The 137,394-nt window shown below is 54.7% G+C and overlaps 9 protein-coding genes across 11 annotated transcripts in view; 5 read left to right on the top strand and 4 right to left on the bottom strand.

The window, feature by feature from the left end:
• The first annotated feature begins 362 nt into the window (after positions 1-362).
• On the top strand, positions 363-2,116 carry EGR4 (early growth response 4). Its single transcript, XM_065634793.1, has 2 exons — positions 363-501; positions 789-2,116. Exons 1-2 carry the CDS (start codon positions 363-365, stop codon positions 2,114-2,116), a joined length of 1,467 nt encoding a protein of 488 aa, XP_065490865.1.
• Positions 2,117-7,715: 5,599 nt separating this feature from the next.
• FBXO41 (F-box protein 41) lies at positions 7,716-21,704 on the top strand. The gene is made up of 12 exons (XM_065634763.1): positions 7,716-8,437; positions 11,705-11,915; positions 12,231-12,310; positions 12,928-13,238; positions 13,907-14,148; positions 14,969-15,084; positions 15,683-15,835; positions 17,769-17,864; positions 18,835-18,953; positions 19,161-19,319; positions 20,487-20,602; positions 21,642-21,704. Exons 1-12 carry the CDS (start codon positions 7,716-7,718, stop codon positions 21,702-21,704), a joined length of 2,388 nt encoding a protein of 795 aa, XP_065490835.1.
• Positions 21,705-27,085: 5,381 nt separating this feature from the next.
• CCT7 (chaperonin containing TCP1 subunit 7) lies at positions 27,086-41,079 on the bottom strand. The gene is made up of 12 exons (XM_065634299.1): positions 40,969-41,079; positions 39,119-39,272; positions 37,594-37,700; positions 37,032-37,157; positions 36,360-36,412; positions 35,209-35,380; positions 32,967-33,131; positions 31,252-31,440; positions 30,507-30,604; positions 29,705-29,837; positions 28,506-28,712; positions 27,086-27,677 (listed from the first exon to the last, which is right to left on the bottom strand). Exons 1-12 carry the CDS (start codon positions 40,972-40,974, stop codon positions 27,453-27,455), a joined length of 1,635 nt encoding a protein of 544 aa, XP_065490371.1. The 5' UTR covers positions 40,975-41,079; the 3' UTR covers positions 27,086-27,452.
• Positions 41,080-41,491: 412 nt separating this feature from the next.
• Positions 41,492-45,010, top strand: PRADC1 (protease associated domain containing 1). The gene is made up of 5 exons (XM_065634300.1): positions 41,492-41,561; positions 42,544-42,644; positions 43,089-43,198; positions 43,581-43,748; positions 44,494-45,010. Exons 1-5 carry the CDS (start codon positions 41,507-41,509, stop codon positions 44,612-44,614), a joined length of 555 nt encoding a protein of 184 aa, XP_065490372.1. The 5' UTR covers positions 41,492-41,506; the 3' UTR covers positions 44,615-45,010.
• A 285-nt stretch (positions 45,011-45,295) lies between these two features.
• Positions 45,296-54,485, bottom strand: SMYD5 (SMYD family member 5). Its single transcript, XM_065633876.1, has 13 exons — positions 54,265-54,485; positions 53,968-54,076; positions 52,687-52,826; positions 51,827-51,948; positions 51,072-51,141; positions 50,555-50,659; positions 49,761-49,823; positions 49,489-49,559; positions 49,084-49,190; positions 48,382-48,438; positions 47,495-47,589; positions 47,178-47,248; positions 45,296-46,597 (listed from the first exon to the last, which is right to left on the bottom strand). Exons 1-13 carry the CDS (start codon positions 54,343-54,345, stop codon positions 46,459-46,461), a joined length of 1,230 nt encoding a protein of 409 aa, XP_065489948.1. The 5' UTR covers positions 54,346-54,485; the 3' UTR covers positions 45,296-46,458.
• Positions 54,486-57,687: 3,202 nt separating this feature from the next.
• LOC135988696 (homeobox protein not2-like) lies at positions 57,688-59,090 on the bottom strand. Its single transcript, XM_065634842.1, has 2 exons — positions 58,959-59,090; positions 57,688-57,846 (listed from the first exon to the last, which is right to left on the bottom strand). The coding sequence occupies exons 1-2, from the start codon at positions 59,088-59,090 to the stop codon at positions 57,688-57,690; spliced, it is 291 nt and encodes a 96-aa protein (XP_065490914.1).
• A 14,258-nt stretch (positions 59,091-73,348) lies between these two features.
• On the bottom strand, positions 73,349-75,783 carry LOC135988732 (T-cell leukemia homeobox protein 3-like). Its single transcript, XM_065634898.1, has 3 exons — positions 75,579-75,783; positions 74,087-74,271; positions 73,349-73,576 (listed from the first exon to the last, which is right to left on the bottom strand). Exons 1-3 carry the CDS (start codon positions 75,781-75,783, stop codon positions 73,349-73,351), a joined length of 618 nt encoding a protein of 205 aa, XP_065490970.1.
• A 14,078-nt stretch (positions 75,784-89,861) lies between these two features.
• RAB11FIP5 (RAB11 family interacting protein 5) lies at positions 89,862-132,616 on the top strand. Of its 3 annotated transcripts, none has more exons than XM_065634128.1 (6): positions 89,862-90,329; positions 107,057-107,496; positions 108,757-109,471; positions 117,671-120,151; positions 125,576-125,765; positions 128,471-132,616. In XM_065634128.1, the coding sequence occupies exons 1-6, from the start codon at positions 89,962-89,964 to the stop codon at positions 128,678-128,680; spliced, it is 4,404 nt and encodes a 1,467-aa protein (XP_065490200.1). In that variant the 5' UTR covers positions 89,862-89,961; the 3' UTR covers positions 128,681-132,616. The 3 variants fall into 3 exon arrangements, with proteins under 3 accessions (XP_065490200.1, XP_065490201.1, XP_065490202.1); XM_065634129.1 differs by having other exon boundaries at positions 117,671-119,491; positions 128,471-132,615; XM_065634130.1 differs by lacking the exon at positions 117,671-120,151 and having other exon boundaries at positions 128,471-132,611.
• A 3,350-nt stretch (positions 132,617-135,966) lies between these two features.
• SFXN5 (sideroflexin 5) overlaps positions 135,967-137,394 on the top strand; it is a 98,435-nt gene continuing 97,007 nt past the window's right edge. Inside the window, 2 exon segments of the mRNA XM_065633851.1 lie at positions 135,967-136,117; positions 136,120-136,220. Coding sequence (XP_065489923.1) covers positions 135,967-136,117; positions 136,120-136,220 — 252 coding nt within the window.

Here is a 137,394-nt window from a genome sequence, read left to right on the forward strand (position 1 = left end):
ACCTACCCCGAGCGTCCCCCGAATCAGTCCCGACACCCCGGAGCATCCCCTGAATCAGCCCAAGCACCCCGGAGCATCCCCGATTCTACCCGGAGCATCCCCGGTTCTACCCGGAGCATCCCCGGTTCTCCCGGAGCATCCCCGGTTCTACCCGGAGCATCCCCGGCTCTACCCGGAGCATCCCCGGTTCTCCCGGAGCATCCCCGGTTCTACCCGGAGCATCCCCGGGCTCTACCTGGAGCATCCCCGGTTCTGCCCGGAGCATCCCCGGTTCGCCCTGAGCATCCCCCGGCTCTCCCCGGAGCACCCCCCGGCTCACCCCAGCCCGAACCCCCCCAGCTCCGGCCGTGTCTCCAGGGAAGATGCTCAACGTTCTGGATTTCTCCTGCCCGGACCCGTTTTACTCCAAGTACGAGGAGATCTGCGAGATGAAAACCGGAGACCTGCAGGGTTTGGGGCAACCTGAGCAGCAACTTTTGGCAGAGGCTGATTTTCTCGGAGGTAAGGGCAGGGGGGGAGCTGGGTGCGGGTGAGGGACCCCCCTCCAGGCGAGAATCGGGCATCTCCCCCTTTTCTCCCCCCAGCCCCTAGCTGTGGGTTCAAGGTGGATTCAGGTCTTGGGGGTCCCGGTGGGGATGGGGGGGTGAAGCCCAGGGCTCCCTGTTTGGTCCCGGACACGGGGACCTCGCAGTGACGCAACATCAGCCTCCCGCTGTTTCTCCATCTCCCGCCCCCCCCATCCCCGCATCCCTCCATCCCTCTAACCGCCGTCCCCTCTGCGTCCCCAGGTGAGCTGCTGGGCACCCCGATAAACGGCGGGGTGGTGGATTACCCCCTCCTGGGCAGCCAGCCCTCCCCTTCATTCAGCTACACCGGCAGCTTCTTCATCAAGGCGGTACCAGAGCATCCCCAGGACCAGGAATCCCTCTTCAACCTGATGTCTGGAATCCTGGGCATCTCCCCCTTCTCCTCCTCCGAAGGCCACCAAAGGCACCTGGATGCTCTTTACCCCTGTCCCGAGGGGGCTCAGAGCCAGCTGGACCTTTACACCGCCTGCCAACCTGAAATGAACGGATCCACCCAAAATCTCTTCCCGGAGCAGGGCTACGGCAGCTTCCCCACGCCGGAGGATGCTCAACCCCTCCAGGTACAACCCACCTTAGGAAACACCTCGCAGTGCTTCTTCCAACCCAAGCTCCTGGACACCAAACAGGACATCAAGCTGCCCTCCGATTCCCCGCCTTTGGACAAATTTAAAGCCTCCTGCGCCCACTGGGAGCCGGTCACCCAGCATCAGGCCTACTTGCCCACGGGCTACCATTCCCCTGAAGCTTTCCCGGCTGGGGAAAGCAGCCAGGGGATGTTCAACCCGCTGGGTTCCAAGATGGAGAACGTCTTGTCCGTCAGCTGCCAGTCGGAGCTCGGCAGCCTGGCAGAAGATGCCGCCTGCTTCGGCACCCATCTGGGCTTCGGCTGCGAGCCAGAAAACTTCCCGGCCCGCGGGGACTTCGCCGACACCAAGATCCACAACCTGCCTCCGCCGCTAATGCCGGAGTTCGACACCTCCTTGGCCCAACCCGAAGTCCTGCCAGGTCTGATGAGCTCTGCCGAGCTCCTCCATCCTCACTCATCACCTTCTGTCCCCACCACGGACTTTTTGAGCCACCCCACTTCCTCCTCCATCCCTTCCCTGCTGCCCACCAACCCTCCAGCTTTGGCCGAGCCCAAGAAGAAGACCCGCCGGACCAAGTGCTCTTCCAAATGCTTCTGCCCGAAACCCCACGAGAAAGCTTTTGCCTGCCCGGTGGAAAACTGCATCCGGAGCTTCGCTCGCTCGGATGAGCTCAACCGGCACCTCCGCATCCACACGGGACACAAACCCTTCCAGTGCCGCATCTGCCTGAGGAACTTCAGCCGCAGCGACCACCTCACCACCCACATCCGCACCCACACCGGCGAGAAGCCCTTCTCCTGCGACACCTGTGGCCGCCGCTTCGCCAGGAGCGACGAGAAGAAGCGACACAGCAAAGTCCACCTGAAGCAAAAAGCCCGGACGGAGGAGAAACTCAAAGGTTTGGGTTTCTTCTCGGTGGGTCTCTCCTTCGGGACACTATGAAAGCCCAGCCTGAGCACCAGGAGATGGTGTTTTCCCAAGGTTCCCCCCGAGCATCTCACGGGAGAGCCGGGGTGGGAATGTCCTCCTGGGGTGGCCCTGGAGAAGGCAACGGCAGATCGGGCCGTGCCGGGGAGGAGAAGGGCACGTGGGGAGGCAGAGACGATGCGGCGGCGCTGGACCGCTGGCTGCGGAGCTGGGATGTGGCAGCTCCAGCCATCTCCAAACCGCAGGGACCGAGCCATTTTTATAGCTCCTGTGCCACGGAGAGGAAAAAAACCCACATGTACAGAAAGCAATCGCCACCAAAATGGGCTTTTATACACCCAAACCCATGGACATTCTGTGTTTGTAGCGACCTGACTGGGATTTCCCCGGCCAGCACTTTACATGGAGCTCCTGACCAGTTGTTTACTGGTCGGCCCCGGTCGGGGGCTGCGGCTGCACCGACCCTTTCTCCCGAAGGAGGGAGATGCTGCCGGGCTCCAGCAATCGGTGCGTAACGCTCCCTTTGGAAAGGTGATGTCATTATTATTATTATTATTATTATTATTATTTTCTTGTTTGTAAAAAGAATATATCAGGAATATTATAGAATTGTCTCTATTTTTCTAATTAAAAATTTGAGCTAATCAAAGACGTCGCTGGGGTTGCTCTTTGCTTTTCAATCCTGTACAGCAGCTGACGCCGGTGGTATTTCCGTTGTGATTTTGACTCCTATGGGGGAAAAATGTGCTTAAATAATTAGCAGGGAGAGAAGAATCAATCAGTGCGGCGGGGGGGTTGGTGACCCCCATCCCGAGCATCCCCAAATCCCCTCTCAAGCATCCCCCAATCCCCAGGGTGGGCAGCACATCCTGGGAGAAGGGTCTTGTCCTGGGACAAAGCTCCTCGCTGGTGGGTCCCCCCCTGAAAAAGGGGGGATGTGGCTTTAGGTTTGTGACTTTAGGTTTGTTCCGATGGAGCTGAGCCCTGGAGGGATCTGCCCTACTTGGATCTCAGGAGGAGATTTTTGCAGCCTGGAAGGCGCTGCTGGTAGCAGAACCTCCCTCCTCTGGCAGTTAAAAATTGGCCAAAAAACAGATATACCCAAAAATCTCGTCCTTCTAACAGGAGATGCTTGCTCAGATGGGGCACGCCGGTCTTTGGTTTTAATTTATCAGGATGAAAAGGTGTGAGGGGTGGCATGTCCCTGGCTTGGGGCTTGGTGATCGTCATCAGTGCTCAGGCATTTTGGGGTTTATTTGCCTCATCTTGCAGATGGGGAAACTGAGGTAGGGAAGGGGCACTGATCATGGCTGCAAATCTGCTCTCTCCGGCAGATTTTTGTCCCCTCCACCAGCCTTGGAGAGGGGGGAACTGTCCCCCAACTGTGTTACGGAGGAAGAAGGTCACCTTCCCCAGGTCCCCTCATTGTCCCCCCAGCCCTTTGTTGACATGTGGGCTGGAGCATCCTGGGGCTAAACCCCAGTTATACCATCATCTTGGCAAAATCCACGTGGGATGGCATGGGACGGGACAGGATGGGGTGGGATGGGATGGGAGAAGGAATCCAGATGGAAACCTGGCTGATGGTTCAAATCCTAAATGTCCCCTTGGAACTGTCCCTAAGAGCTCGCAACACCCCTGATAGCACCCAAGGGTGATTGTGCCCCTCGAGTGGGCACCCATCAGCCCAAATCCCACATGTGCCAGAGCCTGACCCTGAGCCAGGACCACTCCGTGGGATGCAGGTGACCCCCAGCACCAGGAAAAACCCTTTTCTCTTGGGGGACACCCCAGATGTGGTTAATAAGGACGTTAGCACCCAGTTTTCCTCAGGAAGCAGCATCTTTTGGGCACCTCTCAGCGGGACGTCACCTCTCGCTGGGCAGTATCAGCCCAGCTTTCCCCCATGCATGATGCATGAGGTTTTTATTAATACCCCTCCCGAAGTGCATCTATTATTGATGCTGAGCCTGGAAGCTCTGCAAAGGCACCCGGGCTCGAGCCTTCGGCCTCAGCTGCTGACGGAGGGTGGGAGGGAGGAGGGCACCCACCACCCAGCTGCTTCTGGGGTGGGATGGGACTGAGCCCCCCAAAACCTGGGCTGGGGACAACCATTCGCACCCCAAGCCAGCAGCATCCTGGTCCCAACGCTGTCGTCTTCCCCCACATCCACATCAGAGACAAGAAAACACACCGGTGCTGGATCCCTTTGGTGCTGGGACCAAGGTGAGGTGCTTGGGGACTGGACCAGGATCAAGACAGGGGATTAAGCCAGGGTGATCAGGAACCAGACCAGGACCAAGTTGGAGACCAATCCAGGGTGCTTGAGGACTGGATCAAGACCAAGACAGGGATTAAGCCCGAGTGCTTGGGGACTCAATCAGGACCAAGCCAGGGACCAAGCTGGGATGCTCAGAGACTGGATCAGGACCAAGCTGTGGACCAAGACAGGGAATTCTAGGATTCGATCAGGACCAAGCAAGGGATTAAGCTGGGGTCAGGGACGAGACAGAGATTAAGCCAAGGTCCGAGATGGGGTACTTGGGGACCAGCTGGGGACCAAGCCAGGGTGCTTGGGGAGTGGATCAGGACCAAATCAGGAATTAAGCCCACGTGATCAGAGACTGGATCAGGACCAAGCTGGGGATCAAGCCAGGGTGCTTGAGGACTGGATCAGGACCAAACCAGTGACCAAGATGGGGTGCTCAGGGACTGCATCAAGACCAAGCCAGGGATTAAGACAGGGTGCTCAGGGGCTCAATCAGGACCAAGCCAGGGTCCTTGCTACTCCGGGTCCCTGCACCCTACACTGGCTGCCCCCTCCAAGGGGATGCTCTGGGGTGATCGCAGCTGGGCCCAAACCAGGGTCAGGGGCTTCGCTGGGGGGCTCCAAGGGTGGGGTTGGGGGGCAGAGGATGCTGCATGGCAGCAAAGCCCGGCAAGAGCCCGCTGCCATGTTCGTGGGGAGACAGGCAGAGGGAGCTGTGAGGGAGGAAAGCGGCAGAGAAACAGTCAGGGATCCGGCTGCAAAGGAGGAGGAGGCAGCTGCCAGCGCTCACCCTCCCTCCATCCATCCCTCCATCCCTCCTTCCCTGCATCCCTCACCGCTGCCTTTACCAAGCACAGCCCCCCAGGGACCCGCCGTCCCCAGGACGCTCAGCAGCCTTCACCCTCCCACCAACCCACCAGGGCCTTCAGCCTCAGCCCCCCTCCTTCCTCCTCCTCCTCCTCCTCCTCCTCCCGCAGCCACCACCCTCCATCCCTCCATCCCCAGGGCCTGGCTGCCATGGAGGTGCTGCCTGCGGGGAGCCGGCTCCTTCCCGCTGCTCCTGCCCGCATCCCTCCTGCCCAGCATCCCTCCTTCCCCACAACGCCCTGATCACCCGCCTCCTTTGTGCACCGGAGCGGGGTGTACGTGCTCCATCCCCCGCCGGAGCCCCCCGCTTTCGTTCCGCTCGGTGGGGACGGTGACAGTGAGGACGCAGGAGAGATGCTGCCCTGGCCGGAGGAGCCGAGCGCGGGAGGTCGGCAGCGAGAAGCAGGTACGGGGCGAAGCGGGATGATGTGCTGGGTGGCGGTGGCTTGTCCTCAAGATGCTGCTCACCCAGGGCCACGGGGGAGCAAGGGGGGGACACAGCGGGGACAAAGCCATTGCCAGGAGATGAGGAGGGATCCACTGTTCCTTGACGAAAATGCTCAGGGCAGGGGGGGCTGGATGTACCCTGGCTTTTCATACCCACCTCCTGCACCTCATCCCCAGCCCATCGTGGTGCCCCCCACCCATCGCAGCCTCAACCGGGGATGATGGGGACCAGCGGGTACCGGCAGCATCCCACTCCCCACAGCATCTGCCACCCCTCTTCTCCATCCCCCCTCCATCCTTCTTCAGCGGAGCTGCCTGCTGGCAATTTTTTTTATTTGGGGATGGCAGGGGGAAGGAAAAATACGAAACAAAGCAAAGAAAGGCTCCATGATGAATGGCAGGTGAAGCAGCGTGGGGATGGGTTTCACCCGCTGCTGCAATCTCCCGGCAGCCGGGAGCGTTTCCCGGCTCCGGATGCCTGTGGGTTTTATCAGCCGTAGTAATGACTCCACTAATAATTCCCTTAAATCCCGGTCATGTTAAGGAGGGAGGAGAGGTTTTGTGGTCAGGGTAGGACCTGGTGGACAGGGATGGGGTGGCATGCATGTTCGGACACCCCCCCCGGGCCAGATCCCGCTGCGGTTTATGGTTGGGAAATACAGAGCGAGGTGGATTGGGTACCCCGGGAGACGCAGGCAGGGATCCAGGCCTGCGATATCGGTGACAGCGATGCTGTGGCCCCGTCGCTACGGTGGAAAAGCGCTTTCTCATCCCATCGGCAGGAACCAAAGTTGCCGGTGGTGCTTTGTGTTCGCCGGGTTTCACCCAGGCAGGGTTAACGTGCGAGGGTGTATTTTGTAACAAGCCCAAAACCCACAGAGGCAGCTCCAGAAATCCTCCCAGCATGTCTTATTTTTATTTTTTTTCTGCATAGATTTCTTGTCTTTACTGATTTTTCCCTAAAAAGTGGTTTCCCAGACCTCATGGCCCGGTTTTGCCCTCCAAGTGGGGTGCTGAGCCGTGGGGGTACAAGCACATGGAGGGTTTGGTGGTGGTTTGGTACTCACCAAGGCTGGTGGTGATGGCATGCAGGGGTCTGGGAGGGATTTTTGGGGTGGTGGAAAGAGCCCTTTGTGAGATATTGAAGAGGGATGAGTGAGAGATGCTCCCGCCCATGGGTGCTATTGGTGCTTTGGGGTGAAAGCACCACAAAAATGCACCCTCATGGGTGCTGGTGCCTCCCACAGTGGAGGAGACCACGGTGACTTCCCAAGCTGGATTTTTGCTGCTTTATCCCATTTCACAAGGGTGGAGGTTTTTTCCCCACCCCAATATCTTGGGAGGATTTTGCGAGTGGGGATTGTGTACATTTCCAAGGGTTGTGGATCTTCCCGAGGGTTGCACACCTTTCCAAGGGTTGTGGATCTTCACAAATGGGGAGGTTCCCAAGGACTGTGCCCATTCCCAAGGGTCATGGATCTTCCCAAGGGTCATGGATCTTCCCAAAAGCTGTGGGTCTTCCCAAGCGTTGTGCATCTCCCCAAGGGGTGGTGGACCTTCCCAATGGTTACGGATCTTTCCAAAGGTTGCACACCTTCCCAAGGTTTGTGCGCATTTCCAAGGGTTGTGGATCTTCCCAAGGGTTGTGCACATTCCCAAGGGTTTTGCACCTTCTCGAGCACTGTGCACCCTCCCAAGGGTTGTGCATGAGTGGGAGAAACATGGGAGGGTGGGATGGAGGCAGAGAGGGGACAAAGAAGGACCAAGCTGGTCCTTTTGGGGACCCGCTGTCCCTGTATCACTAACCCCGCTATATCTTCCAGCGCCTGGCACCAGCCGATGCTGACACACCCCACAGAACTGCTGAACGCCCCACTTCCACCCCAGGTCTCTCCCCCCGCCATGCCCCAGCAGAGCCGCGGTCCCACCGCCCGGGGCTCCCCAACCCACCCCAGGTGCCACCGCTCCATCCGTCCCGCGCCATGAGCGGGGCCGTGCGGTTCCCCTGCGCCGGGGACGCGTAGCTGAGGGATGGCCTCGCTGGACCTGCCCTACCGGTGTCCGCGCTGCGGGGAGCACAAGCGTTTCCGCAGCCTCTCCTCGCTGCGGGCACACCTGGAGTACAACCACACCTATGAGACCCTCTACGTCCTCTCCAAGACCAACAGCATCTGCGATGCTGCCGTCTTCCCCTTGGCCGCCGACGGGACCTTGCTGACGCCGGCTGCCCGTCGGGACTACTTTGAGAGCACATCCTTCCAAGGCAAGGACCAACGCTTCTCCTGCGACCTCGTCCCCGCCGAGGAGCTGGAGCCGGCCCCGTCCTCCTCCCCCTCGCCCCGTTATGTCCACGAGATCGAGATCCCGCTGACGGAGATCTTCACCCGGGGCAAAGCCGTGACGCCGGCCCCGGCGCCGCCGGCCACGATGGACGCTGCCTACGAGGAAGGTTTGGCCCGCCTGAAGATCCGTGCCTTCGAGAAGCTGGAGGTGGACAAGCGGCTGGAGAAGCTGACGGAGGAGGTGGAGCAGAAGATTGCTTCGCAGGTGGGCCGGCTGCAGATGGAGCTGGACCGCAAGAGCTCGGAGCTGGAGAAGGCCAAGCAGGAGAGTCTGCGGCTCAGCCGGGAGAAGCAGGAGCTGGAGGACCGGGCATCCGAACTGTCCCGCCAAGTGGATGTCAGTGTGGAGATGCTGGCCTCCCTCAAGCAGGACCTGGTGCAGAAGGAGCAGGAGCTCACCCGCAAGCAACAGTGAGTCCTTTGCCCCTTCTCCTGGCTGCAGGGTGGGGGGAATTTGGTCCCTGGTGGTGGACCCCAAAGGTCCAACACCATCACCAAACCCTCAGACTAAGTGCTATGGCAATGCCCATTAGTGTCATCGCTCATCAGGTTTTGCATCTTCTCCCAGTGTCCATGTAGACCTGAGCCTCTCGATGTCTGTGACCAAGATGGGTCACGTCATGCCAGACATTGTCCCAAAGCCACCAGTGTGCCCAGGATGTAGCCAAGCTGGGGGTGCACATGGCCATCCCGCTGTCCTGCCAAAGAACGTGGTGGTGGCCATGTTGCTGCAGCCCATCTCTAGTACCAAAGGGTGTCCCCGCAAAACCAGGGCTAGGTCATCCCGTCTGGCTCCGCAGCTGAATCATCCAGCCCTATAGAACCTGAGCAATCCCATCAACCTGTCCTGTGGTCATAAATATGAGAGGAACCACCTTGGCCATGCCCAGTTCAGGGTTTTTCTCCAAGAAGGAGGGTGGGATAGCCCAAGCAGTATGACCTCTGTTTACTGGTGGGACCATGGCATTGTCATCCTCACTTTCATCCCATGTTCCCTGCTTAATACTCTCTTCCCACCCCAGCGCCACTCCTGAGTTTCCCTCCAGTCAAGTGTTGGGTCATTTTGCCCATCAGTGTTGCTCAAGCAAACTAGACCTTGTTCCTCAGGAGTTTCTTAGCAAAGCTGGAGGCCACCATGGGGTCTAGCAGGTTACTGAGGGACAGTCATGACTGTGCTGTGCTGGGAGTGTTGGTGGGATTCCTCGAGGACTTGTCTTGATCCCCACCACCATCAGCATGTTCGTTAATGACTTTGACTCTAAAATAATGATCACGGCTCAGAAACAAGTTTCACAGGTTTTGCTGGTGGTGGAGATGGTCCTGGGTTGAGGAGTGGGATGATGCTGGAGCCAGATGAGAACAACACCTCTTGGTTTGGATGCGTGTGTGTGAAACAGGCAACAGGGAGGGTTGGGGAACGACCATCAGCTGCCTTGGGGGTGTTGTCCAGGGACATACTGGGGGTGAGTGGTGGCAGCACGAGGGCCACCAGAGTGGACAAGCCTGGAGCAGGGCCTGGAGACATGTAAGACAGGGCAGACAGAGGGTGACCAATGGGTCAAACGCATCTTGTTCCGTCTGTGGTGGACCCTGGACACCATTACCACCTAAGAACCTGGTTTTATGCCCCAAAACTACTTCCTGGACCTCCTTTCCTTAGACAAACCCTCCTGCCCCTATCAGTGCCCTCCAGCCAGAGTGACAAAATCCCACGCCAGGTTGCAGAGAGAGCGTGGGAAAAACTGATGAAAAAACCTTTTTTTTCCCCTGGATGTGGGGAAATCATCAGAAACCATTTTCATTGGCAAAACCAGTTTCAGGTTTCCCCAAGAACCAAACATTTCCCAGGACATTTCCCAGCTGTGAAACACCCCAAGGCCAGCGTCCCCATGGGAGGATTTTTGCTCCTGAGGTTCGTTTCCTTTGCCGGGGGATATTTTTCCACACAGTCCATGGGATCAAGAGAGATGCAGTTGATAACCATCAGCATCACCTTACACCCACTGCGTCAGCACTCATTTGCCTTCCAGATCTCTTGGGGCCCCTCTGGGAACTTTCCCAGATTGTCACTGGGTAGCTCCCAGGCTCACCCTGCACATGGCAAGTTGGGGGGCAGTTAATTGGTAATTAGATGGCAATTAATAAGTGGCAATGGGAATGATGTTGCTAAGGGCTGCCCTCTCCTTTTCCTTCATGCTCCTGTGCAGTTGGGTGTGCATGGCTGGGTGTGCAACTGCCTGAAAGGAGGTTGTAGCATGGAGGGTGTTAGTCTCTTTTCCCAAGCAGCAAGTGATAGGACCAGAGGAAACGGCCTCGAGTTGCGCCAGGGGAGGCTGAGGTTGGATCTGGGGACCAATTTCTTCCCCAAACGGCTGTGGGGCATTGGAACAGGCTGCCCAGGGCAGTGCTGGAGTCACCATCCCTGGAGGGGTTGGACAGACGGAGATGAGGTTCTCAGGGACATGGGGCAGTGCCAGGGGTGGGGGAACGGTCGGACTCGATGATCTTGAGGGTCTCTTCCATCCAAAATGATTCTGATATTCTATGATTCTGTGGTCAGGTGTGCACGGTTGGTTGTGTGCGGCCAGGTGTGCACAGTCAGGTGTGCACAAGACAGACATGCAGCACTCTGTTTGTGCATCTTCAGGGGCTCATGGACACTGAATGAAGGTGTGAGACTGGTTGTGCACGTGTGTCTGTGTGTGCACCATTGACTGTGCAGGTGTGGTCGGTGCTGAGTGTGTCGGGGTGCACGTCTGCATTTGTGTTTTCACAGTGCTTGTGCGCTTGAGGGCAGCTCTGTGCGTGTGTTGGGTGCACGATGTCTGTGCACGCGTCTGTGCCCGCCCGGGTGTACACCTGTTGCCTTCAGAGGGCAGATGCATTTGCAGAGGCGATGGCCTCTGTGTTTTAATTTTTGTGTTTTGGTTTTTTTTATGTTTTGTGCGATGGCCACACGTGTTTTTGGGGTGTGTGTGACGGCTGTGTGTGTCTGGGTGTACATGCCCATGTTTTTGGGAGGCGGATGCGGTTGGTGGGTGTGTGTGCGCCTGGGAACACGTGTGTGAGACAGGACGGGGACACTCGGGTCACCGAGCCACCAGCGTATTCCATGCCAGTGCTGGCTGCATCTTGGGGATGACATCTCAGCACCTCAGCAGGGTGATCCGTGCCCATCCGCAGGCTCCAAGCTCCCCACTGCTTGCTAATTAATGTGTTAATGAGGGAGCTGGGGCCCTGCAACCACCGGGGTTAACGAGGTATAAGGCTGAGCAAGGGTTTAATGCCTTCAAGGCTTAAAATCTTTAAGTCTGACCTGAACAAGGTGGGTTATCACTGCCATCCTCCTTCATCAACCCATGGCACCATCATCATCCTCCTCCCTCTGCTCCATCATGCTCAGCGTCCTGGCTCCAGACCTGGGAGTGATGTACATCCCAGCGAAGGTGCTGAGGATGTTATGTCCCCCAAAAATAAGGTGACCACAACCACCCTGCATACCTGGAGCATCCCTTGGTCCCTGCTCTGCCCTAAACCATGCCCAGACCCAAACCAGGCTGATGATGGAATGGTCCAGGTCCTTGAGCATCCTTGACCCCCCACCCCAGATCGCAGACAGGTGCTTAACAGGGATGGGTAGGGATGGATTGAGGTGTCACCCATGGTCCCTCCATGCAGGGAGGTGCTGCAGATCGACCAGTTCCTGAAGGAGACAGCCGCCCGTGAGGCCAACGCCAAGGTTCGCCTCCAGCACTTCATCGAGGAGCTGCTGGACCGGGCGGACCGGGCCGAGAAGCAGCTCCAGATCATCAGCAGCAGCTGCGGCACCACCCCAAACGGCAGCTTGGGACGCTGTGGCACGCCAGGGGCCAAGGCCTCCGGCCGACTGGTACCTCCACGGGCACAGGCACGGGCAACCCAGCGTTTTCGGGCACACACCCATGTGGCTTTGCTGGTGGCTGCAAAGGTTGAGCGGGGAGGTGTGGGGACCCCCATCTCGCTCCCGTGGGGACGTGGGTAATGCCAGGTGGGGAGATCCCGAAGTTGCTTCTCAGTGGGTCTGTATTCCCGCATTCCACTGGGGTATGGCCTCACCCCAAAACGCAGCTGGTGCTGGGTGGGTTATCGGGGTCGTCTCCCTTGACTGCACCAGCCACATTTTGAGTTTCACCACATTGGTTCCTCTTGTACCGTCTCCCTGCAGAGAGATCGGCACCTGGGGCCAGGGGTGGCCGTGCATGGTCCTTATGGCGTGTCCAACCAGCGTTCCTCATCCAGCACGGGGTGAGTCGCCCCATCAGTTCAGTTTTGGGTCCCTCACAACAAGAAAGGCCGTGAGGTGCTGGAGTGAGTTGAGAGAAGGGAACGGAGCTGGTGAGGGGCTGGAGCACAAGGGTGATGGGAGCGGCTGAGGGAGCTGGGGGTTCAGCTGGAGAACAGGAGCTGAGGGGAGACCTTCTGATCTCTGACCTGCCTGAAAGGAGCTTGGAGCCAGGGGGGTCGGGCTCTGCTCCCCAGGAACAAGCGCCAGGACCAGAGGAAACGGCCTCAAGTTGCACCAGGGGACGTTGAGGTTGGATCTGGGGAACAATTTCTTCCCCAAAGGGCTGTGGGGCATTGGAACAGGCTGCCCAGGGCAGTGCTGGAGTCACCATCCCTGGAGGGGCTGGACAGACGGAGATGAGGTTCTCAGGGACGTGGAGTAGTGTCAGCGGTGGGGGAACGGTTGGACTCAATGATCTTGAGGGTCTTTTCCAACCAAATGATTCTATGATTCTATCCGTGCTGTCAGTTTGGGATTTTAACGGGATGCTCATTTTGGCGGGTGAGGGGCTGATGGGACGGGGATGCACCGCTGCACACCCTGGTGCGCGCTGAGGTTGAGCATCCCCATCCCCCAGAGCCTCGAGCCGGGCAAAAGCCGTGTCGCAGAGCTCGGGCTGCTACGACAGCGACAGCGCGGAGCCGTGTCCCACCGATGACACCGCAGATGGACATCCCTACCCGGCGCGGGACGGCGGCCGGGGCTCGGGGCTGCGCCGACAAGCCATCCAAAACTGGCACCGCCGGCCCTACCGCAACAGCACCGAGGGCGAGGAGGGCGACGTCTCCGACGTGGGGTCCCGCACCACTGAGTCGGAGGCCGAGGGCTGGGAGCCGGAGGGACCCGGATCCGCCGCATCCCGACCTGGTGGCAGCTGCCGGCTGACGGGTGAGACCACAACGGGATCTTCTGGTGGGGTGAGAGGATGAGGAGGATGGAAGGTGGGGGATGGAGATGGCTCCTTGGCTCTGTAAGGAGCATCCCTTCCCCATCATCCTCCCCAGCTGCTGGTGGTGACTCATTGTGAGGCCCCATCTGGAGTACTGTGTCCGGTTCTGGGCTCCTCAGTTTAAGAAGGACAAGGAATTACTGGAGAGAGTCCAGTGGTGGGCTAAAAAGGTGCTGAAGGGTCTGGAGCATCTTTCTGATGAGGAAAGACTGAGACACCTGGGGCTGTTTGGCCTGGAGAAGAGAAGCTGAGAGGGGATCTCATCAACGTTTATAAGTATCTCCAGGGTGGGTGTCAAGAGGACGGACCAGACTCTGTTCAGTGGTGCCCAACGACAGGATGGGGGGCAACGGGCACAGACTGAAGCACGGGAGGTTCCATCTGAATATGAGGAGAATTTTGTTTCCATTGAGGTGCCAGAGCCTGGACCAGGCTGCCCAGAGCGGGTGTGGAGTCTCCTTCTCTGGAGACATTCAAACGCACCTGGACACAACCCTGTGTGATCTGCTCTGGTGACCCTGCGTTTGCAGGGGTTGGGCTGGATGATCTCCAGAGGTCCTTTCAACCCCAACCAGTCTGTTTTTCTGTGTGATTCTGTGTCCCACAGCCAGGACCGAGGGGCCAGGGGGCAAGGTGGGCCGGCTGGAGAGGGGCAGCCCAGGCCACTCCAGCGAGGTGATCAGCCCCGAGATCCTCAAGATGCGAGCGGCTCTTTTCTGCATCTTCACCTACCTGGACACCAAGACACTGCTTCGGGCGGCTGAGGTGTGCAAGGACTGGAAGTTTGTGGCCCGGCACCCAGCCGTGTGGACCCGGGTGCTGCTGGAGAATGCCAGGGTGTCCTCCAAGGTACCGGGGATGGGGATGGAATTGCCCGGGGTGAGATCTTTCTTCCAGAAAAATGAAGCCATGCAAGCATCTCGCTTGTGTTGATTGTCAGCCAATATGGTCGTGGGAACATAGGTGCACGCAGATGTGTGTTTGCACCAGCGGCTGAATGTGTTGCACGCTTATGTTATTCAGGCTAAGAGAGTTGGGGTGTTCAGCATGGAGAAGAGAAGATTCCAGGGAGACCTTATTATGGCCTTTCCAAACTTGAAAGGGGCTGATAAGAAAGATGGGGACAGACTTTTCAGTAGGGCCTGTTGTGATAGAACAAGGGGTGATGGTTTTAAACTAAAGGAGAGAAGATTCAGGCTGGATGTGAGGAAGAAATTGTTGTCCCTGGGGGTGGTGAGAGCCTGGCCCAGGTTGGCCAGAGAGGTGGTGGCTGAACCATCCCTGGAGACATCCCAGGCCAGGCTGGACGGGGCTCTGAGCAACCTGAGCTGGTGCAGATGTCCCTGCTCATGGCAGGGGGGGCACTGGCTGAACTTTGAAGGTCCCTTCCAACCCAAACTATTCTATTCTGTTCTATTCTATTCACACGTGCATGCCTGTGGGCATGAGTTCACGTGTGCGCTTGTTTTCACTTGCTTTTGTGGTGACACCCATGATTTTGTTGCATATGCTCTTGTGTGACCCTGCATGTGCATTTTCACGTATTTATGGCATGTGTGCATGCAGAAATGCCTCTGTGTGTGTGTGTGTGCCCAAGACAGCCAAGGATGGGTGGCATGGGGCACGCTGAGAACTTCCTCCTTGATGACAGCCACGTCTGTTCCCCCAGTTCCTGGCCATGCTGTCTCAGTGGTGCACCCAGATGCACTCCCTCACCCTCCAAAATCTTAAGCCACGCCAGCGCGGGAAGAAGGAGAGCAAGGAGGACTACATGAAGAGCACACGGTGAGTCCCCGCATCCTGGGCACCCTCCTCCCACAGCCAGAGCTGCTGGTCATCAGGGGTGGTGATGCTCCATGAGCCCCTATGTCCTATTTCCACTGATGGACATTCAATGCACACCAGCTCCTGCTGTCAGTTTTGGGCATCCTGAAGCCACAGATCCCCATGGGACATCCCCATGGGAGACCTTGCTCTCTGCAACTGCCTGAAAGGAGGTTGGAGTCATGGAGGGGTCAGTCTCTTCTCCCCGGAACAAGCACCAGGACGAGAGGAAATGGCCTCAAGTTGCGCCAGGGGAGGTTGAGGTTGGATCTGGGGAACAATTTCTTCCCCAAAGGGCTGTGGGGCATTGGAACAGGCTGCCCAGGGCAGTGCTGGAGTCACCATCCCTGGAGGGGCTGGACAGACGGACATGAGGTTCTCAGGACATGGGGCAGTGCCAGGGGTGGGGAACGGTTGGACTCGATGATCTTGTGCGTCTTTTCCAACCAAAACAATTCTATGATTCTATGACATGTCACCCTCCTGGGATGGCCCTGGGGTGGCCATGGGGTGCGTGGGATTGGGTCCCCATGCCTGACCCTGCTTCTGTCCTTGGCAGGGGCTGCCTGGAAGCTGGGCTGGAGTCCTTGCTGAAGGCGACAGGCAGCAACCTGCTCATCCTCCGCATCTCGCACTGCCCCAATGTGCTGACAGACCGGTCACTCTGGCTGGCCAGCTGCTACTGCCGGGCCCTGCAGGCTGTCACCTACCGGTAAGGTTGGCCACCAGCATCCCCCCTCTTGCCCACAGGGGACCGTGTGGTTCCCTGGCTGGGAAAAGGCTCGGAAGGTCCATGGGATGTGCTGGGACTCCTCTGATGCCCATCGCCATTCCCTGTTGGAATGTAGCCCATCTGGCCAGAAGTGAAGGACCCACCTTCCCATGTCCCCAGCCCAGCGGCAGCCCCAGTGTCCCCAGTGCAAGCTGTCCTTGCAACTCTCATCATCTTCTGGTGTGTTCCCATGCAGATGTTTCCCTTCCAGCTCCATTCCCACCATCCTGTCACCAATCTCACCCCAGCTGAAGGTGTGACCAGGGTCTTGGTAATGAGATGCTGCTTTATGTTAGAGAAGGGTGAAGATGAGGTGCACCAACACCAGGGCCCAGTGAGGTCCCACCTGACTGTCACCCCCTGATGAAGGCTCCTAATGGGGAGCGAAGACCTCGTGGTCCTTCTGTCCTGGGAGAGAGGAATGGCTCTGATTGCTAAGACCCAACTTGGAGACCTTGCCCAACAGCAAGGACACAAGACCCATAATGGTGCAAGTCCTGGAGGAAGTCACAGGTCTTGGAGAAGATCACCGACTGCTCCTCAGCCTTGGTTATCTCCTGAGGAGTCTCTGCCTCTCGTGGAGACAGGATTTAGCTTTCCTAAATTCTCAAGGAGGATGATCCTTGCTCCGCTGTGCCCTGCACACAACCACTTCAGCCTCTGCATCCATTTCACCTGCAGCCCACGGGTGTCCTCATCCAGCCCAGGATGGAGAACCCTTCAGGTGGGAAAGCACACCCAGCCAGCTCCTCCATGTCAGACCAAGCCGGGTTTAACCCAAAGACTCCTCCATCGGCCCTTCCAAGGGCATTAGAGCAACCCCAAGAGCTCCTGGCACGTTGGTAACCTGTGACTCTGACTCATGCTCTAATCAACCCGCCACACCCTCAAGGGGCTCTTGGCAGGCGTCTTCAGTGGAGATGTGTGAAATGCTCAGGATAACACCCATAGTTTATTTTTAGGCTTGCCTGAAGTTTCGAAGTAGGTCATTTAGAGTTAAGAATTGCAGCCTCAGTCTTCGAGAGGAAGCCTGGTGCACTGAAGCAGCCATGGGCCTCCATCTGGGCTGGTGGCATCAGAACGACGCTCTCTGACATCTCTCCTCCATTGACTCAGTGCAGGGAACCAACGGCATCAGCAGAAGCTCCCCGTGGCCAGTGGCACAGAAGTTGGGTGACAGGCAGCGTGGCTGCGCCCAGTCAGGGCCATAAACCTACGTCTCCACTATGTCCCTGCATGAATCCAGCAGCATCCCATGAGGTCTGTTGTGATACCTCCAAAAAGACCCAGCAAACCTCTGCAGTGACATTTGGCCAACAGCTACCTACAGATGTGGTAGCACAACCACGGAGCTGGTACAGAGGCCATGGAGCAGCCAGTTCCCTTGGCTGGAGGTTACCACCCATCAGCTGAACCATCTTTATCACCTCCTGGCACCTTCCCCATCCAGGCTGGGCAGATGACAAGTGAAACCAACCCAATGGGATCTTCAGAGACGTTGTATTTGCTCTGCAAGGGTACCTCTCCTGGCAGTCTCAGTTCAATCACTTGCCACCTTTGCATCTGGAAGACTTCTTGCCTTCACCTTCAACCTCACCTTCACACACTAACCTCACCTTCAGCCTTACCTTAAACCTCACCTTCTTCCATTTTTCTTGACGTTGCACATCTGTAGGCACAATTCCAGACAGAAATACCTTCAGCCTTCCTGCATGGGTTGGTGGTGGGACTATCCGGTTTGTGGGTTACAAATAATGACCAGTTTTGTACCTCCAAGGGCAGAGACATGTAGCAGCATGGAGGCTGCAGACACAGCCCCCAAGGTGGCACCACTGCCAGTGGAGGCCACCATGTGTCCCCTGTGTTGTTCCAGGAGCTCTACGGACCCCGTGGGTCATGAAGTCATCTGGGCCCTTGGAGCAGGTTGCAGGGACATCATCTCTCTCCAGGTCGCACCTCTGCATCCGTGGTAAGAGTCATGCTAGGAGGAGACCAGGCTGAGTGAGGGGCACCACCAGGCTGGAAAGAAATTTGGTACCAGATCCCAATTTGCTTGGGGAGGTGGTCCTTGTAGGATGAGCAGCAATTCTGGAGGCCAGTTTGGGGAACCAGAAGCACAGCCCCATCCCTCCCTGTGAAGGCTGGGAGCTGTTTGGTGTAGGCAACTCCCTGCTGAGCTGGGAAGGTTTCCTGGGAGGTTGCTGACACCAGAGATGAAAGAGGAGCTGTGACGGGTCTGGTAGATGATGCTGAACATCAAACGCTTGTCTGAGCTCCTCGATATTCATACAACAGCAGCCCTGAAGGGCCTAGATGTTTTTAAAAAGGTGTTGAGTCACTGCACAGGGAGACGATTGCAGTTGGTCTTGCTTTGGAAAAGCATTTTGGGGGTGTGAAGATGCTGGTGGTTCCTCACCCCACAGCATCTGGGTGCTCAGGAGCCCATGGCTCACAGAGAAGGTCACTCAGCTCCTCTGGTCCATGCCATGGTGCTGCCTCCTGGGCATTTCTTCTTGTCATGGGAGGTTTGTTGTGAAGTCATGTCCCCCATCAACCTGGATTGAGGTGTACAGAGGGATGTTTCCAAGCAGAAGTTGGATGTCAAGTCCCTGGTGGCTTGTTTCTTCTCTGGGGGAAACGCCACATGGCATTTTGGCTTCTCCACTACTGATTTGATCACTGGAAACGACAGAGTTCAGGGACTGGTTCAGATCTCCAGAGGAGAGTGCATGGACCTGCCCTGTCCTGGTTGCAACACAGCCATGGGTGGCTGATCAGATGGAGACACCTGCTCTGGAGACATATCCTTCCAATGTGGTGACCCCCGTGTTGGTGGGGTGGGAGAGGTCCCATCCTCAATACCGCTTGTGAGAACACTCATGGTGAGGGCTGACCTTTTCTACCAGCCTTCCCCAGCTCTTTCTTCTTCATCTCCCCAGCCAGCAGCCTACACGTTTCAGCAACCGCTGCCTTCAGATGATCGGCCGGTGCTGGCCCCACCTGCGGGCGCTGGGCATCGGAGGGGCCGGCTGCGGTGTCCAGGGACTGGCGTCCTTAGGTAAGCAGCTCTCCTCCGATGGGACAAGGAGAGGGGGCCTTGCTCAACGCAGGGTATCTCCTCTGGGAGATGGCCCATGGGGATTGCAGTGGAGAAGACCACCCCAAGGACCACCCTGTCGCTCCTTGCTGCCACCCATCCCTCCGACTACCCTGTTCCCGTTGGATGTCCTGCGGAGCACTGACGGTGGATGCTCTGTCCTTCCAGCCCGAAACTGCATGAGGCTTCAGGTCCTGGAGCTGGACCACGTGGCAGAGATCAACCAGGAGGTTGCAGCAGAGGTGTGTCGAGAAGGGTTGAAGGGACTGGAGATGCTGGTGCTGACCTCCACGCCAGTCACCCCCAAAGCCTTGCTGCACTTCAACAGTGAGTAGCAATGCCAGGGGGGTACATAGCATCATCCATTGACCAAAAGGCCACCAGATATCCAGATCCATGAACCAGACTGCCTTCCAGCCCCACTGCCAACACTGGAAGGTGCTGGGAGCTCCGTGGTAGAAGGTTTCTAAGACCTCGAGGTGCTGGAGCGAGTTGAGAGAAGGGAACGGAGCTGGTGAGGGGCTGGAGCACAAGTGTGATGGGAGCGGCTGAGGGAGCTGGGGGTTCAGCTGGAGAACAGGAGCTGAGGGGAGACCTTCTGATCTCTGACCTGCCTGAAAGGAGCTTGGAGCCAGGGGGGGTCGGGCTCTGCTCCCCAGGAACAAGCGCCAGGACCAGAGGAAACGGCCTCAAGTTGCGCCAGGGGAGGTTGAGGTTGGATGTGGGGAACAATTTCTTCCCCAAAGGGCTGTGGGGCACTGGAACAGGCTGCCCAGGGCAGTGCTGGAGTCACCATCCCTGGAGGGGTTGGACAGACGGGGATGAGGTTCTCAGGGATGTGGGGCAGTGCCAGGGTTGGGTTAACAGTTGGACTCGATGATCTTGAGGGTCTTTTCCAACCAAATGATTCTATGATTACCAGAGAGGATCCAAAAGCTCCCTGCCAAGGATGGGTTAAGAAGACCTGATTTTGCCTTGGGCCATAGGGAGGATGGAGACACTCCCTCCATGCTCCCCTTAGTGTGATGGAGGCCTCAGTATCTGTGGCACACATGAGGTTCACCGTGGTGTGTCTGAGGTTGGAGTCACACCATTTCCTGAAGCCGTTTGCCAAGACAGGAGCTTCAGGAGGGAAAGAGACCTGCAGTTGGTGGGAGGTCCTGTGTGAGGTGCTGTTCCTGGTGGTCAAGGCACATGTGACTGTGGTTGGATTTGCTGGGAACCCACCTATCTGGGTAGAAGAGTAAGAGTTTTCCAAGTGAGAGGTAGGACTGCCGAACTGGGATTGGACAACTGGGAACTATCTCACAGACCACTGTCCTCCCTACAGCAGTCTTGTTCACCAAGACCAGGTCACCTCTATGTTCAGGGTGAGGTATCCCCAAGTGCATAAGGCTTTGAGGAGCACTGGGTGGGTTTTAGGGTCCATCCTGGCTATGGGAAGGCTGTCTTCACATCAAGTGTGGCAAGGCCAGGTGGTATCTCTGCCCCCAGGTGTGTGCCGGAACCTGAAGTCCATCGTCGTGCAGGTGGGCATTGTGGACTACTTCAAGGAGCCCCACAGCCCTGAAGCCAAGAAGATGTTTGAAGAAATGGTGAACAAACTCCAGGTAAAGGATGCCATTCCCAGCTCACGTGTGTCACCAGTCTTGTGTCCCCGTGGGGTCTGAGGACAAATTCTTTCCCATTGCTGATGTTCCTCAGTAGAGAACGTTTTAGGTCACATGGGTGACCTGAAGGCTCAGTCTCCTTCAGACACACATGCCCCAAAGGCTGAAACAAGATCTAACACGCTGTGATTCCTTCCTATGGCTTTATCGAGGACTTCTTGTCTGTGGGCTTTCCCCAGGGACAGAAAAGGGGCTGTTGCATCCCCCATAGGGCAACTTGCCAAACTCTGTGAAGTAATTTAAAATCCACACATGAAATAGGGTTATCAATAATTTTATTTATGCTGAGTTCAAGCCCTTGCTTGGCTTGTGATGCTCAACAGGGCTTGGGCTATCCTTGATCTGGTCAGGGTCTCCAGGGGGGAGGTGTTTCTCCAAGGGGAAAAATAGGTGTTTCTATTTCACTTCATCCTCCAGTTGACTTCATCCCACAGCAGGCTGGGCTCCCATGGGGACATAAGTCAAAACTCCCATGAGATGCAAAGCAGGACTTGGGGATGGAGGCCCACCAGTGGGCTCATGTGGTTCCTGCTCCACCACCAAGCCCTGGCATGGGAAAACCAGTGGGGAGCGAGACAGACCCACATCCACCCCAAGCTGGGGGTCACCTTCAGGGAAGAACCATTTTGGAAGGACTTTCCTTGCGTGGGTGCACACCTCCATGTTGTGAAAATCCCACATGTCCCATGTGTTGATGTCTTCTGCCCCAAACTACTACCTGTCCTCTGGAAATGGTGGGTTTAGCTAGACAGAACCCAAATCCAGATCTAGCTTCAAGGGCATGGAATTAAAAGGCATTGAGCCAGTCCTGCGAGGAGGTCAAATCCCCATGGGATGAGGTGGTGGGGATGGGACCAGGGTGGACCTCTTCCCATGGTGGGCATTCGAGATGTCCTGTCCTCTCCTCTCTCTTGCCCAACCTATGGAGCAGCAAGACTGCCAGGTCCTGTACCAACCACACTCTCTGCTCCTCTTCCAGGCCCTGAGGAAGAGACCCGGCTTCTCCAAGATTTTACACATCAAAGTGGAAGGAAGCTGTTAGACCTTCAGGGAACCACAAAGCACATTCCCTCCTCTGCCCGGCGGAGCCAGAGGTCCCCACGAAACCAAACCCACCATCCGCCGCTCATCCTCTGCTGGACCTGGAGCACGGAGACGCTGGCCCATGCACAAAAAAACCCCACCCAACAAACTCTTGCAGGCCTTAGTGACTGGCAGCCGGCGCTTGTCCCCAGGGCCAGCTTGTGGGCGAGAAGGTGCTACTTAAGGAAATTTTTCAGCTGCCCAAAGAGGCAGAGCTACGCTCTTTCCTGGGAGGGAAGGTGGCTTCAGACCTCCCCATGGCTGCTCCTTGCCAAGGATCCTTGTTTGGGGAATGTCTTTTTCTTCAAAAATCTCTTTCTGGAGGGTTTTTCGGCTGTTTGATGGTGTTAGAGATGAGGGTGGCTCAGCCCATCTCTGTGGGCTCTTTGTAGAACGCTGGGCTCAGCATCGCTGCGTCACGGCTGGACCATCCTCATCCTCTCCATGAGCTGGTGAAGGTGGGGTGGGAAGGGGCCGTTCCTCCAGAAGAAATGAGGCCCCACGTTCCTGCAGGGTTTCTGCTCGTTTTCATTCCATTTGTTGAACAGATGGGCACCCAAACCTGGGTAAACACCGCCCAGAAACCAGCAGCCACCACGGCACAAGGTGTCCAAGCTGCATCTCGGGAGCTGTAGGAGCCAGAGGACACCAGGAGGGGTGGTTGCTCTTCCAGAGGTTTCCAGCCTCACCTCCTTTCCACCCAAACCTTCCTGCCAAGGCAATAAACCACCTCCAAAATCCTCATCCACCAGGAAACACGGGTCATGCTTCTGTCCCCACCGAAATCCACCACCCGCTCTGGAGCGAGTTGTCCCATGTGGAGAGAGGGACTGGTATGGGACGCCCACATTTGCCATCTCATCACCTTCCCGAGCAGCCTGAAGGAGAAACCCTGGCCAAATTGTCCTAAAATCCAAAGCTGCTGGTGAAAGCACCAACCCAACTGTCCTGGTAGATCCCTTATCTATGGCCACGGCTTTTTTTTTTTTTTAGTTCTGCTTTTTTCTTCTGGCCGTCTTCTGTCTTCAAGGACATCACCACCCCCAAAATATCTTTTTTTTTTTTTTTTTTCCCCAAAGGAAAAGGCTTTTGAAAAGCATCCAGCAGGGTCAGGTGTGTCCATCCTCCACCATGGGGAGGAGGTGCAGGAGGTGTGACAGCAGGAGGGACACCCGTCACAGCACTGCCAGCAGCAGGGACCCCCTGCCACCCTGCACCCCAACCAGCCACGCTTGGACCTGAGATGCTGAGCTGCGAGGAGCTGACTGGGAAAAGCAGATTTTGGAGGTTTGTCCTGTTCTTTGGACCATCGTTGGAGATTCTGGGGTCTGTTGGCCAGCTTGGCTGCAAGGAGACAACCCTTCCCAGGGCATCTCCCCTTCCTCCAGCCCCACCGGCGTGATGGGCTGTCATGGTGCATCCCCCTGGTCTGCAGACCTGGTACCACCTTCCTCATCCACATCACGAGAGCTGCAGACCTCAGCCAGGAACCTCAACAGAAAACAAAATCTGTTCCAAATCACTGAAACTGGTGGTGGGCTGGAGGCAGCTCCTGGGTCTCCAACCCCAGAAAGCACCTCAGGAGACCATTTCATCCACCCCTCAACCTCTCTACACTGTCTTCTCCAAAACAGGGTAGGGTTTTTTGGCCATAACCCTCCGTTTGAAGCACCTCCATTCCCCCACTGACCGCAGCTTTCCAGGAGAAGGCTGTTCCTTGTATGCACAAAATGTGGGAGCCCCAAAAAAACATCTGCGAGAAACTACGGCGTCCCACCATGTCCCCATGGGCAGCACTGGATGAGCTCCCTGGCATCAGAGATCAGCTCCACCGCGGATTTACCTCCGTGCCGGGGAGGCTGGGACATTTAATCCAGGGGCAAGAGGAGCAAGGGATGCCCCGACCAGCAAAAAACACCACCCAGCAAAGCTGAAACCTCCCCCAGGGACCACCTGGCCACCATCCCACGAGTGTGGTCCCAGTGGAGATGTCACCATTCAAAACAGCGCAGAGACTTGTGAAATTCCCTTAAAGAAAAAAAAAAAAAGTATTTATTTCTATAAAGAAGAAAAAAAGATTTTAAAGGAAAATTATATACTCAGCATGTTTATACACTCTATGCTTAAAGACTATTGTGCTGGAGAGTTGTGTCCGAAGACTGAAGGTGGCTGCTCCAGGTTTGCTGCGTGTCCGTGCCCAGATCCTCGCTTGGATCCCTCTGGGTCATGGGAGAGGCAAGGACAGGGTGATGGGAAGCAGGGGAGATGTTGAGGACTCTTGAAGAAACCTCCAGTGCCCACCAGTGAGGCTGGAGGGGCAGCCGATGCCATTGGTGGCCATGTCTGCTGGTAGCCATCCATGGCCAAGTCTGCTGGTGGCCACCAATGGCCGTGTCTGCTGGTGGCCACGGCGGCGTGGAGCGTGGGTGGGTATCCCCATTCCCCCGTTACCACAAGGGTTTTGTATGTCATGGCAGGACGACCTCGCCTGAATTTGTTCCTTTGATACGTCACTGAGACCAGACCAAACACCCCACCTCCCCTTGGGCCATTCCCAAAAAGTCCAACTTCTGACTTAGCAAAGCCACGTTTTTACAAAAATCCTGCGGTGACACAAGACCTTGAGCAGGTTCAAGGATTAGGAGATGGAAAGTGGGGGTTTTTTCCCCATTTTTCCCAGGCTTGGATGAGTCCCTTCCTCCTCCTCCTTGCCTGGGGATGAAGGTGGCCAGCACGGTGACACAGGCTTGGTGGTAATGAGAGCCCCGTATCTCCCTGGCCCCCCTGGTGGCTCCTAATTGCCCAAGTTGTTAATGGCAACGAGCTCATTAACGGCTCCGTATTTCCTCCTTAGAAATGTCATATTGACGGTTTCCCTGCTGCTCTCCCTCCCTCACAAACCCCCATCTCGACGGGATGCTCGGGCAATGCTGCCCGTGGCTGTAGGATTCACCGCGTCAGTCGTGGAGTTTCAACCCCATTTCTTCTTGAAATGGCAGAGATGCACAGAAACACCAAATCCTCTGAGAAAGCCTTGAAATCACGCAGTGAACTGAGGCGCTGGTGGGGAAGGGATCGCCGCAGTGAGAGCTCAACCCCATACGAGACCCTAGGGAAGCTCCAAGAGGGACTTTGCGATGACAATCGCCAACAAAAGCCAGGGCACAAGGACCCCACCCGGGGCGAGCATCAGCGATGAGCAGATTTCATAGAATCATGGAATCATTTTGGTTGGAAAAGCCCCTCAAGATGATCAAATCCAACCGTTCCCCCAGCCCTGGCACTGCCCCATGTCCTGAGAACCTCATCTCCGTCTGTCCAACCCCTCCAGGGATGGTGACTCCAGCACTGCCCTGGGCAGCCTGTTCCAGTGCTCGAGGTCACGGTGATGACCAGGTCTGGCAGGGGTTGGACGGACGGTGCTGCCAGTTCCTGCCAGACCTGGTTCCCACAGGACCAGTTTTGGGGGGATTTAGTCTTTTTTCAGGTGATTTTGCCCAAAGTTTCCCCATGGCCAACGCTCATGGCGTTCCCCTTCGCTTGAGTTTGGGTGCCGGTCAGGGATCTCAAGAGGAACATCACCAGCAAAGCCACCTCAGGGGCCAAATTTATCCCAAATTCGTGTTTTTCTGTCTCCTTGCATGTTGGATTTTGCTCGTGTGAGGTCCACAGGAAAAGCAGGGAACCCCCCAGGTTGGCTCCATCCAAGGAGGTTTTTAAATCTCTTTATCAAGAAAAAAAAGGCAAGAAAATAAATCCCACCTCGCCATGTGGCACAGTCCCAGCTGCCGTGGCTGGGGCCTGGGTGGCTTGTTTGGATCCTCCAAAAGACTCCGAATTTGGTTAAAATAGAACAAAAACTCCCATTAAAAGGGTTGGTAAAGGGTCTTAAAGCGGTTGAACAATGCTTTGTCTCGGCTCTTACAGGAGCCCACCCCAGGAGTTGGCGCATCGCTTCAGCCTCTCGTTTTGGGTTGAAAACCTGCAGGTTCAGGTGGAGCGAAAGTATTTAGGAATCGGTGCCAAAAAAAAAAATAAAATAAACAGGGAACAGGGAGATTTTAGCAACTGGAGACGGTTTATTGAGACCAAAACGTCGCAGGGTGTTGTGAGGTGAGCGATGCTCTGATGCTCAGCCTTCCCTGTCAGTGCGAGATAAAACAACCCCCGAAGGAAAAGCTGAAAGTGCCCAAAAGCAGGAAAAATGGGATTTTTTGATCCAGCCTCGGGTGAGGCAAACGGGGCCGGGGACAAGTGGGTGCAATGGTGCGGGGGGTGGGACAGCTTTGGGGAAGCGAGCGCGGCACCGCACATTTGCTGAGAGATAATCAGAGGACGCACTCCCCCCGGGGAGAGGAAAAAAAAATATATATAAATATATATCTACAGGAATTGCAATCGTTTCCCTAAATCCCTTCTTGGCAGTGTTTGCTCTGGCAGAAGCTCAGCCCCGGTGAGCGATTCCCCTGTCCAGTGACCCCCCTCCCCAAAGGCAGCGCCTTCGCCTCCTAAGTTATTTTTTTAAAATCTATATAAATTTAGGTCTATTTTAGTCTGTTTTTTGCAGCAATGTGCCAGTGTCTGGAGAACCAAACATCCCTTTTCCCCATGATCCCTTGATGCTGAACCGGGTCCTCGACGCTAAATCTGCCAGATGCTGCTCTGGAGGGGGGAGCAGCAGATTTTGGGGTGCAGCCCAAATTTGGGGGGGGTCAAAGGAGGCTCCAAGTGGTTTTGGGGGCTGGGGAGAGGGGGAGGTGGCAGCTGCTGCCCCTCGGCCGCGGGAAAACCATGTTTTTAGCACTTTGGTTGGTACTATCACCTGTAGACGCACTTTGATGTTGTTGCTTTGAAATTTTGCCGAGTGTAAACAATGTGTATTTAAAGAATTACCAAAAAAAAAAAAAAAAAAGAAGAAAGAAAAAAAAAAAAAAAAGGTGTGTAAAGAGATATTTTATGATTCGGTGTTGAATAAAGACTCTTGAGATTGAGGTGGGGTTTTCGCTCTCCCAGGGGTCACGTTGAATCCAAGCCAGTGGTGCCCAGCACCGAACCAGTTCACACTTTGTGAACAGAATTAATGCATTTTGTGGTGTCACCAACTTCCCTAATTAAACAAGATCTCCAAGGGTTGAGAGTGAATTTCTTCCGCCCTTCTCCATTTCAACCCACCAGACCCTCGTCCTATGTTCCCCAAGGGGATCTTCCCGCCAAACCCCACGATTCATCCCTGAGGCACCAGCAGTCCCAAAACTCCCTCCCCAGGAAAAGACACTTTAAAGGTTTAACTTTAACCACAAGCTACCACCCAGCAGAAAACAGAAAATCTCAGTTTGCCACTGAAACACCATCATCGTTTTATTGTGTTTGGAGCCTGGGTTCAAAAACCCTCAGCATGGAAAAAAAAAAATAATAAAAAGTATTAATACAAGCAAACCCCCTGCACTACCTGCCAGCGTGGAAGAGGGCTTTGCTAAGCCTGGCTTCCATGTGGAGGACAAGCAGAGCCTAAGGGGATCAGTGCTGTGTAGGACGTGTCGGGGCAGCGCAGCTCACAGGAGGTCACCGCTGCCAAGACCAAGATTTGACTCTGATTAAACAAAGCCTCAAAATGACCATCTGGTGAACGGCCTGTTAATTAAGCGAGAAATCAATTATTTTTTTTTTCTTCACTTTAGAGAGCGCCAACCGCCGTCGCGCCGGGGTCTCAGTGGTTGTGGGGTCGGCCCCGGCCGCGGCCCCGCGCGCTGGGCACAGCGTCCACGGTGGAACGGGGGTTTTTGATGGTTTCGTCCACGGAGACGATGAGGCAGGCGGCCTCGGAGGCGGCCGTCAGCGCATTGATGCGCACGATGGCCGGTTCCCACACGCAGGCCTCGAAGTTGTCAGCGATGTCCTCGTTGTTGACGTCCACGCCGTACCACATCCCGCCCTGGGGGGAGACAATGGGGAGAAGGTGTCAGTTTTGGGCTGGTCAGGACTTGGGGGCCAGCAAACACAAGTGAATGTTCGGGGAAAGGCAGAGACTGGGCCTTGCTTTGTGATGGAAGAATAAAACCACCAAAAAACCTTTTTTTGTCAGCAAATGGTGTCAGCAAAGCTTCAGAAAATAGGTGATGCTTGACAAGGAAGCTGCAGATTTACAGGACTGATTCCCACCCACCACTGTCTCACTCTCTCACCCACAGCCCCAGTTTTTGTAGCTCATTTTGGGGTGTCCCCCTGACCCCTGAGTCATCAGCAGGATGAAATTGGGGGGAGTGACCCCACAAAGCAGCAGCTGCTTCTGAGGGAATCCAAGGAGCAACCTCTGCCTGAATTACCACTGTGTGCGCACACACGTGCCGCAAGATCCAAAATTATCACAATCAGGACCTTCAGACTCCAGCTCCTCTGGAAAACGCACAGCTCAGCCAACTTCTACGCTCTGATGACTTTAATGTTTAATATAGAAGCCTCTCTCCTGACAAATGATGTGTTTTTCAAAAGCAAATCAAAACTCCCAGCTCTAGAAATCACCCAACAGCTGCGATCAAAGGGAAAATGGATCATTTCCTTTTATAGAAATGTGCGCCAAGCCCACGCTTGATCCGAAAACAAAACACGGTGTTTAATCAAAGAGGGTACACAAGCCTAACACGGACTTAATTGAATTACACCAGATCCATCAAGCGCAAAAAAAAAGGAAAAAAACATAAATAAAGCAATCGCAGGCTGCGGGTTCTCCCCAAGGGCCCAGGGTTACAAAGGTGGGACCCACCTGCGCATGTTTGGCACGGAGCTTGTTGAGGATGTTGGTGGCGTCAAAGCCAGCGTTGTCGCAGAGCTGGCGGGGAATGATCTCCAGGGCTTTGGCGTAAGCCCCGATCAGCAGCTGCTGTTTGCCTGGAATGGTCCTGGAATAGTCCCGCAGGTATTTGGAAAGTTCCATCTCAATGGCGCCACCTCCGGCAACGACCGAGTCGTTCTGGAAGAGAAGGGGAAATGTTTTTGTTCCTGGAAGAGCAGGAAAAGCTCCGTGTTATGTCGGGGTGATGAGGAAACGCCAGGCCCAGGGGAATTTAGAGCCCCGACTGCTTCAGAAACTGGCCAAGAACCTCGAGTGGCAGCTACCAGCAGCTCCTTCCAGCCACACACAAGATAATGGGAGGTTTGGGGACACCAGGGGACACACAGCAGATCACAGCCCCCTTATGTTGCACATGCTTCTCTCCCTTTTGTAGGGCACTCAAAATTTAAGATATTTGCAGTAGCACTTCGCAGCCAAGTTCTGCTATTTTTTTCCCTCTCCCTATTCGTTTCAGCGGGGAGATCGGGATGTTCTTTCTAAAAGCAAAAGAGTTCCAAAAATCTTGCTGTGATTCTTCCCATCCTCTCAGGGCACTCAGCCTCAAAACTGTTTTTATCCAGAAAGCACCACATTAACATGTGAAGCACAAGGATTTGTTGCCCCTGAGGGTGGTGAGAGCCTGGCCCAGGTTGGCCAGAGAGGTGGTGGATGAACCATCCCTGGAGACATCCCAGGCCAGGCTGGACGGGGCTCTGAGCAACCTGAGCTGGTGCAGATGTCCCTGCTCATGGCAGGGGAGGCACCGAGTGAGATCTGAAGGCCCCTTCAGCCCAAACCATTGTACAATGTTACGATTCTAAGATTGCGTTCCCTCCAGGATGGGGGTGTTTACAGAACACACCACAACCCAGCAAGCCCAAGTTACAGCTGTACCACGGAGAATGCAAAAAAAACCCTAAAAAGCAGTTGGCAACGCTGCAGCAAAATGCTGCTTCGGCCAAGGAACAGCACTCGAGCGAATTGATCAGACACTGCCTATCTGTACGCTCCTGGTCTCTGCACAGAGACCTCAGCCAAACGCTGGTGTGTGAAAAGGTTTCTAGAAGGAGCTCCAGCTGTGCCAGGTTCGATCGCCAACCCCACAGGGAGGTATCTCGGCCGGTCCTCACCTTGATCGCTCTCCTGACAATCATGATGGCATCGTGCAGGGAGCGTTCCGTCTCCTCCATGAACTGCTCTGCACCCCCTCGCAGGATTATCGTGCAAGTCTTTGCCTTCGGGCAGCCCGTGAAGAAGTTATACCTGCCAAGGGCACAACAAGGGTTCAGGTGATGGAAAAGCAGCGTTACTGCTCAACAGGCTTTGCACCAATACAACAGTACGGGAACAGAGAAATTCTTTACAAGCTGGATGCCTGAGTGAAGCCGTTTCACCCTACCCTCAGATCTTGAGCTAAGAAGGAGCCGAGCCAGGCAATATACAAATGAAATTCAAGTTGAGCCAGGAAAATCCACTCTCTTCCCACTGCCAGGGCTTTGCGCTAAACCAGTGCTTTTCACCAGGCAGGGACGCAGATGTTAGCAGGGAGCCCCAGAGAGGATTGCTCCTCTAGTGACGTGAAAAAAAGGCATTATAGCCCCCAGCTTCATGTGCACTGATAGTAAAGCAGCAGATGAGTGCCACCATCAACCCTGAAATGCGTTGCTTTCAGTTACAAATGAAAGCAAAACACCACGCCTTCTACATGGCGCTGGGGAACAAATATATATATTTTAAGAGAACTAAGGTCTAGATGAAAGCTTACTCGTGTTCCCTGCCCTCTCAACCTCATTAAAAGCAACAATAATCCAACCTTGTTTTCACACCATCACCCCAAGAGATGCTCAAATCTGTCAACGCTCACACCTTAACTTTTCACACTCATATTAAAGTCCTTACACAGCATTACAGGTTCGCAGCTGGTGCATTTACCTCTCTCCTCCAATTTGAGTCTCCTCGAAGACTTCGCATCGGCCCAGAACATCATCTGACAGAGCGTTGACACTCGTCTGGATGGAACCGCCGCAGGCCTGCATGGAAAGGAGATCAACGCTGACAACAGGAGATAAACAAGACAAATTTGCCCAGCAGGCTCCTGCTCTTCAGAGACGGTCTGGGCTTTTAGCCGGTCTGGGCTTTTAACCAATGGAAAACCAGCCCCCAGGCCACTCAGGAAAAAAAAAAAAAAAAAAAAAAAAAAAAAAAAAAAAAAAATCACACATCTACTTCCCCTCCCATCTCATGCAGAGGCAGGTTACGACATCAGAAATAATCCTCGACAGCAAAATAAGATGTAGCTGCTTCTGAGTGCTGACTCACAGGCTCTAGAGTCCAGCAGCTACACAAAGCTTAGGAAAAAAAACCAAACACAATGGAACAGGCAGAAACTAGAGAAAATAAACCTTTACTGATGCAATGTGCACTCCCTAATATTTAACAACAGAGAAACAAAAAGCAGTGCAGGTGCAATTAGCGTGCGACTTAATTCCATCAAGGAACAGCTTTGTCATTATATTGCAACTTTTATATAATAAGCACATTGGCAAAATTTATGCCATTTTCATGTTAAATCTTTGTAATGAGCATGTGTTCAGTCACCAATTGCTGCCCTGTTTTGGGAATGACCAGCCTTTTAAAACTAAATCTAAATTCTTTATTCTGAAACATGGCAGCTCACCATCATAGTTCGTTTCAGATCTTCTTCCGGGACACGGCCAGCACAAAACATGTCTCTGTCTGCAAAGTACTGAGTAGCCACGTCACCGATGGGAAGTTTGGACAGGACGACTTTGGCTCCCGACTTGTGGATTTTGTCTAGTTTGTCGTACAAGATGTTCCACTCGGCATCCACGATGGCCTGGTAATCCTAGGAGGGATGAGAGAGAAAGGGACAAGCGCTCACGTTACAAAGGATGGCAAACGCCATCACGCAGCACCCACGAAGGGAGAGCTCAGCTAAAACAACAGCGTGGGATGTTGCTCCATGCTGGCCTGGCAGAAAGCTACTTTCTACAGCTCATCGGTGATTTTAGGTCACTCCGTTTTACTAAAATGCTTCCAGCAGCAAAACTGAGTAGATAAAGGGGCTGGACGAACTGTCAGAGAGGCAGTAACAGCTCAAGAGGAGGAAGAAGGGATTATAGTGATGTCCGAGAGGTGTTTACAGAGCTGTGCATGGATGTTGGGGTGCAGAGACTTCCAGTATCTGTCACAGAGGAGAAACAGATCCTGAGAAACCTCGGGCTTCACCAGCTGCACAAATGTGTTGTGAATCACAGCCACAGACAGCTGGAACGCTCACAAGAGCAGCAACACCACACAGCAGCGACTGCAACAGAAACAACCATCATGTTCGCCACAGTGGAGAGGGAAACAATTACTGAGATCACTGGGGCCAACATCCCAAAAATGAAGCATGCAGGGATCTTTAGATACCACAATTATGCAGGAACCAAACACACACAACATTGCAGCACTTTCCAAGAAGGTGTCAGAATTATCACATTTCATAAAAGTATTTTAACAAGATGGAAAGAGAACCACTGTCTAAATGGCAACTTCGTTTGCTTAAACACGAAAGGCTTTCGCAGCATTTTAAGCACTGATTAATAAGCTTTCCCTGAAGGCCACTCTGAGGTGTAAAGAAGTCACCACGCAGCTGACAACTTGCCATTGCACATCTGAAGAACAGTGACTGAGCAGAAACATGTGGAAATTCAAAGTTTGCCAGACCCTTCTCTGAAACAAGGCACCATAACTCACTGGGGATTTTCAGGGGGGAAGGATGAGCAGAGGACAAGCCCATTTATCCCCCTGACTCTCAAGCAGCTGCCGTGAGGAACAGAATCATAGAATCATTTTGGTTGGAAGAGACCCACAAGATCATCAAGTCCAACCATAACTCACCCCTGGCACTGCCCCACATCCCTGAGAACCTCATCTCCGTCTGTTCAACCCCTCCAGGGATGGTGACTCCAGCACTGCCCTGGGCAGCCTGTTCCAATGCCCCACAGCCCTATGGGGAAGAAATTGTTCCCCAGATCCAACCTCAACCTCCCCTGGCACAACTTGAGGCCGTTTCCTCTGCTCCTGGCGCTTGTTCCTGGGGAGCAGAGCCCGACCCCCCCTGGCTCCAAGCTCCTTTCAGGCAGGTCAGAGATCAGAAGGTCTCCCCTCAGCTCCTGTTCTCCAGCTGAACCCCCAGCTCCCTCAGCCGCTCCCATCACACTTGTGCTCCAGCCCCTCACCAGCTCCGTTCCCTTCTCTCAACTCGCTCCAGCACCTCAAGGCCTTTCTTGGCCTGAGGGGCCCAAAACTGACCCCAGGATTTGAGGTTGGGCCTCACCTGTGCCCGGTACAGGACACGGGACAATCTCCCTGTTCAGCTCTTACCTCCACCGTGTTTACTCTGACTTCAGCGTTGTCCTTCTCAGCTTTGAGCTCCAGCTCCACGTTCAACAAGGCGATCTTGGGAGACTGGTATTTCTTGGGCTGCATTTCAAAGCCGGCGTAAGAGAACGTCTTCTTGAAGGCAACTCCGGCCACCAGCTGAGAGTCCTTGAAGACAGCGATTAGTTTTAGGCTCAGCCTGCCAAGGTGTTCTCAACAGGGTTAATAACTCCCACAAGAGACTCCTGCTGTCAGAGGCCTCATTTACAAAGCGCTCATCAACAGCTGTCTCCTTTGACTAACCCACTTTTAAAGCAAATAAGCAGCAAATATTTTCTTCCCTCTGTTAAAAAAAAAATCAGCTTCTATCACTTCCTTTCCAGCCCTCAAGACACCGCAGCAAAAGATGCTACACACAATCTGAAGATCAAGGGATGGAGCAATCTGTTCTCTCTCTGATGTCTTTCCCATTTTTACCTTTTGAAAATAGATACTACTCATCCACAGCCCCACACTCGTGGGGATTTTTGGCCCTGATTTGTTTTTCCAAGCTCCATCACCACCTCCTGGACTGTTTTACAGCAGGACAGCCCTGCCCAATGCTGCCCCTTGAAGGGAACTTCTTGATTTCATGGTTGGGAGAGAAAATAAGCATCTAGATCTCCCCAATCCATGAGTATCTAACCACACGCTGCAGACTCGGCTCTGCCCAGAGGAACTTTGTCCCTCCGGAGCGAGGACAAGCACAGAATTTCTGCTCTAGCTGACATGGTGAGATGACCCAGGATGTCTCGCAAGCAAACCTTGCAAAGTAGAGCAATAAATTCTTTGCCTCATCCTCATACAGGTCTCCGATGACAGCGGAATAAAAGGGTAAAACAATCTGGAGTAGCGAGAGGCGCTTCTACACAGAACAGGAGGCACCACCCTCCCCCGGGGACCAATTTCTGCAAGCCTCAGAACGCCAGCAGGCCCAGACACCATGAAAACAGATGCTGAAACCTTCCTAATTCACTAAATTAGTTGTCTAGGCAAGATAATGGCATAATTATAACGTCTCTTCTCAACGAAAATGCTCGTGCAGAGTGTTTACAGACAGTAACAGTTGCAGAATAATAAGTCACAGAGACTGCAGCAGGATTTACAGGGTCCAACAAGCCAAACTTCAGCAGGACAGAGCCCAGACACAGCAGCTCTCCCAGAGCCCAGGAACAGGTCCCCAGCACACACCTCTGTGCAGCCCCAGACACAACAGGTATTCCAGACCCGTGGTACAAACCACATCCCCCATCTGCCCTGCCCACCGCTAGATCAGCTCCTTCATAACGTTTTCTGTGCATTTTTGCCAACCCGTTACTCGTAAATACAATAGGACTGTGGGGCATCTAGTTCTGGAAGCAAAAAAGACTTCCCATTAAAAAATGTTTAATTCTTTGCAGAGATATAAAGGTTAATTTAGAATCACAGAATCATTTTGGTTGGAAGAGACCCACAAGATCATTGAGTCCAACTGTTAACCCGCATCTGACACTACCCCACGTCCCCGAGAACCTCATCTCCATCTGTTCAACCCCTCCAGGGATGGTGACTCCAGCACTGCCCTGGGCAGCCTGTTCCAATGCCCCACAGCCCTTTGGGGAAGAAATTGTTCCCCACATCCAACCTCAACCTCCCCTGGCGCAACTTGAGGCCGTTTCCTCTGGTCCTGGTGCTTGTTCCTGGGGAGCAGAGCCTGAGCCCCCCTGGCTCCCAGCTCCTTTCAGGCAGTTCAGAGATCAGAAGGTCTCCCCTCAGCTCCTGTTCTCCAGCTGAACCCGCCAGCTCCCTCAGCCGCTCCCATCACACTTGTGCTCCAGCCCCTTCCCCAGCTCCGCTCCCTTCTCTCAACTTGCTCCAGCACCTCAAGAGCTTAGAAACCTTCTACCACAGAGCTCCCAGCACCCCCAGTGTTGGCAGTGGGGCTGGAAGGCAGTCTGGTTCATGGATCTGGATATCTGGTGGCCTTTTGGTCAATGGATGATGCTATGTACCCCCCTGAGATGAGTGTATCTGGCTCAAAAAGCAGACTCTCCACCTACAGAAAAGAAATCCAGCCCTACTCGCTGTTTTTTCCTTACATCACCAGCTTTGTTTCACTTTGGTAATTCCCAAACAGGCAGCCCAGCTACATTTCTGCTAAAGCCAATCCAGAGGAGCGGCAATAGCTCCCTCCTACCCTTTCGGGACAGGCTCCGACAGAACTTACTTCCAGAGCACCTCCTTGCACCTTCTTGATTCCAATCATTTTGAGTTGTAACAAGTCGTCTAACATCATGACAGCATCCACGACCATCTTGGAGAAAAACTCCTTGCTTTGGGAGATGAGCTTAGAGCTCAAGGCTGTGGCCGCACATTTCTCCAGAAGGCTTCTCTGCTCACTGCATGGAAGAAGTTAAAAACCAAGGTTGTGTTCACTTGCTGATTTTTTTTCACAAAACATTGTGCATGGTGTGATTAATCCGTTCAGATAGAGGCAAAGATCAGCTCCCTCTTATCAACAGGAAAAGCAAGGCACAAATGTCAAAGCCCAGACTTCAAAAAACGATCCTCCCTTTTAGATCCCAAGCATCAGACCAGCACTGGCTGGGTCCGCTGGCTTTTAAACACCACAAACCTGAGCAAAACAGCAGGGGCTCAGCATCCTCTCCATCCTGAGGCAGTAAGAAGTCTGCTAAACCCTCTCACAGTGGCAATTCTCTGAAGTATTAACTCTGGTAACACACACAGCAGATGATATCAAGGATCTCAGGGAAATACAGATCCAGCTCCCAGGCTCTATCACCTGAGTTACTGCTGACCATGAGAACTGCAGGACAGCAGAACAACTCGTTTTGGTTTATTTAAGGTGGTTATGCAGCTGAACTTGAAATGTTACTGCAAGTATTAGTAAGGTCAGATCAAGCAGACGAGAGCTTAAAACACAGGGAGAAAACAAACTCTAGTGTTCCCACCTCAGCTGAAGAAATCATCTCCTCACTGCTATTAGCTATCTACACAAATTCAACACCTAAAAAGCAATTTGATTTTCAGAAGCACCCAGCATTTAACACTGCCACTGACTGCAGCAAAGCCTGCAAGTCTCCACCACCGCTGGAAAAAAAATGAAATCAGGTCACTTATTTTGGTATCTCGCTTCTGCCACGCGACACTGGCCTACATACATCACTGCAGCTCGAGCGACGATGCAGTGTCTCCCTTGGAGGAGCAGGGAACTCCAAAAACTCGGGAATAACCCCAGTGGGGGGCCAGAGCTGCTCAGCCTGACCTCAAGACCTCAGCCAGAGGAGTCAGAAACGCCCTCACACCAGTGAACTGAAGCCCAGCCACACAACCAGGTCACCTGTAAGGGAAACTTACTCTTTATCTTCCTTCTTCACCGTCACAGCAATGTCTTTGATCTTGTTTACAGCCTGTCAAAACACAAGACGACAGCTGGATTAATGATTCATGCTCGTAAGCTGATCACATCTCCAGCTTTTCTCTTTGTATTTTAGGTTGCCTTTTATTCCCTACTTCAGCATCACAGAAGTTTCAAGCATGTAAGCTATTCCATCCCTTCTAGCACAGTAATTCTGAGAAACACATCAATATAAGTTTAAGAGGATGGGGAAGTGACACAGAGCAGCTTCACTGTTTTCAGCAGAGATGTGGAGATCTTGAGGTGATTTAACCTCCAAAGAAGATTCAGCTTAACAGGATTTATGGGCTTAATGAGACGCAAGGTTTACCAAAAAACAGCAGAGATCAGGAGAATGGGAAAATGAATTTTCCCACTTATTTATTCACCCTTGGAGGAAAAACAAAGGAAGCAATAGCGCTGCAGGGGTATCAGCTGGTAATAGCAGCTCACTGACACTGGAGAAAGCAGCTGATGTTTGCAGCAAAATATCGTTGAGATCGCTGCTGTCACTCCCAACGCCCATTCATTTCTGAATTTTGCCTGGAAGTGTGTTATTTTTCCTCTTCCATCACAGAACTCCTCCCCGGTGAAGCCCAATACACCCTCAGCTACAAGCAGCGCTGCCTTACCAGCTGCGTGGCTGTGCGGAAGGCACGGATGATGATCTGCGGATGGAGACCTTCCTCCACGTAGGGCTTCACTTGTTTCAGGAACTCGGCGGCAAGCAGAGTTACCGAGGTGGTACCATCACCAACCTGCATGGAGAGGAAATGTTGTGTCATCCACACACTTCAAAAAACACATGCTGCCCTTCAAAACCATGCCAGGGCTTCCAGAGGAAATCAGATTTCATTATTTTCTCTGCTCGCAGATTTGCAGCTGGATTCTTTAGTGATTTAGAAGGGCTGGGTTCAGACTACTTCCCGTTTGAGGGTGAATTCTCATTTCCCAGTCACTTATGTTCACAAAATGTGAACTTCGTAGTTTTAAAATTTCCAAACCACCCATCGGATCTGGTTGAAAAGGTGGAAAAGATTTGAAAGTTATCACAGAAGAGAAGGCATCAAGAAAGAAATCAGAATAAACGTCAACACTCCATGAGCAATTCCCTCAAAGTACACACAACCACTAATGGGAACAAGCTCGCGGCTGCGTTTTGCGCTTCCAAGCACAGTCAGGCCACCCTCCTACCTCTGCATCTTGAGATTTGGCGATGTCCACCAAGGTCTTGGCAGCCGGATGGACGACGTCGAGGAGCTTCAGGATGGTGGCACCATCGTTAGAGATGGTGGCTTTACCTACGAGTGATGTAGAAAGGGAAGTTCAAGCTCAACTGCCGCAAGCAAAGCCCTGGTCGCTCTCAAAGGGCAACCAAGGGAGCTGGTCAGACCTCGCAGTGACGTTAATGCAATAGTAACTCTCACTGCGCTCCACCAGGTCACTTGGCAGGTCAAATGTGTCCCCAACAGTCACTATGCTACAGTGTCCCCCAGTCAAGCCCTGATCCAGCACCACTGTGAATTTTGTCATGTCTAAACAACCACAGGCTCTCATTCCAAAATTTCCACTTAAAAGTCATTTTTCTTCAGCCAAATTGTCCTTTTTTTTTTACCTCCTGTGTGATTTGAGATGTGATCACCACAATATTCTCTTACACTCCTACAGATACACAACTATAAACTGGCCGAAAAGGAAAGTGAAGGGGTCACCCCCATGAGTTTCCAAGAGGGTGTCACAGCAGGTGCCTCCAACCCATATTAACAGCATCTTTTTAGTCCATTCTTGGAGCAGATTAAGTGAAGTTATCTGAGTGCAGAATGACTCTTCACATCTATTAACAGGGGCTTTAAATTCATTTCCCTCTCCTCAAAAGCCCCCCCAGACAGATATAAACAGATATTCTAAGCTGAGACTCATGTGAAGAAAGAGACTAGAAGTGAGTATTAGTTATTAGGTAAAGTTAAATCCAATTATCCTTTTGAATGAAAGTTATTAGAGTCCTATTTGTAAATATTAAAGACAATACTAAGACCTTCCACCCCACCCTTCAGTAACAGCAATAAAAAAACCCATAAATAATACATTAATTTAGTGACTTCATACAAGTCTTTTCAGAGAGGGATGAGTCTCATGCCTAAACCACACACATTAAAGAAAATTAAAAAATAAATCGACACAGGAACATCCACTGACCTCACACTCAGCCACAAGAGCAGAGTAATTCTACGCGTTACATATATTGTTATATACACTTAAAAAAATAATTAAATAGGGATGGTGAGAGACACCTGAAGACCAGGTTGAAGACGGTTTCTCCCTTCTGGCACAGATTTTCTCACATCTAGCCCCACGAACCCTGGATCTACCCAACCCGGATCTACCCAACCCGGATCTACCAACAATGACCACAAACACCTTAACTCAGGCCAGTCGGCAGCAAACAGGTAGTTTCTCAGGTAGTTCTGACAATTATCTTCTCTTCAACAGCACAGACCAGAGTCAAGGTGTTAAACTGAACCTCGAGACAGAAACTGAACCTCTATGGTGACAGTTTAATATGGAGTAAGGAAGTTCAAGTCTGCACATATACGAATGCTGATTTCAATTGATATGAAGATATGAGTAAATACGCACGCTGCCAGCGTGTACTGCGCTTGGAGATTCTTTCTGAGTGGCGCTTGCAGGTGTCTGTGGAAAGCCACAGCCCAGTGCTTACCCCGGTCATCCACAATGAGCTTGTCCATGCCCCGAGGTCCCAGGGTGGTGCGCACGGCTTCCGCGATAACCTGGCAGGCATTGATGTTGCTGACGAGCTGGGGGATCCCCTGCGAGGTGTCCGTCCCCTCCTTCAGCAGGATAACCGGTGTTGGCTGGAGAGAGAGCCCACAGCGGAGCTGTTAGTCTGATCCCAACAGCCTGCGGACAACCTGCAGCTAAATCCTCACGCAGCCCAGCAAGACCCCACCATGCAAAAAGGCTAAAATCAAAACCTGCAGCCTCCTTAAAACTCCTCTGCATTCACAGGATCTAACTGCTTCCACCTCCCACAGTGTAACTGGGATTCACCCAGCTGTCTCCAGTACATGCTCTGGGACTGTACCATAACTGTCCCTAAAATAAGTGGGTTTCCTCCACACAGTAGTTCAGCCAAGTGCTGATTTTGATGCTAAACTGGGGAAGCCAGTATGCAGAGAACTTATTGTGCCCTTTCAGCACTTAAAGGGGCTGATAAAAAAGATGGGGACAGACTTTTCAGCAGGGCCTTTTGTGATAGGACAAGGAGTGATGGTTTTAAACTAAAGGAGAGGAGATTCAGGCTGGACATGAGGAAGAAATCGTTGCCCCTGAGCGTGGTGAGAGCCTGGCCCAGGTTGGCCAGAGAGGTGGTGGATGAACCATTCCTGGAGACATCCCAGGCCAGGCTGGACGGGGCTCTGAGCAACCTGAGCTGGTGCAGATGTCCCTGCTCGTGGCAGGGGTGGCGCTGGGGGAGCTGGGAAGGTCCCTTCAACCCAAACCTTTCTGTGATTCTATTACAGTAATTACTGAGGCGGCCGGGAACTGCACGAGTGCTGCGACCACATCAGTGATTTTCTATTTTAAGGCCAGCAAGATGTTCAGAACAGGCACAAGGGCCCTCTCCCTGTAACATCTCAAATCAGAGCCCAAGCTGCTCAAAGATGGCACGTGCTGAAAGATGCTTTCAGAAAGGGCACGGTAGAACGAACACAATTTAAGTGATTACACCTGCCTGACAGCAAACAGTGCTGGAGGCAGCTGAGGGGATATCAGAGGCCACAGCAGACAAGGGCTTCTCCCTGCTCTGAGAGCGTCCCAGCCTTCTTCAGAAAACAAACCTGCCTTACAGGCAAAGCTCAAAGAAAGACCAAACAGCCAAAGCTGGGGAGGCACCCAGCTTTAAACAACCACCTGCAGGCAGAGAGTAAAATTATCCTATGACTGTTGCACTACAGCGTGACAAAGCTGGTGCTGAGGGCCTGATATTCGAGTAGGAGAGGGGTGTGGGGATCATAGTGAGGGCTCCCTAAATCCTGGATTTTATGAAAGAAAACACACCGAGTTCCTCCACACCCACCAGAGCAGAGATCTCAATGGAAAATAAACCCTTGCATCCCTGAAAATATCAGGGTGGGACAGCCACACCACCCCTGTGCCGCAGCCCGCCCGCTCCTGAGCGACGGCAACGGGGCTCAGAGCCGGGGAGGCCGGAGGGGACCCACAGCCAGGGGGGGACACACAATGAAAGGGCCGGGGCTCCGGGACCGCCACACACCGAGGGGCACGACTACAACTCCCAGCACCCACCGCTGCCACCCAACCGGGCCCAGGAACCCGACGGGCCCCCGGACCCCGCTGTCCCCTCCCGCCCGCAGGCCCCCGCGGCAGCGCGGCCTCCATCATCCCCGCCCCGCCGCCGGCCCCAACGCGCACTAGCCCCACTACAACCCCGTCAAACGCGGTCCCCGGAGGCCGGCGGAGGCCCAGCGGGCCATCTCCGAGCAGCGGGGCGCAGCGGCGGCGCGGATGGCGGCGGATGGAACTCACCATCATCCCGGCTGAGCTCCAGGCTGCGCCTCCCCTTGCCTCTCACAGGCCCCACCCCACAATGCACCGCGCCCGCCGAGAAGCTTCCCCGGCGCGGGAGGGGAAGGGCGCGTTGCTAGGCGACCACTTCCGGCCGCGCTCTATGGTACGGGCGGATAGAGCGGCTCCGGCGAGGTGCCCATCCTCCCCGAACAACCATAGAGCGGCAGGCTCACTATTTGCCAGGTGAGGGAGCGTGCACACGGCCTGGAGCAAGCAGGGCTGGCGGGTGGAGCTTTATTTGGCAGGGCCGGTGAAGGAACACCCAGGCCCCGCCGCCCAGCGAGCGGACACCGAGCTGACAGCGACCGAGCGCGCAGCCGCGGCCCGGGAGCCGCGCAGGCCCCCGCGCCCGTCTCTCAGGAGATTGATTGCTGCGCTGACCAATAGCAAGGCGCGGGGCTCAGGCGCTGGCCAATGGCAAGGCGCGGGGCGGAGGCGCGGCCAATGGGCGCGGAGCGTGGGCGCGGGGGCGGGGCGGCTGGCGGCGGGCGCAGCCATGCTCCGCGGGTCGCTGTGGCTCTGCCTGTGCCTGTGCTGCTGCCCGGCCCGCGGTGAGTCCAGCGCCTTCCCCTCCCGCACCCCGCCCCGGCTGCATTTCCCCTCCCGCACCCCGCCCCGGCTGCATTTCCCCTCCCGCACCCCGCCCCGGCTGCATTTTGCCTCCACGCACCGCGGTCTAGCTGCGTTCCCCGTCGCTGCACCCTGGCCCCATTGCATTTTGCCTCCGTGTACCGCAATCCGGGTGCATTTCCCCTCCTGCACCCCAATCTGGGTGCGTCTGCCCTCCATGCACCCCAGCGCCATTGCATTTCCCTTGCTGCACCCCACTCTGGGTGCATTTCCCCTTGGTGCATGCCCATCCAGGTTCATTTCCCCTCGGTGCATCCCGCCCTAATTGCATTTCCCCATCCAGCTTCTCATTCTGGGTGCATTTCCCCTCCTGCACCCCGATCCGGGTGCATTTTACTCCCGTGCACCGCGATCCAGCTGCATGTCCCCTCGCTGCACCCTGGCCCCGTTACATTTCCCCTCGGTGCGCCACGTTCCGGGTGCATTTCCCCTCTATGCACCCCAGCCCCATTACAGTTCCCCTTCCTGCACCCCAATCCAGGTGCATTTCCCTTCCTGCACCCCAGTCTGGGTGCATTTCCCCTCGGTGCATCCCAGTCCAGGTTCATTTCCCCTCGATGCATCCTGCCCTAGTTGCGTTTCTCCATCCAGCTTCTCATTCTGGGTGCATTTCCCCTCCTGCACCCCAATCCGGGTGTATTTTGCCTCCACGCATCATGATCCAGCTGCATTTCCCCTTGCTGCACCCTGGCCCTGTTACATTTTCCCTCGGTTCACCACGGTCCGGGTGCATTTCCCCTCTATGCACCCCAGCCCCATTACAAATCCCCACCCAGCACCCCAATCCAGGGGCATTTCCCCTCCTGCACCCCAATCCGGGTGCATTCCCCTTGCTGCACCCTGGCCCTGTTGCATTTCCCCTTTTATTTTCTCTACCTCTCACCCCTCTCTGTGCACACCCAGGTCTGCGCATCCATGAATATTTGTATTTCCAAGTGCTGAGCCCCGGGGACATCCGCTACATCTTCACTGCCACTCTGGCCAAGGATTTTGGGGGCGTGTTTGTAAGTATTAAGAATTTAATTTGCCTTGGGTCCCTCCATCCTAATATTTCTCTCCATGCGGAGCCTGGTGATTTGAATCTTTTAATAAAAGTTTAGTTAATTGCTCATCCGTGAGCAATTAATTTAGGAAGGAGGCACATGCTGGTCACTGCCTTTGGCCTCAGCGAGTTTTGGGAGGGGGAATTTGGCCCCACATGTGTTCAGGGAGCACATACCCCACTCTTTCCTCCTCCAAGGGCTGAGATGGTGCTGTGCCTCAGTTTCCCTTCCCCATGGTGACAGCAAGATGTAGACAAGGTGTTGAGCAGGGGCTGGAAAGGATCAGCCAGCACGTGGGAGCCCTAAATCTCCCCAAAAACATACCCTGCCCAGGGATGAGCAGGGCTGGGGACAGGGAGCAGTGTCCCTAATAACCCCCCTCACTCACCCGTCTCCTTCTCTGAGAACACGAGGTACGAGCAGATCTACCTGGTCCCGGCGGATCCCCCCGAAGCCTGCGGAGAGCTGAATAATGGCGTGTTCATCCAGGACCAGATCGCTTTGGTGGAGAGGGGGTACGTCGGGGGGCACGGGAGCTGTTTGGGGGGGACACTCGGGCAGGGTGACAGTGCTGTGGCCGCATTTTGCCAACACCTCCAGCTTCTTGTCATGAAGGAAAACATCGAGATGGTCTTGCCCCGGAGAGTTTCACATTGTGTCTCTTAGGAAACAGCCTGCGCTACAGTGGAAAAAGCCTTGTTTTATTTTTTTTTATTTTATTTTTTCTTAGGAGAAAATGGCAGAACGTGGGCAGCCTGTGACTAAAACAGATTCAAAAGAGGAGCAGGGTTTGGGGGAGGCACGGGGCTCCCTGGTTTGCGCAGCTCCAGGTTGCAGGTTTTCTACCTGCCAAAAATCCGCTGGCGGCCACCGAAGATTTGTCACTGTCGTCCCCAGGGGCTGCTCGTTCCTGTCGAAAACGCGTGTGATCCAGGAGCACGGCGGACGGGCGGTGATCATCGCGGATAACGCCTACGATAACGACAGCTTCTACATCGAGATGATCCAGGACAGCACCCGGCGAACGGCCGACATCCCCGCGCTCTTCCTGCTGGGCAGGGACGGGTGGGTGTCCTGGCCAGGAGACGTCAGGTCTCCCCAAGTGTGGAATTGGGTTTTGGGGGCCTCTCATGCCATGAAAGGCCTTGAGGTGCTGGAGCGAGTTGAGAGAAGGGAACGGAGCTGAGGAAGGGGCTGGAGCACAAGTGTGATGGGAGCGGCTGAGGGAGCTGGGGGTTCAGCTGGAGAACAGGAGCTGAGGGGAGACCTTCTGATCTCTGACCTGCCTGAAAGGAGCTTGGAGCCAGGGGGGGTCGGGCTCTGCTCCCCAGGAACAAGCGCCAGGACCAGAGGAAACGGCCTCGAGTTGCGCCAGGGGAGGTTGAGGTTGGATCTGGGGAACAATTTCTTCCCCAAAGGGCTGTGGGGCATTGGAACAGGCTGCCCAGGGCAGTGCTGGAGTCACCATCCCTGGAGGGGTTGAACAGAGGCAGAGTTGAGGTTCTCAGGGACATTCGATAGTGCCAGCGGTGGGTTAATGGTTGGACTTGGTGATCTTGAGGGTCTTTTCCAACCAGAATGATTCTATGATTCCATGATCTCATGGGAAGGGCCAAGCAACAGTCTTATCCCCACAACACAGGGAGGTTCCAGTGGTCAGCATGTCCAGTCTGGGCTTTGTGAGCCAGAGTTGTAGCAGGTTCAGCCATAATTAACCTGCAGAGTTTCTCTTTGAGCTGGTTTGTGGTTTATGCTGTCTGGGCTCCAGTCTCATGGCTCAGCCCTGCCTGTCACCTCTTTATCCTTCCAGGTACATGATCAGACGCTCCCTGGAGCAGCACGGGCTCCCCTGGGCCGTCATCTCCATTCCCGTCAACGTCACCAGCATCCCCACGTATGAAACGATGCAGCCCCCCTGGACCTTCTGGTAGCAGCGGGAAGCTGCCACGGTGGATCAAGGACTTCTTGGCAGATCCCAAGAGCTCACCCCAGGGACAAAGTTTGAGGAAAGAGTCCAGAGATCTCACGGGATTGAGCACCGAGATCTTTCTGCTGCTGCCGGGAATGCGGAGCCGGGCACCGAGAACTCTCTGTAGTGACTTTGTGGGAGGGAGGTGATGGCCCAGGACAGGGCAGCACCTCCTCGAGAAACATTTTAAATGATGTGTAAGATGCCACCAGGAATTTGTGCTGCTGATTTAGGTGCACGGTTGCATGGGTGCGGTCCAGCAGGGATGGGAGTGAGATGCAGGCTTGGTCTCTACTAGCAGGGCTGGCACAATGGCTGTATATTTTTGTCTGAGCTAATGAAGTCTGAACAAATTTTAGAGGGAGTTTCTCTTTTTTTTTTTGCCCATCAGCCAGAGAATGAATTGACAAATTTCATCCCGTTTTTCCTAGTAAACTTCCCCAGGTGCCGCCTGCAGCCAGGGCAGGCACCAGGACAGAAACAGCCCCAGGGGACAGCATTGCCTCTGTCACCTGTCCCCAAGGGCAGGCTGGTTACACAGCCAGCACCCAGACCCCCATCCCCACTGGGACAAGCCCCTGGATCACAGCCCTCGTTTCTGCATTCACCTCCCTCCACTTCACCAGTACAAATGACTCTGTCCTGTGTCTCACCGGTCTCAGTTTATTATGAACACTGAAGGTAACACAGCCCCAGGATGGCTGGGGACAAGCAGCGGGGTGGCAGTGATGGTGTTGTCACAGCTGCCCATCTACAGCATCGCGCTCGGTCCCATAATCCAGTTGCCACTGAAAGCGACAGCAGGAAAACAGCTCCCCAAAATCCAGAAGGGCAGGAAAATACGCCGGGTGCATCCCCAACCTGTCACTTAGAGCCATGTTCTCCCTCCAGCCATGTGGTCTGGACGCAGACAGCAGAGACAGTGTTGTGACCTCATGGGAGGGATGACAACGCTCAGCTGCCGGTGACAGCTTGGTGCAGGGAAGCTCCCAGCACCACGCTGTGTTCCTGGGCACGGCAGCTCCCGCTCGGGCGCATCCTCCTCCCAAAGTGGTTCGGCGGGACAACTCACGCTTTGCAAAACTCAAAACGTCTTTTGGGTTTTGGACGGTGACGCCGTGACCCGTGTCGGCTCTGGGCTGGCAACAGCCTGGCGATGGCTGCGCGGGACCTGGCAGGACGGGAGGAACCTGCCAGCGTCGACTCCGCTCGACATCCACCCTCTAAAGTGTCTCTGTCCCACTCGCGAAATCATTTTGTCCCTCGCTGCTCGCCAAGCCAAGGCATGGAATGGAATATATGTACAGACCCCAGCGCCTCGGTGTGTAGATAGTGCTTACATAGACATTAAATAGTATCCTCGTGCACAAACACACACACGCGTTCCCCTCGTCCCTGCGGGGCTGGAGAGGACACGCTCCTCCGCACCCACGGCCGGCACGGACACAGTGGAGCAGCCTCGGAGGTGGCCATGAGGTGACCGCGGTGATGGCCCAGGGGCTGGCAGGACCCTGCTCTCCTCCAGCCTCCCCTGCGAGCACCAGCCGGCCCCTCTGGGGACTGGGATGTGGCAGGGGGGGCCACTAGCTCACAGCCTGTCCTCGCAGGGAGGACGGGGACGGCCTGACACGCACACACACACACGCAACACAGCCGGGCGGGAGCAGGGCCTGCCTCCTGCTCCCCCGAGCTCCGTGGCCTCCCACCCAACCCCACAACACAACCCTGTTTCTAGTATTAAAGCTGCTGCCACTCGGAGGAAGCTCCCCCATCTCTTCCCTTTTCCTCTCGCCCGGGGGGTCGGGATCAAACGTCGGTCATCTCATCCTCCAGCTCGGCATCGTCTGTCTCCCCTTCGCCCTCCTCCTCCTCGTCTGACGTCACGTCGGCATCATCGGCTTGCGCCAGGCACTTGGGGCACGAGCAGGTGAACAAGTAGTTCTCCCTGGAAGAAGGGAAAGAAGGAGAAAGAGTGACAGCGTTCAAACAGGGACAACCCCAATACTGCTGCTGGGCAGGGGGTCGGGGACAGAGCAGCCAGGAAGGGGCTAAAGATGTTAAACCTGGGTTCAATCATGCTGGGCTCAGGTGGGGTGAAGGAAGTCTGGGTGGGGAGGGGGATTTCTGAGCGCTGCAGGGGTGACAGGACATGGTGACCATCAGCAAGAACCCCAACCCTTGAAGGGTGGAGAAACAAGAGGTTGGTCAGTGAGGACAGCAAGGGTTTGCAGGAGCCAACCGCAGAGCGGTGCAAGAAAGGGGGGGCCCAAATCCTCGGTCCTGGGGGCTACAACCGCCGACAGGGGACAGCAGGGAGCTCCAGCCTCACAGACAAGTCTCCACACTCTGATGACACGTGGACAAAACCCAGAAGAGCCATGTGCTGCCTACACACCCTGCCACAAGCACAGCCACACACCGGGGCACACACAGGTCCCCAAGGTGGGGACACAGCCCATGCTGACTGGCTGGAGGTGCAAAGGGGTGCCGTGTGTCCCCGCCGGGTTCCTCCAAACAGCCCCTACCTGAGTATCTTGTTGCGGCTGTGTCTGCTCCGCTCCCTCTGACAACAGTCTAAATAACTGATGCAGATTTCCTGCGAGCAAAGAGAAACAGGTTGGGCTGAGAACCACTTCCCACAAACCCAAAGCAGCAGGATTTGTACCAGGGTCAGGCAGAAATGTGGGGTCTGGCAGCCCCAACACGGGACAAGGCGTGAATTCCTCTGCCAGGACAACGCCAAGAGGTACAGGACTGGGGTCTGCGGGGGACGTAGGGGACACAGCGACCTCCTGCCAAGGTGTGATGCCACCCCACGGTCGCCCAAGCCCTGCTGTCTCACCTCTCCTGCCTCGATGTCCTCCAGAGCTGTCAGATGCAGGAGGAAGTTGTTTTCGGGGAAAGACGTCTCGGCGTTGGGGATGCAGCTGTGGTTACCTATGGGGAAGATGGGACATGGCAGTGAGGGTGTCTCCAGAGGAAGGGCTGGAGACCCCACAAGGCTCCTGCCTGCCCGTCTGTGCGGCTCAGGCACCCTGGAACCAGTGCCTCCAACTGAGAGGGTTATAGCCTAGCTAAGGATAAGGTAGCACGATGCTGTGGCCACCCCATCTGCCTCAGGGACACCAGCACGACACTCTCCATTCAGACTGGGGCCTCTGGGATCCAGCAGAGCAGTGTGCAGCGTCAGGGCTGTCCCTTAGAGCCACAAAAATTGCTCAGAGCGAGTGGATCAATCTTAGGATCAACCTCAGGGATTCACAGCACCGCTTCTGCCTCCAGTGCCAGGGGAAGGATGTGCAGGGCAGCACTTGTTCCCCGCTTTGCAGCTCTCCCAGCAGCCAGTCCCCAGGCCCTGCTCATCCCCGCTCTGCCATTAACATTTAGGAGTGAAAGACAACAGCTCCAGGTGAGACATCCCAGGCCAGGCTGGACAGGGCTCTGAGCAACCTGAGCTGGTGCAGATGTCCCTGCTCATGGCAGGGGTGGCACTGGGGGAGCCGGGAAGGTCCTTCCAACCCAAACTGTTCTGTGATTCTATGGTTTCACAGCTAAATGAGATGCCAGGAGATGCCAAGAGAGCAGCCAGGCCCCAGGCCAGTACCCATCCCATCGATGGGAAGCACAAACCCATTTCTCCAGAAGCTTTTAGGACGAGATGAGCCAATCTAGCCCAGGACACCCCGCTCCCCACTACTCATTTCCCTCCCAAGTCCTCGTGTTACTTACAGCAGCTCTGGAGCACGTAGAGACCCGATCCCTCGCAGTTGAGGAACTCTCCTGACTCTGCAGCACAGAGAAGTGGTTAACACTTTGCATGGGCCGTTCCGGCTCTTCCACACACACAGCTCATGCTTTTTGGGCACTCTGAAGGGACGTCTGTCAATGCTGAACGCACCCAGCCAGTGCCACTTTGGGGGCCGGGTGCTGGAGGGTGATTTCCAGAGCCCCCTTCCCTCCCCACTGCAAGGGGATGAGGGACATGAAGATTAAGACCAGGCTGGATGGGGCTTTGAGCAACCTGGTCTAGTGGAAAACATCCCTGCTCATGGCAGGGAGATTGGACTAGATGAGCTTTAAGGTCCCTTCCAACTCAAACCATTCTGTGATTTACACCCCCAGTTTGAGCGCGCGCTCCCTGGCCTGTCCCTGCATCAGGCAAGTAAGTGATAAAAAGGTTTCTGAATGCTGAGTGTAAATGGGACTTTTCTGCACAGGATCAGCCCTCCAGCCACCCCAAGTTGTGCTGCTCACAAACTTGGACTTGGCCTATCCATGTAGTGAGCCAAAGATAACAGAGATGGCTCGTGTGGACCAGGACGAATGGGACGTCCCCGTCCCCAGTGGGAACCTCGCCCAGCTCCTGAACACTGGGAGGAATCTCCAGCAGTAGAAACTTCACCAGGTCCTGCGAACAGCATGTGGGCTCACCCTTCTCGATGTCCTTGTAGAGCTGGTCAATGAAGGCATCCAGCTCCTCTCGCTGCAGCATGGGGAGGTCCAGCGCGTCGCAAGCATGAACCCACTGGCTCAGGGAGCTGTCGGGAAGCAGAGGGACACAGTTACAGCCCCACAGTGCTGGCAGCACACAGTGCGACCTCGCCAGGGGGATCTAAGGGTTAAAATTTAGTGGCTCTGAGTGGCCAAGGGCTGGCAGAGGGATGCGAAAGGGTTGGACGAAGCCACAATGGAGTGCTTTTAAATCTGTCTCTCCATTCCCTTGCCTTAGGTCTGAACTCAGCCATTCCCCAGGCCAGCGTGGATTTCCAGACTGTACATCCCCTCCACACCAATTCTCTGCTGCTGTTGCAAGGAGCACCCTGAAAGCCCCATTACCTTGTTCCTATGCCTTGGCCATTGGTCCCAACGAGGGCAAAGAGGGATCGAAAGCCTTCTGGAGTGAACCACTGCACAAGGGAGATGAGAAAGCAGCTAAGCCCAGGCCAGCATGTGCCAGCACCCCACTCTGCAAGCACCTCAGATCCCACAGGAGCTTTTGGGGAAGCAAGGAAGGGGCAGAGTCCCAGGGGAAGCCTTGGCCTTCGGGGCAGACACGACCAGAGGGTCCCACCACGCTCCCAGGCTCGTTGGGAGGTGGTTCAACTCACCCTGCTGAGATGTTCGTCGTAAAGGGCTTCAGTGAAGAGCAACCGCAGCAGCTCCAGCTGGCCCTGGCAGGACACGGCAACAGCGTGAGGGTGGGGAGATGGCGCTGGGAGTCAGACCCAGGCTAGAAACATGCGCTAGAAAGCTCAGGAGTCAGGCTGCTCGTCCTTCCCTGCAAGGCTAGAGGTTGCTGCCCTCAGAGCACTGAAAGCCACTCGTTTTAGCAGCAAAAGCCACCTACTCAGCAACTAAATATCACTCTGTCCCACCCCAAAGCAGAAGCATCTGCAGCACAGGAATGAGCGGCGTGTCCCACTGAAGCACCACAAGTGATAGGACAAGAGGAAACGGCCTCAAGTTGCATCAGGGAAGGTTCAGATCGGATATTAAGAAAAAATTCTTCATGGAGAGGGTTGTAAAGCAGTGGAACAGGCTGCCCAGGGCTGTGGTGGAGTCACCATCCCTGGAGGGACTTAAAAGGCGTTTAGACGAGGTTCTCAGGGCCATGGGTTAGTGCCAGAGTTGGGTTATGGTTGGACTCAATGATCCTGAGGGTCTCCTCCAACCACAACGATTCTAAGACTCTACCAATTGCAAAGTTCTCTGAACAACCCGTTTTCTCTCTGTCAGGTCAGCCAGCCCCTCATGGGGGGCTTTGTGCCCCCACTTTGAGCCTGGGACTTCCAGCGTCTCCCATCCCAGCTGGAATGGGGCCTCTGCACCCACAGGCTCGCAGACACATGCGGGGACAGGACAGGCTTGGGATTCAACACCTCAAGCGCTGCCAAACTCTTACCTTAAATTTGTCCCCCAGCAGCTTGTGTACAATCTCCTCTTCTTCGTTTGCTGTCTTACTGCAGAACTGGGAGAAGGTCTTGATCCACCACTCCTTGTCTTTAGCCTGGAAAAAAAAGAGAACAAGGGAAAGAATTGCACCAACACCGCTCTACTGCCCAGCCAGGAGAGAGGGAGGAAAGGACAAGCCCCGCTGAGCTCAGAGGTATCCAGCCTGCCATCAAGAACCACCAGAAACAGTTATGTGGTAGTTTATTGTCAAAATAAACACTGAGTAAGCAAAGCCAAAGAAACAGAGCCAAAGGAAAGGTTCCGTTCTGACTGTTTTGGTGGAGAAAAAAAGACCTGCTTGGCTCAGGACAGAGGAACCTCCTTTACTGCCTGCTGTCTCCATGACCAGCAACCACTAGATGTTGAAATCTCTCCAAGCAGGACCTGACCAGTCATCGGAGATCAATCCTTGGGAATAAAAGCCCCACCAGGATGAGAAAACCTGCAGTTCCAAACTGCAGACGTACCTGTTTGACGGTGGCAACCATTCGGGCCATCAACATGATGCTGGAAGTCTCTGGTGGATAATGCATGTTTCTGGGGGAGAAGAATGACGAAAAGGGATGAGCAGATCAGCACTGCTACGGAAATAAGAAGCTGGAGGGAGTCAGAAGCAGCTGCCATCCATGTGGTCAAGGCTTCGCTCATCTATCAAACCAAAGCAGCCGGTGCAGCATCGCTGCATGGGGATCCAGCACCGCTCCGCACAAGGAGGAGCCTGCACTGAGCATATAAGTAATCCCCCACCATCCCCTTAAACTGGAGCATGGGTCCCACACAAAGCCCAGGACTGCAACAAGAGCTGGAGTCTGTGATGAGCTTTGGGTGAGCGATGTCACTTCTCCCCTCTGTGCCCATTTTGTCATCTTCAAGCAGGGACAGCAACTCATGTATGCGCAGGGGTGACACAAGGAGGATCTCCCGGGGGCTGGGGATCTGCAGGAGAACTATAGAACTCCAGGAGTGAGGGACGCGCAGCTCAGTGCTTTGTAGCTCTTTACTGGGAGAAAAATAAGAACTGCTGAGCCGCGTGTCCAAACCCTCACGCTGCCAACTCAAATTCACCTGCTGCCCAACCAGCCAGGCTGTGTCCCAGGGCCACTACCACCCTCCAGCCACCCTGTGCAGGGATGCAAAGCAAGGATGGTGCTCAGGCAGTGTCACCCAGCCCAGGAAAGGCACCTCCTCTGCCCGTGGAGCAATGGGCCAGTCGGTTCCCTACCTCCATGCCTCCTGCAGCTTGTTGAGGGGGTGCGTGGGGTCGTCACGGGATGGGCCAAGGCAGAGGACGTGGTGGTACTGCTCCCAGGCGGCCTGCCTGCACTCGGCGCTGCAGTACATCACCTAGAGCGAGGGGCACAGTGCCTGGCGTTGGCTACGGCAGCGGGAAAAGTGAGACCGCATCTGGAATATTGTGTCCAGTTCTGGGCCCCTCAGTTCCAGAAGGACAGGGAACTGCTGGAGAGAGTCCAGCGCAGCCACGAAGATGCTGAAGGGAGTGGAGCATCTCCCGTGTGAGGAAAGGCTGAGGGAGCTGGGGCTCTTGAGTTTGGAGGAGACTGAGGGGTGACCAAATTCATGGTTATCAATATGCAAAAGGTGAGTGTCAGGAGGATGGAGCCAGGCTCTTCTCGGTGACAACCAGTGACAGGACAAGGGGCAATGGGTACAAACTGGAACACAGGATGTTCCACTTAAAGATGAGAAGAAACTTCTTCACGGTGAGGGTGCCAGAGCCTGGACCAGGCTGCCCAGAGAGGTTGTGGAGTCTCCTCGCCTGGAGACATTCAAAACCTGCCTGGACACCTTCCTGTGTAACCTCATCTGGGTGTTCCTGCTCCAGAAGGGGAACTGGACTAGATGATCTTTTGAGGTCCCTTCCAACCCCTGACATTCTGTGATTCTGTGAAAAGAGGGTCCTAGGCCCAGCTGCATCCCCTCCCTGACCACCTCAGCCTCAGCTCTTTAGCCATCGCGATGCAGAAAGGAAAGTCAGACGCATCTCAGGGCAGCACTGGGCTAGATGCTGTCAAGGAACTGGTGACTTCAACAAGAGCATGGTCCCTCCCCGTAGCCCCATACCTGGCAGCGGGGACACTGCTGGTGAAGGTCATTGCGGATGCCGCACTGCTCGGGGTGAGGAAGCACCAGCGAGCTCTTCCCCAGCAGCCGCTGGGCATTTTCCTCCGCCGTCTCCAAAGCCCGCAGGCAATGATCACAGGCTGCGGGGAGATGAGACGGACAGACGACACAGTGAGAAAAGCAAAGGTACCAGGGCAAGACAGCCTGACTGGTACCAACACAATCTCTGAGCTGGAGGCACCAGTCCCTTATGGCTCTCTCTATTGGAAAGATCGTTCAGGCTGGACATGAGGAAGAAATTGTTGGCCCTGAGGGTGGTGAGAGCCTGGCCCAGGTTGGCCAGAGAGGTGGTGGATGAACCATCCCTGGAGACATCCCAGGCCAGGCTGGACGGGGCTCTGAGCAACCTGAGCTGAGTGAAGATAGAATCATAGAATCATAGAATCATTTCAGTTGGAAGAGACCCTCAGGATCACCAGTCCAGCCATAACCTAACTCTGGCACTAAACCATGGCCCTAAGAACCTCATCCAAACGCCTTTTAAACCCCTCCAGGGATGGTGACTCCACCACTGCTCTGGGCAGCCTGTTCCAATGCCCGACAGCACTTTCTGTGAAGATTTTTTTCCTAATATCCAATCTAAACCTCCCCTGGCAAAACAACTGGATGAGCTCTGAAGGTCCCTTCCAGCCCAAACTATTCTGTGATTCTGTGATCATTTCTGCTGCAGTTTAACCCCCCAGCCCTCATCTGCTGCCCTGTAGCGCTGGGACATGCTTAAGGGACACACGATGCCAAGTGTCCCCATGTCACTGACCTGTGATGGAGCTCAGCAGACAGCATGGTCTAGGCCGGACAAAAAAGTTGAAAATCCTGCTCTCAAAACCCTTGTTTTTTGTTCTGATGCCTCCAGAGAGCACTGGCACCTCTGCAGGCTGTACCCTGCTGCGGTGAGATGGGGATAAGACCCAGGCCACTAAAAAACTGGGGTTCCAAGAGATGGTGGCACATGCTGCTTTTCACCAGGGTTGACACCAGTCACCACCCCTCGCAGGACCTCAGCGTTTGTCGCTTGCCACCCGTCCACTCAGCGCAGAGGCAGCGACGGCAGCATGGGGTGTCAAGCCAAACCCAAACCCAAACCCAGCCCCAAACCCAAACCCAGCCCCAAACCCAAACCCAGCCCCAAACCCAGCCCCGCTCCCCACAGCCCGGGCGGCTCCCCCGGGTCCCCTCCCCGGGGCAGGTGACAGGGACACGCCGCCACCACCCGCCCCTCACCTCGGTAGTTATACAGGGCGTTCCAGAGGAACTGCGACGAGACCACCGGCCTCTCCACGAACACAGTTTCCCCTTTGCGGATGTTCTTGGTGGCGAATAAACCTTTTCCCTGCCGAGGGAGAGCGCTGGGTCAGGGAGCGAAGCCGAAACCCACCCGGCGCCTGAGGGTACTCCCCGCCCCGCCTGACGGGAGGCTGCCGGGCTTTTTTTCACCCCTTTTTCCCCGTCAAAATTTGCTTTCTTGAAGCATGAGGGAAGGGAAGGACCCCCCGCGGCGGAGGGGCCGGCCGGGCTCACCTTGGCGCTGCTGATGAACCGCGCTTCAGCCGCAGCCCCGGCCCCGGCGGCGCCGCACACGCTCCCCGCCGCGGCGGCCATCTTCGGGCGGCGACTTCCAACTCTGACCCGCCCGGGGCGGGCAGCGCCTCTTCCTCTTCCTCCTCCTCTTTTTTTCCTCCTCCTCCTCCTCCTCTTTTTCCCTCCTCCGCCCCCCTCACGAAGATGGCGATCGATTCCCCGCTCCGGGGCCCGCGCCCGCCATCCCCTTCCCCTCAGCCCCGCGGCGGGTGAGGACCGGCCGCCATCTTGTCCCTCCCCTCAGCCCCCCGCCACCTTCCAAAAACATCGCCAAAATCCACAGCCACTCAAGAAAAAAACCTGATAAGTGGAACAAAAATGCTTTAGAAACCCCTAGGCATAATGTAGCAAGACCAGGCATAATGTATCAGAAACCTAACAGAGAAACAATACCTCTGCAGGGACTGGACATGAGGCAAAGCGGGACGTCCTTGGCTTGCAAGCTGGGAAAGCGGGATGTTCTGAAGATAAGCTGCTAAATTAATGTATAACTGTGATTAAGTTACGAAAGACGTACCCATCATTAACCAATGGACATGATAAATGCTTTCTAACCACCTGCAAAACGGGATATTTTTCAAGTTTTAGATCCTTCTGCATGACGAGAGGGAGACAGATTAAATGATAACATTGTGTAGAAGCAGAGTGCTTAGTTTAGATTTAACTAATAACTAATAGATGTATTCCTAGTAAGAAACTAAACAATTATAACTAACATCATAAATTATTTCTTAGTATAGATGTGAAAACGTCCAAAAATTGTAATGCATATGTAATAATTATGTGAATATAAGCAACATGAGAACATCCAGTCGTTGGAGCACTTATGGAGGATGATCCCCAGAGCTCCCCAGCGCTGATAAAATAAAGAATGCCGCTTAACAAGTATAAGTGACTCTGCTGTGAAGTTTATTTCTTCGTTTTAATATCCCTGTGAGGCAGGAATGCAAGGTACCCCCTCACAGGGTGAGGAGATACGGCCCCAAACTGGCCCAGCTTTCCCCAAAAAACCTTCGAAACACACCAACTTGGCCCCTGCACCCTCGCTACCTCCTGCTAGGCTGCCAGCAACTGCCTAAAATCCACAAACACGCGTGTTTAGTTGTATTTACTAATTCACACAGTGCCTGTTCAGCCTCCAACTTACTTTTCATCAACCAGGAGGGTTTGGGAATACAGGAAGATTTAATATTTGGGGTGTTTTGTGTCACTAGATGTCACTGTCGGCTCGTGGCAGGCACAGGACATAGCCATTGTTGTAATAATTGCATTACATGTCCTGTTTTTCTAAGGTTTTGGTGTTTTCTCCATAGAGAATCAGCTTGAGTTGTGGCCAGACCAGCAACACTTCAAAGCATCTTTTGTGTCTCTGAACAAGCCCCGGTGCCCACAATATCAATTCCAGACATTATGTTTCTTTCTATAAATGTATTAATAGCTCTATCTCTGCAGGAACTAGGCCAGAGATCACAATTTCTGTTATCTACTTTCACTTGTGATGCGGGTTACCAATCAATTTCAAAAAAACCCTTTTTTTCTCTCCTGCATTTGTGTTGTCCAAAATGGTTGAAGAAAAAAAAAAAAAAAAACAACTCAAACTTTTGGGAAGGATGAAAATACACTGGAGGTTTTTGTTGATAATTTCAATTGAAAATTTAAAAGAGAGTGGTTGGAAATGTGTTTTCCTGTGGTTTTTTTATGACAGAGGTTTTCAGCGGATCTCTTCACAAGCACTTGCTCCACTTCAGATATTCAAGCTTGAGATGAGCGCACAGGTTTACCAGCAAACACAAAAGCGTGGGGAAAAAAAAAAAACTGCTTTCATATTTGCATTGGCATGTCAGGAATGAAAACATGCGAGAAGAGAAGAAATCACCCTTTTGTGAGTTCTGCTGTTAGAAAGCAGCTATTGCTTTTTAACAACAAGGGTCTTATTAGCAGGAGAAAAAGGTGCATTTTTCTCTTTTTTTCTCCATTTCCTCAGAAACACAGCAAAAAGGATCAATAACCCATCCCTGGCAGCTATGGGACAAGAAGCCACCAAGACATCGCTGCCTGCTCAGAAACCACGGACCTGCCCAACCCTCCCTCCCCCAGCCAGTCCCATCTCTTTTTAAAATACACCGATTTTTATTAGCAAACAAAGCAAATAAATAAGTGACGCTTATTAAGGAAAAACAAAAAAAGTTATTTCTATAAATAACAATATAAAAGTAAAGTGATATACAGTGTTCTGTGTCAGAAAGAGAGGCAATAATTTATCCTGAGCCGACGGGACGCGGTGCCTGGTACACTGGGCAGACCGAGGACTGGAGGCGACAGCCTGAGGTGACATCCTAAGATCACACAGCTGCTCACACACAGCCGGGGAGCCTCGAGTGCTTCGTCCTGACCCCTCAAAAATCCTCCCACCCGCCAGAAACACCAGCGTGAGCTCTGTCGGGCGGTTCCAGATGTGCTCGCCGAACGCTCCAGGTGCCGTTTCCCATGGCACCTGGATGGGTAATGAGGAGAGAACAGAGCGGCTGCCGTCTGGGCCAGAATCAGCACATCTGGACGAGGGGCAGGGGGTCGCCTGAAGCACCAGAGGTGTTAGAAATCTGCCTTTTTTTTTTTTTTCTCCTCTAACAGCCTCAATCCCCGCACCTGAGCCAGCCCGAGTGCCTCATTCCATACACACGCCACGCAGTAAGGCAATGCCAGAAGGCAGAGACCCACCGGGTTCTGCCCTCCAGGTTTGGGAAGCCAAAACAAAGGCACAAATAACACCAAGGCACAGCACAAAAGGAGGCACTTCTGTTCAGGGGCAGGATCAGACCCTGATCGTCTTATTGCAAGAGTAATGACAGCCTGCAGGTGGGAGCAGAGGGCTTTCAAATTTTCTTTTTTGTTTGTTTTGTTGTGATCTAAGCATCAAACATGGGAGTCAAATTGGCCAGGAAATATAATCAGGGTTGATTCTTGCACAGGAGGATACAACCAAATGCAAGTGACCCCATGTTTGAATGCCCTTCAGAGACACCGTCTGATTGTCACCCCAGCCTCTCTGCTGGGAACTTGGTGTGTCCTGGTGCTTCAAGAGCCAACAGGACATCACACACCTTGCTACAGCTATGGCAACATCAAGGACAACCGGCCTGGTGATGAAACCCCCGGAATTATGGCACACAGCTACCAAATAAAATATTTGGGGTGTTCTTCCCAGCCAGCTGCAGTTTGTCCTGTAGCTCCAACTCTCAGATCGAGAGCACAATGTCTCACTTGGACCAAAACCGCACAGACGCGCCAGCATCCCTGGCATCTCCATCAAGCAGACACGGCTGAAAAAAAAAAAAAACCCCACAACCCAACAGTGGCAGCTGTTCAAAGCTCAACATCCACAGTGTCCTCCTCGTGGTCTTTGATGTCCGTGGAGTCCGCACTGGCCGGCTGGATCACCCCAAACTGGGACAGCTTGGCCGCCTTCTGCTCCATGCTCTGCTTCCTCCATTTGATCCTGCGGTTCTGGAACCAGACTTTCACCTGGCAGGGAAACGGCACCAACAGCTTAGCCCAAGGTCTCCGGGAGCCCCTTTCCCACCTACCCCCTGCTCCCTGTGCTGCTCACACCCTCCCTGAATCCCTCAAACTGCCCTTGCTTTGCTCTCCCTTTCCTCCAGCTGAATTTGTCATGAGGATGGAGCCAGGCTCTTCTCCGTGACAACCAACAGTAAGACAAGGGGTAATGGGTTCAAGCTGGAACGCAAGAGGTTCCACTTAAATTTGAGAAGAAACTTCTTCTCAGTGAGGGTGACGGAACACTGGAACAGGCTGCCCAGGGAGGTTGTGGATTCTCCTTCTCTGGAAACATTCAAAACCCGCCTGGACGCCTTCCTGTGTAACCTCACCTAGGTGTTCCTGCCCTGGCAGGGGGATTGGACTGGATGATCTTTCGAGGTCCTTTCCAATCCCTAACATTCTGTGATTCTGTAATTTGGATCCTACCACACCAAACCACGCGGCTCCTCCACAATAAATAAGCAGTTTGCAGTGGGAGGGGCAGAAACATACTGGGAAGAGCAGAAAAAAAAAATAAATCCAGTGTCATAGAAGGACACTTAAAGCATAAACTCTCTCTGGAGGATCTTAACAATGGAGATACACTAGTCCAACCCAAGCTGGACTCTAAAGCAAGGAGGTTCATGCTCCTAAATGCTTTTTGTTCCACTTCATGGATTAAGAATCACAGAATCCCAGCCTGGTTGGGGTTGAAGGGACCTCTGGAGATCATCCAGTCCAATCCACCTGCTAACGCAGGGTCACCAGAGCAGATCACACAGGGTCGTGTCCAGGCGGGTTTGAATGTCTCCAGAGAAGGAGACTCCACAACCTCTCTGGGCAGCCTGGTCCAGGCTCTGGCACCTCAGAGTAAAGAAGTTTCTCATGTTCAGATAGAACCTCCTGTGCTTCAGTTTGAAGGATGAAAAGGATGTTCTTATTCCTACACCATCCAAACCCCTCTTGCATCCCTCCAGGCACGTGGCTTCAACAGCATCTTGCAGTGGGGAGCCCCACAGGTCACGTCCTCCTCCCGCTGCAGGGGAACCACCACAGATCAACCCCAGACCTGGGATCTACGTCCCCCCATTTCTTACCTGAGTCTCCGTGAGATGCAGCGTTGCGGCCAGGTCGACCCGCTCTGTGCCCACCATGTACTGCTGCTTGAGGAACTCTTGCTCCAGCCGCTCCAGCTGCTCGGGTTTGAAGACCGTCCGGACCCTCTTCATCTTGCAGGGCCCCCCCGACCTCCAGGGCATGGCAGGGCCCAGCGAGTTGGTCCCTACACAGTGAGACAACTCCAGACCTGCAAGAAAGAAGCAGCAGTTGAAGGGGTCTCTGCATGTTTGAGGACGTTCCTCCAGCCGCAGTGATGTGCCCAACCCAGTTTGCTTCAGATAGAGCTGAAATCCAAATGCAGCTGCTCTATAAAGGGGGCTGGGAGAAAGTAGCACCAAAAAGCAGGGATGTCTCTACCTATATCATCTTATCTAGGCTCCCTGTCTCACAAAAGGTTGGACCAGATGATCTTTCAAGGTCCCTTACAACCTATTCTATGATTTTACCCACAGACACAACCCAGGAGATGTGTAGCCAGACCCAAAGAAGTCACCACTCAATGAGGTGAGCAGGGTCTGATCTCCATCTGTACAGGATCTTTGTAACAGAACAATAAAGAGCTGCTGAACACAAAAATCTCATATGTGTCTCAAGACACAAGCGTGTAAAGGTTGGGGGAGTTTACTCCATGCTGGCGCCTGGTTTAACCCTTCCCTTGGCACCTGTGGGCAGCCAGTGCCCAGAAGAAGACACGGCCTGGCAGACTGCCTTGATGAATAGTCACCAGCCCTTGTGCAGGTTCCCATCCCGGACCTTAGTCCTTTGGTCTCATAGGGTTCAACTGATCCATAAAGTTGTGCAGAGGCATTAGCAAGACTAACAAGTGGATCTGGTCTCAGTCTCCTATCTAGTTGTGGCCTGATGAGAACCATAATTACCTAATCAACATACAATACAGCACCAGCAGTGTCCCAGGATTGGCCGGCACCAACCTAAGAACCGTCTCTGCTTTGCAAAGCCCTCATGGTGCCAGCACAGACTGTGACTCACACACATCTCCGTGTACAAACCACCCCGACGACCCCTCAGGAGCCACAAGGCTCATCCCAGCCAGCTCTGTCCTCATGAAGGACCTTCAGACCTTCACTCCAGCCAGGTCTCACTGCCAGGAGGCCCACGGAGCAGAGACACCAGAGTCAAGGGCTGAGGAAAGGCAAAAAATCCCTCTGCAGCCCCAACACTGGTTCTGGAGTCACAACATACACAGAAACAGTAGCGTAGACTTCACCCATCTGAGCGTGGAGCACTGGAAGGATGGTTGAGCCCCTCCTGCTCAATGCCAAAAGCCACTGGATAGAATCACAGAATCATTTTGGTTGGAAAAGACCCTCAAGATCATCGAGTCCTACCGTTAACCCAGCCCCGGCACTGCCCCATGTCCCTGAGAACCTCATGTCCGTCTGTCCAACCCCTCCAGGGATGGTGACTCCAGCACTGCCCTGGGCAGCCTGTTCCAATGCCCCACAGCCCTTTGGGGAAGAAATCGTTCCCCAGATCCAACCTCAACCTCCCCTGGCGCAACTTGAGGCTGTTTCCTCTGGTCCTGGCGCTTGTTCCTGGGGAGCAGAGCCCGACCCCCCTGGCTCCAAGCTCCTTTCAGGCAGGTCAGAGATCAGAAGGTCTCCCCTCAGCTCCTGTTCTCCAGCTGAACCCCCAGCTCCCTCAGCCGCTCCCATCACACTTGTGCTCCAGCCCCTTCCCCAGCTCCGTTCCCTTCTCTCAACTCGCTCCAGCACCTCAAGGCCTTTCTTGGCATGAGGGGCCCAAAACCGAACACAGTGTGAGGGACTCAGCTCCTATCCTGAGCCCCAGCAAGACCCCCGGGCAGCAGGACCTGCCTGCGGAGGTGACACAACAAACACCTCCAGGGATCACAGCACGGCTGTGAAGGTGTTAGGAACCAGATAAGGCCAGCACTGAGATTTGTCTGATGGTGCCTCAGCTTTTCTCCTGCCAACACCTGAGCACACGCTCTACTTGCAGGAAGAACCCGCCAGTACAGCCAGCAGGACCATTCTGGGCGAAAATGGGACCGTTCTGTGTGGAAAACCCCATTTTATGCAAGACTGATTTGCAGCATCAGGCCATTAACACTCCCCACCGAAACCTCAGCCCCATGCCAGATCTGCTTTGATCAGCTGTCGGATCCACCAGATTTATCTACATTGTTTCAAGCCAAGTTTCTTTAACTTTTAGAGTAATACTCTACATAATTATGCCAATTCACACCCGCGACTTGTCTCTCTTTTAATGACTGATGTTGTCATGTTCTCCAGGCATAAACGGGCACCTCGACCTACTTCGTTTCATTAATCTGGTGTCAGTTCTGTGCATGTTTAAGGATTTGTGGGATGGAGACCTGACAGCTTAACAGACGTAATTGCACTTTAAACTATTTCCATCATTAAAATAATTTCATCCGTCACATTTTTTTTCTATTTTAATACCCAGATAATAGCAAGTGTAATTTCAAACATTAAATACTTTGTGGAAATAGCTTTGCAAATTGTTTAACTATATTTTCATAGCTGTACATTGGATATAATACATAAATGAAAGCACAACTATGCAGATGCTGTCTCATAAAAGAATGAATAGATTAAACAGTCATTCTAAGTAGTTAAAAAAAAAATCAAAAGTAGCAAATACTTTTGGTATCGGATATTTTAGCTACCAGGATCAAATCAAGAGTTCCTGATACAAGGAAAATCCGTGCTGGGCTGCAGGGTTTGCAGGATTTGCCTGGGCAACAAGATCAGGCTCTGAATGTTACAAAGATAATTTAGATTTCAAGAAAAGCAAGCTACCCTGAGTAGAGGCACTTCGTTAAAACGGAGGAATAATTTTGCTTATAAAAAGTTACAATTCTCCTCAGTGACAACACAGAGCCTGATGGATTGGCCGGTATCACCCAACACCACTGCATAAATTTTATCCGGGGATTAACAACAAAAAACTTATTCCTTGGGTGCTTTTGCCCTAAAAATGCAGACAGTTTTGGGGGCCGGCTGCTGTGAAATACTCAGCATTTACATTTCTGCGAACGGTCCCAGGGAGCGCAAAATTACAGATGGACCAGGGCACCTTTGGGAATAGGTGGAATGGGGGAGAAATCACTTGCAGGGCTGGAGTTTTGGGAAAGTATAGCAGGTTTTCGGAAGCATGGTGAAAACACGGGCATTTTTAGCAGAGGAAAAGCAAAATAAAGGCAAAGCAGCCCTTAAAATGGAGGTGGGGGCCCACGGGGAGATGGGGCGACTGTCCCCGACCTGAAACCTTCTACTAAAGTCAAGCCTGAGAGATGTAAACCGTGTTATTGGGTATCACTTCACCCAGTCATTAATTGTTGGGGGTAAATGGGTAATGTTAATTTATCGATTACTACAAAAGGGAAAAAAAATCATTATTAGGAAATCCTTCCCCCCCGCCATTATATCCCACGGCCCCAATTCAACTCTTCACCCTGGGGTGGGTCGAGAGGCTGCAAAAAGTGGAACTACAGCCATAGGAGAAAAAAAAAAGAAAAAAAAAAAAAATCACATTTTGGGTGACTCAAACCCCCGTTTTCCAGCGCAGGGGCCACCATGTCCAGCCCCCCCTCCATGTCCCCCTCGCACCCCCTCGCCAAGTCCCCGCTCCCCCAAGCCGCGCCAGCCGGGCGCAGCCCCGCGCCCCCCGCTCACCTGCGCCGCCCCGCCCGGCCGCGGCCCAACCCCATCCCCAGCTCCAGCCGCCCGGCAGCGGCCCCAGCCCCGGGCCGGGGCCCGGTCCCGCCGCGGGCCAGCGCGGGGTTGGCGGCGGAGCAGAGGCGTTGGCGGGGCCGCGGCGCGGCGGGTCCCGGGCGAGAAGCGCTTCGATGTGGAACGGGGTCTTGGAGGGCGGCGGGGCGGGCCGGGGGCTGCGCAGCATGGTCGGGCCGGTGGGGCGGCCGCCGGCCCCGCTGGCTTATATGGAGGGCGAAGTGGGCTGGGATGAACCGCGCTCCTATGCAAAACGGTGGAGGGGGGGCGGAGGGGGGCTGCCCGCGGGTCTGCAGCGGCACCCCCAGCGATACCCACACCCACAGCCGCACCGACACCCCTTCCACACTGACATCCTCACTGACACCCCTTCTTACACCCTCACCGACACTTCTTCTTCCCCGCCAGCTCCTCCACGGACATCCGTTCTTCCACACTAACACCCCCACAGACACCCCTTCTTCCCCACCGACACCTCTTCTTTCCCACCGACACCCCCACCAACACCACATCTTCCCCACCAACACCACCATGGACACCCCTTCTTCCCCACTGACACCACTTCTTCCCCACCATCTCCTCTGTGGACATCACAGAATCTTTTCAGTTGGAAGAGATCCTCAGGATCATTGAGTCCAACCATAACCTAACCTAATTCTAGCACATCCCTCCTTCCATGCCAGGTCCTCCATGGACACCCCTCCTTCAATCCCAACACCCCACGGACACCCCTCCTTCCCTGCTGGCACCTCCACTGACACCCACCCGAACACCCATATCCCCTATAGGCACCTGAGCTCCTTCCCATGAATCCCAACACCCATTCCTGCCTCGCGGACACCCGCACCAACATCTACTCCTTCCCTACAGACACCCACAATCACACCAATTCCTCCCTCGTGTACCCCCACACTGGCACCTTCTCCCACTCCGTGGACACCACCACCCGCTCCAGACCAACATCCACATGGATGCTTCCCACCCCATGGCCAACTACACCTTCCCCCCACCCAACCTTGCTGGCATCTTCACCTTCACCCATGGGCACCCACAGCTCCCGACCCTGACACCCAAACCCCCCTTGACACCCAAACCCCCCCTGACACCCACACCATCCCCCTGGGCAACGTGTCTGTGTGCACCTGCCTGGGTGCATCGGAGGGTGTACGTATATCTGGGATAAACACACCAGGAGCTTTCACACAAGCTAAAAGATGACCGTGCCGTGGAAATGTCACTGTTGGTCTGGTTTGGGTGACGTGCCGGTGTGACACCGAGCGCCCGGGTAGGGTGCGATGGGAGCTGTGGGTGGCACATACACCTCACTGCGGGGATTTGCAGCCCTGCGCACACGAACTGTCCTGCTCGCGTCTCCGCAAGCACCAAATGCGCACCTAAAATTCGCTCCCGTTTACGCAAACACAGAGAAACCCCCAAAACGGAGTCTCCAGGTTAATAAAGGCAGAGAAACAATCCCCCCTGGGTTAATAACCCAGCATTAAACGCGTACATGGGCGAGCTGTCCTCATCCAGTAAATCCTGCCTTAGATGAGGGATTCGCGCCATTTAAAGTTTCTTTTCACTGCCCAAGCCCTAGAAATAGACCACGTTATAAATGAGCATCTCTATATTTTTTGAGCATTTCAAAGCAAATGGAAATGACGGGAATGCAGGGGCAGGATTATCCCGCTCACAAGGAAGCACCCTGGTGATGGCTACGGGGAAGAGGATGCCCGCAGGAGACAAAAGAGTCCCTCAAGTTTGCCTTTAAAACACTTTTTTTTTTTTTCTTTCTTTCTTTCTCCCATTTAGCATCCTGTCTTCCACGGCAGCTTCAAAAATAAGTGAATAAATACAGCTGCCGCTTTATTGCTCCTTATCCAAACAGCCAGCCCCAGTCCCGCCGCCGTGTAACTTTGTGCTTAATTGAAATCACACGTTCAAAGCTGAAAAAGTGCCGAGCCTGCCTGCCCCCCCTCCAAAAAAAACCCCTCCACTGAGAAATAAAATAATACGCAGAGATTCACAGCGTCTGGTTTTGCTCGGACAGAGGCTGCATGGATTGAAATATGCGTGGATTGAAACACGGGCGGATTGAAGTATGGATGTAGATTAAAATGCAGATGTTGTTGCACAAGTTTTTGATTTGTTGCATTGAAATCCTGTTAAATCTCTCAATTATTTTTCATCTTTATAATAGGTCGTGACTGCCACTGTCATTTGGGAATAGTTCCTGGCGGGAAGAGGTGCCGGAGATGCTCTGGTTTTTAAGGGAGAAGTTTTACGTTGCGCTTGTTGGGATGGCTGAACCGTCGAGCAGGCGAGAAGGACGGACAGACGGACGGAGAGCGAGACGGAGGGACGGACAACCAGCCAAAAGAACCCCGGCTGACTTTTCCGAACCCGCTGCCTAATGACGCGACCCCTTTCCCATTAGTACTGTGTGCTCAGCTAATGCATTTTGCTCGGAAAGCTGGAAAATTTCACTCGCTGGTAATGACTTGGGAAATGTAGCACCCAGGAGCCACAACCACCCGCTCCAGCTGCTCCCAGAAAAGGGGATTTTGGCCGGGGAGATGAAAGGATGGACTCTGATCCCCTTTATTTTTTTAATTGTTATTTGCGTGTGGGTTTGGGGTTTTTTTAATTTTAATTTTAGTCCGATTTTGTTTTCCAAGAGCGCAAAAAATAGAAGGGGAGAGCGAGGTAGTTTCTTAAGGAGGCCAAAAAAAAAAATCCTAACAACAAAACAACAACAAAAAAGCCCCCAGCCCTTTGTAAACATCCCCCCTGAGCAAAGGGAAGGGGGTGAAAAGCATTTCCTGATAACTCCATTAAAGAATGAGGCTGCATTAACATTCCAAGTACCTCGACAAGAGATGAAAGTGGGGAACTTGAGCTCAGCCTCTCCCTTGCTCCAGATGTTATTATGGGCTCCCTGAAAGGTTTTTTTATTTCTCTCTTTTTTGCCGAGAGACAAAGATGTTGCCTACTTCAAACGGGGCTAATTGATGCTAATGACTATCAGATAGAGGGGGGGCCCTTGTTCCCCCCTGCAAAGGGGAAAGAGAGAGCGCATTTTACAATCCCCCCATAGAAAACTCTTCAGGTTGCTGCTTTGGGGATTTTTTTTTTTCTTTCTCTCTGGTCGCTGCTTTTTCTCCTCCTCTCCCCCCTCTTCATCTTCTCCGTCCCCCTTTCTCCTGGGCGCCCCGCAGCTCTCGCTTGTTCGCCCATGAGAAATTTCACACCTCGCCCCCATCGCTGGGGAGACTTTGGGCTCCATTTCCATCCCTCTCCCAAAGTCGCAAAAACCCATCCCAGTGGGCGAAAGGAAGTTGGCGGAAATTTCCCCAAACTCTGCAGCAAGCGCACGCGAAAAACGTGACGGGGATTTTTATTTTGTGCATTTGTAATCCAGGATGTGAGTCTTTCTGCAAGTGGGAAAACATCTTCTAGACCCAAGAGCATCTTTTTGGTCGCATCCTATTAGGGAGAAGATGCATCCCAGGGCTCCTGTTGCTGATTAGACAGGTGTGTGCTTGTGCTCATTAGGATAACTAGCCCAGCACCGCCAACACAAGAAGTCTGAAATCATGAGCTCATGCCTTTTACTCTTAAAAAAAAAAAAAAAATGGCGTAAAAATGGGATTTGGAACACTAGCTTTTAGCTTTGTGTTAATTTTTTGCAGCCATTTCTCCTGGGATAATCCATTGTAATAATAAATAATAATCCGTGATACAATAATAAAAAGGCGATGAGGAACATCCTCAAACTACGTGGCTCCCGGAGCTGCTGATTTGCCCCTTCCCAAGCCAGTTCCCATGGAATACCATGGGGAGAGGGGAACGGGGGTTCATCTTCACTGCAAAAAGAGGAGCGTGGGGTTTCTCCCTGGAGAAAAACCAATGTCCCCTTCGCCTTCCGCGTCCTCGACACCTCGCAGGGTCCCATTAACAGCCCCAAACTGGGGTGAGGACGGGAGCGGTGGCACGACAGTGTCTGCGCTCTGAGGGCATCACACGGCAATGGGAGACGGGGTTGCAGGTGGCGAGAGCCTGGCTAGCCCTATATGTCCCCTGTTATAGGTGACAAGAGCACAGCGAGCCCCATATGTCCCCAGTTGTAGGTGACAAGAGCCCAGCCAGCTCCATACGTCCCCCTGTGAGGGGCCACCAGCTCCAGGCAAATAGAGTCACAGAATCATTTTGCTTGGAATACACCCTCAAGATCATCAAGTCCAACTATTAACCCAACACTGGCACTAAACCGTGTCCCTAAGAACCTCATCTACGTGTATTTTAAATGATTTTTTTTTTTTTAGTGCTTCATCTGAGCTCAAAGGCACTTTTCAGCCCAGTGCTCCCCAGTTTGAACCACTGCCCAAGCACTGGATGGGCCACAAAAGTCCTGTGCGAGTGGCAGCGTGGGATGGACATCAGGGTTTAGGAACATAAGAGTTTCCTCCAAGAAGGACATGCCAAACATCAACAAGGGGTGATGGTTTTAAATTAAAGAGGGGAGATTCAGGCTGGACATGAGGAAGGAATTGTTGGCCCTGAGGGTGGTGAGAGCCTGGCCCAGGTTGGCCAGAGAGGTGGTGGATGCCCCATCCCTGGAGACATCCCAGGCCAGGCTGGACGGGGCTCTGAGCAACCTGAGCTGGTGCAGATGTCCCTGCTCATGGCAGGGGGGGCACTGGGGGACCTGGGAAGGGCCCTTCAACCCAAATTATTCTGTGATTCTATGACCAGTTTGAGGAGGCGATAGCCCCGCTCTCCTCTCCTCTTCTCTCCATCCTTATCACCTTACCCCGACTTAGCAAAACTCTCGGGGAGCTGATTCAACATGTTCATGTGATGGAAAATTAACTCTGCAAAACCCTTTCAGCTGAGGGGTGTGGGTGGGGGGAGGCAGAGGTCAGCATGTTCCCCCCCAGCCCCAGACAGCCAATACACACCCCAGCCGCCCTTCAGACACTGCTCCCGGCTGCATTGTCAGGTTAATTTGGGATAATGGCCTGCAAAGCACCTCAGCCCCATCCAGGTCTCATTAGCACTTGATAATATCAAGCATCCTGAGGAATTGCGGCTCTTCCCCCTCCTCCCCAGGTCACGGAGCCCTGTGCCCGGCCGGGGTGTCCCTGGGGATGGGGACAGGACCTGCTCCATTGCCCAACCTGTGGGGCAAAGCACCTCTCCCCCCACAGCCTGGGGCTTTCCTGTGATTCGTCACCCAGGTTGATATTTCCAGGCAAGGTCTGAATTAAGCTCAGGCTGCAATGTGGCTCAGCAAGGCTGGACTCTGCCCTGGCCCTTGGGTGGGGAGGTTTTGTCACTTGCACAAGGGGGGGTGTTTTGGGGAGCAGGGGCTGCTTTGGCCTCACATCTCAGCCAGATGTGAAATCATAGAATCATAGAATAGTTTGAGTGGGAAGGGACATTCAAAGCTCCCCCAGTTCCCCCTGCCATGAGCAGGGACCTCTGCACCAGCTCAGGTTGCTCAGAGCCCCGTCCAGCCTGGCCTGGGATGTCTCCAGGGATGGTTCAGCCACCACCTCTCTGGCCAACCTGGGCCAGGCTCCCACCGCCCTCAGGGCCAACAATTCCTTCCTCATGTCTAGCTTGAAATGATGGAGCTGGACCTTCTGCATCCCACCACATCACCCTCCTTGGCTGCTGGAGACCACTCCAGCTGCTGGGATCCCCCCATCGCCCCAAGCCCAAACATCGTGTGGGTTGAGCCCACGACGGGACTGTGCCAAACTGGCAGCAAAGTCTGAGTGATCCCCCCAAAAATAAGCTAATACCTTCCTGCAAGGCCTGGGAAGATGCTCCATGCTCCTCCCATCAGACTCGAATATCATGTTCACAGGGGGTGCAGTTCCAGGTATTAAGAGCATCCCCAAACCATACATTTAAAATTAATTGGGAATTATAACCAAACTAAGCAAAGAGGCAGCCCCTGGTACAGTCCTGAGTGCACCATCAGCCTGCCGCTCCCTTCAATTATCTTTTTTTTTTTTCTTTTCCTCCCAGATTGTTCTCTCCTAATGAGGAGCCTAATGACCAAAGGATGGTTCATAAGTGGTTCCCAGACTCTCCTTGCCCAGGGCAAACACCGTCCACAATAGGATCACAAATTGTAGGGAGAAGCCTCGGCTGATCACATCAGAAACGGTGCAGGGATTTATCTCTCTGCCTTAACAATAAACAGTATGTTCTTAATCGCCACTCCAAAGGGGCAGCTAGCAGGGGATCTGCCCGGCCTCATCATTAAAAGCTGGCAGCATCTTTGCTAGCGCTGCCCCTTTGTTCATCTTTCATTATTCCAATGCTCCGGCCCCGTTAATTCCTCTCCATCTTATTAAATCAATAGAGATGGAGCTGGGGGGAAGGATGGGGAAGAGCAAGGGTCGGATCCGGCTCAGCTCCCGGCAGGGGCGCTGGGTGGGAGAGGAGTCGGACCTGGGTAAGCGCGTGTCGAGCTGATACCACGCGTGTCCAAGGCTGGGTTTACCCAGATGGGGAAACTGAGGCACGAGGGGATCAGAGCCTAACTCCCAGGAGGAGGTTTTAGCACAGCCGGGAGCTCTTTACCAGACTCGCATCTCCCGGCGACATCCCCTTATTCATCCCATACCGTCGCGGCTTACTTGATTTAACGATTTAATCAACTTTTAAAACTAAAATCGCACCGTTGCAGAGGGTGTTTGGTGCCAGGGCCCTCGGGACATCCCCAGCAACAGCCCAGCCTAACCATGCCAGGGCAGCCGTGCCGCAGGGCCGAGGGATTTTGTGCCACAAACCACTTGCAAAGGAGGAATGGTGTGATTTTCATCTTTTTTCCCCTCTTTTTCCTAACAGTTCATCTCACTGCAACAAAGAAAACTGGTTTATCTCAGGCCCTGCCACGTACTGTGAGCAGAGCAGAGCCGGGGAGGGATTTCCTCCCAGTTTGTCCATTTTTGAGACTGGGATGAGATGCAGTTGATGGTGTTCCCATAACAAACCCCAAACCTCGCCACGGAGCCCTGTGCAGGATTTAGACACGATGCCGCTCATTCTCCCTCAGACAGCCCCATGTTTCTTGTTGCAGGACGAATACCTTTTAAACCCGAGATTTTTAAACCTGGGGATTTAAACCCAGAGACTTTGGCCACTGCAATGTGAGTGATCTCCTTCGTCACCCAGTTCCCTTGCTGCATTTTCCGACATTTCGCCCCATTTCACCGCGATTTTCATGCAGCCAAAAGCTACTTCCCAGCTGAGAGTTTAATGCAAAGAATCGGTGCCTTTGCTTTTTGGCTGAGCAAGGCAGCTTGGGGCAAATTCACCCCAGCAAGACCGCAAATGTGGGACGTCGTGATGTTTCCTCCCATTGCTCACGATATCTTTTTTAATTTCCACCGAAACCAGGCAGCGCAGAGCTGGTGGAGCTGCCTGGCTTTATTTGATGTTTTAATCAGGAATTAGAGGGGAGGGAGAAGCCAGGGGAAATGCTCCCTGACCATTTAACGAGATTACATGACGAGACGGCGCTGGCAAACACGCACGGCCGACCCCGGCGCCCCGTGTCCTGGCTCGAGTCGCTTTCCCTGGCGCCCCAGCCTTTCCTCGGCACATGGTAATCCCATTTAGCTACCCCCCAAAAAAATGAGAGTGCGAGGGGACAATCAGACACGGAGAACGGGGCTGCCGGCTCGGGGACGGGATGCAAAAGGTGCCTGGGAAAGTGGCCGGGTCACGGGGATTGGGGGGGCTGGAGGGGTCCTGCTGCTCCAGCATCCGAACGCTTCAACCCGCAAACTTCTCCCATCCTGAGTAAACGCGACTTGTGCAAACAAGTCGCGTCCGTCGTCGCCGTGTGCTCAGCAGGAATAATCCTGGCGGGAATCCCTCCATCCCTCCGCCTCCCATCCCATTTACCCAGCCACCCATTTGCGCCTATTCCCTGCGTTCATCCCCACCCATCCACATGCAGGCCAGGCTCTGGGCAAATAATCCATCCTAACACATGTCACAGCCTACCTGTCCTACAAACCCACTTATCTCCAGAGCAGAGGTTTGCTGGGGAGGGCTCAGCACTGTATCTTTAGCAGATAAACCTTTATCCTCTTAATAAGGCCGCTTAATTCTCACTTCCTTATAATTATCTGCCACTGAAAGGCAAGTTGGTTTTTGCAGACAGGTGAAAAAAATCAGTGTCTTTAAGAAAGCGATGTGATACGTAGGATTGGGAGGGGACTAGTGGGGTTTTTTGGGATGCATGTGAGGTTTGGGTAAGGACACAGCTTTTTTTCTGCACAGGCTTCCCCGGGGGACGAGAGGAGCCAAGATTCTGTCCCAGGTGGGTGGATCCAGCTCAAGACCCAACCAAGCTCTCTCTCCATTATTTTCCATGATGCCAAATTGCTGTCCCTGGGTTTGATCCCAACCCACGAGCCCCAATCCAGCTGTAGGAGCTGGGCTCAGCTGGCAAGACTTGCACCCTGGACCAGAGACAGAGAAGCAAAACTGCATTTCCACCCCCTTTCCAGGATTCCAGGGCTGTCGGGGGCTTGGCAGGGCATAAAACGACCCAGCTGAACCCAGATTTTCTGCAAACCGTCAACTCCAGCCCCTTATCAGGGTCAGAACTGAGCATTGGGCTCTTCTCATCCTCACCCGTGCAGTAACCAGCTGCTTTGTCCTGTGGACACCTTCCCTTCCCACCCAAAGGAACCTGCAAACAGGTTAATCACTGCGTGGGAGGAAGGCAGAGAATAGGAAAGGGGACGCAGGTGTCCTGAGCCCTGTGCCCCCCCGGGGACTGGCCACCCTCTCAGGGATCATCACCCACCATCCGAAAACCCTCCCAGCCAAATCCCAAGGTGCCAGAGGGCTGGATGCGGTTTAACTCATTTTATATACAAATTACCTTTCGAAAAAAACCTCGATCAAGCCCAGCAGCTTTAATTACAGTCATTTCCCCGGTTGGACACTGCCCGCAGGGGGGTGTCCGTCCCCAGGAGCATCCCCCGGAGCGGGTCCCCCGTTGTCCATCCCAGATGAACCCAGCACCGCCCAAAAGTCCCAATCCTGCCAGCTCCCAGGGGATTAAAGGTGTCCTGAGAACAACTTAACTCTCGCAATCAGCTCGGCCCCCGGCCGGGCGATATTAAAACATCCCCCGTAAGCCCTGTTGTCTCGGGGACAGTGGCAATAAACCCACCGGCGGGCGAGATTAGCGGGTTAAACCCGCCTGGGCTCTCAGCAGACATGTGAAGACATTAGCACAGTTTGGGCTCTTTGAGACTCGCCGGCTTAATCCCGGCTCTAAAACCAGCCGGAACAAAGAGCAGCTTCCGCCACATCGTCCTTCTCCTGGCACCAGCCCCTTCTTCTTGCACTGCCTCCCCCTTTCCAGGCACCATCCCCTTCTCCTGGTGTCACCCCCTCTCCTGGCATCATCTCCTTTTCCTTGCACTGTCCCCTTGTTGTCCCCCTCTCCTTGCACTATCTCCTTCTTAATTGTCCCCTCTCTCTTTGCATTGTCCCCTTCTTAATGGTCCCCCTGCTTCTTGCACCATCCCCTTCTCTTTTCTTCATCCCCTCTTTGCACCAGGTTTCCCACCTGCCCAAATAAACCCTCCACCTGGGTCCCATCTTTGCTCCAGCCCAACCACCAAGAAAATATAATTCCTGCTGGATTTGAAACCCCTCCATCTGTCTGAGCAGGGCCAAGCAATTACAATTAAAACCAGGCTAATCGTTGCCCAGTTGAGGTGGGACCGCAGGTGTCCAGCTTACAAAGCCACCACCATGCTCTGCTTTCCAGGTACATTTAAGTTGGTTTTCCCAACTTTCCTGGCTCCAAAAGCCCCGCAGAGCAGGTTGTAACCGCTGGGTTGGGATGTGGGAGCTGTGGGCAGAGATGGGGGTTGAGGTGGAGATGCTGCTGGTAGGAAGGTGGATGGATGGACCATGAGATGGAGATACTGAACAAGGACCTGGGCTCAGGTGGGGACAGACTTTTCAGCAGGACCTGTTGCAATAGGACAAGGGGGGATGGTTTTAAACCAAAGGAGGGAGATTCAGGCTGGACATGAGGAAGGAATTGTTGTCCCTGAGGGTGGTGAGAGCCTGGCCCAGGTTGGCCAGAGAGGTGGTGGCTGAACCATCCCTGGAGACATCCCAGGCCAGGCTGGACGGGGCTCTGAGCAACCTGAGCTGGTGCAGATGTCCCTGCTCATGGCAGGGGGGCACTGGATGGGCTTTGAAGGTCCCTTCCCACTCAAACTATTCTATTCTGTGAAGGTCCTGAGCTATTTTAGAGCACGAGGAGGCATCTGAGCACGCAGCACCTTTGGGACCAGCCTGGCTATGGGGCTGATTGTGGGTCCAAGTGTCCCTCAGACCTCTAGGACTTGCTCCCATGAACAACCCCCCACCAAACACTTGCTGCCAATGCAGGCACGTGGTGGTGGTGTTGCTCCTCCTCCTGCAAAGATGAGCCCAAGACTTGCATAAATAATTTATTTTTGCACTGCAAAAATAATCGGTGCCCCGTTTATGTTAGATTACGCTCATTGCCAGCTATGAGACGTTCATGGAATACACACGGAAAAGCAGCCCGAGGGGACGATTCAGCAGCTTTTTGTCACAGTCTGCGTGGGTGCTGGCCCCGAGGAGGCCGTGTCCTCCTGGCTGTCCTCCAGCTCCACCGCGAAGTCCTCGTCCTCCTTGCCGTGGTGGCTCTGCGAGTCGGGGCTCCCCTGCGGGGTGGTCAAACGCATTTTGGCCAGTTGGGCTTGTTGCTGTTGCAGGCTTTGTTTCCTCCACTTGATCCTCCGGTTTTGGAACCAGACTTTCACCTTAGGAAGAGGTAAAGCGTGGCTTTCAAACCTGGTTTTCTCCATGGACCTCATGGTCTGCTGAACTCGGTCAATGCCCAGACACTACCCAAACCTTTAGGTGCCCACAGCCTCAGATGTCCTCTAGCTGGCCAGGACAGAGGTCCCCGCCACACTTTGTCCCCACTAAGATGGAAAACTGTCCCCTGCAACCCAGGAGCGGAGCCTGCCTTAGTGAGCTGGGACCTGCCTGTGGTGGAGAAGGTCCACCTTAATAAGAAGGTCCAGCCTTAAGCTGGACACAAGTTCAACCCCTCCGTGTGGCCTTGGGACAGCCACTTTGTGACTCAGTTTCCCCATCTGTGTGGTCCTCCACTCCTTTGACGTAAATTATCTGCAATTCCTACCCCACAGGGCTCCTGCCTCAGGCTGAGGGACATTGTCCAGGTCCCAACCATTGGCACCCAGGTTTGGGACCCTCCTCGGACCTGCTGGTGGGGGCAGGTAGAGATGGAACGTGGTGGGGCTCACCTGCTCTTCGGTGAGGTGTAGGGAGGAGGCGAGCAGGCACCGCTCCGTGCCCACCATGTACTGCTGCCGCGCAAACTCCTTCTCCAGCCGGGCCAGCTGGTCGCTGGTGAAGATGGTCCGGACTCGCTTGGCTTTGCTGGGCTTGGCTTTGACGGCGGGGAAGCAACACTTGGAGATCAGGAAGCCTGGAGGTGAGAGAGAGAGCGGGGGGAGCAGGGTGGAGAGGTCCCCTTTAGAGTGAGGTCCCCCCTTGGAAGGTCCTTTTTTGGAGGGGGAAAAAGGATCTTCCCATTTGGAGGTGTCTCCTTTGGAGACGGTCTTCCATATAGGGAGGATCTCCTTGGAGAGGTGAACACAGGTCCCTCTTGGAGACAATCCCTTTGGAGTGGGGTCTCCACAAAGAGGTATAAGGAGCTCCCCAATTTGGAGATGTCCCCCTGAGAGAAGCCAGAGGGGCAGAAGAGGGTCCTCGCTGGAGAGATCCTCTTGGGAGGAGGAAACAGAGGATGTCTCTCATTTGGAGACATCCAAATGGGAAGGTGGACAGAAGTCCCCATCCTGGAAGAAGTCCCCATGCAAGGGAGGTCCCTGCTTTGGAGAAGTGGCCAATGGCCTCCCCTTGGAGAGACGGAAGGACATCCCCATTCGGAGATGTTCCCATGGGAACAGTGCATTCAGGTCCCCGTTTGGAGACATCCCCATGTGAGACGTAGACAGGCCCCCACCTAGAACATGTCCCATTGAGTGAGGTCCACCATTTTTGGAGAAGTGGCCAAAGGTCCCCCCTTGGGGAACAGGCAGGAGGTCCCCATTTGGAGATGTCCCCATGGGAGAGGTGGATTTGGGTTCCCCTGGGTAAGATCCTCATTGGAGGGGTCCCTGTTTGGACATGTCCCCATGGGAGAGGTGGATGTGGGTCCCATTGGAAGGGGTCTCCTTGAGAGGAGTCCCCATTTGGGGGTGTCCCCATGGGAGAGGTGACCAAAGGTCCCTCATTGGGAAACAGGCAGGAGGTCCCCATTTGGAGATGTTCCCATGGGAGAGGTGGACTTGGGTCCCCCGGATAAGATCCTCATTGGAGGGGTCCCTGTTTGGACATGTCCCCATAGGAGAGGTGGCCAAGAGTGTCCCCCTTGGGGAGTGGGCAGGAGGTCCCCATTTGGGGTGTCTCCACTGGAGAGGTGGATGTGGGTCCCCAAGGACAAGCTGCCCTTAGGAGGGGTCCCCGTTTGGAGCTGTCCCCATGGGAGAGGTGGCTGTGGGTCCCCTGGATGAGATCCCCTTTGGAAGGGTCCCTGTTTAGAGATGTCCCCACGGGAGAGGTGGCCAAAAGTCCCGGTGTGGGGACCTGGCAGGGGGTCCCCATTTGGAGATGTCCCTACAGGAAAGGCAGCTGTGGGTCCCCTGGCAGAGATCCCCTTCGGAGGGCTCCCCATTTGGGGGTGTCCCCACGGGAAAGCCGGAGGGAGGGGTGTCCGGGGGTCGGCGGTACCTGTAGCCCCGAGCCGGGCGGCCCATGCGGGGAGCGCCCCGCAGCAGGCGCTGCAGAGCGGCCGGGGCGCGGCGGGCGGCGGGAAGCGGGCGGCGGCGGGGCCGGGAAGCGGCCGGGGGTCCCGGGGGTCCGGGGAGGCGCTTCCCAGCAGCGCCGCGATGGTGAAAGCCTGGCCGGGCCGGGCGGGGGGCGGCGGGGCCGGCATGGCGGGCTGTGCTCGGGGCCGGCCCGCCCGCCTTTATACGGAGCCGGCCCCCCCCGGGGCGCTCGGGCCGCCCCGGGGAGCGCGGGGGGCGGAGGAGACGGGGCGGGCCGGGGCGGGCGGGGAGCGGTGGCACCGGGATGGGCTCTGCCCGGGGGGCGGGTGTGCGTGTACGCCCGGGGTCCCTCTGCCCTGCATGGGGATGTCCCCGCCGCGTCCTAGTGCCCTCGATTGGGGGGTCCCCCCCATGTCCCACTGCCCTCGATCGGGATGTCACCCCCAGGTCTCGCTGCCCTCAATGGGGATGTCCTATTGCCCTCGATCAGGGCGTCCCCTCCATGTCTCACTGCCCTCGAATGAAGTGTCCCTCCGTGTCCCCCTGCCCTCGATGGGGATGTCACACCCATGTCCCACTGCCCTCGACCAGTGTGTCCTCCACCATGTCCTCCTGCCCTTGAATGAGGTGTCCCCCCCAGGGTCCCCCTGCCCTCAGTGGGACTGTCCCCTCCATGTCCCACTGCCCTCGATGGGGATTTCCCTCCTATGTCCCACTGCCCTTGACTGGGGTGTCCCCCCATGTCCCCCTGCCCTCAAATGAGATGTCTGCCCATGTCCCACTGCCTTTGACTAAGGTGTCCCCCCATGTCCCTCTGCCCTTGACCAGCATGTCCCCACTGTGTCCCACTGCCCTCCACTGGGGTGTCTCCCCATGTGCCCCTGCCCTCGATGGGGATGTCACCCCCATGTCTCACTGCCCTCAATGGGGATGTCCTATTGCCCTCGATCAGGGTGTCCCTCCCCCTGCCCCCCTACCCTTGAAATAAGTGTCCCCACATGTCCCCTGCCCTTGACTAAGGTGTCCCCCCATGTCCTTCTGTCCTCAATGGGAATGTCACACCCATGTCCCACTGCCCTCAACCAGCGTGTCCCCCCCAATGTCCTCCTGCCCTTGAATGCAGTGTCGCCCCGCCATGTCCCTCTGCCCTCCATGGGGATGTCCCCCCGCGTCCCACTGCCCTTGAATGAGGTGTCCCCCCATGTCACCCTGCCCTCAGCCAACGTGTCCCCCCTGTATCCCTCTGCCCTTTAATGAGGTGTGTCCCCTGTGTCTCTTTGCCCTCAACTGGGTTGTCCCCCCCATATCCCACTGCCATCCGATGGGGATGTGACCCCCATGTTCCCCAGCCCTCGACGGAGGTGTCACCCCCATGTCCCCCTGCCCTCAATGGAAGTGACCCCCATTTTCCACTGCCCTGTATCGGGGTATCCCCCCATGTCCCACTGCCCTCAGCTGGGGTGTCCCCCCGTCCTTCCCCCTGCCATTGAAGTAGAGACCCCCATGTCCCCCCGACCCGGGGCGGATTTGCCTCTGAAATACCTCGGCAGGAGGATCCCGGCACCCAGGTGACACCACAGGACAACCAGTGTCACCCCAAAAGCCACCAAAGCCCCCAGGGGGACTTGGGGTCCCCCTTGTCACTCCGAGTCCACCGTGCTGGCACAAACTCCCATTCCCAGCTGCTTTTTGGGGGGCACAACATACCCCGGGCCAGCGAGGCAAAGGGACAGGACCAGGGATGCTCCGAGAGGCAGTGGCAGAGACGGGGGGGTGTTCCCACACCCCCTCCGAGCTCGCCTCTCTCTGCTGATGGGATTCAGATGGTCATTAGGGTCTGAAATTCTGAAAATCGTGCAGCTTTTCCTAATGAGCTGGGAAAAGTCACACCTCGGGTCGGCGCGGTGGGGGGGCGAACCCCGGTCAAAGGACTGCACTGGGGCTGGGGGGTTTATTGGGGAGGAAATGGGGGCGCGGGGGAGTTTGGGGGGCCGGGGCCCACATCTGCACCGCAGCCCCCTCCTCGCTTGGCTTTCACAGGCTCCCCAGAACCCAACACACGCACGTGTGGCGCCCCCGAAGCTGGGAAAATAAAAAAAAACCCCCAAGAGATCTCTCCGGTGCTGAGAAAATCATTACGGGGCTCTGCCCCGGTGGGGTGTGTGGCCACCTCGGGGATGGGGATGGGGACAGGGACCCCCCAGTTCCACGGTACCGGGGCACATCCCAGCCCGGTACCAGCAAACGAAGGCTCCCTGGGGGTGTTTTTCCATTAAATACCCATAAAAACCCCTGGTGGGCACTGCGCCGGTGGCGATACCACGTTCCCCGGCTCATCACGGGGCATCGCCGCTGCGCTGGGGGCAAATACAGGCCCTGGCGGGGGCAGAGATGAAAGGGCGGTAGATTTGGTGTTATTAGATCTTAATTACAGCCTTGAAAAGGCCGAGATAAAAAGGCAGGAGGCCCACCCAAAGGGTTCGGTGGGCTCCGGCGTGTTTGGTTGTTTGGTCAGGAGGTGCTTTCTCCTTTTTTATTCCCTTTTTCCTTTCTGTTTGATGGAGCTGAGCAAACACCCCCCCACACCCAGTATCCCCCCACTGCAGGGTGGGGGGTGCCTGGCACCCCTGTGCTGGGTGGGGTGCTGATGGGGTTGGGATCCAGGTGAAACGGGGCCAAACTGGGGATGTTGGTACCCGGTGATGCTTTGGGACAGCCAGGTGGGAAAATCCTGTCTTGGGGAGGGGGGGGATTTAATAATTTGGGGAGGTGATGCTGTGCAAAGGGTACAAGAGGGCTGGAATGGGGGTGTCGCTGCTCATGAACAGAGTGTCACCTTTTAGCAGGTTCGGATCTGGGTGGAGGGAAACGTGAACCCCGGGATGGCTCTTGCCTAATTTTGAGGCAAAATTGCCCCCGAGGCTCCGGCTCCTGAGCTAATTAATAACAATGCTGCTCATTAGCCCTCAGCCCGGCTGTCTGGGCAGGGTGTGGATTGTCTGTCTGAGGAGCAGTGGGACTTCCAGGGTCACCCCCTTGAGCCAGGACACCCCCAGGGGTGACCCCCGAGCCCCCAGGGCCCCCCCTTGGTCTTGCATCCATCCCCTGTCCTGCAGCATCCCTCTGTCTGGCCCTTGTCTGTCCGTCCGTCCCAGCTCTTGGAGCCTTTCACCCACAAAATAACTTTGCATCCTACTGCTGACACTTTGAGCTGGGGGCTGGGGGCTGTGGACACCCACAATTTGCAGGGTAAATGAGTATTATTTACCAATTCAGCTGAAATTATTGGAAAAAACTAAAGTGTTTGGACACCCGCTGCCATCAAGTGGCTGAGGAGGCTCCAGGCCCAACCCTTGGTCCTGCGGATAATTTTATCCAAATCCCAGACACCCCCCCAATTAAAACCACTCTCCTTTTGCTGCTATTAAAGGTCTTGTCGCCCGGATTTGGGACGCAGAACGAAGTTCTGCCTTAAGCAGCATAAGATATGCAGCTCCGCTTCTGCTCTCCATAGACTCGACCCAGCTCTAGGCAGGTTTTCGCAGGCAGGACTCAGACGTGCACAGGTCAGCGCCACCGCCGGGGGCTGCTTGTGGCTGCAAAGGCAGAAAAAAATAAAGAAAAAAAAAATATTTTTAAAACCTGCAAATTATTGACCTGGGGAACTCCTCGCTCAAGCGCTCTTTGAGGTTGAGAGCTTCACCAGCGGAGTTGCTGTAAATAATAACATTAGTAGCTGTGTGATATGGGGTAAAATGTGCTGTGCTCTAAACTGGGGGAGTTCTGCAGCAGAACTGGGGTCTCAGGGCTGGGATGGGTCCCCCAGGGCTGGGATGGGTGCCCCCCCACCAGCACACAAGCAGGATACAGAATTGAAGCAGGAGGGATGTGTCTTCTTTAAAGGTTTTGCCCCTTTCCGTGTACCTGAAAGAAAACTGGTATTTTTTTTTTCCATGATCTTTATTTCTGTCTCCTGGCTTTTTAGAGCTGTGGTTTGTGGGGTTTGAACCCAAGAGCATCCCAGTTAGTGGGGATCCCAGTTAGCAAGTATCACTGGTAGTGAGGATACCAGTTAACAGGCATCCCAGTTACTGGGCTTTCCACTTAGCAAGTATCACAATTAGAAGGATCCCAGTTAGTGAGCATCCCAGTTAGTATCTCAGTTAGTGAGCATCCCAGTTAGTGAGCATCCCCAGTAGCAGGCATCCCATTTACTGGGTATCCCAGCTACTGGGTTTTCCACTCAGCGAGCATCCCGGTGAATAAAGATCCCAGTTAGTGAGCATCCCAGTGAATAAAGATCCCAGTTAGTGAGCATCCCCAGTAGCAGGCATCCCAGTTAGTGAGCATTGCAGGAGGTGAGTATCCCAGTTACCAGGGATCCCAGTCAGCAGGCTCCCAGTTAGCCATCATGCCGGTTAGTAGAAATCCCAGTTAGCGAGCATCCCATTTAGCAGGGATCCCAGTTAGCACAACTCCAGTCAGTGGGCTCCCAGTTAATGAGGGTCCCTGTTGGGAGGTACCCCAGTGGGCAGGGTCCCAGTAGGTCTCAGTTGGGGTCCCGGTGGGGCCGTTTCCGTCGCTGACCGGCAGAGGCCACTGCCCGACCGCGGCTGCGACACCGGCTGGGACCGCGGGAGGGGACACCGGGCTGGGGACACCGGGCTGGGGACACCGGGCTGAGACACACCGGGCTGGGGACACCGGGCTGGGGACACCGGGCTGAGACACACCGGGCTGGGGACACTGGGATGAGACACACCGGGCTGGGGACACTGGGCTGGGGACACCGGGATGAGACACACCGGGCTGGGGACACTGGGCTGGGGACACCGGGATGAGACACACCGGGCTGGGGACACCGGGCTGGGGACACCGGGCTGGGGACACTGGGATGAGACACACCGGGCTGGGGACACCGGGCTGGGGACACCGGGCTGGGGACACCGGGATGAGACACACCGGGCTGGGGACACCGGGCTGGGGACACTGGGATGAGACACACCGGGCTGGGGACACTGGGCTGGGGACACGGGGCTGGGGACACCGGGAGGGACACCAGGCTGGGGACACTGGGCTGGGGACACGGGGCTGGGGACACCGGGAGGGACACCGGGCTGGGGACACTGGGATGAGACACTCTGGGCTGAGACACACCGGGCTGGGGACACTGGGCTGGGACAGTGGGATGTAGGACACACCGGGATGGGACATCAGGCTGGGACAGTAGGATGTGGGATACTGGGGTGAGACACATGAGGGTGGGACATACCAGGGTGGGGGACACATGCCAGGGTGGGACACACCAAGGTAGCACTGTGGGCTGGGACACACCAAGGATGTGACATATTGGGATGGGAGACACGGGGAAGGGACACTGGTCCGGGACACACCAGGATGGGACACACTGGAATGGGACAAACTGGTCTGGGACACTCCAGGGTGGGACACACTGGAATGGGACAAACTGGTCTGGGACACACCAGGGTGGGACACAATGGAATGGGACAAACTGGTCTGGGACACTCCAGGGTGGGACACACTGGGGTGGGACAAACTGGGCTGGGACACACCAGGGTGGGACACACTGGGGTGGGACAAACTGGGCTGGGACACACCAGGATGGGACACACTGGGGTGGGATACAGCAGGATGGGACAGCCCAGGGCCAGGAGGTTTCTCCTGAGACATCGTGACGCTCAAGGGGGTCCTGGTGGGGGGTGACAACTTGTGTCCTCTCCAGGAATAGCTGCCACCATTGGCCGTGTGAGCTCTGGCTGAGATTTTGGGAGATGCCGAGGACCGTCTGCAGGAGAGAGCCAAGCACAGTCTCACCAGGTGTCCAAGCAAGCCAAGGGCAGACCAAGGACAGCAACACCATGGTTTTAAACTAAAGGAGGGGAGAATCAGGTCAGACGTGAGGAAGAAATTGTTGCCCTGAGGGTGGTGAGAGCCTGTCCCAGGTTGGCCAGAGAGGTGGTGGCTGAACCATCCCTGGAGACATCCCAGGCCAGGCTGGACGGGGCTCTGAGCAACCTGAGCTGGTGCAGATGTCCCTGCTCATGGCAGGGGGGCCCTGGGGGAGCTGGGGAGGGCCCTCCAACCCAAACCATTCCGCTATTCTATGAACCAGCCCCCAAAATCCCATTTATCAACCCTAAAAGGCCACATCCCAGGGCAGAACTCTCAGGCCATGCCCGTCCCCACCACCCCATGGGGCAGCACCAAGTGGGGGCCAGGGGAAGGTGGAGGTTTGTCCTTCTCCACGTGCTGGTTATGCGGCAACGGGGCCAAAAATATCCCACAATGGTCTCCTCCCATGTCCCCCAGGCTGGCAACCAGCACAGGGGGCCGCAGCATCCCCAGGACAACCAGCATCTCTCCGATCTCCCCCTTTTTTTGCGCTACCACCTGCCCCCCTAAAATCCAAGAGCGAGTCCAAACCCGTGTCCATCTGCCCAAGCCGGGAAAAGTCAAAAGCAGTGTCATTGCCAAATCCAGAGGCACCCGCGGAATTGATGGCGCCGGATTTCCACCTTTATTTGTCAACAAAGCCCGTTGGCCGCCCCCCCCGGCCCCGCCAAGCCCCGTTAATCCCCCATACAATTGCAGTTTGCTGTGCAAACAGCTTTCGGGGGGGGGTCAGCGTGGGGTTTGCATAAAAATGTGTCATTTGGGGGCGAGCGGCGGCTTTGCGGGTAAGCCAGCGGGCGGATGGCGGCATCGCTAACGCCGGATTGAAATGATTTTTTGGAAGCAATTGCCCTTCGATAACCCTAAATCCTCGGCCGCGAATCGGGGGGGGGTTAACTCCTGGCCATTATTCCCACCTTATTATCTATTGATTGACTTTTAGGGAGGGTAATAGCGTAAATAGATTGATGCTCTGAATCGTGCCCCAAGATCAAATGGAGCCGATGGTCGATTTTCCTGATGGATAAAGCTCAGAGTTTGGATTTCAAACCCCCGCTCAAATCGGGGATGGGGGTGAAGGGGCGATAGGGGCAAGGATGGGGAAAAAAGGGGGGTGCAACCCATGAGGAGCAACGGCCTCCGTCCCTCCCCGCCCCGCCAAACGATCAGAATAAAAGCAAATTATTTCTCCTATTTCCCTTCCCGAGATGAACGATAAACTGTCCATCCCCGAAAAGAAACTGATAACGCCTCTAATTTTACCGGAAGGCCTAAAAATGCCATTTCTACGCAAAACAGGGCGCCGCTCTCCTCCCCGGCCGGCTTTTGATAAATATGGGATTTTTTTTCTCTTTTTGCCTTTTTCTTTTTCTCTATTTCCCTTTCGGTTTGCAAGGGGAAATGCCCCCGGAGCTACAAACAACGTACAACAAAGCAAAATAATATTTTAGTCAAAATAGGCAGACGGCGCTCGCAGCCAACTTTCAAATTAGCATTTTGAGGGCAAATATGCAGACAATTTGAGATAATGAGGCCTGATTATTCAATCCAATGAATGTTAAATAGGCAGCGAGGGCGCCCGCGTCTTATCTCCCTCGCTTTCGATTTATTTTAGTTGAGTTTAGTTTTAATCGTTTCCCATTTGAACTCTTTATTTGTCTTGGCTCCAGCCCCCCCGCTTTCTCCCTCCCTCCATTCCTGGGCATCCCAGATGGGATTTTGCAGTGGGGAATCATCCCCATCATCCCCTTCAAAACATTTTTAGGGAGAATTTTACAGCTTGTCCCCCCAAAAAATTAAAGCCTGGGGAGGTTTGGGTGCTGCTGTTGGGCCTGGTCTGTGTGTCCGTCCTCAAATTGGGGGATTTCGGGGCGGGGTTTTTTTTGGTGGCGGTGTGAGTTTTGCAGGGATGCGCGGAGATTTGGGGCGATGCAGCCCCAGTTTGGGCTCCTCCTTCACCCCTTTAATCCCAGGGGTGGCTGCCACCACGATGGAGAGCGGCATTTTGCGCCAAAAGTGGGGAAAAAAAGGCAAAATTATGTCATTAGCATCGTTTTCCAGCTTCTCGCTGGGTTAGGGGAGATGCCTTGGTCAGGGATGCTGTTGCTTTGATATTTAGGGGAGCAGTGGGGGGCGATGCAGGGATGCAGAGGAGGAGGAAGCGAAAATTAAAGTTGAAGCAAAAATTAAAGTTGAAGCAAAAATTAAAGCGAAAGAGAAAGTTGAAGGAAAAATTCAAGTCGGAGGAAAAATGAAAGCTGCAGGGAAAATTAAGGTTAAAGCAAAAATTAAGGTTAAAGTAAAAAGGAAAGTTGAAGGAAAAATTAAAGCAAACATTACGTTTAAATAAAAAAAAATTAAGTTGAAGGAAAACTTAAGGTTAAAGCAAAAATGAAGGTTAACGCAAAAATGAAGGTTAGCATAAAAATGAAAGTTGAAGGAAGAATTAAAGTTGAAGGAACAAAAAGGTAAAGCAGGAATTAAAGTTAAAGCCGCAATTAAGTTCAAAGGAAAAATTCAAGTTGAAGGAAGAATTAAAGTCGAAGGGGGAAAAAAAGTTAGAGCAGAAATTAAAGTTGAAGCAAAAATTAAAGTTGAAGCAAAAATTAAATTTAAAGCAAAAATTAAAGCAAATATTAAAGTTGAAGCAAAAATGAAAGCAAAAATTAAAGTTGAAGCAAAAATTAAATTTAAAACAAAAATTAAAGCAAAAATTAAAGTTGAAGCAAAAATTAAATTTAAAACAAAAATTAAAGCAAATATTAAAGTTGAAGCAAAAATTAAAGCAAAAACTAAAGTTGAAGCAAAAATTAAATTTAAAACAAAAATTAAAGCAAAAATTAAAGTTGAAGCAAAAATTAAATTTACAGCAAAAAATAAAGTTGAAGCAGAAGTTAAAGCAAAATTTAACCCAGACTGGGCTTGCAAAGGGAGCCCGTAAAGCAGCGGCACGGCCCCTGTGCTGCCGCTACCCCGTTTTCCCCGCGATTCAAGAGAAGAATAAAAAGAAAATCATTGATTTGGGGGGGTAATTAAAAAACCTCTTTCTGCTTCAAATGCAAAGGTGGTGGTAAAATCAAAGAGATGAATAAATCGGAGCTGGGAAGCAGAGCAGGGGAGGGAAGGTGAAGGGAGACAGAAAAAAGAATAATTACGGGGGGCAAGGATGGAAAATGGAGAGGAGATACAGCGAGAGGAGAGATAATCAGAAAGTTAAAAAAAAAAGGGGAAAAACAATCAAAAGAAGGTAAAATAAAAAGCAGATGCTGAGGAGGGATAAGAGGCGGCCGCGGCGCGGGGCCGGGCACCGGACCCGAGGGATAATTGGATTTTAGTTCGTCTCGGGGGCGATAAGAAATTCCCGGCGCGGTTTTTTTATTCCTATATGAAGCGTATTTTAATGTGGGATTTGCATCAGGCCGGGGCAGCGCAGCGCCCCCAAAAAATACGGGGGCTGCGGGGTTTTTGCCTCATTTCTCCCAGTTTATCCTCTTGCTGGGAGGGGTTTTGGGGCAGAATTGGGTTATTCCTGCGCGCAGCGGTTTCGGGCTCGTTAGCAGCTGTTTGGGGTGAGTGGGAGCCGTGTCAGCCCCCAGAGCAAGGACAGGGGACGCAGCAACCCCAAATGGGACAAAGAAACCCCAAAGGGGACGTAGTGACCCCGAAGGGGACACATCAATCCCAAAGGTGACACAGTGAGCCCAGAGGGGACACAGTGGCCCAATGGGGACATGGTGGCCCCAAAGGGGACATGGTGACCCCAAAGGGGACATAGCGACCCCAAAAGGAACATAGTAACTCCAAAGGGGCCATAGTGACCCCAGAGGGGACCTAGTGACACCAGAGGGAAAACAGTCACCCCGAAGGGGATGTGACAACCCCAAAGGGGACACAGTGACCTCAAAGGGGACACGGTGACCCCAAATGGGACAAAGAAACCCCAAAGGGGACATAGTGACCCTGAAGCGGACACATCAATCCCAAAGGTGACACAGTGAGCTCAGAGGCGACACAGTGACCCCAAATGGGACGTAGTGGCCCAAAGGGGACATGGTGGCCCCAAAGGGGACGTAGTGACCCCGAATGGGACGTAGTGGCCCAAAGGGGACATGGTGGCCCAAAGGGCACATGGTGGCCCCAAAGGGGACATAGTGACCCCAAATGGGACGTAGTGGCCCAAAGGGGACATGGTGGCCCCAAAGGGGACGTAGTGACCCCAAATGGGACGTAGTGGCCCAAAGGGGACATGGTGGCCCAAAGGGCACATGGTGGCCCCGAAAGGGACATAGCGACCCCAAATGGGACATAGTGGCCCGATGGGGACATGATGGCCCCAAAGGGGACATAGCGACCCCAAATGGGACACAGTAACCCCAAAGAGGACATAATGACCCCAAAGGGGACCTAGTGACATCAGAGGGAACACAGTCACACCCCAAATGGCATGCAGCAACCCCAAGGGGGACACAGTGACCTCAGAGGGGACATGGTGACCCCAAAGGGGACACAGCCACCCCAAAGGGGACATAGTGACCCCAAATGGGACATAGTGACCCCAAAGGGGATGTGGAAACCCTAAAAGGGACGTAGTGACCCTGAAGGGGACACAGCAACCCCAAAGGGGACGCAGTGAGCTCAGAGGGGACCCAGTGACCCCAAATGGGACACAGAAACCCCAAAGGGGACACAGTGACCCTGAAGGGGACACAGTGACCTCAAGGGGACACAGCCTAAGGGGACACAGCGAACCCAAATGGAACACAGCAACCCCAAAGGGGATGTAGTGACCCCATAGGGGACACAGAGACCCCAAATGGGACATAGTGACCCCAAAAGGGCTGTCACACCCGTGCAACCCCCCCGGCCCCGCCGGGGCACCCCGTGTCCCCGCGGCCGAGCGGAACAGATGGCCCCGGCCCCCGGGCAGGGGACACGAAGCAGAATGAGGGGAAAAAAACCCCAAATTGCTGCAGGTTTGCTGGCGGAGATGGGAGCGATAGAGCAGAGCAGCCCAGTCCCCTCCTGTTAACCGAGGTGGCCCCGAACGTCCCTTATCTCGGTGACATCAAAGCCCCGGGGCGCAGATCGCCCGTCACAGCCCGGCCGTGAGCACCCAAACTGCCGGCACCCCGCACGCCGGCACGGCCGCTCGGCCTGACCTTGCGGGTTTGGTCATTATTAGGGTCACAGAGAGGGTTTAATTGCTTATTAGGGTTGAGGCCCTGTAGGGGACACGGCTGTCCCCCTGCGTGGCTGCTGCTGCGTGGGAAACGCTGCGGGATATTTCAGGCGAAGCTCAGGAAGGGGGAAGGTTGTGCACGGCTCGATGCCACCAGCGTCCTCGGGAATAGTCCTATGGGGACACCAGAAATATGCTCCTGTGTGCAGGTGTTGAAGGTTGAAGCAAATTGCAAACTGCCCCTGGTGTGGGTGCGCTGCAAAAACCCTCGTCCCACGGTGCAGGGGGTGCTCTGGCAGCAAAAGGTGCATGCACACGCATGCCCACGTTTGCACATGCGTGCATGTGCATGCTTGAGCTTGCACGTGCATGGACACAAATGCACGTACTTGCACATGCATGGACACACAGGTGCCAGTTTGCGAGTGTGTGGGCACGTGCACATACTTGCATGTGCATGGATACACACGTTTGTGCTTGCATGTGCATGGACAGAGATGCACATATTTGCACATGCATGTGTGCCTGTGCAAGCTCAAGTATGTGTGTCCATGCAAGTGCAAGCACGAGCATGTGTGTCCATGCACATGCAGTACATGTATGTGTGTCGATGCATGTGCATGGACACACATGCTCGAGCTTGCACAGACACACATGCTTGTGCTTGCATGTGCACAGACACACATGCACATACATGCACATGCATGGACACACATACTTGACACATGTTTGAGCTTGCATGTGCATGGACACACATACATGTACTTGCACGTGCATGGGCACACATGCACATATTTGCAGGTGCACGGACACACATGCACGTAATTGCACATGCACAGGTACGTGCTCATGCTTGCAAGTGCATGGATGCACGGGTGCATACACACATACATGTACTTGCACAGACACATATGCACATACCTGCATGTCCATGGACACACATGCTCGTGCTTGCACATGCATGAACTCACATGCACACACATGCACGTGCACGAACTCACATGCACACACGTGCATCTCGGGGCAGGGTAAGAGGCAAGAGCACATAAGACGTTGGCAACGGCAGTGCCCAAGGGGGAACTGGGGAGGCTGCAGCGGGATGTCGGGCACACAGCCGCGTTCCCCCTCTTCCCAGCTCGCCTATGTCGCAACGAGCGGCATGTCGTGACACTCCGGGTGGCCCATCATGGCTTTGCGGTGGCCCGGTGCAGGACCGGTCCGGTACACAGCGCGATGCACACTCAGCCCCACATCCCCGGTACACACCCAGCCCCACATCCCCGGTGCACACCCAGCCCCGCATCCCCGGTGCACACCCAGCCCCACATCCCCGGTGCACACCCAGCCCCGCATCCCCGGTGCACACCCAGAGCCACATCCCCGGTGCACACCCAGCCCCGCATCCCTGGTGCACACCCAGCCCCGCATCCCCGGTGCACACCCAGCCCCGCATCCCCGGTGCACACCCAGCCCCGCATCCCTGGTGCACACCCAGCCCCGCATCCCCGGTGCACACCCAGAGCCACATCCCCGGTGCACACCCAGACCCACATCCCCGGTGCACACCCAGCCCCGCATCCCCGGTGCACACCCAGCCCCGCATCCCTGGTGCACACCCCGCCCCACATCCCCGGTGCACACCCAGCCCCGCATCCCCGGTGCACACCCAGCCCCGCATCCCCGGTGCACACCCAGAGCCACATCCCCGGTGCACACCCAGCCCCGCATCCCCGGTGCACACCCAGCCCCGCATCCCCGGTGCACACCCAGCCCCGCATCCCTGGTGCACACCCAGCCCCGCATCCCCGGTGCACACCCAGCCCCACATCCCCGGTGCACACCCAGCCCCACATCCCCGGTGCACACCCAGCCCCGCATCCCCGGTGCACACCCAGCCCCGCATCCCCGGTGCACACCCAGCCCCGCATCCCTGGTGCACACCCAGCCCCGCATCCCCGGTGCACACCCAGAGCCACATCCCCGGTGCACACCCAGCCCCACATCCCCGGTGCACACCCAGCCCCACATCCCCGGTGCACACCCAGAGCCACATCCCCGGTGCACACCCAGCCCCGCATCCCCGGTGCACACCCAGCCCCACATCCCCGGTGCACACCCAGAGCCACATCCCCGGTGCACACCCAGCCCCGCATCCCCGGTGCACACCCAGCCCCGCATCCCCGGTGCACACCCGGCCCCGCATCCCCGGTGCACACCCAGAGCCACATCCCCGGTGCACACCCAGCCCCGCATCCCCAGTGCACACCCAGCCCCGCATCCCCGGTGCACACCCCTCCGCTTCACGTCCCCCCTGTTGCATCCCCCTCCCCGTTGCAACCGCATCAAGCCCTGAAGGAAAATGTTGGGTAGAAGTTGACACACATGCAGAAAAGACCTGGGTGTAATAAGTGTGTAAGAAGTCTTCATTTCAGAATTCTGTAAATTCTTGTTAATTTTTCATAGGCCTCTCTATGTAAATGGAGTTTTATACATTTGCCTCATGTCCAGAATCTGCAGTTTCCAATTTTCCTTCCACACTCTACTTGGGAGCTTGGACCTTCTTATTTCAGGGTCATGACACCTGAAGCTTACGCTGGCCTTCAGTTCCCTGGCCAGCAATTCCTTGCTTGCAAGTATCAGACCCAGGTTTATATCTCCCTTGCTGGGAACTTCCTGGAGATGCTGAGAAAATACTGCACCCACGCACCCACCCTCACCGTGGGTTCCTCGTCTCCCACCACGATGTCACCTTTACTGGCCCCTCCTCTGACCCTCACTCACAAGGGCAAACCCAACTTGTCACTCTCCACATCCAGGAGCTCCAGACATCCGAGCGACTTCTTCACTTTCGGGGAATCCCACCCGTGATCCGGCGGGGCGTTGCGTGGCCGGGGGCGCAGGGGGCGTGGCCGGGGGCGCAGGGGGCGTGGCCCGAGGCTGAGGGGCGTGACCGGGGCGCAGGGGGCGTGGCCCGAGCCTGAGAGGCGTGGCCGGGGGCGCAGGGGGCGTGGCCCGAGCCTGGGGGCGTGGCTCGGGACTGAGGGGGCGTGACTAGGGGCGTGGCTACGGCGGAGGCGGGGTTAGAGCCGGGGGCGTGGCTTGGGGGGCCGGTGGCGCTCGCGCTGCGGCCCGGCTGCGGCAGCGGCGGCGGCGGCGGGGTCGGCGCGGTCCGGTCCGGTCCGGTCCGGTCCGGTCCGGTCGTGTCCGGTCGTGTCCGGTCGTGTCCGGCCCGCTGCCTCCTCAGCGTCCCGCCATGGCGCTGCTGCGGGCGGCCGCGCTCCCCGCCGAGGGCTCCCCGGCCTGGCTGCCCACCCACGTCCAGGTGACGGTGGTGCGGGCCCGCGGGCTGCGCTGCAAGGGCGGCGGCGGCGGCAAAGCGGGCACCAGCGACGCCTACACCATCATCCAGCTGGGCCGCGAGAAGTACAGCACCTCGGTGGCCGAGAAGAGCCCCGGGAACCCCGAGTGGCGGGAGGAATGCGCCTTCGAGCTGCCCCCCGAGCTGGGCGGGCTGGTGTTCACCGTGATGCACCGGGCCCTGGTGGGCATGGACCGGTTCCTGGGCCAGGCCCTGGTGCCCCTGGAGCCCGCGCTGCAGCGGGGCCGAGCGCCCGACGAGCGGTGAGTGCGGCCCGGCCGGGCAGCGCCCGACACCCGTGGAGACGGGTCATGGGGACCCTGCGTGAGCTGGGGTGGTGTCATGGGGTCCCTATGGGCCCCAGGATGGGCGTCGTGGGGTCCCTACGTGACCTGGGGTGGTGTCATGGGGTCCCTATGGGCCCCTGCATGGGCGTCGTGGGGTCCCTACGTGACCTGGGATGGTGTCATGGGGTCCCTATGGGCCCCAGGATGGGCGTCGTGGGGTCCCTGCGTGACCTGGGATGGCGTCATGGGGTCCCTATGGGCCCCAGGATGGGCGTCGTGGAGTCCCTGCGTGACCTGGGATGGCGTCATGGGGTCCCTATGGGCCCCAGGATGGGCGTCGTGGGGTCCCTACGTGACCTGGGGTGGTGTCATGGGGTCCCTATGGGCCCCTGCATGGGCGTCGTGGGGTCCCTACGTGACCTGGGATGGTGTCATGGGGTCCCTATGTGTGCAAGGGTGGGTGTCATGGGGTCCCTATGTGACCCAGGATGGTGTCATGGGGTCCTACATGACTCAGGATGGGGTTCATGGGGTCCCTATGTGACCCAGGATGGGTGTCGCAGGGTCTCTGCGTGACCTGGGATGGGTGTTGGGGGTCCCTACGTGATTCAGGATGGGCATTGTGGCGTCCCTGTGTGACCTGGGACGGTGTCAGGGGTCACTACGTGACCTGGGATGGTTGTAAGGGGTCCCTACGTGACTCAGGATGGGCGTCACAGGCTCCCTGTGTGCCTTGGGATGGTGTCATGGGGTCCCTATGTGTGCAAGGGTGGGTGTCACGGGGTCCATATGTGACCCAGGATGGTACCAGGGTTCCCTGTGCGCTCCAGGGTGGGCATCATGAGGTCCCTACATGACCTGGGATGGTGTAAGGGGCCACTACGTGATCTGGTATGGTTGTAAGGGGCCCCTGCATGACTCAGGATGAGTGGCATGGGGTCCCTATGTGCCCCAGGATGGGCGTCACAGGGTCCCTGTGTGACCCAGGATGGGAGTCATGGGGTCCCTATGTGCCCCTGGTCCTTACGTGACCTAGAGTGGGCATCACGGGGTCCTTACCTGACCCAGGATGGCGTCAGGGGTCCCTGCATGCCTTCAGGATGGGGTTCATGGGGTCTCTATGTGACCCAGGGTGGGTGTCACAGTGTCCCTGCGTGACCGGGGATGGGTGTTGGGGGTCCCTATGTGATTTGGGATGAGCGTCACAGCGTCCCTCTGTGCCCCAGGATGGTGTCAGGGGTCCCTCTGCGCTGCTGGATGGGTGTCACAGGGTCCCTACGTGACCTAGGATGGGTGTCTCAGGCTTACTGCATGCCCAAGGATGGGTGTCAGGGGTCCCTACATGACCTGAGATGGGTGTCAGGGATCCCTCGTGCCCCAGGATGAGTGTCATGGGTCTGTGTGAGCCCCAGGAAGGGCATTGCAGTGGATGGGGTGCCATGGGCGCCCCAGGAGGGGCTTTGCCGGAGGTCACCCACCATCACAGGGCCGTGCATGCCCCAAGAAGGGTGACACAGGGGATGGGACATCGCAGGGTTGACGGAGAGGGTGTCACAGAGGATGGGGTGGCACAGGGCCCGTGTGTGACCCAGGAAGGGCATTGCAGGACACAGGGCATCGCAGGGCCTGTGGATGCTCTGGGAAGGGCGTCACGGGGGACGAGACATCACGTGTGCTCCAGGAAGGGTGTTGTTGAGGCTGGGGTGGCTCAGGGTCCCTCTGTCCCCCCAGGAAGGGTGTCGTGCGGGACAAGGCATCACAGGATCCTTCCTCCCCTGGGAAAGGGTGTCGCAGGGGACAGAGCACATCCTGGGAGGGTCCCCATGGTGTCTGTCACTCCTGGGAAGCCACGGCACAGATGCCGGTGGTGGTTTGTCTTTCCAATGGCTGCGATGACTTTGCAACCCCCCAAGGCTCGGTGGGGCTGTCGGTGTGACCTGGTTTATCACGGGGCTGCTGCAGGAGGGTCCCCCAGTTCAGGGAACCGAACCGCAGCCCTGTGTCACCTCCAGCATAAATCCCTTTGTGTGTGGGATTTGCTGTTCTTCCTCCTTCCCCTAGAAGGGTTTAAAATAATAATGATGTTTTCTAGCCTTTGCCAAGCAGAGAAATGCAGGAATGTTGATGCGGTTCCTTTAGGGAAGAAGTTTTTTGGAGCTTCGCTCCACGCAGACCTGGCTGTGCTGCCACACGCCTCTGGGAGCGTCCCTGCCTCTCGCCGGCTCCCTGGACCCCAGGAATTCGGCTGGCACGTCGCCCAAAGCTGCAGGATGGGGAGAGGAGCCTCCCTCGCCCTCCTACCCAGGGCACTACGCAGCCTTGCTCCTGCAGGGCGAGATTAGCGTGAGAAAGGGGTTGGAAAAACTTTTCCTGTGGAGAAACGCCGCTTGTTTGCATCCCCAGCCCGTGGGGACTCCTGCTTGCCCTAAAATGGGAGCGTGGGGATGGAGGAAAAGTGATTAACCCCGGAGTTAGTGTCTGAGTCCCCCCCCCGGCGTTTATTTTGCTTTTATTAGCGCTGCCTGGAGTATGGGCGGTGTCGGAGGAGCTGAATCTGAATTCGTCATTCCTAATTCAAACCAGCATCGTGCACAGACTTCAGAGCGGGCGAGCCGATCTGGGTGTGCCAGGAGAGACGCGTTGTTTTGGCACGGGAGGACGTGAAATGACTTTCCGTCCTCTTTGCGGTTTGGGTGGCGAGCCCTGCGTCGGGAGCTGTGTCTCGAGGAAAAGCTCCTGTTAGTACAAATTTACAACACTGTGCAAAGCCGGGGGGGCCCTGCAATGGTCCCGCTGAGGTTTCGGGAGCCTGTGGTTTCGTCTCAAAGGTCTCAACGTCAAGGGCCGTTAATCCCACGGGTGCAACGTCCAACGTGGCTGGAGGCTGCGGGTAACCCCAGCGGTGCAGCCCGCAGCGGGGTTCTGGGCTGCGAGGTGGGAAATAATCAGGATTTTTGCTGCCCATCTCTCTCCCTTCCTGTAGCTTTGCTTGCATAAGGAAAATAAACTTCCCCTCGCACCGTTCAGAGCTTTTAAGGCTCTTTATCTTTGCCCGTGGCCCCCGGTGATGGAAGTGAGCACGGAAAACGCGACGGAGAGCTCTCGCCTTGTGTCCTGGGCAACTCCAATCGCTCAGAGCTGGAAGGTGTCTCAAGGGTGGGTGGTGGGTCTGTGGTGTGGAACACGCTGTGCTTATTTTTGAGAGAGGAGTCCCAAGCGCTGAAGCTTGTCCAGCCAGGAGGGAGAAGCGTTAGGGGAGAGAAACATCTGACCTAAGCTTCCAACCAACTTCTGATGTCTGGTTTTGCAAACAACTTTGTTTAGGAGGAAATTTTAGTCCCAGGTCAAAAAAATAACAAAACAAACACGGTCTGCACGGCGGAGCACGCCCAGGCCTGTGCAGCGGAGATAACTTGGCCCCTGAGCGAGGGATGTGTGAGTCGAGTCTCTGCCATACGCTGGTTTTTAGGACCCCATCTGCGGTCCCTGCTCCTGGGCATAAAGCTGCTGCCAGTTGGAACGGGACCTCGCTTTAAAAAAAGGCCTCGACTGTCAGCGTGTTGACCTTGCTCTCGTTTTCCTGCTGATTCTTGTTGTACGGAAACTTTACCGGTGATGATTTTTATACTTGTTTTCAGCTCGATGGAAAATGTTCTGTCAAACTTGGACGAGCCGTCAGCTGGCGTCTGGGGGTGTTTATGAGCTGCCTTGTTCGGCTGAACATCTCGATCCTTTCAGTGTTTTGCCTGGGAGAAAATCAACTCTTGGATTTGCGTGAGAGCAGCCTCGTGGCCTTTTCGGGCATCCCAAGGCTTGGGGTCAGCAAGCAAAGCACCAGTGTCGAGCATCATTTCTCCCTTCCTGCTTGAGCCATAGAATCATAGAATCATTTTGGTCGAAAAAGACCCTCAAGATCATGGGGTTCAGCCATTAACCAACCTCTGGCACTACCCCATGTAGCTGAGAACCTCATATCTGTGTATTTTCAACCCCTCCAGGGATGGTGACTCCAGCACTGCCCTGGGCAGCCTGTTCCAATGCCCCACAGCCCTTTGGGGAAGAAATTGTTCCCCAGGTCCAACCTCAACCTCCCCTGGCGCAACTTGAGGCCGTTTCCTCTGGTCCTGGCGCTTGTTCCTGGGGAGCAGAGCCCGACCCCCCCTGGCTCCAAGCTCCTTTCAGGCAGTTGCAGAGAGCAAAGATGCAGGTGAGATGCTCCTGGTCCTCACCTCTCCCTCCCCCATGACCTGGTCCCTGCATCTCTCTGTCCTGCCTCATTTTTTGGCAGCCCAAATCCCAGCATTGTTGGCAGGAGGAGACCGTGGAATAAAGTGTTTCTATACTGGTGACCATCGCCGTGTCCAACCATAATGACCCATCAGTGGGTCCTCCAGCGCTGCCGCCTTGGCGCAGGCATGGGGGGTGACGTGGTTGTTTGGTGGGCTGGTCAGTGCCTCCGAAAGAAGGGTTCAGCCCAGCAGAAGAGGGTTTTTTTCTGTACCCACAAGGCAGCTATCGCTTCTGCTTCCTGACAGCCAGGAAATACCGTTGCAATCCGCCGCGGGGGCTCATCCTGCGTCCCCCGCAGCATCGCAGCGAGCGATACTCCCACCTGCATCCCCATCAGCAGAACATCTGGGACAGGTGGAGATGCCTCCAGCTGCCAGGAGAGCTTCCCTCCGCTGCTCATCAGGTTGTGTTTGCCCCTTGGCCAGCGTGGTCTGTTGAGTGGGTGGCACAGCAGGGCGAGGACAGTAACATCTGCAGGGTAGGACCTCAGACCCAGACGGGCCTTGATGTTGCTCCATGGGCTGTAAGGCTGATCGTGGGCACCTGGTGTCCTAGACTGGGCAAAGAAACCCCGTAATTGTCATCGCCTTTCCTCTCCCCCTTTGAAATACCATTGTCATTTGTTTTCTTTCCCATGGCAAAGGGGAGAAGTTGAAGCTGTGAGACTTGTACCAGCACTGGTGTGGCCAGCAGGCCCAGGGCAGTGACCGTCCTGTGCTGGGCACTGGGGAGGCCAAACCTCCAATCCTGGGGGCAGTTCTGGGCCCCGCACGCCAAGAAAGGCCTTGAGGTGCTGGAGCGAGTTGAGAGAAGGGAACGGAGCTGGTGAGGGGCTGGAGCACAAGGGTGATGGGAGCGGCTGAGGGAGCTGGGGGTAGTGCTGGGGGTAGGTTAATGGTTGGATTCAATGATCTTGAGGGTCTTTTCCAACCAAAACGATTCTGTCATCCTGTGACTTCCATGGCAAAGCTCTGCTTGCCATGCAAACACTGGGCTGCCGGAGCTCGGTCTTTGGAGAGCAAAATTCAGGGCTTTGCATCGCTGGGATCCTGCAGGGAAGGGGACAGTAGGTGTAGCAGAGGATTTGTCATTCCTGGCTCTGGCATTTTCCTGCAGTGACTTGCAGTTGTTTGCTGGCTGCTGCCTCGGCCGGGGAGCAACAGCAGCGATTGGCCTTTGGTCTCTGCCACAGGGAACTAGTCTTGCGGAGCCGTTATTAGCCCAGCCCCAAAGCTCTCCCTGCCACAGTTCCCTTTACTGGTTCCTGTCCCTCCCCAGCTGTGGAGGGACCGGGGCTGGTTGCTCGGAGGGGTCTGGGTTTGTGTGCAGCCCTTTGCAGGGGCAGCCGCAGCGTGTCCGTCCTGGTAGCACGATCGAGATGCTCTCCTTCCCACTGCCTGTCGGGGAAGAAGCTACTCGGGGTACCAAAACCTTTCCTCTGGGTGCGAAGCTTTTCTAGCTGAAGTTCTTGAGGCCACTGGGGCTCGTGTCCCCTGTGTCCTGATGGAGCCTGGTTCTGGGACAAGGCTCAGTGGAGATGGGATGGGAGAAGAGAAGCTGAAAGGGATCTTATCAGTGCTTATAAATATCTGCAGGGTGGGTGTCAAGAGGATGGACCAGACTCTGTTCAGTGGTGCCCAATGCCAGAGTGAGGGGCAGTGGGCACAGACTGAAGCACAGGAGGTTCCATCTGAACATGAGGAGAAACTTCTTTGCTGGGAGGTGCCAGAGCCTGGACCAGGCTGCCCAGAGCGGGTGTGGAGTCTCCTTCTCTGGAGACATTCAAACCCGCCTGGACACGACCCTGTGTGATCTGCTCTGGTGACCCTGCGTTAGCAGGTGGGTTGGACTGGGGGATCTCCAGAGGTCCCTTCAACCCCAACCAGGCTGGGATTCTATGATTACCTTGGGCTGGGGAAGAAGGTTTCGCGTCATTGCTGCCCATCTCAGCAGCAAAGCAGCGTTGGGACCTCGGCGTGGGGCGAGAAGCACCCGCAGAGCCAAGGGACAGTCCCCAAATCCCTGCCGGGGCTGCCAGGCGCTTTTCCCTTCCCCTTGCTGGTTGTTCCCATCGCATCCCCTCCTTGCTGTGGCCAGAGCGGATGGGTAACGTGATTTCTGTGTCCTCATGTTTCCCCCAGGCATGAACTCACTCCCATCTCCACCACCAGCCCCTCTGCACCACTGTGTGCTTGTGGCCATCGTTCCCCCTCATTCAATTAAAATTAGCGCAGATCGTTAGCAGCAGAGCTCGTGCTGTGGCCTGCGGGCCCTTGGCCGGGGCATCTCTCGGATGGGATGATTTGTGCTCATTGCCGTTCCCGCCGTGGCCTTGGCTGTGTCTCCTACGGGGAAATTTTCACACCCAGGGTCAGAACTGACTTTGTGCCCCTTAATCGGGCAGGAGCCGAGGCCAAATCGCCGCAGCCGTGTCCTCCACGCGTCTGTTCTTAAGCCAAGGAGGCCAAGAGACCTTGTAGAGGAGGGGAAATAGTTGCTCTGTGATAGTTTGGCGATGGAAATTTTTTAATACAAGGGGCAAACAGAGCCCTTTTCCCCAGGGGCTGTGATCAGAGGTGCCTGGCAAAGCTGGCGAAGGTCTCTGGGGTGGCCGATTGCAGCAGCGAGCTCCTTGCCCGCCCTGAGCTATGATGAAATCCTCGTTTCGGGGCTGAAAAAGCAGCTCGGAGGGGTTGTTGCGGCTCATCTGAGCCAGGAAACGCCCTGCTGTGTTGAAACGCCGCCGAGCAGGGGGAGGAGAGGGGTTGTCCTGCCAAAAATCAGGTCAAGGTGCTCTCTGCGCTGCCCCGGGCCAGGCTGGGCCGGAGGGAGCCCTGCGCCGGGTCCTTGGTGGCCAGTGTGGCCGGGCAAGCGTTTGCCCCTGGCTGGGAGCCCAAGGGAGAATGCCAGGGCTCGGTGCGCTGGTGCTGCTTACACGGGGTTTAATTTTGCTTCTACCTGCCTGGTTAACCCCATTTTCACCCAGTTGCCAATGCCGGTTGAAGGCCCTCGCTCTGTTCTGCTCCGGGAAGGCTCTGCTTTGCTTGGTTTTTAAAAGATATTTGAGCAGTTTGATCCCAGCTTTGCCAATCTGGCACGTCGGGTTTGGACTGTGAGTAGCTGGGCACGCTGGCCTGTCACCCTCCATCATCTGAAAAACCCGAAAGCTGCCGATTCAGGTTTCTTTCTGTGTATCACGCTAATCCGCAGAGCCCTAACTGCCTCCAGCTGTCTTTTTGCCCTTAGCAGCTGCAGAAAAACCCACAGCCGACTCAAAAAACACCTCAAACCTGTTGGTAGAAAGCTCCAGATGCAGGTGGAACTGGGGCTAATGCATGTCCCGAGTTTGGGTAGTACTCATACCACCCTTCAGGAGCATCACCGCCTCGGTTCATCATTCCAAGGTGACTCTCTCCCTTCCTACAGAGCCTGGCAAAATATTTTGTGTTGATTCTTCCTCTCCGCTCTCCGGTCCTCTCGCCCTGCGAGGGCTGAGCTGGGAGGGCTCAAAGGCAGCGTCTGAGAACGAGCAGGAGGAGAGGAGTTTTGGGGGGATGTTCTTCGTGGTTCCTGGGGAAATCATGAAGATCTTGAGTTCATTTGAGTTGAGAGAAGGGAACGGAGCTGGTGAGGGGTTGGAGCACAAGTGTGATGGGAGCGGCTGAGGGAGCTGGGGGTTCAGCTGGAGAACAGGAGCTGAGGGGAGACCTTCTGATCTCTGGCCTGCCTGAAAGGAGCTTGGAGCCAGGGGGGGTCGGGCTCTGCTCCCCAGGAACAAGCGCCAGGACCAGAGGAAACGGCCTCAAGTTGCGCCAGGGGAGGTTGAGGTTGGACCTTGGGAACGATTTCTTCCCCAAAGGGCTGTGGGGCATTGGAACAGGCTGCCCAGGGCAGTGCTGGAGTCACCATCCCTGGAGGGGTTGGACAGACGGAGATGAGGTTCTCAGGACATGGGGTAGTGCCAGGGCTGGGGGAACAGGTGGACTTGGTGATCTTGAGGGTCTTTTCCAACCAAAATGATTCTATGGTTCCATCCCTTGGGGTGGAGAGCGCATCCATGCCGTGGCTGCCACCAGGGCAGAGCCAAGACGCGATTATTCTGCCCGTCTGCTGTCTCCAGCTTGCAAACGCGCTTACGTAGGTGCCTTCACGAAATAAAAATGTGCTCCTTACCCCCAGGAACCCTGCGGGCTCTGGGCGCTCTGGTGTCGTCTTGCGTGTTGAAATCCTCTTGCTCTGGGCGCTGCTCCGTTGCAGACGAGCCGGCACGGGCTGCTGCCTCTGCGCCACTGCTGTGCGGGGCTTTCTTCACAATTTGAGTCCAAAAAAGACCTTGCGTCCGTTCCGCATGTGTTCTGTCCAGTGAAAATGGCTTTTAAACCTTTGCTGCCGCCGCTCTTCCCACCCTGGGGCTTGTTGGAGCCTGTGCTCAGTGTGCAAGTAACTGCCAGGGGAATTTGCTTTCTTTCGTCAGCAGCTTGTTTGGGGACGCGCGGTTTGGGTTTCCAGCAGGACGGCCTTTCCAGCCTGGGCTGGGGGTTCGGGAGCTGCATCCCACAGCCTCCCCAGCTCCGCATTTCCAGCACACGTCTTCACCAGTGTGTCCAGCAAGGACAAATCTGTGTGTAGTTAGAACAACCTGCTGCTGGGCTGAAGATTTGCTCCTTTTTACTCCTTTTTCCCGTGTGTGACTCGTGCCCGAGAGCGCTTTGCAGCGTCTGTTGATGCCGTGAGTGAACAATCGATGCGTGACCTGTTGCCCAGGTGGGTGTAGCTGATATTTTGAGCTGCATGGGTTGGTTTCCCCTTTGGAGGACGGGCAGGTACTCGGTTCTCCATGCAAGCCCGGCCAGGATGCTCTTCCCAGCTGGAAGCGGAAAAGAAATTAGCAAAACCGCGTTTCTCCTGCCCATCCCGCACACGTCAAGCTCTGCATTAAGCACCGGCACTGGGGGAACCTGCGGAACAGCTCCTCGGTGTCAGTCGTGCTTTGCGATCCTGCAAAGTCCTCTCAGGACTTGTTTTTTTAACTTTTGTTTGTGCCTTTGGTTTCTGGTGAGCAGGCAGCGGGTTGCCAGCGCTGTCACCTCTGCCATCCTCACCCAGGGGCCTCGTCCCCACGTCTCACTGTGCCCGGGTAGCGCTGCCCTGGCGGTTCAGGTCACTTGGTGACCGCGAATGTGTTTTATCGGCTTGTTCGTGACTTGGAGGATGCAAATCTGGACGCTCTGGAGCGTAAGCAGATAAATATAGCTGAAGAGATCACTTTCTGTCTCCTGCTATTACAATCTCCTCTTCATTCATAAATGTTTCATGTACCATTTTACAGCTCCTTAAATCTCCCCCCCTTCCCCTTCCTACCTGCCCATCCTGCTCTAGCGATGGGAAAACCTCTGCTCTTCCAGCCTGAATTGATGTGCGATGAAGTTACCTGCCGTTGCTGTTGTGCCAGCGCTGTCCTGGCTGTTGATTGCTCTTCTCCGTCCCTTGTGTCTATTCTTACTTGTGAAACTGTCCCCCTCGGTGCCGTCACACACCCGTTTGCCTCTCCCTGCCAGCACAGAGGCTACGGGCAGATTTGGGGGCAGTGGGGTGGTTGGGGAATGTCCTGTCTGCTCCATGTCCAGGGGCAAGAAAACAGCCTGTCCAGGGACTCCACCCCAGCGTCCCCATAGCCAAGGGTGGCAGGGACAGCCAGCTGAATATGAGCCAGCGTGTGCCCGGGCGGCCAAAAAGACCAAGAGCATCCTGGCTGGTACCAGCACTGGTGTGGCCAGCAGGCCCAGGGCAGTGACCATCCTGTGCTGGGCACTGGGGAGGCCAAACCTCCAATCCTGGGGGCAGTTTTGGGCCCCTCGTGCCAAGAAAGGCCTTGAGGTGCTGGAGCGAGTTGAGAGAAGGGAACGGAGCTGGTGAGGGGCTGGAGCACAAGTGTGATGGGAGCGGCTGAGGGAGCTGGGGGTTCAGCTGGAGAACAGGAGCTGAGGGGAGACCTTCTGATCTCTGACCTGCCTGAAAGGAGCTTGGAGCCAGGGGGGGTCGGGCTCTGCTCCCCAGGAACAAGCGCCAGGACCAGAGGAAACGGCCTCAAGTTGCACCAGGGGAGGTTGAGGTTGGATGTGGGGAACAATTTCTTCCCCAAAGGGCTGTGGGGCATTGGAACAGGCTGCCCAGGGCAGTGCTGGAGTCACCATCCCTGGAGGGGTTGAAAATACACAGAGATGAGGTTCTCAGGGACGTGGGGCAGTGGTGGCCTTAGCAGTGCTACGCTTAGCAGTTGGACTTGAAGATTTTAAAGTTCTTTTCCAACCAAAACAATTCTATGATCCTGTTTGATGCAGGATCTGCAGGATGCTCAGGAGCCTGGGCTATGAGCACCGAGGTGCTGCACGATCTGTACCTGGAACTTCAGCTCTGCGGCTCAGCCTGGGTGTTAGGCCAGGCTCACCACTGAGCTCTGCACGCAAGCCAGGCGGGTTTGTTTCCCCGGTTTTCATCCTGCCCTGCAGGTTTACAGGCTGTTCCTGCCATCGAGCCCCACTGGAGTGACAACCCCTCTGCTCCTGGCCTCAAAGCGGAACCCATTGGAGAAGCAGGACTGAGTTCCTTCATTAGCAGTGAGCTGAATTATCTAACGAGCCGTGGGGGGATTGGTTTGTTCAGGTTTGTTTTCGAGCACTTGTCGGAGGAAGGTTGGGAGAGATGAACTTCTTCCCACCTCAGCTGCTCGCACCCTTTCTTCCCCATCCGCGGGGGAATCAGCTTGTGTTTATTTTCCATCTGTGCTTTTCGCGGCTTACAGGGATCACCTTGCAAAACAGGCCACCCAAAACCAACACAAAACAAACCTACGTTGCAGAAAAGCTTCCCAGCACCCGTGGGGGAAGCTGTGTCAAAAACACAAAGTCACACAAAAAGCACAAAACTCCCCAGAGTTGGGTTTTTTCCACCTTGTGCTTCCCTTCTTGGGTAGGTGAGGTTCCTCCTGGCCTGATGTGATATATATTAACATTTCTGCAGGGCTGCTGCATCTCTTGTCTCACCAAAATGCCTCTTGAAATAGTAATTTAATTGTGCCTGTGCCATCCCCATCAAGGTGGGTTGTGCACGAGGAGCTTTGCCCCTTCTGCCAACATCCCTGTTTTCCCTGGATTGATTTTCTCGCTCTGTCCTGTGCTCTAGAGGCCCAAACAGTCTTTAATTAAAGACTTGGGGCTTTTTCCTAAGCGCGGAAGACCTTGTTGCAGGGGTGAATCAGCAGCAAATGACAGGCCGGGCAGAGGCATTGGCTCCGCGTTGGGCTGTCGCTTGTTCCGTGGCGGCTGAGCTGTGCAGAGCAGGAGCATTTCTGCTTAGTCTGAGGTGAACCTTGGCCACCTCGACCACGCCGAGTGGTTTCGTGACATTTTTGGGAGGTGTCTGACCGCTGAAGTTCTCTAGAAATGCTCCGGCTGCGCGTCCTTCCCTGCGTGCGTCCGTGAAAGCCACGAGTTGCTGAGGGACGTCACCACCCGAGGAAGCTCTTGTCAACCTGCTGCTGCTAAAGCACTGGGAGCAGTCCAGGATTGAAACTGGAGAACCATTGCTGAAGGTACCCAGGGTGTGGTGCACAGGTCTGGCGGAGCTGGAGCGTGGACGGGGATCCCCTGGGAACCCCAACTGGACCCATGGGAGAGCAAGGGTGGTTCCTTCTTGGAAGGACCCATGTTCTTCTTGGAAGGACCCACATCCTCGCTCAAGGTAGGGCAGGAGGGTGCCCCGATGGTCCACGTGGCATCTCCAGGAGCCGTGTTCCGTTCGCTGCCCTGCTTGCGCAGTCTCATCCCGGTGTCCCGACTGTACTAATCCCAAACCAAGGAAATGAGCTTGGATCGCTTTGGGATGGTGACCTGCAAAGCTGGAGAGTATTTGGGCATGGGCTTCAGGCTTGAAGGAGTCACTCGAGGAGGTGGGGGACGTAGAGGGGACAAGATGACAGAAATCCTGGGCTCAGTGTCCCCTGGGACCCCTCTCCGTGGTCAAGGTTCCCGTTCTGTTGAGGTTCGGTTCTGTGGCCTCCTGGTCACCCCAGCAGCTTGGCTGAGGCAGCCCCTGCAGACCAGGTATCTCTTAAACCCAAACCAATTTTCTCACTGATGGGGAGAGAAAAAACTGCTTGAACATCTTCCCCCTGTCGTTCAGATCCCCAACCCAAGGTTTTTAGAAGCGGGGGTTCCCTGTGCCCCCCCAAATTGATCACCTGCAGCCCGACAGAGGATAATGAGCAGAATAGGGGGGACGGTGCGAACCAGGCGCTGACCCTGAGCAAATCCATCATGTCAGCATTCTCCATGGGCCCATTTTTCCTCCTTAACAAACAGCTCCTACGCTCTTGTTTCCATGCCAGGGTGTTTTTTTTTCCCTTTGCTCAGCGTTACTTGGCTTTCCGGTACGGGATGCTGCTGGAGGATGAGGGAAAACACGTGGGTTTTGGGGGCCTGGAGCTACAGCGGAGCTTTGTGCTCTGTTCTCTGTGCTTCCCTCGATGCTCCGATTGATCTCGACAACAGCAAATATAAAAATAGATGCCGGGCGCTTTCTGCCGTTCCTCCCAAACCTGCCTTTTGGCAGTCGTGCTGTGCGGCTCGTCGTTCTCTGTGGAGGTGAGTGGGAGGAGAGAGGAGCCTTTGCACAGAACAGGGTTTTACCGCAACTGTCTGGAGGCAGCTGGGATGTGCTAATTAAACACGGTGACCTAAATGAGCGTGCACAGCCAGGCAGGGGGGCTGGGAACCCTCAGTCCATCCGTCAGTGCTCACTGAACGTGGTTCGTTCCCCAGGAGCTACAATGTGATAGGACAAGGGGTGATGGTTTTAAACTAAAGGAGGGAGATTCAGGCTGGACATGAGGAAGAAATTGTTGGCCCTGAGGGTGGTGAGAGCCTGGCCCAGGTTGGCCAGAGAGGTGGTGGCTGAACCATCCCTGGAGACATCCCAGGCCAGGCTGGACGGGGCTCTGAGCAACCTGAGCTGGTGCAGATGTCCCTGCTCATGGCAGGGGGGCACTGGGGGAGCTGGGAAGGGCCCTTCCCACCCAAACTGTTCTGTGATTCTGTAGGAGCTCACAGGGGCCTCCGGCTGCTTCCCCTTTCTGAGGTGTCTGTGGGGAGGTTTCTGTTTGAGGTTTCCTCTCCCGTCCCTGTGTACTCGGGTGTTTTGCCGCTTCCTTCCCCCTGCAGAGATCCCTGGGGCTTGGGTCCTTGTTCCTACCGTGGCATCTGTGGATGGAAGATCCTGAGGTGATGCTGGGAGAAGCCCTTTGTATTTTTGGGGTGCAGTGCTGCAAGCAGGCACCTGATGCACAGAGGTGTTGGACCCGTTGGGTGTGAAAGGGAAGAACAGAACTTGGAGCGCAAGTGTGATGGGAGCAGCTGAGGGAGCTGGGGGTTCAGCTGGAGAACAGGAGCTGAGGGGAGACCTTCTGATCTCTGACCTGCCTGAAAGGAGCTTGGAGCCAGGGGGGGTCGGGCTCTGCTCTCCAGGAACAAGCTGTGACCCCTCCAAACTTCGCTGAGAACAGCACCCTGGTTGTAGGTGGCCAGAGATGGGTGGCTTGTCCTGGGTGTCCTGTGCAGCGAGGAGCTGGACCCCAGCAGGTGGCACCTTGCTCAGGAGAGGCCACCAAAACCAAGGGCTGTGGGATGCAGTTCACAGCAAAAAGATGCTGCGGGAGGTTGTGTTTAGCTGGGCTGGGACTTGAAACCCACCCAAATCCTGCCACATCCCAGCCGAGTCAGTGTTCGTGCCGCCTGTTTCCACTGGAACTGATTCATAAAAAAGAAAAAAACAAGAAAAACCCAACATGGAACAACTTAATCCTCCCAAACATTCATGTGGTGCCATAAACTTAGAGCTCAGCCTAAAAATAGCTTCGTTCCCTGTTTGAGGTGTAGACCCGACTGCTGATTAGCTCTTGGGAACCAAAAATAGATCCTTAATCCAGCTCCAGCATAAGCAGAGGTTTTTCTTTGAACGGGCACTTTTTGCAGCAGATCAGGTTTTCAGGCTTGTTCTCTCAAAGGCGTTGCCGCCGAGCACCCAAATTAATTTTAATGAGCACAACATTTATAAGTGATGAGACGGGAGATGCTGAGAGTGTATCCACATCTCCTATGGGCTGTTCCATCTCATCATCCTCAAGCTCGTGCCTTTTCTTCTGTTAATCCACCCAGATTCTCAATTTTTTATTTTCCACGGGATGATTAAAACATAAAAACTACTTGCGAGGGGTGGTTGTTTTTTTTTTTTTTTCGTTTTCCTGCGAAATGATTCAGCTCCCAAATCTCTCCCAGATCTCTCCCAGCTGGCAGCTCTTCCCTCTTGAACCTCTTCCAGGTCTTGCATCAAACTGAGCAACACAATATTTGATGTGCAGCCTGTTCCAAGCAGCTTTTTCCTCCCCGCTCCGATGGGAAGAGTCCGACTGACCCACCTGCAGCGGATCTGCCTCCTCGGGTGGCTCACTGCAGCCCGTGACTCGCTCTGCGGGCTTAAAGCTGCTTTTTTTAATGTGTTTTCTTTTTCCAGGCATCCTGGTGGGGATTTAGGGGTTTTGTCCCCCTTCCCCAAGGTGCGGTGAAGGCTCCTCATATTTTCCAGCTCCTCCCTTGGTCCGAGATGCGATAACTTCCCCAGCACTAATTCAGGAACTTCTGGAGGACGCGATTCAAGTTTTCTCGTCGCCCGGGTGATTTCAGCCTGCTCACACCCAGCTCCATCCCTTCACATTTTCCTTCCCCCTTTTCTTTTTTTCTTTTCGGTGACTTCACTTTTCGAGTGGATGTAAAACATCACCGCGATTTTTATTTTCTGGGAAATCATTGGGAAGTCGTTAACCCCAAGTCTAGAAATTTCTTCCACCTTCCGTTGCTGCCTGTGAAATGTGTCACTGAACCTGCAGATTTCCTTGCGCCTTGTTAAGGGGAATTTTAGTACTTTGCTGCGGCCGCCCTGGGAAGCGGAGCCTGGAACTGGGCAGCTCATGGGAGGAGAAGGGAGCGAAGGACCGTGGGGTTGGCAGCGGTTTGGGGGAAGAAACGGAACTAGAAGGTGTCTCGAGGCATCTCTTGCTTTGGTGGCTTCTCACCCACCGTTGGTCCCAGCTGGCAGGAGGTTGTAGAATCACAGAATCATTTTGGTTGGAAAAGACCCTCAAGACCATCGAGTCCAACCATTAACCCACCCCTGACACTACCCCATGTCCCTGAGAACCTCATCGCTGTGTATTTTCAACCCCTCCAGGGATGGTGACTCCACCACTGCCCTGGGCAGCCTGTTCCAATGCCCCACAGCCCTTCCTATCAATATTTTTTTCCTGATATCCAACCTCAACCTCCCCCGGTGCAACTCGATGCTGGTCCCCTCTCCCATCGCATCCCAGGGCTCTCTCCGTGCCCTGCACAGGCTGTTCCCTGCAGAAGGATTTGGCTCTAAATACAGGTTGGGAGGTTTTTTTCCTTCTGCCGTGACTGTTTCGGAGGCTTTTCCCATGTTCTGTGTGCGAAGCTACGGAGCAAAGTCTGTGTTATGGGTTTCATCCCCCAGTAACTTGCTGTGGACTCGGTTGAAGCTTTTGTGCTGGTGGACACGGCCAATGTCTCACTTGGGAGCTCTCACCAGCCCCAGCAGCATGGGGGACATTAAAGTAAAATAGTTTTCCCTCCTCAGCTTCAGCTGCCTCAAAATTCAAAATTTACAGACGTTTCGGGAGAACTGAGGGATTTGGGGGAGGGGAAGGTGATGGACGTATGGTTCTGCTGCATCCTCCACCGTCACCGACCGCATCAGGTCATCACAGATCCCAAAGCTGTGCCCCGTAAAGGGCTCCGGGGATGCAGCATCCTCGAAATGCCCGATGCAAAGTCACTTCTAGGCAAACTTCAGCATCTTTGTTTAGGGTGAGGCACTGAGGATATGGCATAAAGTTACTTTAATGAACGTTGTTGAGTGCCTTTGCCATTGCGGTCCCATCTCTGACTTGAAAGGATTTGTTCTGAATCACTGGCTCTTGAATATTTCAAATGTGAGCACAAAGCACCATCTTTTTTTAAACGGACCGACCGACCATACCAAAATTTGGTTGTGAGTAACCTGCCCCCTGAAACGCGCAGCGGGATCTGACGCCAGGGTAAGCGAGATGGGGTTTGTGGGGGTATTGAGTGGAAGCGTTTTAGGACAGGGATGGAGATGGAGCCGTTGCGGTTAGGGAGAGGTCTGGTCCCCTGTGACACCCCCGTGTTTGGTGTTTGTGCATCTCCCACTTGGGTCTTAGGTGACTTCGGGGGCACTTGGGTGACTTCCCACCCATCAGTGTCCTCGCTGAGGTCTTGGAAATGACGGAGGGACGTTTCCTTCTCTTCCCTCTTTGGCTCCAGGTGGTACAAGCTACACTCCAAGGCTGGGAAGAAGGAGAAGGAGCGCGGTGAGATCCTGGTGAGCATCCAGTTCACGCGTAACAACCTCACGGCCAGCATGTTCGACCTGTCCATGAAGGACAAGCCGCGCTCGCCCTTCGGCAAGCTGAAGGACAAGGTGAAGGGCAAGAAGAAATACGACTTGGAGTCAGCCTCCGCCATCATCCCCAGCAGCATGGGCGCCCTCGACGGGGAGGACGACTATGACATCGGGGGCAAGAAATCCAAAGTCAAGGGCTTCTTCTTGAAGAACAAGCTGCGCAAGTCGTCCCTGACGCAATCCAACACCTCCCTGGGATCCGACAGCACCGTCTCTTCTGCCAGCCTGGGCCTGGCCACAAACCTTCCCGAGGTAACCAAATCCCCGAGCAGACACAGCAGCCTGTCCACGGAGCGCTCTGGTAAGAGGATAACGGTTTTAATCCCCACTTCCCCCCTTTTTTTCTTTTTTTTCCTGCTTTTTTGTAAGGGGCTGTTGAGGCTTTCCTGCAAATCTGTTAATTAATTGCTTACCTAAGAAGCGTTGTCCTGCACAAACCATCTGAGACCTCTGCGCTGGCAGGACCGTGCTTGCCAGAATGAGAGGAAACATCTAAAATTTTCCTTTTCCTGCTGAGCCTGTATATGAGCAACCTGACTTACGCTGACGCTGCACGTGTTCCCTGCAGCTCACCACAAGCTTGCGGGCTACAAGGGTGCTTTGGGACCCCTAAAACCCTAAAAGTGGGTCACTAATGCTGACTCGGCAGCAGAAAACCCCTGGGAGAGGGCTGGACGGAGCAGAGAATGTCGCTGCGCAGCTGCCCGGTGTCTAACGAGACGCCTCCAGCTCAGAGGCAAAGCTGGAACACCAGCCGGTTCCTGGTGATTAAACTGATCTGAGCTCTTGGCGCTGCAAACAAAAAAGGCCCTTGTAGTGAATTAATTCTTGCCGTCCCTTGCAAACAAAATATATAATTAAATGGTTTAATTGGCTGGCGATGGCAAATTCCCATACAGGGTGGGAGTCCCTGGGTACGTGATGCTCCTCACCGTGCGGGTGAAGCTGCTCGCATGATGCGGGTGGCGTTCCCGTGAGGCACCGGTTTGGCCCCGTCATCCTGGCGTCGTGGTGAAGGAGATGATGTTTTCAGCTAGAGGGGACAGCAGCTGCATGTCACCTGCAGTCCGGGCTGTCCTGCTCACCAGGGTCCCCGTGTAACCCCAAAAACCTGCTGGGTGTTAGCAACAGCCGCAGGGCCAGGCAGTGCTGCGGCCTGGCCTGGCGAAGCAGAGCTCAGGGGCTCATCGTCTTTTATTCCATGCAAATTCTTAAATCGCACGGAAGCGTAAGCCCTCTAAGTAGCTTCTGGGTAGTTTCTTGCATTTATTATCGATCGCAGATCCTCTCAGACAAGGGGTTTGTTTGTCTTGCAGAGACTCCTCTGCGGATCCTGCAGTGGGAGGCGATGTGCATGGGGAGAATATGGAACAGCTGGTAGAGCCACATACGTATGACCCATGTTTTGCATTTTAATAATTGAATTATCAACTGGTAGAGCCTGGGAGGGAGAAAGCCAGTATGATTTCACAGTTCTTCGTGTTTGCAAGAAGATAACGATGCTTGTCATGCCTGTTACTCAGACGGCCTCACCTCTCTTTTGTGTTTTATTTCCCCGCAGTGAAAGACTATTTGCCGTCTCCGAAGTTGACCCACAAGAGAGCGTTCAGCGACGATGTGTCCCAGGTCAGCCCGGTCCTGGAGCCAAAAGCAATCCAAAACCTGAAACCAAAGAACGATCCTGTGTCCCGCTCTTCCCTCTGCATCAATGGGAGCCACGTTTACAGCGACGAGCCTGCACCAAAGAGCCCCATGTCTGTCCCGCAGGGTGTCCCCAGGCGGCAGGAGGAGGGTTACGGCTTCACCCCCCTCCATCCCGACCCCCACGAGGTGCCTTGGGGGATCAGCAGCTTTGAGAGGGCTCAGCAAAGAGACGAGCCCAGGTTCATCCCGTCTCCTCCCAGCTTGGCCTTGCAAGAAGAGCTCAAGGTCTCCACGAAAGCCGTCACGCTCAGCAACCACCTGGGCAGAGCCAGGATGGAAGAAAACAGCCGCTTAGAGAACAAACCGACTCAAGCCGCGATGCCCGTGGTCGTCTCCGCGGAGATGGCGAAGGACAAACAACCCGAGGAAACGAAGAAGGACGAGAAGAGAGCGAAGGGCGGCCTGTTCCACCACGGGGGCAGCAAGAGCGACGCGGGGAGCAAAGGCCAGGCTGAGAAAGTGGGACCCTCGCACAGCTTGTCCGGCCATGCGGCAGCCGGCGGAGATGAGAGGAGCAAAACCAGCGGCTGGTTCAGTTCCAAGGAGCCCAAAGAGTCCCCTCAGAAACCCAGGTCAGTGACAGGCGGGTGGTGATGTCTCGGCCATTAAATCGCTGCCCCAGCCTCCCGTTTTCAACGGCCGCGCTGTTAAACACTCCCCAGCATCAGTGGAGGACGCGTCCCCATTGCTTAGACAAGGCGATAGCGGGGAAATGCTTCCTTGGTCTTAAATATCTCAAAGGGAGAGTTTTTTTCCATTTTTCCTTGATCCTCCGCTGGCTTCTGCCACAAACCAACTCCGTTTGTCCTCCCGGGCTGTGTTTCCCGGTTGGGGAAGGGAGGGATCCCCTTTGTGGTGAGGGAGACGTTTCCCTCTGCAGAGCTCAGCCTCAGCGTGGTCACAGCAGGTGTTTCTGTGGCCTAGAAGTAAAAGATCGTTATCCTTTAATTAGCTAAAAAAGCTTACCTGGCAGGCAGTGTGGGATGCGGGACATGGTGACGTGTAATCACATTTTTTTTATTAACATCCCCCACTCCTACGTCGCTGGTCTGGCCTGGGGTTGCGGTCCTCTAGTAACTTGAGATATTATTAATATTTCTGAAGTAACTAATCCCAGCCCTGCTCTCTCCTTTCCCCATCCCACCCCAGCCGTGTCTCGTCCCTCCTTATGAATCTCTAATTGTTCTCGCTTTGTGTGATGATTCATCCCCCCAAACCCTCAGCGCTGTATTTGTAGGACACAAAATGTGGCATTCGCCCCGTTTCTGTGCCGGCTTTACCACGATGGCGCGTCACCCGTGTCCAGGACCGAGCCGGGAGTCTGGAGATCACCGAGAGCCCGATGTGCTGTTACCATTGCTCAGAGAGGGAGAAAACGGAGTTAAGAGCAGCCAGAAAAAAACCCAAGCAGTCGAGAGCTGGTTGAATCTAGAGGGGTGATTTATTATGGGCGTTTTGTAATCTGGACTGACTCGAACCTAATTTATTAAGCAGAAGGATTTTAATTCAGTGTAATGAGGAGGCGCTCATGGTTTATTCAGCCTCTCCAGGTTCCCACACAGGTTAAACTGGCAGTTTCTTCTTCCAGGTCTTTAATTTCCAGGGGACCTGAAACCCAGGTAGTTATTTGGTGTCACATCCCCGTGCCGGGTTCGTTTCTGGATGAGACTAAAGGATTCTGGTCTCTGAATGCCGTGATGGAGGAAGGACGGAGTATTACCACTCCTGATCATTCTTTTCATTTTTTTTCGTCTTGCAATAATAAACCTGCTGTTTGATTTAAGTCCTAGAATAGAAAAGATGCAATATGAAAAAGAAACCCAGCAAAAATCCTGCTGGATTCAGGCAGCGAAGTTCTGTGACCCCCGATGTTCGTGTCGTGGATGGGAGATGCAGAGAGCCTTTTTATTTTTTGAATCAGTGTTCACCGTTTAATTTCAAGCTAAGCTAAAGCTCGGCTTTGCTTAGACTCGGTTTGCCGTGGCATGTCGAGGACCCCATCGCAGAAAGCTGTTGTGTACAGGGAAATCTGGGTGAGTTGTGCAAGAGCAGCTACCCTGGCTGAGCTTTTCTCCCCCAAAAATCAGAATTGGCTTTGAAGCAGCAAGCGCTGGAGGGAACAAATTCCCAGGGCCCCCTTTTGGGGTGTTTGTAAGTATCTGAATGGGCTTTAATTGCAATTTGCAATTTGAAAATGGGAAGTAATGAGTTTAAACTGTAGCGAGGGAGGTTTAAGGTGGATATTAGGAGAAGCCTCTGCTGGAGGGTGGTGAAGTGCTCGAGCTGCCTGGCTGGGCAGTTCTAATCATACAGACCTCTTCTGTATTTTTATTCTCCTTCCTTACACCGAACGACCTTGTGGGCCGTGACGCTGATCCAAGTCGAAGCTGTTGAAGGGTTTATCAGGTCTTGGCTGAACGTAGGGGCCGATTCTCTCTGCGTTGTGATAATCAAAAGCGTGCGGTCTCTCGAGCGTGAGACTGAGAAGTCAGCAGTGCTCATCTGGGGTGTTCTGCCATGTCCATCTGCATCTGGAGGAGCTTTTCAGTTACCTGTGTAACTTCTAGCACTGACGATGGATTAACCTTTGCTATGTAGAGAGAACCGACCTCTGAATCGAGCAGTTTTTCACCTGCAGGAAGGAATTTTTCCCTCCCGCTCTCCTGATGCTGGAAACTTCACCTTTGTGGTTCCTATCAGCGTCTTCTCACCTTTTTTTTGCCCACCGTGGATAGGTCAAGTTTCACCTGGGGAGCACCAAAAGCAGACACCTTCGCAAGGCCAAAACCTCAACTGATGATTAGTTAAAAGGTCTGTAATTAGGAAGTTGCTTTAGACTTCAGGTTTAAATTAGCCTCCAGCTAAGACAAGGCTGGCACAGCTCGTCATTAACCACTTCTCGTTGTGCAACCGCACCCTTTCTAAAATAAGGAAGCCGCTGACGTTCGGCTGGTTTTAACTTCAGCTTTAGAAAAAGGGTTTTTATTCTGTTACGGGTTTTTTTTGCTGAGCCATCGGCAAATGCACCAAAGTTGGCGCTGCCCTGCGAGCCGCAAACCTGCTCGCTCTGTTACGCAGGGAGAGGGCTGGAGATTTCTGCTTTCAGCCCTTATTTACGCATATTTATTCGCTGAGTTTTGACTGGGAAGCAGGTCCCAAAGGCTGCGCCTTTTGGCCCTGGCTTTGCTAATCCGTGGCGGCTACCGGGCTTTGATACCGGCTTGAATGGGAGTGGGAGGAAGATTTGTTTGATTTTTGGAGACCTGAATAAAAGACTGTTTGGGGGGTGGTTGTTTTTAAGGTTGTGTGGTCAAGGGTTGTATGTAAGGAAGAAGCTCAGCGGGTTTATATCAGGCAAGGCCTGGGGCTAAAACAATTGGTTTAACTATTTTCAGGGTTTCCTACAATGTTATCAGAGCTCCACAGGTCCGTGGTTTCCTGCAGCGGGAGTCGGGATGATAAAATGCGGCTGCATCTCATGCTTGGCAGCAGGAAAAAAGAGAAAACGTGCTTTCTCTTGTAAAAATAATTGTATTAGTGACATTTGGAGGTTAAAGCCCCTTCCCCCTGTTGCTGCATTCATGGGGGAAGATGTAAAATCACTACTCGCCTTGGTGGTCGCTCTTCTTGCTGTAGTCTGTACCCTTAGATCCAGCAGCGAGGCCAAATATTGACTCCCGTTCCTCACTAAAAAGCGTTATTTTCTAAATGCTGGGATTCAGAAGGTTTTGAACGATGGGAGTGCGGTCCCTGGACAGGCGGGGGGACCAGGGGAGCTTGTGGGTGGGACTGGACACCGATGTATGTGACGGTCCCCTCCAAACACCATTAATGGGGACGTTCAGAGCAGAACGTGGGGTTCGATGAGAGGAGCATCGCGCCGTGAGGACCAGGGCGTCCGGATAACGGCGATGAGTCCGTCACGGGAGCCGTCAGGGTCACGTCTCTGCTCTTATATCCACACGAGCTGCAAAACTTCACGTCTGCGTTGGATCAGCCACCGAGTACAAGCGATCAGGGATGGAGCTGGATGGTGAATCAGATCTCAGACTGGCACCAGCTCAGCCCTGGTGAGACAAATCTGCTTTGGAGCCGTCCAGGTAAAGCTCAGCCCCCTAAAAATGGGTGTTGGGGTCACCACTTTGCACCCACCAGACCCCATCTCTGGTATTTTATTTTTATTCCCGTGGTTTTGGAGCAAATCTCTATAAAGCAGGACTTGTCTGTTATAATTGGGATGACGGGCAGGTGAAGACCAAGGGGAAAGCAAGGCGATTATCTAAACCCCTTACTTTCAATCCAAAATTGCTATTTAAAAGCAACATTTACAGATATTCTCCAACCCCTTCGCTCTTGCATTCCCACCCTACAGAAAAATGTCTGTACCCATCTCTTCACACCCCCTTTCTGCACTGATATTTTATTATCTTTTTTATTTTATTTGGCGCTGAGAGGCTCAAACACGTCTGTGAAGTGCTGCCAAGCAAATAAATGAGGGCAGAAAGGTACCCGCTATTTATTTTGGCTGGCGGAGCTGCGTGCTGGGCTCTGGGAGGAGGAGGAGGAGGGTGAGTCAGCGTTTGGATGCAGCAAAAATCTTGCATCGGGCTGCTGCAAGCGGAGGTTTCCCTCTAGAGGAATAAATACACCGTCCTCGGCTCCTCGTTTCGGTGAATCCTTCGTCAGAGAGGGGAAACGGGGCTTTTTGTGGGGTGGGTTATTTCATCTCGTTACCAGCCCCAAATTAGGCTTGTAACCAAAACGGGGTGTTTATCCCGAGGACAGGGGTCGAACGGTGACGGAGCAGCTTTGAAAAGCCAGGGGAAAGATGCGGAATTTGCGGCTCAGAGAGGTTCATGCAGCCCCTGAGCAAGTCTCGGTGGGTCCCAGCTGGAATGGGGACGGCAGTGGAAACTTCAGTAAAAGGGTTTTGGAGGAGGAGAACTGGAGTCTTACAAAACAAGATGGATTTAAGTTCTATCTTTATATCTTTAGCTTGACTTGGGCTGCACATGTTGGGGGAGGATGATATGGGATGAGAGATTTGGGTTCCGGAAGCTCCATCGCTTCTGGTTTCCTTCCCTCCAAGAAAAGATTCACGTTCACCCACCTCGTTTCCCAGGCAAAACACAAACCTTCATTGTGCTGCGTCCCGACACCGATGTGCAGGTCACGACACGTGTGGAGCAACCAGAGTCTTGCCGAAATCACCCTCCTGATTCCTGGTGGCCTGGACCACATGGGCAGCAGCTCGGGACTGGGACCAGTTTGCTGGTGTGGCCAAGAGCTGCTCTTTTTTGGGGGGTCCAGCGCCCTGTGAGCCCCGTCATGACTTGGGGAAGGGGCTGGAGCACAAGTGTGATGGGAGCGGCTGAGGGAGCTGGGGGTTCAGCTGGAGAACAGGAGCTGAGGGGAGACCTTCTGATCTCTGGCCTGCCTGAAAGGAGCTTGGAGCCAGGGGGGGTCGGGCTCTGCTCCCCAGGAACAAGCGCCAGGACCAGAGGAAACGGCCTCAAGTTGCGCCAGGGGAGGTTGAGGTTGGATGTGGGGACCAATTTCTTCCCCAAAGGGCTGTGGGGCATTGGAACAGGCTGCCCAGGGCAGTGCTGGAGTCACCATCCCTGGAGGGGCTGGACAGACGGAGATGATGTTCTCAGGACGTGGGGCAGTGCCAGGGGTGAGTTATGGTTGAACTTGATGATCCTGAGGGTCTTTTCCAACCAAGATGATTCTATCTCAGTGGGTTTGAAGAGATCTCAAAGCTGTTCCTCCACCTGTTCAGGTGGTATTACTGCAATTCAGGGCACTGCCTAAGCCAGGAGCTTCTTTGGCATCACCATCCCCTGGGGAAAGAACTTCAACCCCTCAGCCTTCTGGCAGCTGGGAAGGTCGTTAGCAGCGATCACTCATTAAGAGCCTGAAGCTGATTAATGCCCTGTAGCCATTTAGTACTTGAGCCCAGCAGAGCTGGCTGGATCAGATCTCAGTTGCTCTTACTCAGCACTAAATGCTGGTTTTAAGCAGAATCACAAATGAGGAATCTTAATCTAGAGCAAAACATTAAAGCGAGTTCCAGTGGGAAGGAGCGATTGCAGGAGCGAGCAGAGGTGGGACATCGGCGTGAGCTGTTTTTATCGTGGTGGTTTAGGTTGGACCGTGCTGCCTTCCCCTTCCAGCTGGAAAGGTGAATTTTCTGTGTTAGATAAGACCCCTTTGTGAATGCTGTGAACTCACCTTGGGTCACGGGCAGCTGTGCTCCTCGCCTGGAGAGCTTAAATTCGAGGGGGATTAGGGAAAAAATGTTCAATTTGCAGCAAGTGGCTGCAAACAGGAGCCTGTGCTCCAGCGTGTGTGTTCAGCTGAGGAACACGCAACTACTCAGCAGTTCCAGGCGTTCATTTGCACCTTCTGCTTTCAGAAAACCAGAAGAATTGAGAGATTCTGTCAATGAGCCATCACTTTGAGACTTTTGGGATGGCCAACACCAAATAGCGGTGCCTGGAGAGGTTGGGTCCCGAGCAGAGAGCGCCTGCCAGTCTCTCTGGGGTCATTTATGCCTGAAGATCCCTCAGCTTCTCCTGGAGGTTTTCTGTGCTCACCAAGAGCTTAAAACACCCGGGAAGAGCTGGGCTGCTCAGAGTTATCTTCTGCAGAGGTGCCTGCGGTGGGTTTGCTGTCTTAGGCACCAATGATCTGAGCAGAGAGGGGGATGAGGACGGACACGTGTGCTTGGCCACCGCTGCTGCTTGGCGACAGCAGGAGCACCAAGTGCTCCAAGCTGCAGGTTTGAGTGGAAATGAAGGTTTGGGGGCTTTTTTTTTTGGTGCCTGAATTACTAGTCTTGCTAAGTGGTATCTGGCGCGGTGTCTGATGGGTGAGTGGAGCCCGGCGCGCTCGGCCGCTTGCTGCGTGTGTGACTGACCCAAAACCAGGGATTGGGGGACTTTGGTGACGTTGATGGTGTAAATAAGCGCTTTTCCAAGGTAGCTGCTCAGAAGGTGGTGTGTGAGGGGGCTCTGAAGCTGCCAGGAGCGGGGAGAAGTGGGTCCTGCCCCACTGCTGCGGCATACGCGGGCTCCTGCCCGTCCGTGCATCCTTCATGGTCCAAGGGGACGTAACCCTGCTGGCTTTAACAGCAACCGATGCTGACTGCGCCTTCACACATGGTTAACTTTTGCCTCAAGATGGCATTTTAGCGCTTTAAAATGTGTCCAAAGCTCTTTTGTGACATCCATAGTAACCCACGAAAATAGTTGTCCAAGAAACTTTGCCGTTTGATGGCACGTTGAGCGGGATTTTCCGGTGCCACCCGGGATCCCTCCCAGGTGAGGTGGGGAAACGCCAGCCCCAGGGCTGGGCGCACCCCCTGCTTTTTGGCAAAGCAATTACTTTATTAATTCCTCATTAAACTTTGCTGGCTGCTCCATGTCCATATTTTTCCTAAACCAAAACTGGAATCTCTTTGAAATTTGGGGAAGTCGCAGGGGCTCAGGAGGAGGGAGCGCGGAGGTTAAAGCACCAGTTGGGGTGCCCACACAGCACCCTTCGTGATGTGAAAACCTCCAGGATGGCCAACCCCGGCCTAGCGGGGCTTCCTCGGGGTGGTGATGCTGGAGAAATTCCCAACGGGACATCAATGAAATCCCAGAGAAAGGTCAGTGTGGTCCCTCTTGAAAAGGCAGTAAAGAACCGGCTGCCTGGCTCGGGGCGAAGTGCGGGAGGAGATTGACGGGCTGGATTGGAAACTAACCCCGTCTTCCTTCTTGGGGACCCACCTGGGGGTTCAGGCATCATAGAACAGTTTGGGTTGAAGGGACCTTCGCAGCTGATCCAGTGCCACCCCTGCCATGAGCAGGGACATCTGCACCAGCTCAGGTTGCTCAGAGCCCCGTCCAGCCTGGCCTTGAACCATCTTGGGGACCTTAGGCCAGAAGTGACGTGACAAAGGGAACGTGGGGACACTGGGCAGGGTTGGGAGCCGGAGCCCTGTCCTGGCCACGTACCTCACCCCTGCTCGGCTCTGGCTCCTCGGGACCCACATGAGAGGGAGCACCGTGGCCCTTGTCGCGCCGATGTGTTGCGAAACAATTAACGAAGCACTGGGGTAAACTGGCAAAGACTTGCTCCCGTGTGCTCTTACCGGCTCGAGTAATCCTGGCCCAAGAGCCCAGCCTGTCCTGGGCACGACTGAAAAAAAAATGAGCCGAGCCCTTGGGCCGCAGGAGGTGGGAAAACCCTCCCGGATTCCTGAGTCTTAGGGCTTGCTCAGGCAGCAAGGGCAGATGTGAAGGATGTTCTAGAAGGGCTGCCCCTTTCCTTTTTTTGTCGTGCATGCCCTTTCCACGCCTTGACTCCATAATCACTGCTCTGCCTAACAAGAGAGACGAGGATGTATTTGATCGTTGCATTGCTTGGAACCTGGCGCGTTTGTGGTGTGTGTGGTGTTACGCTTGCAGCACTGTCACGGCATTAACCAGGAGGACTGTTTTGTCTTCCCTCCACAGCCTGGAAGTGTCTCCTCAGGTAGAAACCAGCTCAGATGCTCCTTCTCATTTTCCTCCCCGCTTCCCCGCCCGGCTTCCTCCTGCCGCTGTAGCCCGTCTCGCTCGCATGCCCGGCGCTAACCTCCCTCCCGCTCCTGGAGACGCTCAGCCCGGCTGCTTGTCCCCCACCAACCCATTCCTCAACTCCCTGCAGAGCAATCCTTTCTTTGAGGACCTCCTCGCTGACCAGGTACTAAATTCTCCTTCACCTACTCACTTTTTCTCTAGTTTCTCGTCTGGGCCGCATGCTTCAACTGAGGTCGCTGGGAACTTTTATTCCTCTGAGGATTGCAGTCCCTCTGCCTCCCTAAGACATAAAGACTCAGAGCGGGAGTCTCCAGCCAAAAGCGTTGGTGTCCCTGTTCCAGAAACTACCCCCCCATCGCAAGGAGACCTTCCTCCTCCAGATGAGAAACCTGCCATCCCTCCTCCCCTCTCGGAGTGGGACGATACCTTCGATGCCTTTGCGACCAGCAGGCTCAAACCAGAACTGAAAAAGGAGAATTTCTTTGCTTCGGTGGCGGCGGAGGGCATGGCTTTTATTGATGACCCTGATGCAGCCAGCCCGACGGAAAGATTGGCCGAGCCGGCTCACGAGGAGCAGACAAAGGTTTTTGAAAAGGCTGATTCGCAAATCGGTGAAATGCCCACGACTCTGCGGCCTTGGACAAATTTCTCTGGTTTAGACGTGGGGGCGAACTTGGTGAGCACAACCCAGGAGGCGACTGTGATAGAGGATGTGCTGAGCCCCGTGTCCGCGGGGTCGGGGGGAAGGAGGAGGAAAAGCAGCACGCCTATGGTTTGGACAGTCGCGTTTGCATCGGGAAACCCTGGGGAAAAAGAGGCTTCAACACCACTGACTGCTGAAAATAGCGCTAGGGAGGAAGGGGACAGTAATGAGGAGGAACCCTCTAGTGCAGGGACAAACGGGTGGATGACAATAGCCACCGAAACCGCTCCCGAACTGTCAGAGAGTGCCCAAAGCGGGGCTGAGCAGGACAGTGCATTCGGCCCCCCGCCAGCCTTCCTCAGCGACGGTGCCTTTGAAGCCAAGAGCGGATCTCACGCTGCCGCTTGCGTGTCACCCAGAAGCCCCTTTGTCCCCGAACCCCTCTCCGAAACCCTTCCGGGCAGCAACGTGGCAGCCGTGCCCCCGCGGGTGCTTGCGGACACGGCACTGCGACGATTCCCCGCGGCCCCCGAGCCGGGGATGGACTCCCAGGGCGCTGGGAGTGAGGAGGAAACATTTGACATACGGACTTCGGTCTACCGGCTCCAGGCTAGCATGCGGCTGGAGGCCGGCGAAAACCGTGTCAAACTCATCTCTGACACTCGGGAGCAGCATGTTGTCCTCTCTCCGTGGTCGGGGACACGAGAGAGGGAGGAGGTGGCGGCTGGCTCCGCTGTGCCGCCCCCAAAACCCCCGAGGTGGTTCGCAGCTGTGGGCAGTGGAGGGGACAGTGAGGAGGAGGAGGATGCTGGTGACCTGCAGGCGTGGCGGCGAGGCAGCCAGGAGCGACAGGACGATGCGGAGGCCACGAAGGTAGACACGGAGCTGCCGAGGAGCCGTCTGAGCAGCGAGCCCTCGGTTCCAGCGTCTCCCAGTCTGCCCGCGCTGGGAGCAGATGAATCTGAAACCGGGAGCGAGTTCCAGGTGTCCAAAGATGCCAAATCTGCCGCTGCGGACTCGGCAGATAATTTGGAGGCGAGAGGTAGCCAGCTGGCAGGAGGGGACACCTCTCTGGGGGAAAACCAGTCAGAGATGAATGAGACAGATGCGGCTGAGCAGTTTGAGACTTGCCCATCCAAGTTCTCCCTGGATGGATTAGGCCAGACGGGAGCTAAGGAGAGCTGGAGCCAGCCGGCTCTACCTCTGACGGCGAGCGCGGACGGTGCCGAGTGGGAGGTGGCCCCCAAACAGGAGCTGTTCCCTGAGGAGCTCAGTACATCAGGACTAAACCCGCCTTCCAGGCTAAACCCGGCCCAGCTGGAAATCTTCTGGACGGCTCTGGAAGAGCAGGAGGCGGCCGGTCCCCCCGCGGCCCAAAGGTTAGCACGTGGGGAGAGTCCCCCCCAGGCGGTGCGGGGTGACGGTGAGTGGCGAGCGGGGGTCCAGCCTGAGCCCGGCACCCCTGGGCCGGCAGCCGGTCCTGCCCGGGAGGCGCAGCAGGGCAGATGCTCAGGATACAGCAGGATAGATTTCAAGAAAGCCGATTTCTGGAAGCCAGACAGGGCAGAGAAGCGCGAGCAGGACGCTTCGTCCCCGAGAAACCCCTTTGCTGCGGCGCTCAGCCCAAACCCCCCCAGCAACCCCTTTGTGGAGAAGCCGGCAATTCCCCTCCCCGTCCAAGCTGTCCTGCCCGAAAAGCTCAGTCAGGGAGGCTTCAGCTTCACCCACCTCCGCGAGGAAGCCCTTGGGCGAGGCTTCCAGCCCACTAACCTTCCTGAGGACCAGTCTCCTTCCCTGCATGCCAGCCAGCCCTTGGCCTTCTCCACCCCTTTCCTCGTGGCTGCCACTAACCCTCCGCAGTTTGATTTCCCCTCCCCTGTGGCGTGCCCGGCCAGCAGCGGGGTCCCCGCCGCCACCAGCCGCCCCGCCGCCTGGCCCTGTCCTTTGCCGCAGTCCGGTGACACACAAGCTTCAGCGCTCGTGGTTTTGCCCAGGGAGACACAGCCAGCTGAGAAGTCCCTTTTCCAGCAGACGACCAGGTGAGCATTCTCCGGGGAAGGCCAAGGGTGTGGATTTGGTCGAGGTGAACCCTGTCTCCCTTCTGCTCTATATCGCGGGGTGCCGGTAAGCAAACCCCAGCTTGGCGTCAGCAGCTGACGATGGCGCTGACGCCGAGGAAGCCGCTCGGCGGGTTGCTGCAGGTCCTCTCACCTTTCCGTGGTCCCAGAGAGTCCAAACTGAAGAAGTTAAAGCCTCTGCTCTCTGGGATCGCGGTGGGGAATGGCCACCGGTGTCCTGTGTTTGCCCTAAATGAGGTTTAACGCATCCAAGATCTGTCCCGGCTGAAAATTCAGCCACAGCAAAAGTGCATCCGCATTTCGCTCGGCGCTAATTTTGGCTCCATCGCCTTCCCTGTGCTTGCGAATTCGGTGCCTTTTCCTTGCCTGCCAGGAGAGTTTCCAGCCGTTAATGCTCTCATGAGTTCCTCATGGCACGTGCGCAGCTGCTGCCCCTATTCATTAATTCAGCTTTGGTTTCTTTTCCTTTTAAAATGACTATCAGGTACTAAAAACCTTCTCTCCATAGCGCAAAAAAAAAAAAAAAAAAAAAAAGAGTAAGTAGTTTCACCAGAGTGGTGGCAAAATGCCGTTCTCCCCTCCCTCCTGCCGAGGTGCCCGTTGGTTCTGAAGGACACGGGATTTGTCCTTGAGGATGATGGGGAATGGGGCGGGGGCTGACCATGGAGACCTCAGAGAAAAGAAGGGGCTGTTCCTCCTCCCAGGTCAGTTTTGGCCTTGTAGAAATGCCGTGAAGCAGAGAAAGATGCTGAGTTTAGGGCTCCACGTCCTTCAGATCATCTCGTTTTCCTGGTACACCTTCCCCTGACCTGCCTGGGCAGGAGATTGTCACAGGCTCTGTGATCCAGGTAGAGCTCTTACGGTTTACGTGAGGACCTGGGTCTTCTTGCAGTGACTTATATGATCAGCATGGAGCAAATGAAGCTTCGTGGAGGCGCTGAAATAATAAAATCCCGTCTGGCCCAAGAATAATATTTATTGGTGATGTCCCTGGGGAGAGGGCAGGAGGACGGGGACAGCAGAACTGAGCTCCAGCCCCTCTGCACGGGGATCCCTCCTTGGCTCCAGCGTGGGTTTGATGTGCAAAACGCCTCTGGAGCAAAGACATGGGTCTGTGAGCTGATTTTATTTTATTTGTCGTTATTGAGGCCAGATCCTCAAATGATTCCGAACTGGATTATTCATCCTCCAGCAGAAAACTTTGTTAAAATCTGCAGAGAGCAGGTATAGAGAAACCTCATTTTGGTGATTTTTTTTGTTTGTTTGTTTGTTTTGTTCTGTTTTTGGAAAGAGAAATGTCCTGCAATCCTAAAGGGTAAAATTAAGCAATGAGAGAAATATTGCAGGGCTTTCCTTGTCGCTAGTACGCGCTCGCAGTCATCTTTGGGCTTGACTGTGCGTCCATCCAAGGCTTGACTGGCTTGTGGGATGAAAGTGGCCTTGGAACTGAGAGCTGGTTGTCACCTCAGCACTGACTTCTGTCACGGGACACGTCTGAGAAGCCCTTGACCATCTCTGCTCTGGTTTCTCTGCCTGTAAAATGCGGACGTTTTGGATGCTGCTGTGACTCAAGAAGCTTTGAAGAGTTGCTGAGGTCTCTGTGGAAGGCTCTGAGGATCTGCACGGCTTCATGAGATCGGGGAGATGTGATTAATTATCATGGGGGGAGAGAGGAAAGGTGGAAAGGCCCTTTTTTGGGTCCCTGTGGTGATGTTTGCCTTTACTGGAATCATCTGTTAGGCTGGTCAGTGGAACGTAGACAGAGAAAAGATCTGGTGGAAAAAAAGGTGGAAGGACAGAGTGCAAATTTAGAACATTAAGACATAAGAGCATGAAGGCTTTGCTGGGACAAAAATGTCTTTCTCTTCCATCAGATAACAGAGGAGCTGGTACCTGGTGTGGTTTATTGAGAGTCTGGTGTGCTGGGGTTATTTCCCCTCCTCAAGAGGGATGGAAATTTGGTGTGAGGTCCCGTGTCCTCTACCCAGGTGGCCAGAGTGACTCTCTGCTGGTCCTCTTGTTCCAGATGGCAAGTGAAGTGGCAGATTTGTATATCTTGAGTGTCAGCAGCACCAGCCTGGGTGAGACATCTCCTGGTGACGCTGAGCGGGAGGTTGTGTCCCCCTGGAACAGCTTCTCCAGTGCCAGGTTTGAAGATGCAACCGGGGAATTCAGAGTCTGGAAGAACATGGGTTGGGATGGCGTTTGCAGATCCTTCCTCACTCTCACTCCAAAACCGTTGCCGCTGGGGTGAGGTGGGTGCTCGGAGCATCGGTTGCAATGCTGGAGCAAACAGAGGCTCCTCTCTTTTGGGGGAATGACGGGATGGTGCCTTCAGGTGTCTCTGGTCACGTCCCCCGGCACAGGTGAGACCTAAAGGACAGCCCGTGACAGGGCTTTGGGGACTCGGGTCGTTGGAGCAGCTCCATCCTGGGAGCTCAGATGTGCGACTGTTGCCACATGTCACAGCATTGTAGGTGACGGGCTTGGGGACGCACAGGGTGTCGGCACACGCTGCTTTGTGCCTTCCAGATGTGGGGAGCGCAGTGGGATTTCCTCCTCTTCTGGCAAGGAGGTTTCAGGTTAAATCACGTGCCAGTTTTTGTGATCTGGATGTTTTCCTTGGGGGACCCTTGGAGCTGGGAGGGTGGTTTGCTGTGTCCCCAGCTCAGCCGTTCTCTTTCCTCACTTAAAGGTCTGGCCCTCAGGTGCTGGGTGCTCCAGCAGCTTAGAGACTGATCTCCTTGGATTCGTTGTCTCGTTCTCTGCGAGGTGCATTTCAATGGCTTGATAAAAACTGAATTTCCAAGGGGGAATCTCGTCAGTTTTTCAGTGTGCTCAGCAATGACTCCGGAGCGTCAGAGAGGGACCAGCGCTGTGCCGCTGGCACCCTCAGATGTTTCATCTTGAACGTGTTAAGCTTCATTTTAGGCTTACGGCCACTCGGAGATGCGGCGCTGGATTTGGCAGTGTGAGAAACGCATTCTATACTCAAGTTCATCAACCGGCGGATGGAAACAGGTTGAACTTTTGGCAGATCCATCAGGACTTCAGACATGACTATGAGGTGTGAAGCAACTTCTCCCCTGGAAGAACCTGGTGCCAACCATCCTGCTTTCGAAACCTGCACACACTGTCCCCTCAGTGGGAAAGAATGGGATAATATAAAATATATATATATATTTTTTCCAATACCTTTTCCAGCTCTGCAGAAATCAATGTGTTCCCACTGGCAGCAGGGCTGAAAGCCGCCTGCGACCAGATTTGCAGCAGGAAACGTCTCCCTGCTTTCAAAACGCATCCAGTCTATCCCACTGGTATCCCAAGGCTGTTGCTGGTTTTCATGGAATTGCCGAGTCCCAGGTTTAAGGGACCACGGGGATGATCTGGTCCAACCTTTCTTGGTAAAGCCCGGTCTAGAGAAGCTGGCCAAGCCCTGTTCAGCTGAATCTTAAACGTGTCCATTGTTGGGGAATCCACTTCCCCAGGGAGATTATTCCAGTTGTTCTCCTAGTGAAAAATTTCCCTCTTATGTCCCATCGGAATCTTCCCAGGAGTAACTTGTCCCCATTGCCCCTCTTGTAAAAAGGGCTTCTCTTGTCTCTGTAGCCACCCTTTAAATATTGGCATGTGGTGATGGGGTCTCCCTGAGCCTTCATTTATCAAGATTTTCATTCTGTAGAGTGGCCTTGGTAAGTCTGGTCCTGAAAAAGGTGCCCTTTGGTTTAAAGTGGCTTGAGTGTTGGTGATGGCCTTGCAGCCTCTTGTTTAGGGGCGCCTGTCTGCAGCTTCTGCAGCCGTGCTCGGCGCTCGGTCTCTGCGCTGGCTGTGGGGATGTGGGAGGTGACAGTGACATTTGGGGCCGTGACAAGCAGTCCTGGCAGCTCCCCAGCTGCTCTCCTCCCCAGGCACTGTGTTTTTGAGGACCGGTGGAACTCCTACAGTGGTAGCAGAGCTGTCTTCTCCAAATCTTGCAGCGAACCCCACTCATTTGGGGCTAGGAAGGAGGGTAGCAGCACTTCAAGCAAGGAAAGGCATTTCTCCTCGTTTTTAGAGGACTTGGGAACGAGCAATTTCTCTGGTCTGGTTCACCCTCACCCCATCTTACACCTTAACAAACTGCTGGGCAGTTATATTTGGCAGTGATATTGTGGTGTTCACAGCTCTGCTGGTGAAGGGTTTGCTCCAGGATGGAGGGCGCTTGAGGCTGACATGCAGAACAGCGATTTCTCCAACACCCGGTGGGCTCCCGCTTGGGTTTTTGGGATCCTTCTCCATCCTTTGAAGCAGTTCGGGAACCCTTGGGCTCCGTCCACCTGCTTGGAAGCTCTGACGGGGGTATCGATCCCTCGGCTCGTTGGAGCTGGTGGTGGCTCCCATTGCTGTCCTGTCACCTGTTTGTAGGAGAGGAAGCATCATCGTGGTTGAAGAGGATGTGCCTTGTCAGCACAGTGGGAGATTGCTTGGTACATCCTGATCCCATCACCACCGACAAGGCACGAGGACACCAGCCCTGAGGACTTGTTTTGTCCCTTCGCTTCCCCCGCAGCGTTGTTTGGACGCACAGCAGTTGGGGTTATCGCTTTTTGCAGGGTGGCTGCTGCATCGGATGAGTGCAGAGGCTTTGTGGAGCTCGTGGGTAGATTTTCTGATCTTTTCATCCCGATGCCGGTGCACGGGTCTGCCTGCTCGTCGCAGGAAGGCAGCATCAGGTCACTTCTCTTTCCATCACGCTGAAAAGCAAACGTAATTTATTTAAGCCCAGAAACAAATCTTTTGAGGCAAAAAAAATGAAAAAGTAATTCCCTGTTAACTGACAGAGAAGGTGCGCTCAGGCGCAGTCTCCTTGCCCTCCTTTTTGGGAGAGGGGACAAAATCTGTGGTGTTTCCCAGGCAGGTGGAGCTCAACTTGTGTGCTGAGGAGCAGGAGCATCCCCGAAGCATCAGCGGTGACCCCAGACACTAATCCGGGGGCTCCCAGGCACCCAAAGCCCCTCTGGGCAGTGGATGTAGAAGCCCCTGATTACACTGGACCTGGGTTAAAGTTCCCCCAGCTGTGCCAACATCTGGCAGCCGGGAGTTTTGACCCACAGCGCTGTCAGTCATGAGCAGCGTACGTGTGGGCATGGGGAGCTGCTCCGTATCTCGGCCAAACACGTGTCCTGGGGCTCCTTATCTCATCCCTGGGTGGAAACGGTGCTGGAGATCTCTGGGCTGGTTCTCCTCGGAGCAGGCGAGCTCTGAGCAACACAGAGGATTTAGCTGTGTGGAGCTGAATAAATGTAATAAGTGGTTCCCATCCCCATAAAAACCATAGGGAGAGGTAGCGGCATTACTCCCCAGCTTGAGACAGTGTTAATTTTCCAACCTCCTTGTTCTCCTCAGTCCTCACCTGGTGAAACCCATCAGTGCCACAGTGCAAGAGGTCTCCAGTGAGAAGAAGCAGCAGCACAGGTCCAGCCTGACAAGCGCGCTGAGCAATGGCCTGGAGAAGCTGAAGACGGTCACCACAAGCAGCGTCCAGCCCGTGGCCCCCTCCTCTCACCCGGAGAAAACGGACTCCAAGAAATTAAAGGTAAGAACCTAAAACTGAGGTGAGAACTGTGTTCCCACCTGCTCGTGATCACAGAATCGTTTTGGTTGGAAAAGACCCTCAAGATCAACAAGTCCAACCGTTCCCCCAGCCCTGGCACTGCCCCATGTCCTGAGAACCTCATCTCTGTCTGTCCAACCCCTCCAGGGATGGTGACTCCAGCACTGCCCTGGGCAGCCTGTTCCAATGCCCCACAGCCCTTTGGGGAAGAAATTGGTCCCCAGATCCAACCTCAACCTCCCCTGGTGCAACTTGAGGCCGTTTCCTCTGGTCCTGGCGCTTGTTCCTGGGGAGCAGAGCCCGACCCCCCCTGGCTCCAAGCTCCTTTCAGGCAGGTCAGAGATCAGAAGGTCTCCCCTCAGCTCCTGTTCTCCAGCTGAACCCCCAGCTCCCTCAGCCGCTCCCATCACACTTGTGCTCCAGCCCCTTCCCCAGCTCCGTTCCCTTCTCTCAACTCGCTCCAGCACCTCAAGGCCTTTCTTGGCATGAGGGGCCCAAAACTGACCCTGGGATTCGAGGTTCGGCCTCACCAGTGCTGGTATGAGCCAGGATGCTCGTGGCCTTTTTGGCCACCTGGGCACACACTGGCTCACGTTCAGCCACTGTCAACCGACATCCCCAGGTCCTTTTCCTCAAGGCAGCTTTCCAGATGCTCTTCCCCAAACCTTTAGCATTTCGTGGGGTTGTTGTGACCCCAGATCTATAGCTGGTGACAGAGGTGCAGAAAACGGGTTATCCACAAGATATAGAAAGCGGAGGACGGGATAACTGCCTGGTTGAAGGCCTGAAGGGTTTTTTCTCCTGACAGAGCCAGAGGAAGGTGGTTCCTGGAACCCTCCCCAAATGCCGCTTGCCTGGCTGTATTTTAAATGCCAGCACGTTGAGGCAAGTGAAATACCTGTGTGAGAGGTCTGAGGGCACGATCTCACGGGGGTGACTTCTCCTTCCCCTTGTCTGCTGCTGCTCTGTTTCCCTCCCCAACTCGACGTGTGAAATGCTGCTCCTGGGGTTCACCTGAGCGGATTTCCCTGAGCTCTCATCCCCTGGGAGCTCCTCAGGGATTCTCCAGCTCTTAATTCTCTGCTCCTGCCGTCACCCAGTCCTGCTGCTGGAACACTGGGGAAGGGGAAGCCCCGGAGAGGGGGAGTTGCTAATTCCAGGCCTCATTATGCCAGGCTAATTGGCTCCACACCCTAAAAGCTGTTGCAGGGGAAGAGGTTTGACACAATTTTTGGGGAAACCCTGCTAAGTGATGGGCTCAGCTGGTGGAAATGCTCTGTGGTCACCGCTGCCTGTACGGAGGAGGCTGCACTGGATGTCTAGGCAGTTGTTACGACTTCTCCTCCTACCCAGCAGATGTTTCATCCCCTTTATTAGAAGCCAAACAAGAACTTCAGGGCCTGGGGATTTGCAGGATCGTTAAGAAAATTGACCAGAGGTTCTGGCATTTAAAGGATGGCATCTGTTTCCTAAAGATCCTCCTGAATTAAATGTGTTAGCACATCTTTCTCTAAGCAATAACAAAGTATTTATACCTTAAGCAGGTGGAGGAGCTGGAATAAGGGTGAAACAAAAAAAAAAACCCCACAGCAGCTCATTTTGCAACCACATCTCTGCACGGGGGAGGATTTTTGGTGAAAGAGGAGTGAGCCAGGCTGTGCTAACAGGGAGGGTCATCTGAGCACGCTACTGAAGCTCGGCTCTTTCATCTCAACATTTTACACGAAAGAGGACTGACACACATCTATTTTTAATTAGTTTTGCAGCATTATAAGGTTTTTTTATGATTCTAGAGGTGGAAAAGGCAGAGAAAAACAGGGATTAAGTTGCCCACTGAGTCAAGACTACTGAGATCAGAGGTTCAGCGGCTACTGGAGGATCCTGTGTGTGTCTGCGTGTTTGTTGGGAATTCATGCTCAGTCTCTCTTCTGGCTGGACAATGGGCAGGGAATTGTAGCAGCCTGGCTTTATTGGGTAGCAATGTGAGGATTCTTGTTCATGCAGAAAGTCCACTGGATTTTGTCTCTGGTGGACTGGGAAGGAAAACTTCCCCCGGTCCTGAAGCCTTCCAGAGCTGGAGTCCCTTAAAACACAGAAGCATAAAGTCACGACAGAATTTATTATAGAAAAATTCACATTTTATGTGCTGATCTATAATCCAGTCTAAGAATATAACACCTGCATCTAGTTCCTCAAAACCGAGATACTTTCTCAGTACTGGCATCCCTTATAAAATGTACATTAACCCCCATTTTGGATGCGAGAGGGAAACTCGGGACACAAGAGGGAGATTTTTCACAATGGGAACAATCAGCCACTGGAATAATCTCCCCAGGGAAGTGGCGGATTCCCCAACATTGGACACGTTTAAGATTCAGCTGGACAGGGCTGGGCCAGCTTGTCTAGACCGGGCTTTTGCCAAGACAGGTTGGACGAGATGATCCTTGTGGTCTCTTCCAACCTTGTGTTCTATAATTCTGTCTCCGGTATTTTTGGGCGACTGCGCGGCACATGGGAAAGCTGCTTTGTAAAGACAGGGCACGATAACTGCACATCGTCTCGGGCTCATCAGGTCGGATTTGGAAAGAAGCCAGACATAGAAAATGCAGATTGCTTTGGTTGTTGCTGCACCTCGCAAACGCTAAAGGGAGCAGCGGTTTTCATTCACCTCTTGGTTTCTACCGCAGGATCCCGCCGTACCGGACCAGTCAGCCAAGTATTATCACTTGACCCACGATGAACTCATCCAGCTCCTGCTGCAGAGGGAGAAGGAGCTGAGCAAGAAGGAGGAGCACATCCAGGAACTGGAGAACTACATCGACCAGCTGCTGGTGCGCATCATGGAACAGTCCCCCACGCTCCTCCAGATCCCGTTGGGGGAAAGCAACACCAAGTAGCCTCTTCCCGGCAACCGGCGTCACTTGCCAAGAGCACTTATCCAGTCACCGCGCTGCAAACGCCCCTGCACTCCCCAACACTCTTCCAAGAGGGCTCCGGTGGCTTCTGCTTGCAGAGTTTCGCAGGAAAGGTTTATCTGCTCCTTCCCAGCTCATCCCAGCTCTGGCTCCGGGGATCTTTAGGGTGTTGGGCTGTCACCCACCCTACGGGGAGGAGCAGAGCAGATGTCTCTTCAGGTTCTTGTCATCGTGACCAAGTGGCATCTCCTCAGGCTCTCCTCCTGCCAGTGCTTTGAAGTGATCCGTGGATGCTGGAGAGCTAGAAACCAACCACTTGGTCCTTGTCTTCATCCTGCTGCTGCTGCTGCTCTTCTGCCCACAGTCTTCCACATCTCTTTTCTCTGAGCCGCTGCACCATGGATTGGTGATAAATTGGTTGACAACATCAGGGATGCTTAAACTACTAGCGTGTTACCGTCCGCTGAGCCTGGTCATGGAGCAGGTAGGGAAGGGGCTACTGTTGGCTGCCGTTTCCCTCCCTGCCCCATAAGTTGTCCCCTCAAGCGAAGGGTCAAGCTCCAAGTTGTGCCATGACCGTCTGGGAGATGCTCCCCAAAGCCATGGAGCTGGAGGATGTCAAGGACTCGAGGTGACATCGCTGCCCGATCGTGAGCGGTGTTGGTTCCTTCGTTGCCCGCATGCAGAGTCACGACTGCTGCCTCGGTTACCCAGCTCAAAACTGTGGAAAAAGGGCCGGTGATGGTTTGTGCACGCTCAATACTGGAGGAGATCTGTGTGGATAAACCACTCCTGTGTGTATAAACCACAGCAGAATTTTCTACTCAGTATTACACTCCCCCTTCCCTGCGTCCGCAGGGATTGCTTTCCACTGGCTGCCCCTCCACCACCGACTTTGCGTTGTCTTTCTCAACGCAACATGAAAATGCCATCAGGACCGGAGCTTGTGTGCAGAAGGACATCTGCCCACCCGGCCACCTCTGTGTGACGTCCTGCCAGGCCGGGCGTCCCTCAAGCGCTCTCCGTCAGAGTTAGCGAGTCAATAATCCCCGCAGAGCCTCTTCAAGCCACTATTAGTACCCAACACTGCTTGTATCACATCTACATGCCGGCGTCGGGTCTCTGGTGGATCAGACCCACCCACAGGTGCTGTGGACCAGATCTTGCTGCTGACGGTCGAGTGACCCACTAATGGCCTCTGATTTATGCGGTTTAACGACCGTAGATGCCGTGAGCCCGAGGCTGGCGAGCAATGCTCCCGCTCTTGGTTTGGAGATGCCGTGGGAGGGTGTAGGAAGGGTTTTGTTCCCTCTCGTTCTGCCAGGATTTTGGCTGGAGAAGGTGGCCCTGCAGGCAGAGCGTCGGTTGGCGTGGGATTTGAGCTGTCGTGATGTGTAAGGTCATCTTCTCTCTACATCTCCCAGAGTTACAGGATTCTTATAGAACCTTCCCATTCTTTACTCGCTTCAATATATGCCGTGACTTTGAAAAATTGTGCCTTTTGCAAGAGAACAACAGCAGTTCCCTACCAAAAAGAAGGCTCTAAAATCTGATTCTCAGTTCAGCGTAACCCTTCTTGGGCAGTTTTCTCTTCCGTTTGCTAATCTGAATTAGGTGAGTTTATTTTTGAATGCAGAGAGCAGACTCTTCATGCCCCTGGGTGCAGGTTGCTTTCGGTGTTTGGCAGGAGCGGGAGGTCGAGATACGAAGAGATGATGCCGAGGGAAGAACAAACCGAATATTCTGAGACTAAATACAGCTGGATAAGGACAAGATTGGGTCACACTCAGAGCTGGAGGTTGGAGAAGCAGGGGTAAGAGCTATCAGGAGAAAAAGAGATTTGGTGTTGCTGTCCTGGGCAACGTTTGGCCTGTTGACCATCGTAGGAGGAGGAGGATTTGTTACCTGGGAGGATTTAGCCACAAGCTCTTAATTCCCCCCCGGTGGGATGTAATTTGGGGTTTTGCAGCTCTCAACCTGCATCTTCACGTTCTTCTCTCTCTCCCTGTTTCTGGTGTCAGATATGAGGGTTTGAGGGAAGGTGATTCTTTATAAAAAGTCCCAGAAACGTTTCTCTGCCTGCAGAATCGAAAGGTCCCGTGGTGTGAGAGCCGAGTTCCCTTTCTGGGTGCGTGTCTCTCCTGGAGAAGCTCTCGCTTTGCAGGGTTGTGGACAGCTGAAAAAAAATCAGCCCGGCATGTGGAGAAGCAACGTGGGACGGGTGGGAAGAAGGGCAGCCCACGCTGGCTTTCTGCTCCCTAAAAAACCACCTGTTTCCTGGGGTTTCTCCCCAATCTGTAGTCGGCGGTGTAGGTGCTCCTCACACACAAGTGCCAACGTTTTGAGGAGCTCGTTGCTGCCTCCTCCTCCTCTCCCATCGCGTTTCGCCACCTCCCTCATCCCCCTTCTGCCTTAGTCAGCTCTGCCTTTTATTTTTATTCTCCAAAGCTTGAATGTTTTGCACTTTATCTATTCAAATCTCAGAGCTCCGGCGGGCTGTACGGCCTCTTCAGCAATACATGACCTGCCTCGGGCCCCAAACTGGCACCTAAAAACGCTCCCACCATGACTTCGGGGTAGGAGAATGTCCCCAAAAGCCGAGGCATCACACATAAAACACGGGGGGCTACGCAAAAAAAAAAAAAATCAAGCGGTGACACCAGCCGAAGCTGCCCTGATGTTTTGTGTCTGTCCTCGAGTGTTTAAAAGTCCAGAGGTGTCTACAAATGATGACTTGTGCTTGGGAAAAGGCGTCTTCAGGATGCTTTTTGTCTTTGTTTTTCCACCCCGCTGTCCTGCAAATGTGGGGTTTTTCCCTCACCACACAGTGTTTAATCTCCGCAAAGAGCGAGCGAGCTTGGCTACTCCCACAGCAGCACTGACACCAGAGCCTTTCTCTTTTTTTGTTAAAACCTTTAAGTGACCAGAGGGAACTGGTTTTGAGGACGTTGATGTTTTCTTGTAGATGAATGGGCTGAGAAAAACAATTGGGGGAAATATTCTCAAGTTGCTTATGTCCCAAATTCCACATTTAGTGATTTATTCGCAAAACCAGGGAGGCGAGCGACACTTGTGCTTAGTGTGCGGGGAACACCCCAAGATCTGTCGCTCTTCGAACCGAGCGAACCGAAGGGTTTTAATGACCCCGCAGCAGCTTTTTGCTGGTTCTTTTTTTTCTTTTTTCGTTTTCTTTTTGCCTCCTGGTCTGTCCTTTTTCTGCGCTCAAGCCGTTTCACAAAGTCTTCCACAGGGAGCTGTCGCTCACAGCCGCTCTCTGCTTTTGTTATCAGCCCCAAACCGGGTTTCTTGCTTTTAAAGAACTGGCCAAATTGATTTATTTTCGCCTTGACTGGCCCTTCTGGCCCCGAGTTCTGGACCAGAAGAACCCCTGAGGTATTAATATCTCCTTAAACTGGAACAAAACCTGAAGGGATGTGGATGCGGAAGCGTCACGTAGACTCGGTCTGTGAAGAACCCGCCGCGGGTTTTGTGTTATAAATGTGGGGTGGAAAAACATCCCAAAAAGGGAGAGATAAAGGTCGGGGTTTGGGAGTTGTCGATCTCCCCGTACTTCACGTACGCGGGAAGTGGGTTCTGTGTGTTTCATGTTTTAATAGTTGCGACTAATGTTTATAAAGAGCTTGTTATTTACGTTTTAAGCACTTTAAAACAATGACAGAAAAAATAAAAGTTGTTCAAGCTGTTCCTAGATACTTCTGATTTCATGACAACAGCATCTGTGCTGATGGCACTTGGACGCTGTGAGTGACATTTCTCCGGTTTATTTTCTGTCCGACTTCTCCGGCGGCTTTTCCAGCGTCATTAACTGTCCCCGGGTGGCGGTGGAGCCGCAGGGTGACCTGGAATTTCTCTCTGAATATTGTTCCTGCCTCCAGTTTTACCCCTCAGCTCTTTTCCTTTCTTAATTCGTGTCTTTTCCTTCAGAAAAAAAAACCACCCTCCCGTTAAGCTTTGATAAATGACTTTGCTGCTCCAACAGAAGAGTTTTGTTCGCTCTAATCCCGGTTTATTTTTCATCCAGCCGTTAACTGAGCTGAGCACCTGTCTGGGGGGATCACGTTAACCCCGAGAGCCTGAACTGTGACCCTCGGAAAGCCTGTCCTAACTAAAACCAGCCTGAAACGGCGGGGCTGGGGTGGGGAAACTGGAATCCGTCAAGTCATAAAAAAGAAAAAGCAGGATTTTAAGACCTTAGTCCTGTTAAAAGTGATGATACCGGGTGTCTCTGCTTGGAAGCTTAAGCGCAGGCTCGGGACTAACGCACAGAATTCCCGTCGCTGCAGGAAGAACTGGCTGGTTGTTTGTTCCAAGCCGGAGTTTCGCCGCGAGTTTTCCTTCAAATCTGGTTTTACAGATGGAAGCCGACAAGAAACGTTCCTGTGACTTTCCCCAGCTGGCATGTGAGGGGCGGCCGCCTGACACCCCCAAACCCCCCAAAACTAGGGGGGGCTTGTTCCTCCCCCCGCCAAAAGGAAAAGAAACATCGGCGTTGACTCAACAGTTATTGATCAGGGGAGGCAAAATCCCCCTCTCGTTCTTCCCTGAACCAGGGAAACGTGAGTTGTCAGTCGAAATGGATCCGCTTAGATCGATATCAGCCAAAGAATTGATATTCTTTCTGGTGTTTAACCAAAAAAGTGATAGTCTTATGTCACTCCAAATGGGGATTTAGATAAACAGATTCTCTCCCCTCTGTTGTTACAAAACATTTCGCGCGTCAACATTGGGGATTGTATCAATTCTCTGGCTGGGGCTGGGAGGGGAGGGAGGGGGATTTCCCTTGTGCAGAGGCAGAATTTGGGTTATCATCCATATTTAGTGTGAGTCCCGATGATTTCGCTGTGTTTGCTTTTGCGAAGTATGGGATGAAACCTTTAGAAGAAGAATGAGTTGCTTTGTAAAGCGTTAAGTCACAGCAAAATGATTTTTGTTTTTCCTTTGAAGGCGGCGTTAGGGCGCCGAGCAGCGTTAGACCCAGCCTAGAAGAACACAAAAAAATAAAATAAAAATAATAATAAAAATTTAAAAAGCCACTTTTCTGTTGTGCCCCTACGGGAGGGTAAAGCTGCGGTGCAGCACGATTTACCTCATCCCACGTCACCCAAGTGACACCACGGGACCCCCCTCCTTGAGAAAACGTGGCTGCGACACGACCAGAGGTACCGGCCTGGCGGCCCGTGTTGCACTGGGGCCCTTTTCTGTTTTGTTTCAACCCAAAACTGCAGGAGATTCGAAATTCAGTGGAGGGGATCAGCAGTGAATCAGCCTAAAAACAGAAATCCGTTTTGCAGGTGAAAAGGGGAAAAAAAAATCACATTTATAAAGCAGCAGTGTCCCTGCAGCAAAACGTTGCCACGTTCATATTTTTCCCTGTATAGCAAAAAATAATGTTTGGTTTTTTTGCAGGTATACTAATTCCTCCTTAGCTGAAAAATCTATTTCTGCCCTGTTCTGTAATCTGTTGCTTTCACTTCAGCATCACCAAACCTCCCTCTTACACTCTCCCTTCCCCCTTCATCCTCATCTCTGCTGTGTTTGCTGCCCCTTGGCTTTTCCTCAGGGAATCGATCCTAATCCTCCAAACAATTTCACCGCCGTTTGAAGGACCAGACGCTTCTTATTCCACTAATCTGGCGAAGGGGATTCCAGTGGCGGCTCCGTGCGCTCCCTGTGCCCCCAGCCCGCGCGACCTTGGCTGCATCCCCGCAAATCCCAACGCCGGTGAAGCGACAAATAAGCCGAATTATTATCTCCAAGTTGCCTTTTCTTTATTCGTAATCAGGTATTTAAAAGGTCAACAGCAATTGTTAGGCTCCCGTCAAAGTAAGGATATGTATTTCCACAAGGAAATGATTAAATTTGAGGGTTCTTTTTCAGAAGTTTTTGGGCTTTCGCCTTTCACAGAATCACAGAATGTCAGGAAAATGCCCAGCGGCTGCTGGGGAAGAGCTGGCTGGTGCTTCCTCACCCCGAGCAGTGCAGCATCCGCAACGACCTTCACCAGCAGTGTCCCCGCTGCCAGGTACGGGGCTACAGGGAGGGACCGTGCTCTTGTTGAGGTCACCAGTTCCTTGACAGCATCTAGCCCAGTGCTGCCCTGAGATGCGTCTGACTTTCCTTTCTGCATCGCGATGGCTAAAGAGCTGGGGCTGAGGTGGTCAGGGAGGGGACGCAGCTGGGCCTAGGACCCTCTTTTCACAGAATCACAGAATGTCAGGGATTGGAAGGGACCTCGGAAGATCATCGAGTCCAGTTCCCATTCCGGAGCAGGAACACCCAGAGGAGGTTACACAGGAAGGTGTCCAGGCGGGTTGGAATGTCTGCAGAGAAGGAGACTCCACAACCTCCCTGGGCAGCCTGGGCCAGGCTCTGGCACCCTCACCACGAAGAATCTTCTCAAATTTAAGTGGAACCTCCTGTGTTCCAGTTTGCACCCATTGCCCCTTGTCCTATCATTGGTGTCACCGAGAAGAGCCTGGCTCCATCCTCCTGACACTCACCCTTTACGTATTGATAACCATGAATTTGGTCACCCCTCAGTCTCCTCCAAGCTCAAGAGCCCCAGCTCCTCAGCCTTTCCTCACACGGGAGATGCTCCACTCCCTGCAGCATCTTCGTGGCTGCGCTGGACTCTCTCCAGCAGTTCCCTGTCCTTCTGGAGCTGAGGGGCCCAGAACTGGACACAGTGTTTCTCTGTGTTATTATTTGCACGGTTTCAGACTTTCAGAATCTTCAGGATTTCAGAATTGAGGCGAACGGCCGCTTTCCACCTCGCGCTCCGGCGCGTCCTCGATCACCGCCCACGTTCCGGCTGCCGCGTGGGCGTCGCTGAAGAAACCGTGTTTAAAAAAGGACGAATTTTGGAGCGGATCAACCACACGCCACGGGGCGAACGTGCCTCTGCGGCCAGAAGACCAGAGCTCTGGCACCTGGTTACAGCCTCAGGCATCTCAGTTGTTAAATTCAACTTAATTTTCCTCACAGAAAGGGGAACAGAGGGAGAAGTGGCGGCAGGGGAGGCTCAAGCGCTCGCAGAGGGAGGCCCCGCTCTACCCCAACCCTTCACCCGCTCCCTCGGGGCCTCACGCTCCCCTCAGTGGGCAGCCGGGGCCGCGGAGCCGGCCCAGCCCCGCCGGTAACGGGGTGCGGACACCTCGTCCCCCCGTCCCGTTCCCTGCGGCGCTTCCCGCCAAACTACACTTCCCGTGGTGCCTCGGGCCCCGCCGCCGCCCAGGACTCCATTTCCCATGCTGCCCCGCGCCGCCGCGCCCTCCCCATTGGCCGGCAGGGGAAGGGCCGCCCAATCCCAGCGTCCCGCTCGGGCTCCGCATGGCGGCGGCGGACTACACTTCCCGGCGTGCCCCGCGGGAGCCGCGGCGGTGGCGCAGGGGGCGGGCCCGGCGGGGGAGGCTGTTTAAAGTGGCGCTTGCGGCGCGCCAAGGGGATGGCGGAACCGGCGGAATATCCCCCGTTCCAGCTGGGGAAGCCCCGCTTCGAGCAGGTACCGAGGGGGCGGCGGGAGGCGGCGGGACGGGGAGCGGCGGCGGGAGCTGCCCCGTCAGCTGCGCGGCGTCGTTTCCCCCCCCCGCGATGAGACCCCCCCCCCCACCTCCCACTGCTCTGCCCCGCCCTCCCGCCAGGGCGGCGCGCTGATTGGTGCGTAGCCCCCCCGCCGTTGGGCCGCGCGGCTGTCACTCAGAGCCACCGCCCCCCGCCTGGTGGCGGCTCCCGCGGCGGGCGGTGATTGGCGGGTCCCGCCGTGCCGCTGTGGCTCGGGGCGGTGGGGGGGGCGCCGCGCGGACCACCTGGGCCGCGGGTTCGAGCCCCGCGGGCGCCGCTCCGGCCAGCGGGGCTGGGCGGAGGGTCCCGGGGGGGCAGCGCACGGAGCGGCCTCGTCCTTCCCCTGCTCGGTGGGGTGGTACGAGGGCTGGGCCCTGCCACGGTGGGCGTAGCGGCGAGCCCAAGGTTGCAGGGAGGTGAGGAGCAACCCGGAGAGGACGTGAGGCCTCCGGTGCTTTGGCCGCTTCATGGTGGGCGGTGGGGGAGCCCCCAGCACAGCACACATGGAGCTGCTGGAGAGGGGCCAGAGGAGCCCCAGCAATGACCCGAGGCTGGAACAGCTCTGCTGGGGGGACAGGCTGAGAGAGCTGGGGGGTTCAGCTGGAGAAGAGAAGCTCCGGGGAGACCTTAGTGTGGCCTTTCTGGACTTAAAAGAGGCCAAGAAGAAAGATGGGGACAGACTTTTGAGCAGGGCCTGTTGTGATAGGACAAGGGGTGATGGTTTTAACCTAAAGGAGGGAGATTCAAGCTGGACATGAGGGAGAAATGTTTGCCCCTGAGGGTGGTGAGAGCCTGGCCCAGGTTGGGCAGAGAGGTGGTGGCTGAACCATCCCTGGAGACATCCCAGGCCAGGCTGGACGGGGCTCTGAGCAACCTGAGCTGGTGCAGATGTCCCTGCTCATGGCAGGGGGGCACTGGGGGAGCTGGGGAGGGCCCTTCAGCCCAAACCACTTTATGATTCTATAAGGACTCCGTGGGGTCCTGGCCATGTCCTGGCTGACAAAGCACACTCTTCATTCCCAGGGAGCCACGTCAGGCTTCTGATACAGCCGACCAAGTTCGTAAAACCTCCTGCCGTTGCTCTGGAGCTGGGTGATACCCCTCTGGAAAGGAAC

This window comes from Caloenas nicobarica, chromosome 4 (genome assembly GCF_036013445.1).
Source record: "Caloenas nicobarica isolate bCalNic1 chromosome 4, bCalNic1.hap1, whole genome shotgun sequence".
NCBI classification, from domain to species: Eukaryota; Metazoa; Chordata; class Aves; order Columbiformes; family Columbidae; genus Caloenas; species Caloenas nicobarica.

Coding starts and splice junctions, on each gene's coding strand:
- EGR4 (XM_065634793.1), top strand. CDS start 363: ATGCTCAACGTTCTGGATTTCTCCTGCCCGGACCCGTTTTACTCCAAG. Junction 502..788: donor AGAGGCTGATTTTCTCGGAG/GTAAGGGCAGGG, acceptor CTGCGTCCCCAG/GTGAGCTGCTGGGCACCCCG.
- FBXO41 (XM_065634763.1), top strand. CDS start 7,716: ATGGCCTCGCTGGACCTGCCCTACCGGTGTCCGCGCTGCGGGGAGCAC. Junction 12,311..12,927: donor CGTTCCTCATCCAGCACGGG/GTGAGTCGCCCC, acceptor CCCATCCCCCAG/AGCCTCGAGCCGGGCAAAAG. Junction 15,085..15,682: donor GACTACATGAAGAGCACACG/GTGAGTCCCCGC, acceptor TGTCCTTGGCAG/GGGCTGCCTGGAAGCTGGGC.
- CCT7 (XM_065634299.1), bottom strand. Junction 37,158..37,593: donor CCAAATCTCAAGATGCAGAG/GTAGGAGGGTGG, acceptor CTCTCCATGCAG/GTTGGTGATGGTACCACCTC. Junction 28,713..29,704: donor TTGTCAGGAGAGCGATCAAG/GTGAGGACCGGC, acceptor CTTCTCTTCCAG/AACGACTCGGTCGTTGCCGG.
- PRADC1 (XM_065634300.1), top strand. CDS start 41,507: ATGCTCCGCGGGTCGCTGTGGCTCTGCCTGTGCCTGTGCTGCTGCCCG. Junction 41,562..42,543: donor GTGCTGCTGCCCGGCCCGCG/GTGAGTCCAGCG, acceptor GTGCACACCCAG/GTCTGCGCATCCATGAATAT. Junction 43,199..43,580: donor ATCGCTTTGGTGGAGAGGGG/GTACGTCGGGGG, acceptor TGTCGTCCCCAG/GGGCTGCTCGTTCCTGTCGA.
- SMYD5 (XM_065633876.1), bottom strand. CDS start 54,345: ATGGCCGCCGCGGCGGGGAGCGTGTGCGGCGCCGCCGGGGCCGGGGCT. Junction 50,660..51,071: donor TGGTTGCCACCGTCAAACAG/GTACGTCTGCAG, acceptor TTTTTTTTCCAG/GCTAAAGACAAGGAGTGGTG. Junction 49,191..49,488: donor GGCCAAGGCATAGGAACAAG/GTAATGGGGCTT, acceptor GCTTCCCGACAG/CTCCCTGAGCCAGTGGGTTC.
- LOC135988696 (XM_065634842.1), bottom strand. CDS start 59,090: ATGAAGAGGGTCCGGACGGTCTTCAAACCCGAGCAGCTGGAGCGGCTG. Junction 57,847..58,958: donor TGCATCTCACGGAGACTCAG/GTAAGAAATGGG, acceptor TTTCCCTGCCAG/GTGAAAGTCTGGTTCCAGAA.
- LOC135988732 (XM_065634898.1), bottom strand. CDS start 75,783: ATGCCGGCCCCGCCGCCCCCCGCCCGGCCCGGCCAGGCTTTCACCATC. Junction 74,272..75,578: donor CGCCCGGCTCGGGGCTACAG/GTACCGCCGACC, acceptor TCTCACCTCCAG/GCTTCCTGATCTCCAAGTGT. Junction 73,577..74,086: donor TACACCTCACCGAAGAGCAG/GTGAGCCCCACC, acceptor CCTCTTCCTAAG/GTGAAAGTCTGGTTCCAAAA.
- RAB11FIP5 (XM_065634128.1), top strand. CDS start 89,962: ATGGCGCTGCTGCGGGCGGCCGCGCTCCCCGCCGAGGGCTCCCCGGCC. Junction 90,330..107,056: donor GGCCGAGCGCCCGACGAGCG/GTGAGTGCGGCC, acceptor CTTTGGCTCCAG/GTGGTACAAGCTACACTCCA. Junction 120,152..125,575: donor CTTTTCCAGCAGACGACCAG/GTGAGCATTCTC, acceptor TGTTCTCCTCAG/TCCTCACCTGGTGAAACCCA.